This window comes from Toxorhynchites rutilus, chromosome 2 (genome assembly GCF_029784135.1).
Source record: "Toxorhynchites rutilus septentrionalis strain SRP chromosome 2, ASM2978413v1, whole genome shotgun sequence".
Classification (NCBI taxonomy): domain Eukaryota; kingdom Metazoa; phylum Arthropoda; class Insecta; order Diptera; family Culicidae; genus Toxorhynchites; species Toxorhynchites rutilus.
Window position 1 is genome coordinate 271,608,107 of NC_073745.1, and position 143,868 is coordinate 271,751,974.

The following is a 143,868-nucleotide window of genomic DNA, read 5'->3' on the forward strand; positions in this document are numbered from 1 at the left end:
AAAAACTTTTTATCGTGTTTTAACACATTAAGGACCGCGCGTTTTGGGGCAAACTTGAACGCTTCATTTGTCCGGATGTTACGAATGAGATCGTTTCCTTCGGTGTGGATGAGATGAAGTCGAACCATCGTAGGCCTTGTGAGATTCTTGGCAGATCATGGATTTAACCATCAAGTGTAGAAAACACGCGTTATTTCGTGTTCAATCCGTAACAGACGGAACGCGAAACACGAGAAATCTCGTGAGCGGTCCGCAAAGTGTTAAGAAAACACATGAAAACAAATATTTCGGTTTGGTTTAGATGAAATCTATAACTACATATATTTAAAATCAGTATCTGCATAAATTTTTGAACACTCTGTTGCTCAAACTGACCGAGCATATTTTTCCACTATTTCTTTTTCTTTACAGTATTCCTTGTCAACTTTTCACTCTCTTTTAGCATCCGTTGAAAAAAATTGAACTTGCTGGGGATATCTCCTCGACATCTCGTCTTGCTCGGTAAGCTGCCTACAATCCATTTTCAGGTACGTTTCGTCATCCACAAGTAAGCATTCCTGACGCCTCTTTAGAACCTTGCTGTACAATTTACGAGCGCGTGTTTTGGATACTAAGCTCTGCCTCAGCGTCCGGTTTGGTGCGGAGTTTGCTGGCGCGAACAGAATGATAACCTCCTCGCAGACGAGTTCATCGGACCATCATTCAATTCACGTTTAAAGACAAGGCAATAAGATTTTCGTTTGTCTCGAGCAGCTAATCAGCCATTCCATGCCACCCCGAAATAGTGGAACTCAGATTTTCGTGAAAATTGGTAGTTTTGTTCTTTATCGCAAAACATTTGACCCGTATTTTTTATTTTTTCATTTGGGTGACCATTCCCATTTTGGGGTTGTCTGAAAAATCAACTTTTTACGTTTTTTCCAAAAAGGACACTTTCCAAAAACTCTTTGAACTACTAGACCGATTCAGATGATCGACATATCAAATTAAAGTCAATCACCTGGACTTTTTTTGAAAAAAATACTAAACCTGCAGAAAATTCGAATTCTGCTCTCGTTATTTTTGGTTGTATTCGTTTTTTATTGTTTTCGTAGTCTCGGGCGCTATATTTTTTTATATTTTTTCTGGAAAGCTGAGGATTTTTCATATAACATATGTCGAAACCAGAGAAGCGTTTTTTTTCGCTTTTAAGTTATGATTTTTCAAAGTTAACCGATGGTCCAAAAAAATCATTTTTCATTTTTAATCCAAAATGCACCAACGATGCCTTTACGATGACAGAAAACAAACAATGTTAACTGCTTAGAAAAAGGCTGAATATTTGACTCAGCAGAGATTCATTATTAATATCCTAGCGTAACTAATTCCCTCCCGCTATCTCCCCTCCTTGTTTATATTTATCATTACAAATGGGGTTTCAGCGTAGCGAAGATGCACTATTTTTACGTACGGGTTATGAAGCACGTACGCACACAAATATCCATATATCGATGGCTTGAAGCAACTAAATATACACACACTTATCTCTGTTTTGCGCTCTTCTCAACAAAAGCCCTTTTTGTTCATACTGCCAGTCTAGATTAGCTTAGCTGTCATCCTTTGTGGAGAGAGATTTCCTACCGTCATGTGAAACCAAATCGTTGACAACATTCCAGAACATTTATTCGCCGTGCAGCTCGCCCAGCAACGGTGTTGCCAGTCGGTGTCCTCACGAAGAATGAAGTTTGCCTCAGAAAGATCCACTGCTTATACTCCAGGCAAATATTCCCCTTCGTTCTTCTTCTTTTCCTTTGTTCACGGAGACTTTACATCTTACGATTTCCCCTTCGTTGTTCGTCGATAAGTTGCTCGTTATTGACAGCTCTGTTCGGGAAAGCAAACAAATGGACAGAACAAATGTATGAGGAAATGGGAATGCTTCTAATTTTCATCAATTTAAACCATATACAGACTATGGGATTGTAATGTATAGCATATCAAACAAATCTTAGGGAATTTCTAATTCGTTTGGAATCCGTTCACGGCAAAAATACTTATTATCGTTAACTTTTTTTCATAAAAACGTGACCTGTTTTCTGATTTGGCACCCTTAATGAAAGACGTAGTTCTACGTCAATAAAAAATACGGGTCTAATGTTTTGCGATAAAGAACAACATTACCACTTTTGACGAAAATATAAATACCACTATATCGGTTTGGCATGGAATGGCTGTATATATTGGGTTGGGGAAAAATAAATGTCTTATATCGTTAATATACGGCAACACTTAAACATATTTTGTGTTGTACTTATCGCATCGGGTCATACTATACGGCTATTTAAAGACGACAATCTGTGCTACAAGTGTCGTTTGGACAGTGTTGTGATTGTCCTTTTCAGTCTCTATTTATAGCGCGTCAAACATGGAGTCCACTATGCAAGAAATCCGCCATATTTTACGTTTTTACTACCTGCGAGGTAAAACGGCAACGAAGGTAGCCCAAAAAATTCGTGTAGTTTATGGATCCGATACTGTAACGATTCGCACAGCACAGCGTTGGTCTGATCGATTTCGTTCTGGTGTAGTGGCTGTCGAAGATACACCCCGTACTGGTAGGCCAATCGTCGTGGAAACCGATAAAATCGTTGAAATCATCCAAGTAGACCGGCATGTGAGCACTCGATCGATTGGCCAGGAACTGGATATAGATCATAAAACCGTTTGGAACCATTTGCAGAAGATTGGATTCCAAAAAAAGCTGGATGTATGGGTGCCACACGAGTTGACGCAAAAAAATCTTTTAGACCGAATCAACGCCTGCGATGCACTGCTGAAACGGAACGAGCTCGACCCATTTTTGAAGAAGATGGTGACTGGTGATGAAAAGTGGATCACGTACGACAACCTAAAGCGAAAAAAGTCGTGGTCGGAGCGCGGTGTGCCGGCCCAAACAATCGCCAAACCCGGATTGACGACCAGGAAGGTTTTGCTGTGTGTTTGGGGGAATTAAACTATGGCCAGACCCTCAACTCGGTTCTCTACTGTGAGCAGCTTGACTGTTTGAAGCAGGCGATTGACCAGAAGCGGCCAGAAATGATCAATAGGAATGGTGTTGTTTTCCACCAGGACAACGCTCGGCCTCACACTTCTTTGATGACCCGCCAGAAGCTACGGGAGCTCGGATGGGATGTCCTATTGTTCACCGTATAGTCCGGACCTGGCTCCAAGTGATTATCAACTCTTGCGGTCCATGCAAAACGCTCTTGGTGATACTAAATTGGCCTCAAAAGAGGCTTGCGAAAACTGGCTGTCTGAGTTTTTTGCAAATGAGGAGAGGGGGTTTTATATGGGGAGGATAACGAAATTGTCTTCTAAATGGCAACAAGTTTGCGAACAAAACGGCGCATATTTGACTTAAATTGGATAATTTTAAGTATGTTAAATAAAGTGTCAAATTACGATCAGAAATACAATTCTTTTTCCCTAACCCTATATATATATATATATATATATATATATATATATATATATATATATATATATATATATATATATATATATATATATATATATATATATATATATAAAGTTATTTGTGAGTATCCCGTGGCAGGATACTCACAGATAATTTGTATGAGCATTACATTTGGACAGCTGAACTCGAGTGACTGGAGTGCCCTTTCCTAGTTGAATAACATTGCAGCATAAAACAGCGAGTATATACGGGTGGAGCCAGCTAGGAGACTACTGCGGCAGAATTTGATTGTCCGTCTCAATAGATGGCGCAGACTATCGATAGGGAAACTATTAAAACCTCAAAAGTAAACGGCGTTTGAATAATTATTTTGCATTTTTGAATAAACTGTTTGAACAAAAATACTAGAACTGTTTACATAACTATCTTACTTATTCGGGCGGAAACTGAGCTGAGGTTCTTATATAAGGCTTCATTCACAGTTGGACGGTCTGTTTACGCACCTTTTATATTTCATTCAAACTTGTAAAAGAAGAAGAAACTTATTATTGCCATTGTTATCTGCCAAACACGTGGCGAATCCTCACGAATCTGTAGGCAGGTTATTTTCGCCGTATTGTGTGTTTCCGCTAAAGAATTTTTTCCAAATAGTGCCAGTCCTCACATTGAAGGACATTTTTAGTACAATGTGTACCGTTGGAAGTGATGAATTGACGCTCACTTCACGCACAAAAGAGGTCATTGTGTCATTTCGCATCGTACCGTACTTTCGCATACGTGATGACGTACCGAAAATCTATCGTAAGCGATAAATGGCCATCCACTCATCGTTCATACGAGCAGCTTTTGATGTCTCGTAAATCGTGTCATCCGATACGTGTCGGGCAGCAGTGCAAATACCAATGCGTGTAATAGTCCAATTCAATCCACTCCCCATCACCACCATCGGGTGGCAGGCAGGGCGGCAGGAGAAGATTCGGGAGTGCGCTCGCGTTGTAGGTCACCCCCGGCGGCAGGGTATGCTGCTCCCGAAAAGTGGGACAAGATTCTTACTGACGTCATCGTTGCTCAATGTCGTTCACCACGTCATTCGTTCGGTCGGGCTTGAAAAAGCGGGACATGCCGACGAATGGAGCGGGAGAACGCCAGTGTTAACGGGCCTCGTTAGGAACATAAAACCAGTGTCAGGACCCAGTAGCTTCCCCCCCGAAAAAGGGAGCGAAAAATAAGTGACGTTCGAAGGTAGAATTTTCTAATTGGGTCAACCGTTGTTTCACATCGTTTTGTGCTGGGCACAGAAATAGAAAGTGAAGGTCAATTACAAACTTTTCTCGAAGGAAACAATAAACGAAAACAATCGGGATGAAAAGATAAATTGTATACAAGATTGTGTGTCAAGGACATAAATTCAGGATGGGATTGGATGTTTTCTGAAAATAACAGATTGGCTAGCACAGCAAAGCGACTTTGTTTCGTTCTATCCTGTAGTCCAAGAATGATTTTCTGTTTAACTCCTATTGTTTTTCCAAGAAAGTATTTTGGGGTCTTTAAGCATAACAATTGTCGGAAAAAAACCGTCACCATTTAGCAGTGTACGAGAAAAAACATCTGTTTTCATTTCTGAAACGAAGTTCCAAATGCGGCGAAAGGTTTGCTAATTCAACGGAATTGTGTCCGTTGCGAATTACTGGAAATCAGCCGCTGCCCTGTTGATCATCTTATTGCCGTGTAAATATTTACTCCAACATCAAAAAACAAACTCGGATAGCGTTACGACGAAAAAACACAGGATGAATTATTCCTGGTAATTTTTCATTCCGACCGTTTTGCAGTAATTTGTTTTCTGGGCTGGGCATAATCGTTTGTTATTCAATCTGCAATTGCTGCTGGCTTCCGTAGAAAGCTGTGCGAGAATGTGTGCGCAAGTCTCACGCTAATGTTTCAATGGTATTTGATTTAGATTGGATTGATTTCATATGTGATGGATCGAATTTGAAATCGCATTACATTCGTAGAGCATGCAGAAAATAACACAAATATCAGGATGGGCTTTAACAATAACTTTGAAATTTAGAATGTGCGCATTTTCACCAATGTGTAATCAGTCGGTCAAAGCGTGAACATTCGATGCTCGGGATTGAAGCAAGCTTACGTATGACGTTTTTACCAGGCCTGAATGTACTACAAGCTAGAATATTATATGGGTACTAGAAAACGTGATAACTCATAGCCAAAATATTCTGAAAGTATGCTGGGTAATGCTGAGATGAGAGTCTTCGTAGCCACATTGGTTGCGCGTTCGCTAAGTAAGCGATCGATTGTGATTTCAAAACTCAGGACCCTCAATTGACCATCTTTGTGTGTTTACAGAAAAACTACGTCAGCGCAACAATCATCAGCGATGGAGATTAATCCACGGTCGAAATAAGATCGATTCATCCATACAACTGCTCTGCTCTGCAAGAAACATCGGGCTGTTGTTCTATTAATAACACAACAATGATCATATCAACTGTCTCCGCTGTTCGATAGTCTATCTGAACAATGGAAGAACAGAAAGAATACTCTTACGCCTAAAAATGGCAACAGTGTAATGTGCTTTTTATAGATACGACAAAACATGTGAAATGTATACGATTAAAATTCGGCTCTGCTACAGCTAAAATGCTAATTAGCCTAAACGAATAAACAAATGGGATTAAAAAAATTGCTCTAACATCACTTTCTCGAAAATAATGGAGTTGAACTGTACTCTGTATATAATCAATATAAATATCAATAAATATAATACATATTATATTATACTATTATTACTATTATTATTTTCATCATAAACAAATCTTAATGAAATTTCACGGAATGATCAGCTTAATTTCTAGAGTTTGGTTATTATATCAACCAATGTAATAACCGTTTTAGGTGCCGAGTAATGTACTCAGTGTAACTTATGTATTGTTTTGCAAGGACAAGAACGAATCACCAATCAACCCCTCTTCTACTGCTTCTACAAAACCACGAATATTATCGACTCTTCCATGGAATTTGGTGGAGAGTGTTTGCGGATGATTTAATCACACATAAGCATTATTGCATAAATCCATTTGTCAAAAATCATAACAAACATAGCAACGCATGTGGCTGCACTGTTTGTCCAGGAGAAGAGATACATACTAAGTGCAATATGTTAATTGGTAATAACAACACAAATGTTGACATATGGCCAGCTTGTGTATTGTTCTCGCGAGAACAAGAATAAATCTTGAGTCAATCATCTTCAGTTGCTCCTAGAAAACAACGCAAACCATCGGTCCTTCACACGGCTATTCAAATTTTCTGCTAGAGATTCTCCCTGATAATGTCGATGTGTTCTAAAGTAACATTCGAAGTAATGAAAAGCGAATTTATTTTTATAAATTTTTGGGGAGAGAGCTTTCGTGAATTTGAGAGTGTGTTCGAACTTATTGGTGACTTCTTTCGATCGATCATATACAAAATACAGATTTTTTTGAAAATTAAAATTTCTTTTTCTCATTCATCATTCGTGTATTTCATGATGCTTATATATAGTTTTTCTGAATCTAGATTGCATACTATCATTTATTAAACGTTTCGCACCAAGCGGTATTGCGGCGTAAAAGACATCATGTACCTCAATGTAGCTTTGTTCAAATGTAAGAAATTTCACCCAAGGGAAAAAATCTGTACCAACTGTACTTTTCGACGAAAATCTGTACTCTTTACCGCACCGAATCTGTAACAAAAATCGCGAAAAAAACTGTACTTTTCCAGATGAATTTGTACGTGTGGCAAAACTGGATGTAAGTGATTTGATCGATTTCTCTTTATCAACTTTTTCTTTAGTTAATAACTCAACTGCGAAAACGTTCCAATTTGAGTTTACTATAGAATCCGATAGATGAGGTTCTGACCTATCATCCACACTGTCAAATACTGCTGGGAATGTGTTTGCAGCTAAGTTATGACCAAAAGAGAGAGTCGACGTAGATAAATCGGTGATGTCACTTAAACCCCTTTCATTTTGAGCCCCTCAGATATTCTCCAACTGATGATTCTTGTAGGAAAAATTCTCAATTTTACTTTGATATCGTTTACTTTTTCGAAATCTTGTGAATCATGTAACAAACGAGAAAAAAAAAAATTTTTAGTGAGTCAAAACATTGTCACATCACGCTGGAATGGGTCAATAATGCAATTTGTTGAGGATTACATCGACGTTTAGAGTCATTTTTAACAAATTCTGGCTTCACATTTATAACTTGGAACGCTTTTGAGTGGCATCCGGAAGGTCTCTCCGAAGTAGTCTGCATCACTGTGATGTTCCTTTTTCCCTGTTAAATTCTTTTCGTCTTTTGAATATTCTAGTGGAATCGTTCTCCTTGCACTTCACTCGCGGCTCCCATGTTTTCAGAAAAATGTCAAAGTTGGAGCGGAGCGGACTCTCAAACGCATCAAGTAATTCAATTCTTGAAAACATTCAGCATTCGTTCGAGGATCTTTCTGTAGTAAGGATTTGAAATCCATTCATCTTTCTGAAAATCCGTCATATTATCGACTTTCCTTCAATTTAGCTTACGAATGTCTGGGAAATTTAGCGATGGAGTACTTGAAGCATTCTCCATTTCTAGGGGATTATTTTACAAATCGCTTCATCAAGCTCAATTTTATGTGGTGAGGTGGTAGCAACATTTTATCGGGACGTATCGCAAGTTTCTCGGATGAATTTTCCCATAAAATGGACCATTTCTGGCTGCTTTCATCGAGGTTCCAACGCTTCAAGCTCTTTTTGATCCAACGATTTTCTCGCCATCCAACGAATGGACTGCCATTTCGAAGTAAAACGGCATAGAGATTTTTTTTCGGAGAATCGATAAAAACGTCATTGCGCTGCATCATATTGGAAATGGTCCATCAAACATTCCACATCAATTAAAACACTGCAAAAAAGACTTCCTTTTGTGTCGTTCAAGCAACATTAAGGAAATGCAAAATAGCCGTTCGACGTCTCTTGCTTTTAATTCCTATGGGAAATAAGCGGCCGAGTTACTGTCGAGTTACTCTAAATGATTATGCGAGCTCTGTTTGCGTTTGACACGAATCTTGATAGAGTAATGTCTCTAATTTTTCGTCTTTCAACTTTTTCGGTTGACCTGGACGCTTTTTGTCTTTAACACTAAAATCATCACTAAACATCCGCAAGTATTCGATGCGCTTCAGTTGCACTTTTATTCCAATGAAAACAGAGAATCAAAACTTCTCACAAATGGGAAGCAAATGAAACTCGACATTTTGAATGCAATAAATATTTAACTTGATGTGTTAAACTCAAAGACTTGTAATCAATATTTGGTTGACAGATGTCGACACTTCACGATTCAGCAAGCCTTTCGGGCATAGTTTTGTTCGCATTGTATTCCGATGTCGACCTGTTATCTTCAACAAATAATTAGTTTGAATGACTGTTTTCATATTCTTGGAGAGATGAACAGATATTTTGTTTAATTTTAGCGATTTATTCGCATAGTTTTAGAGAAAAATGTTCAATGGTAGATAACGACTTACAATGTTCTATTTACTATCTATCGACCTGCTCTTCAAGGGGTCCTTGTTGTGAGGAAAAGAGTCAAATCAAATTGCAATTAAAAATGATCTTAAAATTAAAATTTTGAGTGGATACCATTTTATGTATCTAAAGGTTTTAAAACATCGGTTAGGGTCGGATCTTAAACGGATGTTGGCTAATTTGAGGTACAATTGCCTATTGGGTCGTTGATGTTTCAGTAACTAATTCCACTATTTACAGAACAATTTTTGTTTTCTAAAATATGTATATCGATATATGAGCTCACGTAACTATTTATGGTTTTTCAATTCATGACATTTTTGAGCAGATTACCCGCACATTCCACGAACACTATGTTTCCATATAATTCACCTTGTTGTCAACTTACACGTGCCGAAGACAACTTGAAGATGATAAAAGCCACCGGTGGGGAATCTGATTTATTCATTTACATATCCTACCTTCGACAAAATTTCGCTTTAGGGATATCAAACGTTCAGAGAATTGTTCACCCAGCGAGGGTGAATGCTTACACCGGGTTTCCTAGTATCGGGGAGCTGCGGGGAGGAATGCTTTTCGGTTCCTCCTAATTTCTTCAACAACGAAGTCATGATGTTTAACGGCTAATCCTTTCCCGAAGAATGCTTTCAGCAAATTACACCTTCCAAGAAAGAAGCGCGATACGCAGTATAAGGCGGAATTTCCCTCTCAAGCAAACGGTTATTTATTGGAAATAAGTCACTTTTATCGAAAAAGGGAAAATATCACGAATAGCTAAAAATAAAATGAGTACTATAATGATGACAAAGCGGGACACGTGTGTCTATTGCCAATAAGGCAATATCGTTCGATCGTCACAATTAGACGCAATGGAAATATGTGGTTTGGTTTGATGATATCTCATATCTTCGAGCTTTTTATGTATACTTGTCAATATTGAATTTTCTATTTATAGTATTCTGTATAACAATCGCATTTCGTATGAAATCATAGAATATGGTTTACGCAACAGAACATTGTAACTAAAATAATTTTATTTACTTTCTATCAGCAGACGTACCCCAATAATCTTGCTGAATAAGTTTAATGAAAATGCGTCGTTCTGCAGCGAGAGCACTATCAAATATGAAATATCACGCTCACACACCCACGTGACCTTTACGTGCAATGCACGTAATTGTCAACATTCGGTATTAGGTGCTGCTTCCTCCGCTCTCAGAGTGCTAGTATCAATATCAGTATCATCGAAGAGCATTCAGAGGTCGAATGGAGATGTATAACCTTCAAACGTGCAAACGGTCGCTGCTGCTGCTGCTTCTGCTGACTTGGACAGGAAATGTTTCTCCCCATGACCCATGGAATCAAACAAGCGTGGCGTCACAAAACAGCAGCACTGAAGGTTTTCGCCGCAGAAGCAAGCAATCGGAGCATGTACAAGTTCCACGGCATCGGATCCGATATGTGCCTTCACTTAACCGACTCGGGGGCGTCCCAGAGGGATGCAGGTCACTAGGTCAGCGTAGACATTGAAACAGTATATGGCCGGCCGAGTCACTACTCTTCGGACGGGTGTAATACAAGGCAAATGGCCGTTGACTTTGTGCTTCCGCTGCGTGGTTCTCAAAGTGGATGGTGATTATCCTTCTATTTGTGAGCCATTGTTTGATTGCTGGATGGTGGCAGAATAGCTATGCGCATGGCGCTGTGGCGCTATTCCAGCAAAACGCTTGAAGGCAGTATCTTGTTTTGGTTTTGTTGTTGTTTTTGTTGTCGAAGATGGGAGTTCAATTTCACCAATGATAATTTTAAAGTTTTTGAGTAAAAATTTTTTTTATTAATTTTTATGAAACATCTCGCATTCATTTCCCTCATCCAGAGCCCCCTTGTAATAATCTCCTTTAATGAAAAAGAAAGCGGTTATGGTTGCTTCAGGTGTTTATGAGAAGCAATCTTAAACAACATTTTGAAAAAGTTGCAACTTGCATAAGTCGTTTGAATTCTGTGTGACATGCTTGAATTTTGGTACATAGGTTTTTAATCATCTACTTGCAATGCTTGTAACATGCATGATTTTAATCTTGTTGCTATTCTGTATTTCTAGGCGTTATTGGTATCTATCAATTATCTATTATCTATTATCTATTATATATATTAAAATGGATTTCTGTCTGTCTGTCTGGTTCTTATGGACTCGGAAACTACTGAACCGATCAACATGAAAATTGATATGTAGGGGTTTTTAGGGCCGGGGAAGGTTTTCGTGATAGTTTGAGACCGCTCCCTCCTCTCTAAGGGGGGGGCTGCCATACAAATTAAACACAAATTTCTGCATTACTCGAGAATTAATCAAGCAAATGAAACCAAATTTGGCATATTGAGGTTTTAGGGATCAATAAATGATTTTATGGTGGTTTGACACCAGTAGTAAGGAATTAGGGAGATTCCTGCCGTGAAGCAGATGACCGACTGTTGCTTATCGGTCTTCCCCCAACAGCTCCCACAGGTGAGTGTGGACACGATTCGGCCGACAGTGGTCTGGCTAACACAATATAGTTATGAAGAAATCAAATTACCTAAAATCTGTCAGTGTCCATGTGCTTTATGAAACGTCCCATACCAGAAAAAACGAAAAGAAGAAAAAAACGAAGCAGTGGACCAAAATAGAAAGAATAAATATGGAAAAAATAAAATAACGTTCAGCGATTATGCTTAAAGTGAAGGAGAAGATAATGAAAAATATCTATCAGTGTGTTAAAAAAACATGACAATTGAAAATTTTCGGAAAACTCTGAAGGAAAAAGGGAAAATTCGGAAAATATTTTTTCTTTAACTTCATTTAGCTTTGATAGTCATTAAATTCAGCCACCTCATTGATGCTCGGTCTGTCAGACCTAAGCGCGAGTATAGGAAGGTTAATTTCAACTTCCAAAAGCCTTTTTCACCCCGAAGCGTAAGTCCTTAGTAACTACACACAACTCACTGTATGATTTGGAAGCGTTTCTTAGAAATCCTATTCCACAATAAACAGTAAAACTTCTGATGCAGTCTAATGATTAGCATCTCCAGGTTTATTTCAGCGGCCTTCAAATATCCACGGATTCTTGGTACCTATAGCAACTACTGGCTTTCCGAAACTTCGTCGTAGAAAATTTCCTCTTTCGGAATCAACGTTTCCAGTTCACTGTCATATGCAGCTGTCTTGCTTGAATTGCTTTTATAATTTCGACTACTTCTTTGACGTATTGACTGATCATGTAATTCCCAATGGAAACCATCAATGTTCCTTTCAGTAGCAAGAAAAACTTCCAGTACATTGAGTCTGTTGAGTTTTGAGAGTGAGAGTACATTGAGTAAATAGTTTTGAGCTAGATCTACCTCACGAGTTTGCGACAACCTTTTGTCATCACAGCTGTATGACTCAGAATTATATCTCAGCTATGAGTTCTAAAAAATGTCCTTCACTGTGGTTTCCCATCAAAAGCATGTTGTCCTCATGAGTTCGAAGTGTGGTATGATGAATTTCATGTCAACTCGACTGGCCATTAGCAGCAACATCTCAGATAGCAGTGAGACGTTGTGGATGTAAAGACATTGGCCATTTAAGCAACTTTGCATACTTGGAATCTTCGAAAACAATTAGCATACTTTTTAAAAATGGTCAACTTTTTTTTCTTTTTTTTATAAAAACCTATAACTCAATAATGTAGATATTATACAAATATATAGTCAAAGGATGAAATGTAGGAATTTGTTTAAATTTTTATAAAAAATACCAAAAAAAAATTTTAAAAAAATTACACTGAAAAAATTATTTTAAATATGAAATTCATTTTTCTCAAAAACCTTTTTTTTCAAATTCTCAAAAAAAAAAGTGAATAGCTCTTACAATTTCGAACAAGTTATAAGTCACGGACACTTTCACAGGGAAAAAAAAATTCTAACATCAACTTTTTAATGTTTTTTTTCTAAAAATTACAACTAATCCTAATTTAGTTTAAAGTCAAAATAGCGATATAGCGTATTCGAGAAAGGTTTTGATTTTTTTTAAATATGAATTTTTTTGACGACATTAACTTTTTTTTAAGTTTCTGGTATACATAGGAGTTTTGTATGGAGAATCCTGAAAAAATAATGTTTTACTCATAACATTTATGTGTGTAAATGCTCGCGTTTTACATGTTCTTGGGATGTTTCTAAATAGGAAAAAGTTCGCCGCGATAATTTATACATAAAATGTCACGAGTTAAATATTAATAGTAATTTTTCAAAAAAAAAAAACATTTTTTTCAGAATTTCATAAAGAAAACATATTTTTAAGAAAAATGAATTTGAATATTATTTTTTTTTCAATTATTTTTGTTAATTGTTTGATATTTTTAATAAACACTTAAATAATTTCCTACATTTAATTCTCTAACCACAATTTTGTAGGTCTTATAGTTTTTAAATGATTTTTTTTTGAAATTTTGAGTTTTTTTCTTCTTTTTTCCGAAACATCCTAACTCAAAAACTACACCCATACCTCGCTATGCAACCGCTCTTCATACGGTATTTCGTTATAACGATCCTCTTATGGTACGTTTTCGATTTACGGCCTGAAATGACTCGCTATAACGACAAAAAAAAATCATTCGATGTCGATGCCAAATCGATATAGTGGCTCTCACATTTTCGTGAAAAGTGGTAGTTTTGTTCCTTGTCGTGAAGTATTAAACCCTTTTTTTTCTCATTAGGGTACCATTTCCATTTCCATTTTAGAGTGGTCCAAAAAAACAATTACTTTTTTCAAAAACTCTTCTTCCTGAATGACGTTAACGTTCCCTGTGGAACTTTTGCTGTCTCAACGTATGCATTAACTTGCGTCATTTATTAATACTTAGTTGAGATTTCTTAAGCCAAATAACAAGCCTTGAATGTATTCCGAGAAGCAAGCTCTAGAATACGCGTGACCACATTACAAGTCGAAGAAAATTTCTCTGACGAAAAATCCCTCGGCCTGAACGGGAATCGAACCCGAACACCCGCCATGATAATGTGAGACGCTAATCACTCGCCAACGGGTGCAGCAAAAACTCATAACTTTTGAATTATTGGACTCATTCAAATGATCGACATATCAAATGAAAGCCAACAAACTAATCTTTTTGAAGAATATATTACGCAAAAATACTGGGTTTTGTTTTCGTAATCATTCGTAGCATTTGTTTTTTATAGTTTACATGGTCTCGGGACCAAGAGCCCTATATTTTTATGAATTGAAAACATTTTCGTTTATGAATTATTGTTGGTTTTTGGAGTCTGTGTGAATTTTTGATTTAAATGAAATAAAAATATAAAATGCATTTCGAATGATGAACCATGTTATATATCTAATAAAGGGCCTGGCCGGGTAAGGAAGTGAAAAGTGCCCCCAAACCAAATCACTAACTCTATGGCAAATATTGTATAGGATAATAAATAAGAAGTTTTGGCGTTTTTTTTTTGAACCCCTATGTGGCTCAACATAGGATCTATAGTGAAAAACGTACTTTTTCATTTATTTCACGCCATCCCCAAAAGCTTCGAGATACAAATTTGGAAAAAAATGAATGTGCATCCCACTACGGTGTATCAAGAAAAATTATCAAAAAAAAAATGTTTATCAAAAATTGAAGTACTAAAAAAGATATTGAAATTTAGAAAAAAAAATTGGATTTAGAGATTCAGTACTACTCTAATTCATATTTAAATGTGTTCCTACGGCTTTTTTAGATATGTCTGATCTTTTTCAAAGTTTTTTCAGTGTTGCGCGGTACAAACAATATTTTTGTTCTGTTTTTAAAGGGGCTGATTTTTTAAGAGCATTGCGAGACACTAAAATAATTTTCTTCATCGTCTGCATTATTATTTATATTTTTGTATTCGTGGTTTTCAATTCTAAGATTAAAATAAAAAAATAATAATTATTTGGATTTTTTAAAGTTATTTTCTCATTAATCCGAATGATCTTTCCACAAGGACTTTATTTTTTCTCACAGAGCTCTATTGTACTGTTGACTCCTATGAATTTGTTAAACCATCTAAAACCAATGTAAAGATAATCTCATATATTGCTCTAAATATACCGACAAAATTTAGACAAATAAAAAACAAAATAAAAAAACTTTACAGCAAAAGTGGGTGTCAAAGTAATTTTTTTTTGCAAAATATCGAAACCTGAAAATATGTATATATATTTTTTTTTGTACCGCGAAAAACCCACTAAAAATTCTGAAAAAAATCACAAATACGTAAAATAGACGTAGGAAGAAATTTGAATACAAACTAGAGTAGTACTGAATCTCAATATAAAAATATAAAAATAATATTATTATTTAATGTTTTGTTTTTTTTTTATGCAGATTCAAACAATTTTGTACATTTCATCATTTGGTCATATATTTGTAGATATTATAGTTTTTGAGTTACAAGTTTTTGTACAAAATAAAAAAAAAGTTGGCCCTTTAAGTAGTCTAATTCTTTTTCGAAGATGCAAAGTATGCAAAGTTGCTTGAATGGCCAATGTCTTTACACCTATAACGTTTCACTGCAATCTGAAATGGTTCCGCCAACTCCTTAGACGAGTTGGCATGAAATCCATCGTATACAAATCTTGAATATGGCTTTTGTGTTTCGCTTTCTCAACTAAACCTCCTCCATTTGATCCTCCTGAACATTCCCCCAAAATTTTTCAAAAACTTCTAATTTTTCTCTCGAAACTAGGTTTTTTCGAACTGGCGTACACGATGTCTCAAGTTCAACTGAACCGATTTATGTCGTATTTATATAAACACAATCTGTACGCGTCTCTCTATCGCATGAACCAATGAAAAATAATATTTTTAAAATTTTACTATTTTAGAAAAATATCTGGAAACAGGAGAAAATGGTATTTTTTTTTCTTCAAACGGTGCGCAGGCGAGCTGGCGTAGTGGTAACATCCATACCTCTCACGCAAAGGTCACGAGGTCAATTCTCACTCCCGACATTCTTCCAAAAATGGAAGTAAAAGTTGACGAACCAGCCAAAAGTGTTGTCACTACCAGTGCCACAAATTGGTCTTCATCGCTTGCAGTGAATTTTTATTGAAATCGTGTTTTAATTTCATATTTAGAAAAATATAAAGAACCAGGAATCCAGAAAAGGCAACATTAGTTTTCGTTGAGCGTTGACCGTTGTACCGTGATGAGCGGCTGAGTGAGGTTTAGCGTTGAACGTTCCGTTCATTTTTTATACTGTAATTTAGTGACTTTCAACACTTTTTGGCTGGTTCGTCACTTTACTTCCATTTTTGGGAGAATGTCGAGAGTGAGAATTGAACTCGTTACCTTTAGCGTGATGGTCCGTTTCTGTTTCCGTTTCTGCTTTCTATGCTCTCTTACTACCGCCATTTCGCTCAATGTTTTTAATAAACCGGAAGCCATCACCTTCTTTTCCAAAATGGCATCGGAATACGATATTCGACTTCTGTTGTTGAAGCCCTTTCATCCAATACCCATATCGTAGGGGTTTTATAATATTGCTGGTCATTTAGAGCCAGTATTATTAAACCGGAAATCAAAACAAGATTATGTTCGTTTTCCGCTCGTCTGTTATTGTTATTGTATATTGCCCATCTAATTGGGGGTCTATGCCATTTAGATTCATAAAACATAAAAAAGAGTTATACTATACATTCCATTGCCGAAGTGACCAAAAACAAGAATTTTGTGTTATCGATTTTACTCTCAATTGGTTGACGTTGAATTTTATGCTTTGATTTTCACTAACACGCAATGATCTTCAATTTCGACGTTACGAATGTCATGACCAAAATGAAGATGCAAATGAAAAATGAACTTCATGGCAAGCTGATGTTTGCTGTTCATTCCACTGATATTCTTGTTCCATATTTATCGACTCTCGCTTGAGCAGTAGGTTATCAATACAGGGCAGGCTGAAATTCTCCCTATTTGAATGTTGTGAACGTCAATATTTTCGGCACTGGTCACTACCATCACTATAATAGAGAAAAAAAAAGAAAAAGATAAAGATAAAAAACGTATCCAGTTGTCAACAGCGTAATAATCATTATTCGTGCACTCAAAAAATGCAAAATATATCTTCAAATATACCTTAAACACTAACCAAAATAGTCGAACGCCTTACATCCAAACATCCGAAAAAAATCACGAAAATTCATTATTTTTTTACCTTTGAGGCAGGGGTCCCCCCTTAAAAAAGTACGTTACGTTACGTTACGTAGGATGATCCTGTTGCTTCCATTCGAAAGATGAGAAAATTTAATACAGGATATAGTTATGAAGCATCTAAATTAGAGAATTAAAATGACAATTTGAAAGTGAAAAACTTAAAAAATAGTGGTTTTGAATGTGTCATTATTATTTCAACCCCAGAAATTCATAATGATCTTCACTGCTTCCATCAATCTCAACTCAAACCGCTCTAGTTCACTTCTAACTCACGTCATTCTTTCTTCGGAATGTTCGAGTCCGAGTGGCAAACCATTCAAAAAGCCTGAAATCCACTATCATACAGTAAAACCAGAACCCTGACGAAAATATTTGTCTGATTTTTTTTCGTATTCATCGTGTATTGGAGGATTTGAAAAAATGGCTTTCAAAAACTAACACAATACGTTCCACCATTTCGACTAATTTGTACCTTCATAAGTGGGTCGAACCAATCATAAAAATCCAACTAATCTTGATTTATGCTCCTCTCTCATTTTAACAGTAAATTCGTTATGATGTCCCCGATAGACTGAATAAAGGGTACTGCGTTCGCTCATTGTTCTCAATGGGATGTCAATTTAATGATCCAATGGGTGGACCTGATGGAGACGGCTGATGTGTCGCTGCTTTCCTACTTTCTTGGTAGTAAAGGTTAATAATAGCGTTTTGATAGCTATCATTAATTTGTTATGAGTAGGAACGAAAATAGATTATTGCGAAATGTGATCCAACATATGCGACGTAGGATTACACGCGTCGTGTTCTTAATAATGCTGGCGAGCGTATCGTTAATTATTGACACCTCTGAATATCCCTTTCATTAGGTTTTATTAACTTTAACGAAGTACAGCTTGTTTTTCGTTGATGTTTCAGGGTTGCTGTATTGCTAAGGAAAGGTGGTCGATTAAAAAGCACCATTTATTCATTCAATTCACTATGCGAAGCGCGCCCTCCACGTTCCTCGTTTTGCATGACCAACACATGAATGGGAAAAGGCTGAGCCCTAATTTCCACCGATTGCGTCATCACTGCCCTCCGTGCAATTTTACACTGGATGTGAAGAGCCTTCAGCATCACTACCACACAGGCCCAACAGGAATGAATAGTGGCTTCTGCGCGGAAATTCCTCTGCGAAACGGGTAGCATAACTGGTAAAAGGGCTCGCAGAGCTGCCTCCGATTTTGGGCCGAATGCATTTGCAGCTGACGCCTTGGGATGCAGCATCCGGGATTGACCCAGATAGCGGCTGTTGAACCTTGGAGTTCGTTGCACTGCATAATACATAGGGAAATTGGTTTCGACCGCACACTGCTGGTGTGCGGCGTATAAATAGCATGCGGAGGAAAAACTGATTCGATCTCCGCATAGTTTTCCGTGTCACTGGTTTAATGAACGTTTAATGCTCAGCTATGTACGTTGTGGAAACTTGTGAGCGCTTTATCTCCAACGACTTTCAGTCAGTGAAAATTAATAATAGTACTTTTGTTCTAAAAATAGCTGCTCTTAAAAATAGACAGCAAGATTGTTAAGACTTTCAGCAGTCACATGATCCGCAAACAAAAATAGAATTAATGTTAGAAACTTTTTTTTATTTTGAAATTAGTTTCCTCTCGTGAAAGCTATCGAAGACGAAAGCGCAACAACACTCCGTGCTTGGAACGATTCATATATGCGTTCATCTGAAAACTTCTCTGGGAGATACGTTATGGACAAATAAAGAATGTGGGATTCCCATGCTCCCACCGCTCCGTGTTGTAAGTCCTTTTGGTGGGTGAGTTTTAAATGGAAATATATAACGAGTTCAGCGTAGAGAAATTATGAAGGAGTGTGGACAGACAGTAAACTAAAAAGGATTGCTTCCATGCCGAAAATAGAATATGAGCGTTTATTTTTAGTCCTTCCGTTCGGTGGATGGGGTTTTAATGCTACTAAATGGAGTCTATCCTCCGGAGGGTTGTGAATTTTTCTCTGTGGGGTGGGATTGTATTGGTTGTGTAAGATTGTGGGTGTAGGGTAAATAACTCGCGGAGATGTTCGTTGTGTTTCGATGGTTTTGAAATTGTTTCTAGGAGCTAACTGCCAATAAACGAGGATTTTTACCGGCAGTTATTTACACACAATTATTATCACACTTTTGGACCGTTCGGGAATTCGTTCAATTTTTAACCGTGACAACTTTCCAAATATTCTATTGTTGTAAGGGAAGAATGTGGGAAGGTTGGTTGTAGTCAGAGGGATCACATCAAAACCGAGCCTCTCCATTGAATATCAGGGAAGCTGTTTAATTATTGAGTTCGAAGTATGGTCGCGATAAGTTGGTTTCACGAAGAGAAATCGAGATATCGTTTTACTTTGTTTCCGATAGAATGATTGAGAGAGGAACATGACTCTGTCCGGTTAGCAAGTGAAGACTTCATACTCCCCATTCATTACATTATAAATGGAGAGAATATTAGGTTCATTAATACATGTTCAAACTAATGATTGAAAGTGTATAAAGGTGGTTTGTGAATATGATCGAGAGCAGTGAACGACTTTTTGAAGCTATGAAATGAGTTCAATCCCATCTTCCATATATTGTTGTTCTAACAGGCCTATTCCAAGGCCATTGACTCATGACTTTTTATATTATAGTCTCTATTGTAGCCCCTAAAAATCAATCGATCATCACTATACTGGTGTTTATTAAAAATCGATTTGATTGCTTTGCAAGATAAAACATTTTAATGGGAGGTGTCAAGACACTGCCGCACAGTTGACATAGGATAATGAAATTGTTGTATACAATTCGCATGTTCACCACTTCGGTTGCTTTTTTTTGAATGAAATGAAATTCGACAATCAACGGTGCGAATTATACACCCAGGTTGTTTTTTACCGTGTAAAAAAATCTGCGTAAAAAACAGCGTTAAATCGAAAATCCGGAAAAACCGGAAAAATGGAAAATCAGCGTAGAAAAAAATTTATAGGAGGTTGTGTTCAAGACACGACCGCATTGTTGACGTAGAACTACGGTGTAGTTTAATTCAAGTCGCTTGTTTACAACTGCGGATATTATTTTATAACGCTACGAAAATTTTGAAATAACCATTCTACCAGTTTGGTCGCCCTAAAATGTTTTTTATTGTAGAATCATTTGTCGATAATTGTTTGATGATTCATTCTTGTGCTCGCAGAACAATACATGCTCGAGATAAGCACAGCTGTCATCCTTAGTGCAGAAAGTTTTGCTACTGGCAAGCGAAACCAAATCACATACAAAATTTTAGAACGCCATTTACTTTCTTGGTGCTGCATCGGTTCGCACTTCATGATACACCGACACGCAAGCAGAACCATCATATACGCCTTCGGTGCAGAAAGTTTATTTTCTTCTTTGCCTCTAACATATGCATATCGACCTCTCCATGCATCATGAAACAGCAGGATCGTACGGACTACGCAAAGCGAATGATTCATATTCAGCTAATGTAGCAGATCCCGATTATTAAATCTCAGAGAGTGCTAACTATATGATTATTTAGCTCGATAGAGGCTAAGGGAAGGGTAGTCAGATCATATTTTCCTTGTTTAACGCCGCTATCCCTTGAAATATTTATATTCATATAGACCGCAAAGTTTTACTGGCAACACCGCTCTCTTGTTCCATTCGTTGCTCTCCGCAAATGGTGACCGAATGATGACGTAATTTTTCTTGTATCATTTATTGCTTTGCACTTGTCTGTGCAGTGGGTTTCGCTATAGTAGAGCGGGACGATATATGCGGTTCAAACTTGTATGCAGGCTTCGAAAATGGTTTGCGATGTTTGATACAGCTCGAATATGCATACAACAGTCTTCGTTCCTCTCTTAGTTTAAGGTGAAGGTGGAAGCTAGCCATTGTAGTAGTATAGGTAAATCCTCGTGTAAAAATGGGGTAATAGTGTTTGTGAGAGAAGAGCAAAGCACACGTAAATAGATCAATTCACTTATCAGACTGTGTGGCGCTTCATTGACACGAGTCTTTGAATACATTTGAAAAAAAAAAAACTATTCAATACTAAAGTAAAATGTATGAACGATATGTTCCGATGAACAATTGCAAATATAAATATACATAGAAGGTGCATTTGCATATGATTCTGATTATACGCGAGCGTAACATGAGCAAATTTATAACACATGCGAATTGGGGCACTTTTGGTATTAACAAGTTCTTCCGCATAGTAACTCGATGTTGATAATTCCTTAATATTTTCCTTCGTTGATCGTATTGTTTTCACATATTCACGTTGGAAAGCCTTAACCCTTCTCTTCGTTGGCCGAGGCATTTAGATTGAATTTAATACTTTTCCGTTTACTGTTTTTGAAAGCATAGGCAGCCGTGGCAGTGTTCCGAGCTCTGCAATACAATTTTCTTACCCAATGTTAAAGTTGCTAAAACTTACATTATAGACCCATTAAACGTAGAAATAATAATTGTATTGATATCAACACAATTTTATTCTATTGATTTTCATGACATGGGACGCTATGACTCAGGAATAACATTTTATTGAGTGGTTTTTATAGCTGTTTCGATGATGTTGTTTGGCATCAGTGTCGAAAAAATAACGATGCTTCCACCAATACAAACAAAACCATTGCAGAAGATTGAAAAACGAAAATTTAACTTTCAGAGCACTTGCTCGAGTTTTCCGACGTTCTTCACTATACGGTGCGAAAGCAGATGAAAATTTAATATCTTGTGAGTAATCGATTAGAGTTTGGTTGATATTACTTGATGGGAAGTGTGCGAAAACGATCATTTTCTTCACACTGTTTCGCAAAATTATTGATTTTCGGGCGAGAGGTGAGGGAGGGAGATGAAAGAAATGAGCGCCATGGTGGCAGCCATTTATGGCTAGCTTCCACCTTCACCTTAATCATGTATTGTTACACAAGTGATTACTGTTTAATTAATATGTTCGTGAGAGGTTACTTGCATGACACATTGTGTACCATTTGATTTTGATCGAAATCCAAACACTGATAGTAAACCATGAGTCAGTAGAAAAAATTGACAGCTCTATTAGTCGAACACTAAGAATCCCCGCACATTTCAGACTTTTTTTCAGCCGATAGTTTGGTTTGGTTGCTAGTGCGCACATCGAGCCAACCAAACAGTCGGGTTGGTAAAGAGTGTCGCCAACTGTCGGCCGAATATTCTCGAAAGACTGTATTTAATATGTGTTTGACAACGGAGAAAAGAACGGCGCAGGAGAATCAAAAAGACATTCAGAGAGCATTGGGTGCATCCTATTCTCAGTGATTCGCACAGAACGTATGTCTGATGCCAAAATTGTGAGTGAATTGAGAGCGAATTGAACTATCAGCCGATAAACAATCGTCGTGTGTGCGTAGATCGATGCTAGGCAGTACTGATTAAACGGACGGCCGATAGTTGAACGACCGAATGGTTTGAATGCAATCGGGAAGCCTATCAAACAATTTTATCGGCCGGTACTGAATCGGTGTAGTGTGCGCATATGCATATCGCTCCATACTGATTAAGTCGTCCGACTAATCTATCGACCGACAAAAGTCTGCAGTCTGCGGTGGCTCTAATCGCGATAGCGAAAACAGTGAAGCTACTCCATTCAGAAGTGTGCGCGTTCAAAGAACGGTACCCCGCCGCGTCGGGAACGGACATCGTGCGGCACTGTGTGGACGCCGGATACGCTCGTTCTGGCATCTACTACATCTTGACACTATTGGACAATAATCAGAGTTTCGAAAGAAAGCCCGGTTCTGGACGGCCGACGACCCTGAGCGACAAGAAGCTCCAAAGGAAGAGGAAGATCGAGAGAAAAGTGGCTACATCGCTGCGTGCGCTTGGCCGGGAGGTCGGAGCAACCGGCCAAACAGTGAAAAGTACCTGGCGAATATGGACATACATGTCAGGAAGCGGAAGTCCCGTCCACAGGTCTCGGAGATGCCGTTTTGATTTTTCAACCCTAAAAAATCTCAAAAAAAAAAAAAAAAATCGATGCCAAAATGCATAAAACGTCGAGATCTGGTGTCATCTACAAAAAAAAATATTTGGAAGAAAACGACATTTTGGGACATAGTCTGCTGAGTGGTCAAAAAATCAAAATTTTGAGTGCTGAGATTTTGCACATGTCATTTTTTTTGAACCAATAAACTAAATGTACATGGTCGGTATTTTAATTCGACGATTATTTTTTTCCATATCTCCATTGTCGTCCAGGTGGGGGCAAAATGTGCGTCCAATAGTGGGGTACCACGTGGAAATTTTCGGAAGGGAGGAGACTGACAATATAAGATATCTGAAAATGTCCAACATTTGAAACAGAATTCTTTTTATTCACAAATCAAGTTTATAAAATTAGAAAATCAAGATTGAAAAAAAAACAATATTTATTTGAAGTTCATTGTGAAAACATAAACATAAACGAAATTGAATTGAAAATAAAAAAAAAAAATTTTATTTTGAAATTCATTTTGAATTATTTTTAAGCAATTGTTTTTCTCATCTTGGATTTCGCTTCTGAGGATTCCGACACTTTGTCTTGGAGCACTGTTGCTTCTTTGCGCTGTTGCTGTTCGAAGAGACAGACGGTGTATCCTCATGAAGATAGAATCCCAATCCCTTCCTGCCAGTTTTCATACCATAGAAAGCTTTGTCCAGTACTCGGCAATGGTTCCCCAGATTATCTGAACCGCCCTAGGTGCTCGCTGGCACATCCTAGCAGAAGTAGGAATATCAATAAAAAAAGATCTAAATCATAAATCACTTACTAATATGAGCCTCTCCCTCAGAGCCTCAGAAATACCGAGGACTGGCGCAATCTGATGCTTCAAGATTCCCTCCCGAACCCTCTGTCGGGCCATTTCGGGCATTCCTGGAGTGCATTTCTTTAAATTAGTTTTCTTCTTGTGGGTCCCGTTAAAAAACGCAAAAATCTTCTTACCTCATAACTTTTTGCCACTTTCATGAAATGTATCATGTTTATATGTGTGAGTAGCTGGTGTAATAATGTGTCAAACGAATACTTCTTCTTCTTCTCCTTAATTAGCTCTCACTTTCCTAGAGGAACTTCGCCGTCCAACGTAGTATTAATTGGGTTATTTTATTAGTACTTAGTTGAGATTTCTATGCCAAATAACACGCTTTGAATGCATTCTGAGTGGCAAGCTCTAGAATACGCGTGACCACAGTGCAAATCGGAGAAAATTTCTTTGACGAAAAATTTCCCCGGCCAGAACGGGAATCGAACCCGAACATGCTTGTATGGCAGCCCCTTCTTAGAGAGGAGGGTGAAGTGTCTAACCATGTTGACGCTAACCACTCGGCCACGGGAGCACAAACGAATACACTATTGCCGTATTTTCATGCTCGTTTGTTACAAAAAGGTCAATGCGCACTTTTGCCCCGCACTACTCTAAGCTAGCGATAGATTGTAACCCGCGACGCTGTGAAAGCGTGCGAGCCAGTCGCTACCGGGGCTTTTTCGTAGATAAGCGGCTGGCTTAAGCGCCACTCCTGCGAAGAGGAGACCAGCCGCCGTGTTTGCTGTTCTTGCCCGGCTTTGAGACACCCAACACCTGAGGGCGGGTTTGTCCTTTTGTCGCTAAACCCGGTTTGTTCCGCGACTGTTGGCTGCGCTCCAAAGAGAGACCCGCGACACCGTTTGTCCGCGTTCCGAATCTAAAGCAACAGAAATTCACTCCGGTGGTTCTCTCAAGAACACCGTTTATACTGAAATTATCATCACTGGATCTACTCAATGATGATCTCCCACCCACCTTGAACCAGCTTCAGAATGGGAAGCGGGGGTTGAAGATTTCCGTAACAGAAAGGAGTCCCAACCCAGGACTCGTGTGACCTCACTACACAATTACTCGTATTGACGGGTTTTAGGCTACACCGCAAATCCAGTAAATATGCAGAACTTTCCTCCCCTAAACAAACTTTAACGACATTTATTTTATCAAACGAAACTCGATTTAATCAATTACATACATTTTTCCCCATAACAAACTCATGTAAATATTCAGACAGCATTCAACTACAGACGATATAATTTTATACAAACATGATTATTTCAACAACCTTAATTTAAACATATACATATTTTAATTCCATTTCCCTCGGGTTTCGAACATCGGACCCTGAGGTTCGGAACTGCGCGTTTCCTATCTACTCTACGTTTGCACCTCGACCAAGCGTTCTTCTATACCGATGGGCATGTGCTCACCATCGGTATCGGATCATCCAGAACACGCTTCAACTTAGTGTGGCTTTTGTTTCGTGTGGCATTCGTTAGTTTTGTGTGGTCTTTCTGTCTCTATTTATTCCCTACATGCGCATGTATTAGTTAATACTGGAAATAAATAGATTTGTACTCACGATCTAGGATTTACGTGGTTCTGCTTTACCGTCGTTCGCTGCAGACGATGAACGGGACAATGAATCTCGAGTCCGCACACGGACGAGTGATGGCTCCGTGCTGCGTACCCTGTGATGATTTCTTTTCTTGCGCGAGTGCCGTTTTGCGTAAGCGCTCCGCGCGGCCACCAGAATTGACGAGTGTGGCGGCAAAATTCTGGACCTCGTACGTGGGGTCAGTAGCGGTACTCCCTAAACGTTAACAGCAGAAACGAAACACCACACAAATGCCACATATATTACAAACTTAGTCATGCCACATGCCACGTGTTCGATCTTACCTCCAATTTAATTTGCTGGTGCACTGGAGAGTATCTATCCCTTTCAACGTAACAATGATACACTGATGCTAATCACGCTAATCTAATCACACTAATGAAAATAACGGAAAAAGGAGGAAAAACTTTGAAAAATACTAACTGCGATGCACTAAACTCCGTCTATTACCTTCAATCTTTTACTACGCGGTACACAATTACTGACCGCTTCTGCCTTCTTCCACTGACAAAGTCGGAATGGGCGACCACACTTTTCGATCCTCAGATCAGCCAGATATTCATTGGAACCGGAACTACGCAATTGTTAACGATGTTAGCAATTCCGTAGTCGTTCTGAAGTCCCTTCTGTGCTTGGATTTGTCCCGCTTTCAAACGTTCGCGGGCAATTGTCTTTTCATCTCCCGAGCGCAGTTTAAGTCGAGTCGCTGGCCGGTTTTAGGTTTCCAAGAACAAGAAACCCTGCCGAAAGACTCTTTCCACTTGGGGGAAAAAAACAGAAAATGAAAAAAAAGTCTACGAGGCATGTATTGGTGCTCTGCGTCCTGGCTAAATTGAGCCGCCGAGTTACACCTGGCACTCAATATGGTCAGCCGCCCAAATCGAAAATGGGAACGGCACTCGCATTGCCATGCATCTCATTCTACACAGAGAAATACACTCAGAAGCACACACCGCTGTTGATTCTGAGCTGAAGAAAATAGTACGAGGGGTTCTCCAAAGTAATTTGTGGTACATGCTACAAGATGCACCTCTCGAAATGAATCTTTTCCTGGTTTTGGATCTCCCTAAATACATTATCGATATCCTGAATCTAATTTCGACCGCAAACTTTCGGAAGACTTTGTAGAAGGGAAACAATTGACCTATGCTTTTTTTCTATGACATTAGTTGGATCAATCATCGTCATGTCGATGATCAAAAGATCATTGAATTTTAGAACTTGTTTGCAGAGTGCAATGTAAAAACTTATCGAGTCGGATTTCAATTGAGGTACGGCGTTGGCTGAAATTTTACAAACATATGGAAAAATCTTCATTGATCAACATTTCGGTCGCGGCACCTACATAAACATTATCCAAACTGACATAACTTCATAACTAAATTAATCTACAAGAGACTACAAACAATAATCCCCCTCAAATCACAAATTTTATGAGTTAATGTAAATGCGTTATTGGCCAAGGCTATTACGACATCGAACACGTGGTCTTGCGAGATATATTTTTCCGCCAGCCCAAATACAGACCTCTTTTTTCGGGCCCGAGTAAACTGGTGGCTAGAAAAGACCTTGATTACCTTGAATTAATCAAAAAACATAAATTAGCGCAAATATGTCAACATGTGTTTTTTTTGTGTAAGCACGTAAATATTTGCTCATAAAATTTTTGGATTGTGTAACTCTACATAATTTGTATGCAGATAGACTATCCACAGTTTGTGAGGGGGGGGGGGGAATACTCATACAACTCAAATGGATAATGATTCTCTGCTATCACAAAGCTGAGAAATTTTTTGACGTTTTGTTTTACTATTGATGTATTAAAAGAAAAGGTTTATTTTTAAATGTTTTCTTATCCTGAGACTGGCTCACCATATTACACTGCTACTAAAACCGTAGGCTAACTTCAAAGATATTTTTTATTCATTTTCGGCGAATAATCAATGGAGTGCCGTGTTATGAAACATCAGAATAATAGCAAAAACAATATTACGATCATAAGGTGTTGGACAGGTTATTCCAAACGACATTGGAATATATTCCATCTGATCATCTTTAGAAAGGTTAATACCTTCAAAGGATAAATTTATCTTGGGCACATTGAATTGATGTTCATGACTTCCAGTCGGGTGTTTATCAGCTCTGATAATAATTGTGTGGTCCTCACAAAGCATATATTCCAATGCCGTCAGTTCACTGAAATTCTTCGCATACCGTTTGATGATAAGGTAGGATGTTGATAATCATTTGCTGCGATATCTATTGTTCCAACAGTATTCATTCGACAAAATGAAGACTGAATACCTGAAATTAACCAGATTTAACCATGCAAATCTGCGGCCAAAGCAGTATGTACACTTGAGAGATGCAACAAGTTTGAAGGGATATAAAAAACATTAGTCGTTCGATAAATCTACTGCCAGATATGTCGGAAGTCCACGATATATGAATAAAATACGTCCATACTAATTCATTACATTTATTCGCAACGAAGAACGTAACCACACAGAATTGAATTAATCAAATATGTGATCCGTTTTATCTACAAAATAAAAAAGGGTCTGAAACTCAATCGAATTCGAAAGGTGTTTCGTGTAGCCACTAATTGAATTACTATTGGAAAAATTATTTGGAGAGAACTGTGAATGTTCAGAATTATTGGTATCTAAAAAACGATTTTGGGCGGGATGAGATTTGCCCAAATCTGCTGGTAATAAAATTAATCAATTGTATCCATTATCCGTCTGCTGTTCATCGGGCGGGAGACGACAGCAAAATAAAATCGACACGAGACTGAGTCAGCCACTCACTGCGGACAATGCAATAGAGAATTAAAAATCCCTCGACGAGTGTCGTAAGATTTCAGTTGATCGTCTCTTGTTACACTTTCCGATCAAGAACTCATCATCCGCTCTATGGAATGGGATTAACCGTTTGTGTCTTGCACTCACGATAAAACTTGAGTAGTAGAAGTAATGCTTCGAGAGTGCAAGCAGTGGGGATTCCGCTTTCATATTGCTTTTTTGAGATCTTGGTAGCTCACCGTTCCAAGTATTCTCTCTGTGTACATATGAAGAATAAAAGAGCATCGCCTGCTGGGGGTGATTTAAAAATATCTGACTAGAGGGATATACTTATTCATTGATCGTTGAATGTGATTTTTTACCATCCCTGGTAACGGATTATAACAGAGATAGAAATAAATACCCTTACACAGCAAGTCTATTCTCCCATGCATGTGTTTATATGCATAGATTTCCCACAGGGCCATACTATGGCAAACACATTCTAGTGTAAACAAGCCTGGGCACAAAAGAGTAAAATTTAAGGGACTAAAACACTCAAGTGTCGAGAAAAATAAAAAAAATCTGGATAAAACTGTAGAAATTTTGAAAAAGCTGAAGATTTTTAACTTTTGGCTGTTTCGTTGGCATGCTTTAAAAAAACTGGCAATATCCAGTAAAAGCTGGAAGGTTGGCAACACTGATTCTCCGGAATGGTGATTTTTTTTTCACTTCGGATAATCGAATTTTCCGGTTTATCGAATCATACATAAATTTAAAAGAAAATCTCTCTGTAAACGTGAAGATGGTAAACAATCTCAACACTCCTACCCCAACTTTTCCTTCCATTTTTTGTTATTATTTTAATCAAATGTTATTCATAGCGGCAGTTAACAAAATTAGTTTTGAAGCTTCAATTCATGACATGACTTCACTTAGAAATTGATCCGATAAACACATAATACACCTCTGGACTTTTTATTTTAGGATTAACTGCACTTATAGCCAACTTCATTTTTTTCCCAAAAATGCATGTTGAGATTGATTTTATTGCATGTTTCTTACAATCATTTTTATAAATTTTTTCTATTAATCTTCAATAAAGCAATAAATGTAAGACATAAATAATGTGTTTATGTCTTGTTTAGTAATGGTTTGTACTATATTACATCGAGTACTTTTGGTTTATTTCAATTTCGTAGCTGTATGCAAATGAAAGACCAAGAGCATCAAATCACTCTCATTAAACAGTGTTCAATGTGTGTTTCAACATTGGATAAACCGGCAAACTACTAATATAATCACAGTGCTCATTTAGCTTTATATTCCGACTGAGTGGTAACCCCGCATAGAGACCAATTAGTCAGTACAATAACTTTTAACGACCAATGCAATTAGTCGGCAACATTCGATTTCAAAATGATGAAACAAAAGTGATCGGATCGGTTCTCAACCGCCATTGCATTGAGGAAATTGTGCATTCAAACTACAGATAAAAAAAAATCCACACAAACGGTTGAGGTAGGTTCTAGACTCGAAGCGACCACCTCAAGAAACAGCAAGGCTATGGAGAATGGACTGAACATACAATGTACGAACAAGAGGAGGTGCTCCAGTTTTTTTTCGACTTCAATCGCGCGCTCATGCACTTCTCGCTGCTCATTGTATATTCACCGTCGTAAATCGAAATTATGTATGCGGGTGTATTAGCATTCATTGAATTCGTTGTTTGAAGTGGCAGCCAGGCAAAATACAAATTTGTGACACACGGCACAAATCGGAGCAGCAGCTGCACCCCCTGTCGACCGATGTACGATGTGTCGAGTATACGAGCGAAAGTGATGAACTTGTCAAATTTTATTTTATGTAATTTTGGTTTTAGGCTGACGTGGTGACGGTAGAATAATTGAGCCAGCCCGGCCACCCCAATATCCGCTAGTGGGAGGATCGATATAAAATTGGACGATTCGGTTCAATTAGGCATCATTCCTTAATCAATCGATTAATTGCAACAATCTATCAGCTAAAATGTTCTCCAAATTGGTAAGGCTTCGGCATCGAAATAATTCAGAATTGACTCAACAAATTATTTTTATAATTCTAGATTATCGCTGCTGTTTTGGCTTTGGCCACTGCGGAACCAGCTCCTGGACAACTTGCAGCTCCGTTGGCATACAGCGCTCCCATTGCTTACAATGCTCCGTTGGCTTACAACCTACCATTTGCCTATAATGCTCCTTTGTCCGTAGCTGCTCCTCTAGCCTACAATGCTCCTTTGTTAACATCAGTTTCTCAGCAAGGTCTCCTGAGAACCGCCTATACTCAGGTTGTCGGACGTAGCTATGCTCCCTCCGTGCTAACAGCATCCGCGCCATTCGGATATGCCGCTCCAGTTGCATCTCCAGCCGTACGATTGGTACCACAAATCGCTTACCCAGCCACACCATTGGCCGCCACCACTTTCGCCGCTAGTCCTCTGGCTGGCTCTCCACTTGTTGCTAGAGCTCTTACCCCAGCCTTCCCAATTGCTGGCGCTGCTGTTGCTCCTGCTCTGCTTCCAGCCGCTCCGGCTTTTGGACCAGCTGTTGTGAGATCTTCCGGTGATGCACCAGCAGCAGCTTCCGATGCCACTCCAATGGCTAGATCATCACCAAGCGATGCCCCGACGACCGCTAGCGCCGATCCAAGCGCCGCTCCAGCACCAGCTGTAGCATCCGCCAGATTGACAGCCTTGCCAACCCCCGCTGCCGCTGCTGCTGCCGCTCCATTCCGCTCATACGGTGTTCCAGCTGCGCCCGCTGCTGTCAGTGCGTAATCAATTTGTTGTGATATTTTCAATTATGTGCAATTGATCACCTGTTTCTCACTAGTTTGTATGAAATTATATGCTGCTACGAAATTTAGCTAATGAATATGTTCCTGAAGAATAAGTAATAAAAATTCAAATTTTGTTGAATGATAAACGGAAAAAATATTGTCAATTTTACATCGAACATAGGAGCTTCTATTTATTTAAGATCTATCGTGTATCCGAAACACAAAGAGTAAAATCATTGCATTCTTCTCCGATTACACGGAAACGTTCCAACATCACAGAACCACATTTAACGCTTAAGCGAAAAAGCATTACCCTTCCACGGGGGATACAATAAAAATAGTGCTCGATCTAAAAATCAATGTCTTCTCGGTACCGTTCGTTATATACCAGAAAGTGCAATGACCGCATCTCGTTGCACGATGCGCCTGGTAGGGATGCACTCTACGTTAAGTGTCAACCTTTCTTTTTATCTGGAAACTATACGCAACATAGCCAGAGAAAAGTGCAGAATATCGATGACGTCATTACGAGTCACAGCGAGTAAAGGATATTCTCGAAAGTATGCGGAAACTGGGACACCATGAGATTCTCTCTCTCTCTCTCTCGCTGTCTGGTTCCACAAACAAATTTTCGCCCGAAAGGGGAGAAAAGTTCACGCGCTTCTACCTCTCTCTTGGGCGAAAATTGGTTCACTCCGAGAGAACTTGGAGAGGGTGAATCAATGACGAAATTCAAGGATGAATGAATGCTGCAGGACACGCTCGTGTCGCGACCTTCCATTTGTAAGGATTCGAAATCAATTTTCAAAACAGAATATGTCTTCAAACGGATCGCTCGAGGGAAAAACACGTGCAACATATAATCTTATTGGGAGCGCTACCTTCATCTATTGGATGGCTGAAATTTACAGAAAAATTAGTCAACAGTTTCGAAGAAAAGCTTACGCACGAGCATCGGTAATCAAAGGTTTGTCGTTTGACCCATCGAACACGTGTTGCTTTGGCTCGTCCACGTTTCCTTTAATTTAAAAAAAACAACAGCAACAACGTGGTGTCTTCGTAAGCAGGATTCGAATATCTTTTTCACTGACGGAGCATCCATTTTTGCCGTTCTTCACCTTCCGGTCGATGGTTAGGTTCTCGAAGTATCGATTTAGTACTCTGCTGACCGTGGATTGCATCCCAGCATCTTACCGATGTCCCGATGTGACAACTCCGGATTCTCGAAATGAGTGCACAGGATTAATTCACGACGCTCTTTTTCGTTCGACGACATTTTTCCAAATTTACGAAAAATTGACAGTGAAGCATGGCCAACGTGATCTATACACTCTTATCTGATTATAAGCGTAAGCTGAAGATATAATTCCTAAAAATTAAATATGTACAGCGTTTTTTCCGTGATGCAATTTGATGTGACACATCCTTTATTCAGTTATTCGAACCTTTCGGTACATGGTTAGGATATCTTAAGTATTTCAGTTGAATGTTTTCCATGTTCGATGTTTGACATGGTTTGCTACTGTTGATAATTGAAGAGTGACAAACAAAATAGTGTTTGTACAAATTTCAAGCCAAACTTTATCTGACAAAAAGTATCTCCAAGACACTTTATGTCTTTACCGCATACTTTGTAGAAACCATCATGCTTATAGGTGCTCTGAGAAAGCCAGCTCAGTCTGGTCTCCTAATCCTTTCAGCGAAATCAGTGATGCCATTTTGAATAACTGTTTCAATAAAACTAGCACAAACTAGCTTTCCAAACCAACTCAATAGAGTCAAATGTGATTGTAGATTATTTTTCTAAATCTGAAAAAATATGAGCAAAGTGCAGAAAGACTTGACTAGACAAAGGACGATCTGGATATCTGACTGCTCTACAAATCTGGAAGTCTGGCAACCGTGGACTAAGCGGATAAACTTGACCTCATTTTCTCATCAAAATTCAACAAAATAAATAGATGTAAACTTATATAAATATTGATTTCATGGTAAATATGTTCATACAAATTACTCACAAATACTGGAGTAGGCAATTTATTTTTGAAAAAAATATAAAAATCGCACGTTAACATTATAAACATTTAAATATTAGTGTTATGAGATGAACATGCTGACTTTCTTTCTATTTCTACTAACTTTTCACTTTTCTATTTCTAAAAATCTCTTGAATTAAATTAGTAAATGAGCACGCAAATACCAAATTTATCGTCTTATACGAACTTCTGCACGCTCATCTATTTGTTAAGTTTTTGAAAAGTACAACAATAATACTTTCTACTAGAGATCAATTTGGATCACGTAACACAAATTATGCTGTATCTTGAAAGTTTCAACCAAGAACTTGTGTTAATTAATGGGGGTCAATGTTTAGACCTCATCGACCCCATAAATAAATTTTCGTTCATGTCGACCCCTGAGAAACCCAAATCGACCCCAAGGGGTCGTTATTCGCATTCTCTATACAATCCGCGATCCGAAAATATTGATTTTTTTCTCATCCGTATTAAAGGGCCTTGTTCCAGAACTCCCGAGGTTTGTTTACATATGCCTTAGCAAACTACAGTGGTTTTTTTCATATTCACCTTTGCGATTAAAGACTCTTAACGGGCAACATGACCTCTCAGATTGTTCCAGGAGTGCGGGTTGAGCAGCGCACTGAAGTGGACGCGTTCTTTTTCGCTCCGTTGTGTGCTCTTTTTGTGCTTAAATTTTCTGTGGTTTGAGTTTTCTATAATTCACGAAACTAATGAAAAATGAAATTTGATTGAATTAATTGAAGTGGTCGTGAATTTGTGATGAAATATATTGATGTAACTCATGGAATCGGGTGAACCTAACTTTTTTTAGCTCGCCTTCTCTCCGATTATGGTGCTCTTGGTGCTCTCGCTCTCAATGTGCTTCTAATCGTCGCGCTCTCGGTATCGCATAATGCTTTTGGTCCTTTTGGTCGCTGCGCCTCGGTATCGCGATTTGACGTTTCTCTCTTCGACCGGCGTTTACATTTAGGATTTGTTCGCCGTTATCTTCAATCAAAAATTCTAATAGCAATAGAGAAAAAAGAAAGTGTTATTTTTATATTCTGTTTGTTGAAAAATATATTGTACATCCAGTGTTAATCACATAAAACAATTGTGTGGTATTTCGTCATTATGTTTGAAGTTCTTTCCCTGGTTTGTTTTTGAATGAGATTCTGTCCTGTGCCTGCAGCCGGCATGAAAAACTCTCTAAGTGCTTGCAGCAAAACAGAAAAAGAAAAAAAGTGCCCATTCAACGTTATCTCGCGTCCCGGGACGCATCTCTATGTATGTGAGTATGTGTTACACAGTTTTGAAGCGAGCACCGGGAGAGAACGCGCTACACAAGTGGAACAAAAAAGGAAGCTAAGTTGATTCTCTCTCACATTTTTATTTATACTCGATTCTCTCCAGAGGATTGTTTTCTATTCTCTTATTCTTTTTATATGCCAACATTAAAAAAATTAATTCGAGTTAAGTGAAAAGAGACGAATGAAGGCAGTGCCCTCTCGATTATGAACAGGTAGTTTGTGTGTAGATATGTGAGGTCATTGTAATGCACGTCGTGATTCTTTAATTCTTTATATTTTCAATGCTTTCTTTCTTTAATACTTTGATATATTAATTATTTAATTCTTGAATATATTAATAACTTTAACTAATCCAATTGTGACGGGGTGGCCTGGGGGGGGGGGCTTGCCGAGGGAGCTCGTCTTGGATAAGTAGGGGCGATGGTTTTCCTGTTGCTTAGCGCGCGTGCTCTTTGGATGAAAATTTTAGGAGAGTTCTCTCTGTGACCTTCTCAGGTTGCCTAAAGATAAACTTTCATCGCCGTGATTGGAGTTATACGAGGGGTACACATGTTGAATAAGATATCGTTGCTCCGATTCATTTTAGAGAAGCCCTCTCGGACCTTCTCAGATTGCCCAAGAATGGCTCTCCTTTGTCGCGATTGGATTTATATAGAAAGTGCGCGCATTGGATAACTCAAAATTAATGGATGATTTTCGGAATTCCATTTCATCGAGTGGTCAAGAGTTCGCGCTTAGATAATCACATCACTTAGCGCAGTGAATCCTGATTTTTCTTAACCACCGTGAAAACATTTATTGCGCTCTAAAACCTCCACATACATTGTTAAATAGAAACCGGAACAAAACAGTAAATTTCGATAAGATGCGAATGAAAAATAAGTATAAAATTTAAAAAAACAGCCTACCAACACTAACAAGATTCTTAAATGTACCTACCTATGTTGAGGCACAGCATGCTGTCAAAAAAATAAATATCAAATGACAGATGAAAAAAAACTAACAACATGGAAGAATTAATAATCTCCCAATTGACTACGGAACAGCGGAAAGGAAAACCTGCAGGATACAAGAGAGAGAAAGAGAGAGAGAGAGAGAGAGAGAGAGAGAGAGAGAGAAAGAGAAAGAGAACGATCATTCAATCATTCTCTTCTTATTAAAAGTTAAATGGAAATTTGAAGGTTCTATCGTGAGTCCGCTTCGTTCTTGGATGAATGCCGATCCTGAGGTTAGCTTTCACCTCTGAGCTAGCCAGAACTTACAACCTAATTTGGTCTCGTTTGCTTGATTAATTCTCGAGTAATGTTGAAATTTGTGTTTCATTTATATGGCAGTCCCCCTTAGAGAGGGGGGGGAGGAGTCTCAAACTATCATGAAAACCCTCCCCGGTCCCAAAAACCTCTACATACCAGTTTTCATGTCGATCGGTTCAGTAGTTTCCGAGTCCATAAGAAACAGACAGAAATCCCTTTATATATATATATATATAGATCAAGTAAATGAAAAATATCGTCAAGGAGCATGTGTACATTCAATTTTGTGATTGACTGTATTTTGTAAAATTTTGTTTGGACAGGCCTGCTATAAGAAGTAAAATGTCAAAAATTATTACAAAAAAAACTGTGATCGGAAAAAAATCGCGAAGGAAAACAGCAACAGAAATAACCGCAAAAAATGTGATGTCAACAACAGTCTATTAGAAATACTATGACGCGGAAAAAACATCATGAATATAATGCAAGACGGAAAAAGCGTAATGTGTACTATAAATTAATTTTTTCGTAGTGTAATTTGCTGTGAGGTCAATGTAATGGGGGCGAAGCCTCATTCAACGAGGTTAAGGAATCGAGATGACCTCAAGCCGCCGAGGTGACGCCATCGAAGTCAGTCGCCGACCCGTCGTCGGAAGCGGCGGTCTCACGCAAACAAGCCTGTATTCATCAACTGATTGCCCATTTAGTTATTTTTGAAAAGGTTATGTTAACAAAAACATTACGCTTTTTCTGTGTGGCATTTATACCCATGTTTTTCCGCGTCAGAATATTTCTAATACACTGCGTTTCACAACTATAGAACCACTATTTTTTTCTGAGTTTCCAGAGATATGTGAGAAGGCGGATGAATTGAAGTATATAGTGTAGGACATAACAACTATCTTCATTAAAAAGACTGGAATCTAGAAAATGGAGGCGATAGTTTCTCAATACCAAAATTTGATAGTTTCAATATCAAAATAATACTTGAGCAGTGTTGCTTTTTTTGGTTTTCTAGAGGTTCTAGAAGAAAAAATCCGCAAATATTTCACAGTAATGCTCGAGTGGTGGGAAATGTAACTTTGATCTGCTCGAATGTTATAATCCTTTTATATATGAGTAATTCTTTTTTGATGATATGTTATACTTTGATACAAACATGTGATGTTACAGCTATCTAACTTAGATTACCCCAAATGACAACATAGTATCAAATCAATCAAAAATCAACACATCTCAAAAATCCCAGTAAAGATTATACTGTACACCGCATCGAGAGTCATCAAAACATATAAAATTTACTACATCTGCAACTTTTTCCATTTATCACAAGCATCACTATTGCACGTATTTATTTCTAGTCCCGTTTTAATTAGCCTTTTTCAAAGAGAGAAACCATTTACAGCAGAACTGGAGCTGCGGCCAATGGAGAAGTATATGCGGCTGCGGCAAGAGCTGGTGCAGCGGCATAGGCAATCGGGCCAGCAGCAGTATATGCAGCGGTGTAGGCCAGTGGAGCAACTCCGTTGTAGTTACGGGCAATGTACTGAGAGCTCTGGGCAGTCACTATAGCAGGAGCTGGGGCCAACAGTGGGGCCGAGTAGGCGAGTGGAGCTACCAGTCCTGGCTTTGCGCTGGCGCAGACCACGGCGAGGGCGGCGACGAAGATCTAGTGAAACGAAGTATTTGAGAGAATTAATTCAAGCTGTGATGGAGCACGTTTTTAGAACTTACGATTTTGGCGAACATTTTGAAATAAGAGTTTGGAGTTTGGCTAGCAAAATGTTGAAAGATTGGAATACACTGTCGAACTGATACCGTTTATGCTGTACTTCTGAAAATTTATAGCAAAGCGATGCTAAGCCAGCACAAGAACAAACCACCCAACAAACGAATTGCCACTACCATCAGTTGCGATTTATTTGTGAAGGAGTCCTTCAGTTTTAGCTTAAAATGCGCGAAGCGTCCTCGCGTTTCAGCGTTTCGCTTGTTGACAACGTCCACCGCATATGTGGTTCATTTCGAATGGATCTGTTGGCAAACGGGTACGTGTGACCATCCAACTTTTTTGACGGTCGTTTGTTTAGAGCATCGTCATGGCAAAACATAGATTAATCGGCCATCGACTGTGGAGCGGTTAAACGCTGGTGTGTTGCGCACATTATGCTGTACAATGTGCACAAAAGAGTATATGTTGTTTGTTTTTAAATGTGAGTTCATAGACTTCCGCAGAGTTGTTAATGACCTTCTGTTATTATATAGGACAATATGTATTCGAATTTTATTTGAAACAATACAACAATACAACAATACCCGCGACGATTCCACGCCGCCTGCATCGGCGTACATCGCAAGAAGAGCGTTGACATTACGTCATATGTTTTACCGTGCTGTAACAAGTGCCAGCAAAAAAAAATTCAACGAGCAACTACAATACAATACGGAAGTGATCCATCGGCTGACACTGCAACAACAAAATGCAAGTGTTGTACATGAAGCCGTCGACAGACTTGAGGGTCAGCTCGTCGATCTGAAAAATGAATTGTCCGCAAATAAAAGCAGCAATCTCTTTGCGGTGACGATAAAAAATCATATTACGTCACTCATTGACATCGCAATGAGTAACACGAAAGAGAATATAGCGGATTATATTAAATCAACGACGATGGAATTGAATCGCGATCTCAGCCAAATTCGGGAAGAAATTCAACAACTGGGGAATTTGTCACTGGAAATAGCGGCAAACATTAATCAAACCCCACAGGATAGTCAAGTCGAAATAGAAATATTAGAGGAATTAAGAACATTGTCAGCCGTTATTATATCAACAGGAAACAATGTTGAACATATGCTACCACCTCCACCGGAGTCCTGTCCCAGTCTAGCTGATGAGTTGCGTGCGGAACTTACTCCTCCAGTTAATCCCCCATTTTACCCTCCAGAGAACTCAGGCTGAGAATTTTGGATTCAACAAGGAGATGGAAGCCAGATTGGTCTGAGTATGATGCACGGCAACTCCGTAGAATAGAACAACAAGAAGAGGCAGATAAAGCCAGAAAACGGCGTAAACAAAATCGCAGATACAACAATAATAATAATAACAGATACAATGGTAGCCCTAACAATGGCAGCAGGAATAGGAATAATTTCAACAATCGTAGAAATAACAACAACAACAACAATAATATGGTCACTAGCCGGCGCAATCATCAGCTCGTGTAGAGTTGTCATAAGCGGTACAACCTTTGGCTCTTGTTGAATGATCAGTGGACTGCACAACCTTTGGCCCGTGTATCTGTAAAGAGTGTGTGTATGTATTTCTCGCGGCAACAACAACAACAACAACAACAACAACAACAACAACAACAACAACAACAACAACAACAACAACAACAACAACAACAACAACAACAACAACAACAACAACAACAACAACAACAACAACAACAACAACAACAACAACAACAACAACAACAACAACAACAACAACAACAACAACAACAACAACAACAACAACAACAACAACAACAACAACAACAACAACAACAACAACAACAACAACAACAACAACAACAACAACAACAACAACAACAACAACAACAACAACAACAACAACAACAACAACAACAACAACAACAACAACAACAACAACAACAACAACAACAACAACAACAACAACAACAACAACAACAACAACAACAACAACAACAACAACAACAACAACAACAACAACAACAACAACAACAACAACAACAACAACAACAACAACAACAACAACAACAACAACAACAACAACAACAACAACAACAACAACAACAACAACAACAACAACAACAACAACAACAACAACAACAACAACAACAACAACAACAACAACAACAACAACAACAACAACAACAACAACAACAACAACAACAACAACAACAACAACAACAACAACAACAACAACAACAACAACAACAACAACAACAACAACAACAACAACAACAACAACAACAACAACAACAACAACAACAACAACAACAACAACAACAACAACAACAACAACAACAACAACAACAACAACAACAACAACAACAACAACAACAACAACAACAACAACAACAACAACAACAACAACAACAACAACAACAACAACAACAACAACAACAACAACAACAACAACAACAACAACAACAACAACAACAACAACAACAACAACAACAACAACAACAACAACAACAACAACAACAACAACAACAACAACAACAACAACAACAACAACAACAACAACAACAACAACAACAACAACAACAACAACAACAACAACAACAACAACAACAACAACAACAACAACAACAACAACAACAACAACAACAACAACAACAACAACAACAACAACAACAACAACAACAACAACAACAACAACAACAACAACAACAACAACAACAACAACAACAACAACAACAACAACAACAACAACAACAACAACAACAACAACAACAACAACAACAACAACAACAACAACAACAACAACAACAACAACAACAACAACAACAACAACAACAACAACAACAACAACAACAACAACAACAACAACAACAACAACAACAACAACAACAACAACAACAACAACAACAACAACAACAACAACAACAACAACAACAACAACAACAACAACAACAACAACAACAACAACAACAACAACAACAACAACAACAACAACAACAACAACAACAACAACAACAACAACAACAACAACAACAACAACAACAGGCGCAATCACACTAACCGTCCCCATCAATAGCAGGAATAACATCAATAACAGAGGTATACTTGGAAACATGGCTAGCGGTCAACACAGAAACATCCAACGGACAGAGAGCTTCTGGCGGCAGCGAAGTATCAATTCTCTGGGCTACCGGCTAGCTATCGACCAATACAATTTGAAAGAGGGGAAATTCTCAACCCCTACATGGCACCCAACGTACCACATTGCGTTCAAGCGCATTCGTCCTGCTGCATGACTTCGGGAGACTCTACAGCTGCACCGTGCAGCATATATTCATGCAAGCATTCGTGTTTTCCCCGGAATTGACGAACCCATTGGAGGATGACAACTCGCCACTTCCTGGCGTAAGGCAAGACATGACATATTCTCAGGAGGAGATGTTTCCATTAACGAAATCAGACGTCCCAGAAGATAATCAATTGTCAATTGTATACTGTCAAAATTTCAACCGTATGAAAAGTCCACTTAAAATGAAAGAAATCCAAATTAATGTTCTGAATTCTTCTTTCTCGATAATTATGGCCACAGAGACAAGTTGGGATGATAGTGTTAGAAGCGAGGAAGTATTCGGAAATCGTTTTAATGTCTTCAGAGATGACCGTAATCTTCACAAATCCCATAAAAAATCGGGAGGCGGCGTCCTTATTGCCATTAATTAATTAATAAATTCAGAACATATTCCAACAACAGAATTCGACGAGTTTGAGCAAGTGTGTAGAGAGAAACAATTGTACACAAATTGAGTGAGTGTCAACGAGTGACGGCAGCTTGGCAAACTTTACAGAGAGTATTAGCGACAGTAGTAAACAGCCAAAGAATATTTTCAATCGATGATCTATTGTATCCCATTCTGAGCGGTATAGACAAAGAACAAAAAACAAGAATCCTCAAACATTTTATCAATTATGTTACCTTCATTATGATTTGTGATAACGTAGTGGACATAGGGGAACTAGAGTTCCATCTACAAGTTGAATTTTAATTTATTTTCGTGTAAATAGACTTAACAAATAACTGAAATACACTAAGTTTTTACAAAAAAAAAAAAAAAAAGTGTGGGTCAAAGCACTTATTGCGGGAGAGATACATATATTTGCATCTGTTTACTTCCCCCCTGATCGTGCTCAACTTAGTTGTTATGAGAAATTCTTTGAAGTTGCTGAAAATATTTTATCTTCCTTTGCACCAGAATCAAAAATCCATATATACGGAGATTTCAATCAACGAAATGCGGACTTTATCACTGATTCTGAAAATGAATTTATCTTGCTTCCAGTTGTTGGTGATAATAAGACTCTGCAATTTATTTTTGATAAAATAGCCGGTCTTGGGTTGAATCAAATAAACAATGTTCAGAATCGACAGAAATGCTTCTTGGATTTCTTGTTGACAAATATGACCGAAGATTTTTGTGTGACCGAATCATTAACTCCACTTTGGAAAAATGAAGCTTTCCACACAGCTATCGAATATTCTATATTTATAGATAACACTCAAAAACCATTTGATTATGAATTTGAGGAAGTCTCTGATTACACTAAAGCAAATTACCAATCAATTAGGTGTAAGCTTAACTATATCAACTGGCAGGATTTATTTAGAAGTGTGGAAAACATTGAAGTAGCAGTGACGACTTTTTACTCGATGATCAATGAAATTATAGAGCAGGAGATACCAAGAAGACGAAAAAGGAGAAATATGAACACAAAATATCCGATTTGGTTTAATCAAAGCATAAAGAATCAAAAAAATAAAAAACAGAAGGCACATAAATTTTATAAGAAATACAAATCTGACGCTAATCTCCAAAAATATCTGAACATTTGCGAACAGCTCAACTCAACTGTTAAAAGCGCTTTTGAAGATTACAGCTTAAAAACAGAGTCGGACATAAAATCTAACCCGAAAAGTTTCTTTAATTACATAAAAACATAATTAAAAAGCAATGGTTTTCCATCACGCATGCACCTTGACGATACCGTGGGGAATGACCCAGAAAAAATTGCAACCTCTTTGCAACATTTTTTCAAGAAGTTTATATTGTAACAGCTGAGGAGGACCGAGATCGTGACTTCTTTGCATTTCTTCCAGAATTTCCATGTGATGTTGGAGTCAGAAAACTAACTTACATTGAAATTTTTGACGCTTTAAATAAGCTCGATGTCTCGAAAGGGCCAGGTCCTGACGGAATTCCACCGGTTTTTATAAAAAATTTGGCATCTGAATTAACTCATCCACTTTTATGGCTTTTCAATACGTCATTGGAATCAGAAAGGTTCCCAAAAATATGGAAAAACTCTTTTCTTGTACCAATATTCAAATCCGGTAATAGATCCGATGTAAGAAATTATCGTGGAGTAGCAATTATTTCTTGCATTCCAAAACTCTTTGAAGCCATAATAAACCAAAAACTTTTTCAACAACTAAAGACACGAATTACGAATAAGCAACACGGTTTTTTCAAAGGACGATCAACAACAACAAATTTGCTGGAATTTGTCACATTCACTTTGAATGCAATGGATAATGGTAATCAAGTTGAAGCTCTATACACTGACTTTAGTAAGGCTTTCGATCGTGTTGATATACCCTTACTCCTTCTTAAACTTCAAAAAATAGGGATAGAAGTCAAGCTATTGAAATGGCTAGAATCATATTTGACTGACCGCACCCAAATGGTAAGATTTAATGGGGAAATTTCAAAACCAATATTTGTTACATCCGGAGTTCCTCAAGGCTCTCATTTGGGGCCACTTTTGTTCATTTTATTTGTTAATGACGTTTGCGTTTTTCTTAACAGTGTTAAGGCACTTATCTACGGAGATGATATGAAACTGTATATGGAAATAAAGAATGAAGAAGACTCTCAAACATTCAAAAATGAAGTTGACATAGTTTATAATTGGTGCACTAAGAGTTTATTACAGCTCAATGTTAGGAAATGCACTTTGATTACTTTTACAAGAAGAAGAACACCATTGAACAATGGTGTTATACTGGGTAATCAACCCATCAGTAGATGTCAACGAGTAAGAGATTTAGGTGTGATCTTAGATTCGAAACTAACCTTCGTGGATCATTATAATACAATTATCCATAGAGCAAATAATATGTTGAGCTTCATTAAACGCTTTAGTTACCATTTCCACGATCCGTACACAATAAAAACATTGTATATTACTTACGTCAGATCAATTCTCGAATACTGTAGTATTGTATGGTCCCCCTACATAACTTCACACGAAGACAGAATTGAATCTGTACAAAAACAATTTTTGTTATTTGCACTTCGTAAACTAGGCTGGTCTTCATATCATCTACCTCCATATGAAGCACGCTGTATGCTAATCAATATTAAAAGCCTAAAAGAACGTCGGAACTCTGCCATGATTCTATTTATTATTGATATAATATCACAACGAGTGGACTCAGAAGAAATATTAGGAAACCTGAATTTTTACGCACCGATTAGGAACCTGAGAAACCCTAACATTTTTTACATAGATTATCGAAGAACGAATTATGCCAAATATAGTCCTATTAATCGTATGATGAGCCTCTGTAACGAACACAGTGAAACAATTGATGTAACCATGTCAAGATCAATGCTCAAAGACTATCTGAATAGCATAAGATATCGTTAAATTTCACTGTAATATTTGGGCAGCATATTTAGTCTACGCTGGTTTGACGAAATAAATAAATAAAAAAAATTGATTCTGTAACTTGTTAAAATCGTATTTTAAATTAAACGAATAAATTATCCAGCCAGCTCTCTTTAGATTTTTAGTTTTAAGTAAGTAGTTTTAAGTAGTATAAGTAGGATATCGTCGGATCGATAGAATGGACACGCGTTTTGACTCCATGCATTTATTATTTTCATTACGCAAATTGACCTGCATATGTTTCGGCTTGGACAAAATTATAATTCGGCTTAGCACACGTCAAAGGTGTTTATTCCTACAATACATCAACGACACCGTTGGTTTGGCACCTACACCAAGTTCTGTTTTCGTGTCGCATATAAATCAAGCAAACAGCAATTGAAATATGCTTATCGTTGAGCAATATGAATTCCTCCGAGGGTGTGTTTTAAATTGGCAAAATAAATTGTTTATCGCGTTCGTAAAATCAGAATACAATTGGTTTCCAGTGCGACAAATACCATTCGCTACCGGTGCTGATGATGAAAACAAATAAGCGTGGTAGTACTAACGGTAAAGGCGCTGTAGTTTTTTTTTCTAATACTCTTAACACATTGTTATCGCATTCACATTTCTCAAATATCTATAGATGTGATAATCAATCGATTACAATTTTCGTTAACCAAATGTCAACGTAATACCTGGATTGTTAATGAAACAATGTTAAATTGTTTAAAAAATGTGATTTGTTTAACTCTATTTTTTCACATCGCCTGGTAAAACGTTTTAACAGTTCTTCAATCATCCATAGCGCTGATGCACTAAAATATTGTATAAATGATGAATTTTTAGACGCTTTTATTTTTCAGCTCATGTTCCATTTGTCGAATACTCCCATAACCTCAAAGTGTCTTTTCCATTAGACGGGGAATCAGAAACCTTTTCAAGCCTATGATAGAACGTTTTTGTTCAAAAACGTGTGAACGTAAATAAAACTTCAGTCTATATTCAATTATGTTGGTGTTTTCTAGTGTGCAAAATAAGCAGAGGAAAAAATATACCGACGGTAACAATCCGATGTGACTTAAACGTCCACGTTTCTCCTCTCTTTATTGACGTAGAACTACGTCTTTCATTAAGGGTGCCAAATCAGAAAACAGGTCACGTTTTTATGAAATAAAGTTAACGTTAATAACTATTTTTTCCGCGAACGGATTTTGGCGATTTACATACCAAACGAATCAGAAGATTTGTTTAATATGCTATACATTAGAATCCCCTGGTTTGTAAATGGTTAAAATTCATGAAAACTTTAAGCGTTTTCATTTTCCCGTACATTTGTTCTGTCCATTTGTGTGCCTTCCCGAACAGAGCTGTCAATAACGAGCAACTTATCGACTACCAACGGAGGGGAAATCGTAGGATTCAAAGTCTCCGCGAACAAAGGAAAAGTAGAAGAATGAAGGGGAATACCTGCGTAGAGTATAAACAGTGGATCTCGCTGAGGCAAACTTTCATTCGGCATCGGACTGTTGAGCAATCCAGTTCACATTGCTTTCGCTGCGCTTCGATCTAAGATTGGACCCCACCAACTTGGATATCGTCGTTTAGTTTTTCTGTTTGTTTTTCGCGTTATTCGTATGGTGTGTTTTTCTTTCCGCGTCATAAATTGGACGCTTCGCGTAGTGTGTGATGAGCAAGAAGAAGAGGAAAGCAGGCTCGAGCCCTGCAAAAAACGAACGCATTGCCAGGGGCAAAAAAATTTCGAGGCAAGCGTCATCTAATGATGCACGCGATGTTAGGGTAGTGAAAAGCGCTCGAACTAAATCGAGCCTTCGCAAGTGTGGCATAATTCAGTCTTTTTCCAAGAAGTTAACATTGTTTGTTTTCCGTCATCATAAGGGCTTCGTTGGTGTTTTCGAGGTTGTTATTAACAAAAAGAGTTTATTTCGCTTGTTTAGTCACCAAGAAAGTAAATGTCGTTCTGGAATTTTGTATGTGATTAGGTTTCGCTTGCCAGAAGCAAAACTTCCTCCACTAAGGGTGACAACTGCGCTTCTCTCGAGCATGAGAACGGAATCCACCTTTTTTCGTGGCCAGTGATATTAACAGAAGTGTTTCTTTTGAGAATAGCACAAAAATGATGTGAAGTGTTTATATTCCTAGTAGTTTCAAGCCACCAATGTATGGCTCTGTATGCATGCTATGGCGAACGCTTGTTTGGCGCTTGGTTTACTTTATACGAACGATGCCTAGAGGTGCGATTCCACTGGGGCAATACTAAATAACATTCAGCATGATATTTGATACTTGCAAGTGTTGTCATTGTTGTTGTTTCCATGCGGTGCCAAAGATATATTGATGTAGTTATGAGATGTGGAATTATGGTGCAACATGTATATAATCGACTGTAGCCGAATCTATGTTAATTGCGAACAAGGCCACCGGAATAGCGTTCGAGGTAAATTTTCAATGCATTGACATGAAATAAATTGCGACATACGATCAGCTAGTGTATTGTTTTGCGAGGGCAAGAATGAATCATCAATCAATTATCGTCAACTGATTCTACAATGAAAAAAACATTTCAGAGATTATTCTACTAAGCAGTTGTTTCTAAAATTTCACAGCATTATGGAATAATATCCGAAGGTATAAAAAAGCGACTTATATAAAATAACAGCGTTGTTCTACGTCAACAATGCGGTCGTATCTTGGACACAACCTCATATATGTTTTTTTATTCTCTATTTTCTTTTCAGCTGTCCCTGTTTCCTCTTTCTCATTATATATCCTGTTTGTGACGTCACAATTTTTCAACAGTTTGCATGCGACACCAGAATCGAGTCCCAGCTTGGCGGAAGAACTGAGCACAAGTGTAGAACGAAATACAGCAAATTCAGGCTGGACCGAATGACGCACGACAACTCCGTAGGCTCAATCAACAAAAGGAAGCTAAAAAGGCCAGAAACCGTCGCAGGAGGAATCAAATGATGAACCAACCCAATAGGAATAATCGTCGAGATGTTGACAGTAGAAGGAATTACAGCAACTCAAAGTACAACTATGTCAATAGATATACAATTAAAACAATAATGCGCGCCACAGAAATATCAGGAGCAACTCACACATTAATAACATCCGCCATCATAACCCAAACAGATATGACAGTACATTCAACATGAACAACATTCGATTTAATAGTAGCGAATCCAGCAGTAGGAACAATATTCAACGCAGGAACAACATTAACAATCGTCAAACGAGAAACAATGCCGTGCTTCTACCACCGGAAAGAGTACTCTTGGCAGCGGCTAAACATCAGTTCTCTAGGCCAGCCGAAACGAATCTACGAATGATCAACTGGTGTCCACAGGATATGGGTTAAGATATCCTGTGGACCATCAACCTCCACACACAATGCAGCTACATTCATCGTCTCACAGGTGCATGCCATGCTGCTGTACGACCAATAACGGTTGCTCGAGTTTTCACCACCACTGACGCATTCCTCGGATGAAGATTTAGTTCATACTGGTTTTCTTGAAATCAATTATTTGAACTCATTGTTGTTAATGCCATGTTAAACGCAGTTCGTATTCCTAGTGAACAACATAATGAATTTGATGATGTGTGGGTCAAAGTATGTATTAATGGCCAAACACATGTTTTTGTATCTATCTTTTTTTCTCCTAATTTTGCCAAAAAACATTATTATGAGAAATTTTTAATTATTGTAGAGTTATTTGTTGATGAACTCGACCCTAAAATTAAAATTCATATTTACGGGGATTTCAATCAAAATACAATTGATTTCATTGTAGACGAGGAGAACGAATCAATCTTACTCCCGATTGTAGGCGAAAATGAGACATTGCAACTTATTTTCGATAAAACAAGCCAACTAGGTCTTTGTCAAATCAATCCTATTTCAAATGAACTAAATTGTTTCCTAGACTTGTTGTTTACTAATTGCACAGAAGATTTCCATGTATCGAAAGCTGAATGTCCTCTTTAGAAAAATGAAAAATTCCACACCGCTATAGAATACTCTTTATTTATCGATAGCACAAGTACACGCCCCGCCGATTGCGATTTTAAGATAAATTATGATTTCAAAAGGCAGACTACGAGCAAATTAATTGTAAGCTTAATGATATAAATTGGCCATTTCTACTTAAAGATGGAAGGAACATAGACAAAACTGTTGAAATTTTTGATGATAATCTGTATAGAATCATAAGCGAACATGTTCCAACAAGAAAGAAAAAAACTTAATACAAATTCCAAAACACCAGTATGGTTCACTCGTGATATTCAAAATCTCAAAAACAAAAAACAAAAAGCTCATAAAAAATACAAAGCAAGCGAAACTTTGGGTAATTTAGCTATATACAAAGATATTTGTAAAAACCTTGATACGAAAATATCACTACAATATGAAAGCTATATTACAAGGATAAAATATAGTATTGAATCCGATCCTAAGAAATTTTTCAATTTTGCCAGCGATACGATGAAATCTAATAATTTCCCATCAAGTATGAAATTTGGAGAATACGTTGGATCAAATGATAGTGATATTAGTAATCAATTCGTCCGTTTTTTCCGAGGTAACTACACAACAAATAACGTGGTTCGAGATCACGATAATATAGCATCACCATATTATCTTGTATTCCCAAATTATTTGAATCCATTGTCAATACTCAAATGTTCAATCAGTTAAAACTATATTACTCAAATGTTCAATCAGTTAAAACTATATTTTACCGAATCAACATGGTTTTTATGAAGGAAGATCCACTGCCACAAATCTGTTAGAATTTGTATCCTGTTCTCTTGCGGCAATGGATAGAGGCAACGTTGTCGAGACTCTTTATACAGACTTCAGCAAGGCTTTCGACAGAGTAGAACTCTATTGAAGTGGGTAGAATCTTACCTCACCAATAGAACACAGTTTGTTCGCTTTAGAGGAAAAATCTCTAGTCCAGTGAATGTCACATCCGGAGTTCCACAAGGTTCTCACTTAGGCCCTTTACTTTTCATCCTATTCGTAAATGATGTTTCACTGGTATTAACTAACCTCAACATTCTAATATATGCTGATGATATGAAATTGTACATGGAAGTAACCAAATGTAGTGACCTTGTGATTTTCCAACAAGAAGTAGATGTTTTCTTCGAATGGTGCCTGAAAAGTCTTTTAGATATTAATGTGAAAAAATGTAATATTATATCGTATACTCGAAAACATGAAACTTATGACTTCATATGTTCTCTAGGATTTGAAACTGTAGAGAGATGCGTCAAAATTAGAGATTTAGGTATAATTCTTGATTCGAAACTCACTTTTGGCGAACATTACAATACAATGATCAATATAGCAAATAGTATGCTCGGTTTCATAAAAAGATTTAGTTACAATTTCAGTGATCCATACACAATAAAAACATTGTATATAAGTTTTGTAAGATTTGTTTTAGAATATTGCAGTGTTGTATGGGCACCCTATCAAGAACTGCACTCCAATCGAATAGAATCAGTACAAAAACAATTTTTATTATTTGCCCTGAGAAAGCTAGGCTGGACAACATATCCCCTTCCCCCATATGAAGCTCGTTGTATGTTAATAAATGTTGAAACACTTGAGAAACGCAGAGAAAATGCCACAATTTCATGTTTAATTGACTTAGTTTCACACAGGATTAGTTCTGAAAACTGACTTGAAAATCTAAATTTTTATGCACCAACACGAGCCTTGCGAGCACAGAATTTGTTCAAACCAACTTCATTTCGAACTTTATATGCTATGAATGGTTCACTTAATAAAATGATGAGAACGTACAATAAGTACAGTAATGTAATTGTGACAATGACGAGGAAATTATTGAAAAAGTCATTGACTGAAAGATCATTGTATTCGTGAATTACAGTTTTGTCATATAAATATAGCTATAAATTATTCATTAAGTATATTGTAATTGTAATGTAATGTATGTAATTGTTATCTACTATAGTTTGATGAAATAAATATAGAAATAAATAAAGCAATAACTATGGTTTAAATTTTTTCTTTCTCTCCCCGTGTTCTGGTAAGCAGTCTGCCAAGCTTAACCATCCAACTGCCCCTTGCAACGTCGTCGGGGATTCCCGCACCTTCAGTCTATCTTCTGTGCGATAGTGGATACGGAATTCAGACTTACAACAAAATGGCTGGCTGAGCAGTTTCTGGGATCAAATCAGCACGGAAAACAAAAGGCCCACTGGACGGACCTGTCCAGCGTATTAGTATCCTAGTTTTGCCAGAGAGACCAGACTACATAACCTTTTTCCCGATTTTTTGTTCTCCTCCTTTTTTCCTTATCCTTCTATTGCTTTATAATCCTGTTCTCTGTGAACCGGAACTAAACTTTACTAACATTGTTTCCCCATTTCAAATTTCTAACTAACCTTACGTATATTCTATGTGTTTTCTTCTACTATCTCTATTCACCTCTTTTTCCAATTTTTCAATTTTAAATTCAATTTTCCGTCGCGCATTTCTGACTTCCTTAAACGGTTGAAGTCGTTTGCTAGCACTGCATATTCACTGAGCTTGTTGTTTTTTCCCAGCTTTTGTGTGGTGAAACAACTCATTTTTTCTCTGCCCAGTTGGTAGCTCCGTTCGATAACGGTGGACCAACTGGATAGTGTGTCACGGTGGGCATTGTTTACCCCAGACTCAAACCATCTGTGAATGCATGAAAATTATCCAGTAACCGACGGCTTGGAATAAGTAGAGGAACTGGTACAAATTCGATACCCCATTTTTTTTTGAACTTAGCTCTTGGCCAATGCTCGGAATTTCTTCATATTACGTCAGCTTATGAAGGGATCTATTGCGGACATATCCCCGCAAACCGATTTCAAAAATCTTGATTTGGCTAGGAGCTTTGAGCATAGAAGTGAAACAACTCAAATTCGAGTACCCGATATGCCTGGGTATAAATTTGGCACCCCATTTTTTTGACGTGGGACTACGTCTAACCGGAATATATAGGGGGTAAAATGAAAACATAAACACTGAACATGTAGGAAAAAATGCAAGATTTCGAATGCTTATAACTCGAACATTTCTTACTGGATCGGAAAAATTTTTGAATCAATTGATAGGGAATATTTATTTCGTCGCAATTAATAAAATGTTATTTTGCATTAGATAAATAATTGAATAACTGTAAAATGTTAAGCGTTATCTATACGCCCTAACTGCCTCGTTTTGATTGGCCCGCTTTACGGTTTCCCCAACACAGACTTCAAAACCAAGCAGCCTTGGGGAAATCGGAATTGCAAATACGTGAAAGTTGAGGAACTTTTGTTCTCTCCGGAATGTGTTCCCTAACACAGCCTTAAAACCAAGCAGCGTTGGAGAAATCGACATTGCAAATACATGAAAGTAGGGGTAACTTTTGTTCCCACCGAAATGTGTTTCCCTAACACAGACTTCTAATCCAAAGAGCGTGGGGAAGTTGGCATTGCAAATACATGCAAGTCGAAGGCATATTTGTTCCGACTGAAATGTGTTTCCCTAACACGGAATTCGAATCCATGGAGCGAGGGGAAATCGGAATTACAAATACATGCAAATCGGGGCCATTTTTGTTCCGACTAAATATGTTTCCTCAACACAGGCTTCAGAACCAAGGTGTCTAGGGAAATTGGGATAGCAAATACATGCAAACTGCGAGTACTTTTGTACTCGCTTGCCTTTGTGCAGACTAGAGCGTGTTTCCCTAATACGGTCTTCTAAACTTAGGTACAGCGCGAACTCGATTATATACAGTTTCTGTTTTTTTTATATACAATAATCGAATCCTGTATATAAACAGAAAACATCTTTCTCACATGAGAAAAATAAATTTATTTAAATTCTCTCAGGAGGTGATAGACGATTATATTTGATGAAAGAAATCCTTCTACGCATATGTTCGAATTTCAACAATGACAGAGTTATAGACCTTTTTTTTTATTTCGGACTCTGTTTGCTTCAAACTGACGCTACATTACAAAGTACGCTACAGAAGACGATTCTGTTGCTTTCATTTGAAAGATGAGAAAATTTAGTATAGGATATAGTAGTGGAACATTTTGGAAGTGAAACACTTAAAAGTTAATAATTTTTAATGTGTTATTATTAATTTCACCCTTAAAATTTATATTTAACTAGATTATTTCTATCAATTAAAGTGAAGCTTTTTAACCGCTCTACAGTCTGTTTATTGACACCCAATTTCTTTCTTAATTTGGCTGCAATATCGATTTAAACAATTCCTGGTGAAAATTCAAGCAAAATCTTCAAACAACACGATTTTTACCGCACTGTACATGTAATAGCCACTTAAATTACACCTGAACGTTGAAAGGTTAGGGTTCTTCTTGAAATGAGTCATACTTGAAACATAAAAAAAATCCAAACTGTATATAAACGAGTCCAAAATTGTATATAATCGAGTCCGACCTGTACCTGGTAAAATCGTGTAGACACTAGAGACATGGCATTTGTTCGAACTTTTTACTCACAACGCAAATATATTGAATTCAATTCGTATTGCTTCATTCAATTTCATTCAATTCAATTTAATCAATACAATCAAATGATTACTAAGCTAAGGTAGTCCCACATCAACCTTGCGGTTGTATCATAGATATAACCCACCCTTTTTTTAATTTTTTCAAATTAAAAGAATCGTCCTGAAATCACTGAAAAATGTATTTTTTGACATTTTCATACAAAATAGAAGTGAAGTACACTATATTACGTAAATTAACTCAACTTTGACGAAAAAGCATGCAATTTTACAAAACAAAGAGGAACAAAAAAAAACGATTTTTTCAAGTGAACAAATTTCTAACTAAAAAACAGGAAGTGGGTTATATCTATGGTATAACCGCAAGCGTGACGTAGGACTATCGTTGATTTAGAGATCATTTGTTTGAAGTTGAATCTAAATCCATTCTGAATGAATGAATAAATGAATATTTGGGAGACTTCAAAACGAGAGCGTTACGTTGGAGGCACAAGGTTTTATGCATCCAATGTAGGATACGAAAAACCTTGTTCTGAAGAATAATCTTCAGAAGCTAACCTGCTAACTGTACTTGATTGACAAATCACAAACCCAAATGTATTATATGGATATTTTATGGATAGAAAACATTAAAATAAACTCTTTCACATGAATGTAATTTTAAATTCCCAGAGGAACTGGCAGATTATTTTCAGTAACGATTAGATATTTCCACATTTTCCTCGATACTGGAAGCCCACCAGTGGTTAATACTAACTCGATAACCACCTGTTAATAGTACTTGATTGAAAAATATTTGGTCACAGTGTTACATGAATAGAAAACATTCAAATAAACTCTTTCACATGAATGTATTTTTAAATTCCCAGAGGAACTGACTGATTATTTCCCAGCAATGATTAGATCTTTCCGGAACTTTCTCGATGCTGAATGGCATCCAAACGGAAAGAATTCTGCGCGTGTATGTGTCGATCTTTCGCCGTCCACCTCCTCCAGCACGTTAGGCAACGATGTTGTCTTGTCGATGTCCTCACGAAAAAAAATTAATGTGTCTCACCACCAGAATATCGCTTAAGTATGCTTTTTTTTTTGGAGAGGGCGTTTCGAAAACGAGAGCGTTACTTTGGAGGCACAATATTCAGCAAAAGAAGCAATAACGCAAAAGTTGTATAATACATGATACATTGCTTGTATTGTGATATGATTTGTTTTCCATTTCCAATAGACAAAATATCTGTTGCATCAAATCAGTCTACATAATTTTTGCGTTCGCTAATCCTTTCTCACAACACACATTTCTCGTTTGAGAAATTGTTGAGTAAACATCGTTTGCCAGTGCGCGTAGAGCGGGAATTCCTTAAGATTCATTGCACCTCTAATAAATTGCCGAAGACATGATCTTACGTTGGTCGCACTTGATTGAAAAATTCAAAACGAAATGTATTTGGTCACAGCATTATATGAGCAGCAAGCAAATAATTGCTGGAAAATAATAGGATTTTCGCGATGTAAAACATTTTCCGTTTTTCATGTTATGCATCCAATATTGGATACGAAAATTTTCTACTGATGGGGAAGAATAATTTTCAGAAGCTTTCCTGTTAATTGCGATTGATTGAAAAATCACAAAACCAAATGTATTTGATTGCAGTGTTATATGGATAGAAAACATTAGAATAAACTATTTCGCATCAATGTATTTTTCAATTCCCAGGGGAACTGGCAGAGTATTTTTCAGCAACGATTAATTCTTTTCAGATTTTCCTCGATACTCGAAGCCAACCAGTGATTAATGCCAACTCGATAACCACCTGTTAATAGCACTTGATTGAAACATATTTGGTCACAGTGTTACATGGATAGTAAACATTCAATTAAACTCTTTCACATGAATATATTTTGAAAATTCCCAGAGGAACTGGCAGATTATTTTCAGTAACGATTAGTTATTTCCACATTTTCCTCGATACTGGAAGCCCACCAGTGGTTAATGCCAACTCGATAACCACCTGTTAATAGCACTTGATTGAAACATATTTGGTCACAGTGTAACATGGATAGAAAACATTCAATTAAATTCTTTCACATGAATATATTTTGAAAATTCCCAAAGGAACTGGCAGATTATTTTCCAGCAATGATTAGATCTTTCCGGAACTTTCTCGATGCTGAATGGCATCCTAACGGAAAGAGTTCTGCGCGTGTATGTGTCGATCCTTCGCCGTCCACCTCCTCCAGCACGTTAGGCAACGATGTTGTCTTGTCGATGTCCTCACGAAAAATGAATGTGTCTCACCACCAGAATATCGCTTAAGTATGCTTTTTGTGTGTGATTGAATCGAGTGAAGGTGTGGTTTACGATGGCAATTTGGAAGGCAAACTAGAGGGGAATGAACTCTCTGAGCTCGGAACTTTCGGCGACTGAGCAATAATCGATTGCGGGCGCATACAATATTGGATACGGAAATATCCTACTGATGGGGAAGAATAATCTTCTGTAGCTATCCTGTTAATTGCGATTGATTGAAAAACCACAAAACCAAATGTATTTGGTCACAGTGTTACATGGATAGAAAACATTAAAATAAACTCTTTCACATGAATGTAATTTTAAATTCCCAGAGGAACTGGCAGATTATTTTCAGTAACGATTAGATATTTCCACATTTTCCTCGATACTGGAAGCCCACCAGTGGTTAATATATTTGGTCACAGTGTTACATGGATAGAAAACATTCAATTAAACTCTTTCACATGAATATACTTTGAAAATTCCCAAAGGAACTGGCAGATTATTTTCAGTAAAGATTAGATATTTCCACATTTTCCTCGATACTGGAAACCCACCAGTGGTTAATGCCAACTCGATAACCACCTGTTAATAGCCGCGCGTGTATGTGTGTGTAGCGATGTCTTCCCAGGGAACCGTTTGTGGCATCACTCTCCTCCTGATAGATTCCCTTCTGGCCTAGGGTGCACAAACAGGCTCTTGGTGACACCGTTCATCCGCGCTTTCATGATAAATAAAGAGCTTCACCGCAACAGCGACAACATGCTCCAATCGCTGTTCAATTAGAACTGAGTGGATTTCCGAGCGCCGCTCGCTTATATACCGATTGGTGATTTCAATAGCCTGTTTTGAAAGCAATTTTAAGACTATTGAAACAAGTTTTTGGATCAAAAAGTAACAAGTATATAACGCGTAGACATTTTATCTTTCGAATGAAGTGTTTATCATACCATTTCGTTCAGTTGTTTAGGAGCTATTAACGCTCAAAATCTCGGTCTCCGGCGTAACGCTTTCGTTTTCGAAACTTTGATTTTACACCCCGGTATAGAAATGAAAGACGTAGTCCTACGTCAAAAGTAAAAAAACAATGTTGCCAGACCGGGTGGGTTGTTATCCCCAAATCGGGCGAAATTTAATTTTTCTGCATGGGCATGCAATACTTAGTATAGTGTATCATCAAACACTATGTTTACATTGGAGTGCCAAATTACCCGCATATCGAATTTTCACTTTGGAATGAAATCTATGAAATTTGTGATTAAAATCTGTATACACTTACTCGAATTCGTCGAAGAACATCAATTTTTTGATCCAAATCAGCTTTAATATTTAAAATCGGCTAACTATTCGATTTTAAATGATTTTTCAAAAGACGCACATGAAAAATTTTCGAGATTTCAAAAACAACAAAACTTGATTTATATATATTTGATATTTTGGTTTTTTGGCATCTAACGTTTGTTACTACATTACTAGAACACTTTTTTATTCACCACCAGAGTGCGCTCATTACCGCCGGAGATCTGGGTGGGTACCAAATTACCCACGGGGTACCGAATTTATACCAGTTCCTCTATATAAAAGTTTATTTATAGTACATTTATTTGGATTTGGGTGGAGCTCAAATTGCGCTTTTAACCAACGGTTACAGTTCATTCGGCGCTCTCTTGTTTATGAATTATGTACACTGCGTACCAAGCGTTTGTTATAAACGCGCACTGATGAAAATTGAACTGAAGCAGGGCGCAGCGTATGTTTTCTGAAGACTGCTCCCAAGCAAATCTCTAGCAGCACAACTGCTAGCAAAAAAAGGTAGTTGGGATTATCAGCTCGAAAAAAACGGGTGGGTAATGTCGGGAACATAATCAGAAAGACGTCGAGCTACACAGTTCATTATGTTGCTTCTTATTCATAACTCTGGCTGTTGTGATGTAAATAAACTGTACACATGCACTGAGCGAAAACCATTCACAAAACAGCGAAGCAATAAATTTTGCAAATTAACTCTCATCTTTAGTACTAACATGTTCTGTTGATTGCTTGCTGCCTAGAGCGACACTAAAACACTAAATTTATCGAATATTCAAGTAGTATTTCAGTATCTTTTATAAAAATTACATTACCAATGCCCACAACATCTTTCCCCAAGAAATATTCCTCAAATTTCAACATCTTTTCAGCATCTTTCGCCGAGTGGCGACAGGAAATTCAAATTGAATCGGTTGTGTGGTGGCAGCGAAGTTCACTTAGTTTTCAACCGAAGAACACAGCTCTTTCCGCTGGAAAATATCTTCTTCACACCCGGCTTGAAATGAGCTGTGTTTTGAAGCCATTTTATACCCGAAAACAACACATCAATTAACAAAAAATTGAATAATCAATCGGAAAAAGTGACCAATAAGTTCGAGCACATTCCTAATAATTTCTCCTAAGTTCTCTCCCGGTAAAACATAGCGCACGGCGAGACAAATGGGCGCAGCTTTTCATACATTAAAGGAGTATGGTAGTCTAGAAATTTGAAAAAAAGGAAATTTATCTCCTTCATATTTCTGAAGTATATATATTGGGTTGGGGAAAAAGAAATGTCGTATATTGTCAAACATATCTTGTGTTGCACTTATCGCATCGGGTCATACTATACGGCTATTTAAAGACGACAATCTGTGCTACAAGTGTAGTTTTGACAGTGTTGTATTGTCCTTTGCAGTCTCAAGTTATAGCGCGTCAAAGATGGAGTCCACCAAGCAAGAAATTCGCCAAATTTTACGTTTTTACTACCTGCGAGGTAAAACTGCAACGAAGACGGCCGAAAAAATTCGTGTAGTTTATGGACCCGATACTGTAACGATTCGCACAGCACAGCGTTGGTTTGATCGATTTCGTTCTGGTGTAGTGGCTGTCGAAGATACACCCGTACTGGTAGGCCAATCGTCGTGGAAACCGATAAAATCGTTTAAATCATCCAAGTAGACCGGCATGTGAGCACTCGCTCGATTGGCCAGGAACTGGATCTAGACCATAAAACCGTTTGGAACCATTTGCAGAGGATTGGATTCCAAAAAAAGCAGGATGTATGGGTTCCACACGTGTTGACGCATAAAAAATCTTTTAAACCGTGTTGCGGAGAGTAATAATCAATCCGCATTGCCCTCGGCAAAATGAATAATAGGTTGTACTTCCCGTGCTTAGATAGAACAATAAGTGAAAAAACGGATAGTAGAAGCTGTAGAAAGGTGTGAGAAATTAAAAAGCAAGAGTAGATGAGATATTGTGAATATTTATAGAAAATTAAGTGATTTGCACGGAAAGTACACTCGTAAGGTATGTTGTAAATCATCAACTTCAGGATTCTGAAAATTATATGAATTTTCTTACAAATAGATAAAGGCCACTAAGGCACCGAATTTAATGAAAAGAAGGAAATAAGGAGGTTGGGAACCAATGTGAGTTCAATGAAATAATATGAAATGAATTATTAAATGAATAAAATCCTCTTAGCTTTTAGCTATTACCGCTTAAAAGACTTCCAATAATTTCCGTCCATCAACAGACCGAATCAACGCCAACGACTGCTGAAACGGAACGAACTCGACCCATTTTTAAAGAAGATGGTGACTGGTGATGAAAAGTGGATCACGTACGACAACGTAAGGCGAAAAAAGTCGTGGTCGAAGCGCGGTGAGCCGACCCAAACCATCGCCCAGCCCGGATTGACAGTCAGGAAGGTTTTGCTGTGTGTTTGGTGGGATTGGAAGGGAAACATCCACTATGAGCTGCTCAACTATGGCCAGACCCTCAACTCGGTTCTCTACTGTGAGCAGCTTAACCGTTTGAAGCAGGCGATTGACCAATAGCGGCCAGAAATGATCAATAGGAATGGTGTTGTTTTCCACCAGAAGCTACGGGAGCTCGGATGGGATGTCCTATTGCAACCACCGTATAGTCCGGACCTGGCTCCAAGTGATTATCATCTCTTCTGGTTCATGCAAAACGCTCTTGGTGATACTAAGTTGGCCTCAAAAGAGGCTTGCGAAAACTGGTTGTCTGAGTTTTTTGCAAATAAGAAGGGGGTTTTATAAGGGGGGGATAATGAAGTTGGCAACAAGTTTGCGAACAAAACGGCGCATATTTGACTTAAATTGGATAATTTTAAGTATGTTAAATAAAGCGTCAAATTTCGATCAGAAATGCTTCCCCAACCCTATATATGGTAAACGGTATCCTACCGATATCATAAATAGTTTGCAGCCTATTCTCATGCCTACCAAGTTTTTTGTGCACAATTTCATCAAAATCGGTCGAGCCGTTTTGGAGGCGTTCGGTAACAAACACCGTGACATGAGATTTTTATATACTTTTATAGTGAGCAGATCGGTACACGAAAACGGTGTTTTCGAAAAAAAATTGCCGATGCTAAATGTCTTAAGATTGCATCATATTTTTTTTCAAAAACATCATTTTCATGTATCGACACTCACCCTCGCTTGGGTAATTTTTGAAATTTCAAAAGATTTAAACTTTGATCGCTTTGCGCCACTTTCCCTTAAGTGCGATTGAACGTAAATTTACCCTAGGGTGTTTTCTCGAGGTAGTGAACATTTTGTAAGAGATAACTTATTGAAATTCGAGATGACCATTTTAATTGGCACAATAATGCACACACATGCGCAAATACAGAGAGTTAATCAAATGTATGATAGCAAAATCAAATGCTTTCCCTCGGTAGTGAGCGCCGCCTGATGAGCCAGGCTTGTGCGAACCATTGATGGCAAATGCTAGAGTGAACATTTTAAATAATTACGAAGTAAAAAATTAGTTCAGGACAACCCTAACTTTTCCCGAATAACGGCATGGTGGGTACTGAAGGCAAACAGTTAAATTCAATTTTTATAGCTTGTTTTGATGAACAGACCATAAGCTATCAAAGTTGCCAAACTTTGGAATTTTTCGTAATCTAAAAGACCGTTGAACTCTTTTTTGCATACAGGTCGAAAATATATTGAAGCAATGAAAACGCAAAGTTACGCTTAAAAGCTAGAATGATGGGGCATGAAAAAAGCCGCCATATAACTAAATTGTGAGCGTCATGACACCTTTCATTTGACGCTACCGAACATTCGGTAGGTAACACCGTTCCTAGGATACAAAGGGAACTAGGTGCACGATCACCTTCCCCTATAGGTTGGACCCTTGGAAGAAGGCGGGGAAATTTCAGAGGAAAAAGGGAAGTACTCAGGATGATAACTAACATAAAAATTAGTATATAGCTTTTTACATCATGGTGAAATTCATATTTAATACAAAATACACTTTATTGATTTGAACGATTTGTGGATCCTATTTTATCGCGCAGAGTTGTTTTTTTTTGTTCATCTATTGTTGACAAATCTTAGAACAAAGTTAAATTGTATATTTTGAAACGGAACTGAAAATACAACATTAATGTCCACATCCGGAAACCGCCAAAAATCAGGTGTTGTCACGACGCAAAAGTATTTGTTTGGCAACGAGTGAATTTGCCTTTAAACAACATCTCCAACCGATGATTCTTGTTGGAAATTTTCTAAATTTTACTTTTACATCGTTTACTTTTTGAAAATTGTGAGATTTATATATTTATATATGATAACGAGGTAAAAAACTGTTTTAGAGTGTCAGAATGGTGTCACGTCACGCTGAGATGGGTCATATGCTCTTGGAAAGATTTGCGAAATTCCCATTATTCACCTAGTTTACAGGGTTGCCATAAAAAAAATTGTGTTTTTGGTCTTAAAAAATCTTTTTATCTGTGTGTTATCTCAGAAAATCTGTATTAACTCTTTGTGGTCGTTTATCTGTTCTCAGTGACCACAGCTGAGAAGTATACTAATATTATAATTTATGCAACAATGTATCAGTTCACACTTCTCTAAACGAATTTTAAATTTTAACTTATTCACGAACCAAAACGGCGCTACTATGAATGATAGATAACGGTACTCAGTAGTCTGAAAAATCTGTATAAATACAGATTATTCTGTAGGTATGGTAACCCTGCTAGTTTATGCCATTTAAGTGACGCGGTATCCAATCTGATATGTTCTTGATTCAATACTTTAAAGCTTTAACACGTTTTTCATGGGAGTGCGGATAAAATCGACAGCCAAAATATTTTTCTAAAGAGTTAGTCATCAAGTTTCGATGCATTTCAAAATAATATTCGAAATGTTAAATAAGCCAATTGAATAAAACAAGTTCGTAGTCCTACGGCAATAATGCTCCCATGTCTTGAACCCCCTATATTTTTTAAGGCTGCCGAGGGAAATTAAAAAAGCCGTGCTCAAGAATAAATTTTGTAACTCGCAGCATTGATGGTTTGTGAAGAAATTTCTTGACGAGACTTGTTTCAGATAGCTTCTTTATCAACACGAAAGAGCAATCAAGAATACAACCAAGTGTTCAGAATTATTTACTCCCGATTTGGCACTGTAAACACCGTGTCGAACACGAAAACACTCGGAATAGATTGTTTTGAATTATAAACTGCAGCTAGAGCTAAGGATGACCTACGAATTATCAACTTGTTGTAATGCATACGAAATTGGTTTCCATCTAGTTCTATAGTTATGAAACGGAACAAAATAATAAAGTTCAAATGATCAGTCTTAGAAACGAATTTAGTTATTGTATCCCACACTATATGTAAAAATGAAATGAAAAGAAAACTACAAAAAATTGAGTAGTTATGAAACAAAGTGTATGTGGTTTCTAATGTTTGGATAAAAGTAAAACAAGCTAAAAATGACAATATGAACTTATGACAAGTTGACCGAATGATCCGCAGTAGTTCAAAATCTGACTGTCTGTAGTCATCTTGTATAATATTGCAAATTTTGCTACTGTAACTGTAACACTATTTAACAGTTAACTCTTCACAAAACTGTTTATGGTTACTTCATGTTATTGTCTTGAAGCAAACCCAAGCACTTTCAAAGAGTTTACTCCAACAATGTTTTCTATGGAGGCGCATAGTCTGTCGTGTTTTCCAACCGTAGCTTTTTATGGCAAAACTTCAACTTTTATAGCACCAGCAGCTTTCGCTCGCTAATCTCAAGAACCTTTGCTCTCTCAATCAAACCGAATTTGTTCGTTGCTCAAATCCGGTCTCTGCAAGGATATATACATAAAACGCAGTCTCCCGGTTCCTAGTTCTATCAACGTCGCCTTGCAAAGTGTTTGACATTCATAAACTGTGCTCTCTTTTCTACAATTTCCACTGATAGATTGCAATTTGTCTTCCCCTTCTGCCTTCGGTTCGTTATCAACAAGTTGCTCCTTCCCAATAAGTCTGTGTAGTGATTATCAATCCGCGACTCGCACGCGTGTGTGGATGTTCGTATTCTCCGGGTGTTCCGTTGTTTTTATTAAATTTTCGTTCCTCCTAGGAATCTTCGCGACAAAATCTTAATCCTATTTCCGGCTTCTGTTTGTTAAATATCCTCGAAACTGCGGAGTCGTAATTATTGAATCATAGAACTTTTTGCTTCACCCTCCGGTCGCGTGGATGATAAAATGAATAAGGTACGATAAATTTATCTCTAGAATGGGGTGTAAAGTGCCGCAAGCTAATCCTTCGGCGGAAGCTACAAAAAATGTACCATTTTTAACATCATTGCCCACCAAAGGGGTATCGATCAAAATGTTGCGGATTCTGCCGTAATTTGTGTAGTATACACACATAGCTCTCCGTTGCAGACCATTAAAAATCATCGTCATCATCGTGCTTTTGCTTGCGTGTTGTGTATACATTGTACCTGTATATAATAATCCTTCCACTTGTTTCCGCATCCTCCATGCTGCATCCATCCGGCGCTGTGTCGTCACTATCTTCATCTGCGTCTTCTCTCGGCATCCGCTACTACGGCAAAACATGAAAATAACAACAACTACTACTCCTTCCAATATGTACTTGGTGCCCCGACACGCCAGATATGGGTTGCCTTCGCAGTGTTTGGCGCGATTTCGGTTCTGCCAGCCAACGGCCGGATTGTGAAACGCAGCTACTCGGATCAAAGCGTGCACGGATATCTGACGGAGGTGAGTGTTGGTTGGGGGTGGCATCAGAACAATTAAACGTTATTATAATTTTCGCTTCCCTATAGAATATCAATAGCGCGCAAATATTACAGGTTTTTAACATGCAAAACTTAAGCGCGAAACAAACGTGTGAGTTGTACGCAGTCCACTAGGGGAACTGGGGGGAATGTGGTCACCCTGAAACATGCCCATTTCCTGTGTCCACATACCACAAACATCGAAGAATATTGTAGCTCAACTTATTGTAGTTCAAGATAGTAAGCGGTTTTTATTATGAAAATTGAAAATATGAGATTTTTCATTATTTGGAAAAAGGTTGAAAAATTGAACATTTTATTAGTGTGAAGGTAAAATGGTCACCCGCACATATCACGCTAGAAGTGATAGATTTATGCGTGTTTTCTTGACCGAATTTGTTTAAATCATTATTGAAATAGTAGGTATATGTATGACCTGAACTTTCGACTGAATGCTGGATAACTTCTCTATGCCGACGATTTGAAAATTTATAGATCAATAACATCTCTTCTCGACTTTCGCGCTTCAGGCTGACGTAGAGGAGCTACGGCGGTGGTGTGAGGATAACGGAATGGAATTGAATATCAAAACATGCATAACAAAATGAGGTTCAATGAGCTTATCTGCGTCACTACCGCTAAAGCGTTTGCTGCCCTTGGATTTGTTCGTCGGTGCACCAATAACTTCAGAGATGTTTAGGCAATCAAATCGCTATACTGCTCCTTAGAACGTAGTATTTTGGAGTATGCTGCCTGCGTGTGATCTCCGCTTCACAGCACCCAAATCACACGAATGGAGAGAGTACAGCGTAGTTTCATTAGATATGCTCTCCGACAACTCCCTTGGATAGATCCAGATCGCGTTGGAATCGTTAGCTTCTAGGCGTGCCAACCTTCAAAAAATGTTTATTTTTGATCTGTTAAATGGAAATTTTGACTGTCCATCCTTATTAGGGGCTGTCCACATACCACGTGGACAGAAAAAGCGTGATTTTAGACACCCCCCTCACCCTCCGTGAACAAGCGTGGACATTTTCTATACCCCTTCCTCTGTTGTCCACGTGGACATTTCTTCTCTTCTTGGAAACAAAATTCGGGGAAAAAATTGTGTTGCGTATAAATTCTATTTTAATTGATAAAAATGTTAGCTTGATAAAAATGTTAGTTTCATTAGTAATAGCGGTTTGTAATCAATAATTGGTTTATTGCCTAACATTGCCCGTAAAGTTATTTGTATCAATGTTTAGTTAGAAACATTACTAGTGAATCTAGTCTCGAACATTTTCTGTCATAAATCAACGTATGTGTTGAGCTGGTTGAGCTTTTAAGCTGGAATTAAGCTTCCGAGTGAAATGGAGTATATAGTGTAGGATATAACAACTTTTGTAAGACAGGCCATTTGAACTTTATTGTTTTGTTCAGGCGCTAAAAATTCAAAAAAATTAATTCCGGTGATTCATAAATAAAGAACCAGATGGAAAACTATCACTCCTTTCCAAAATCTAAATCGATTTTGCATGAATAACAACCAGTTTCTAATCCGTTTTTAGTTCAATGTGCGTTCAAATAATGATACTGCTCTTTAGCTACATCTGCCCTTCATAAGATTATTCATCGCAAGTTCTCGAATGGGTTTTGATCTGGGAAGTCCCTAGTCCCTGAAGACCGTCCGGATTTCGTTAACTGGTGGCCAATTACCCATTAATCGCGTTGGTTTTGACACGAAAACAGCAACAAATGATTCCGAAATACTTCGTTCTACTCCTGACTTTTCTATCTGGTTCTATAGTTATGAAACACTGGCGGTTTTGTTTTTTTAATGTTTCGCGCCTGAATAGAACAATTAAATTCAAATAGCCAATTATATAAACGCTCAAAATAATCTGTCCCTGATAGTAGATGCTGTTCACTTAACTTAAAAAAAATCTATCCTCGTCTAATCATCAATCTGCACTACAAAAATCTACCAATGATCTTTCTGTACAACTTCGTAAGTTTTGGGATATGTATTTTATATTTTTTCCAAAAAAAAAACAAAAAAAACAAAAGCATAATTTTTAGGATACACACTTACATGACTATAGAACCACTCATTTTTTTGCTTTCAGAGATGCGAAAGATATCCAAATGATAAAATGGTATACAATTACTATTTTCGTTCATAAAACAAACTTTGTAATTGTTTTGTAATCCTTCAAAAAAAAAAACAAAGGATCGGTGTTTCATAACTTTAGAACCAGACGTTACTCTCAGTCAAACTCAGTCAAACTCCAAGAATTTTTTTCAGGCTGTTCAAAGAAACATGGGATTTGGCATAATTCTGGTGGAACAGCTTACCTATCATATTGACTAATTATAAATCGCTGATTTTGTTTCGTTTAGTTGCTCACTTGAACTTGCTGGTATTTATAATGCATAATGCAGAATTCCGTTCGAATCTCACCAGATACAAAGATCACTTTCTCCGGGTGAAGAGAAGTTTTGGGGGATAGCTGATCATGGTTCATTACGCTTGCCTCAAAGATACACTCCAAAATACATTCTCAGAATACACATTACAGCAAAGAAGTTCATCTATATGAAAAATATAGATGTTCAGCACTATCAGACAGTTCAATCCTTTTTTAAACGGTTTTATTTGTCGATAAATATGAATGAAATTATTGAAAATGTGGAATACTGAAATTTCCATATATTATTGAACACAGATGTGAACAGTTTTTTTTTCAAAATATTCATTCAACGTGTCCACGTGGATATTGTCTATACTCCCTCCCCCCTCACCGTGGACAAGCGTGGACATTTCCGTAACCCCTACCCTCCCTAAAGTTGTCCACGTGGTATGTGGACAGCCCCTTATATGATGTATCATTCTATGTACCATTCCGACAACTACGTGAGCGAGATTTGTTTTTTATCAATCGCCATAGGACTTCCTACGGATTCCATAACCCCTTAGAGAATTGTTTCCGTGAATTCAATAGTGCTTGTGCTGTGTTCGATTTTAACGTGTCCAAAACGGTCTTTAAAAATAGGATTAAGAATTTATTATAAGGATTCAGTCTGTGGAATTATAAACAATTCGAGACGGTGATAAATAAATAAATAAATAAAATTAAAAACAACACAGGTAATTCAAAAAAATACAAATCAAAATCATCATTTATTTTTCCCCTTTTTAATAAGTGTTTACTATTGGATCAGTGGAGATAAGAAAATGCTTAACTATATCATGGTTAGTATTTTCTCCACTATTTTATGAGAGAAATGTTCTCGGCCATATTTGATTATTCTACGACCCTCCTCTTGAGCACTCAATTCCTCAGTTAGGCGCCGTTTTGGTCGTTCACCACCCTCGTCGAATATCTTCACAGTTTTGGTAGGTTGTGGTGATCCCTGATAACATAACATAATCCTTAAACCAGTGTACAAAGTCATTCTCAAAGTGATCACGTTTCCATTGTGATTGCTGAAATCTCCTGTTGAATTGTTTCCAGAAAGTTTGGAATTCATGATACTTCTCAGCAGGAAAAATCTCTTTCGCTGCTGTTTTCATTTCGTCTAGTGAATTTCGATGCTTCATTGTTTCATATATTTGTTGTCTCTCTAATCCGGGTACTTGGGTGGAAAGGGGACATTAAAAACATGTATCAAATCATGAATAAAAAATTTACTAGACTTTGAATTGTGTGGTACTGCTGCAGTTGAAGGCTCCATAAAAAGACTCAACGAAATTATGAATTTGAATTTCTAATATATCGCTGATATCTATTTTGAACGAATCACACAACGTTGCAAATTAAACTGAAATGGAAATGGAACTCGCTATTGCTTTTTTCACTAAAACGACAATTCGCGCAGTTTTGCGCAGCTTTGGACAGTGTTCAACGTAAATTTTGAATGTAGGGTAAGTGACCCAATTATGGAGGAAATATTTGCGAATGAATACTCTATTTTAGTTCAAAAGTATACAAAAGTTTAATGTATACTTTTTCTAGCAGTTTGAACCCTGTTTTTGATGATTCTCACTGATATTTTGATGACTAATTGACTAAATTGTATAAAAAACATGTTTGAAAAGGCCACTGCCATGTACCCATTATGGAAATAGTGTTCTTGGAGATTCGTAATAAGTGTACCTATTATGGTAATAGTCGGTGTCACATGGAAGGCGTTAATAGGTTTTTAATAATACTTCAATAATATTTTTTCAATAAAACTATGCCTCTAAATCTTATTCCTAGTATGCAATACTATGTAGTTGATTCTACACTCGACAAAAGTTATAGAAACGGAACGTGAAGTCGGAGTTTTTGAGTGATTTTAGAAACGCTGTAACTTTGTGAAAAATCATCGCATAAAGAAGGGATATACACATTTTTAAAGCTTCATTTAAAGCTTCAAGTTTTGAGATGTAATACTTGAATGCTTCTATCTTTTTGGGTGTAGGTGTAGTGGATAACAATACTGGAAAGAAAAAATAATCGATTTTTGAAGTTGATGAGTAGAATCGATGGGTCCTTCTCAAAAGCCTGTCTTTTTCATTTTTGCAAACACAAAACGATGCCAGACCGCTAGAATGAAGGGAGCAAGAAAAAAGGTCACCATACAACCAAATTATCAGCTTATTGACACCTTTCATTTGACACTACTAAAAAATCGGTAGGTAACGTCATTCCCGAGATCCAAAGATCGACTTTGACGCGATTGTTTTTTTTTTATTTCGAATAGTTTGCAGCGGTCCATGCTGATGATTGCTGACTCGTTTGCATGTTATACTCGTACACCCATGTGCACCCATATATATGCCAGTAAGTATGCGTTGGATGAACGTGGGATCAGAATTTGATCGTTTCGGTATGGTTTCATCCACTTGATTGTGATGAAATTTTTGGAGAAAATTGATCTCTTTTGGCACTAGTCGTGCTGCGTCTTTTCTCATGCCCAAAACATCAACCAAAATATGACGAACGGTCTCGTGAGAGATTTTTAATTCACGGCTTAGCACTATCAAACTTTAATGACGATTTCCAAGCATCATTCCTTTTATTTTGTCAATGTTTTCATTTGTTGAAGAGGTGGTCCTCCTGGTCATCTTTAAATGCCTTATACCATTCATACACCCGTGTTTTCGACAGAGTTGAGTCACCAAATGTATTCTGCAACATTTTCATTGTTTTCTGCATAAGAAATTTAGTTTGCAACACGAAATTCCACACAACATCTTTGACCAATAGAAATATCCATATCAAAATTCGTTGAGCAAAAAAAAATTTTAACTTGTTCTTAATGACGCTGTAAACAAATAAAATGACAGATCGCGCTCAAAATTGACATTAAGTCAACTAACAATGGTACTTATTTTAAATAAAGTCATAAATAGTCGGTGTTCAGTCAGAGGAGACCAAGTCGTAAAATTCAAAGTTCGAGTTGTTGATAGCATTAGGTTAAGTATTCCGTAAGTCACACACCACATTAACCAGGTTTGGAAAATCACGCGTGCAGCAGGATTACCGTATCGAAATTGTTCTGAATGTTCAACTAAATCCCCTTATGGCACCAAACTTCAAACTCGTTTTTCTCTAAATCGTAAAAATGTCACATGGTCCGATCTGACTTGACACCGATCAAATGTTCAGCGGGTAGGTTAAAAATTCAAAATCCCAGGTATATATTTGGCAGAATGCATAAAAAACATTTTCTGAACGTTTAACTGTCAAAAGTAAACCAAAAGGAAACGTGCGGATCGTGCTATGGGCAGAAAGGTGATGGAGATGTTGGAAAAGAAATCCGAACATCTCGATTCGAACTGTGGCTTGGAAAATAGGAATGCCGCCTGGATTCGTCCATAAATTAAGAGAAACGTTCTGTATTAAAATCATCTCTTGAATGGCGTTAACGTTCCCTGTGGAACTTCTGCCGTCTCAACGTATGCATTAGTTAGCATCATTTATTAATACTTAGTTGAGATTTCTTAAGCCAAATAACACGCCTTGAATGTATTCCGAGGGGCAAGCTCTAGAATACGCGTGACCACAGTGCAAGTCGAAGGAAATTTCTCTGACGAAAAATCTCCTGGCCAGAACGGGAATCGAACCCGAACACCCGGCATGATAATGTGAGACGCGAACCACTCGGCCACGGTTGCACATGTATTGAAGTCATACAAGGTCCGAAAAACAATAAACAAAAAAAATTGACGAAGAAATCACATGCTTGAAAACTGTATTCCGATTATTCGGAAAGATTTTAAATAATTTTCAGGACTGACTGCAAAATCCACAAATACTGTAATGGACAGAAATTCAACACTTCAATATTGTATGACGAAAAAAATTTACGGAATTCACCAACAATATATTGTTTGGCAAGCAATCAGCAACTGCGGCTGGAAAAGGCTGGAATCTTCTCTCGCCAATTGTACAATTGGTCGGGTTTCTGCCGAAAACGAACCAAGCGCCAAAAACATTATTCTGGTTTACTTCAATTTGAAGTTTGGGCTTCTAATATTTGACTGTGGCTGATGATATCTATTATTTTATCGCTCACGTGTTACAAACAGGATGTCTACAAAGCACTGAGATTATGAATATTTGTAAAATAACACATAAATATAGAAAGATATGACTTTTAGTTTTTGTACGTATGCACTCAGTTCACTTCAGCAGAATGAAAATTAAAGAATATAGTTTTCAGTTCAATGTGGTTCGACGTAATTTAGTCTGAATAATTACTGCAATAATAATATTAAAATAAATGAGTTTTCTCATTATGATTATGATTTTTTGTCACTGATCAGGTCGTAATTAATATCAACAATGTTTTGATCATCGCAAACCATCTTCAAGAATTCATGGTTTACACGAGGTACATATTTCATCATATGTTGAATGTCGTTGTACTTCGCACGAGGAATGCTGCTCCCAATTGGATGTAAAAAATTAATTTTGGTTTGACAAAAAAAAAAATGGATGGCCTCCTAATATCTTCCTCAAGCCTAACTCAATGAAGGGATCGATCATCTGGGTCGTGGTGGAATCTTTTTGGTTTGAAATTCGACAGACGTTCTCAAAGACATTTTGTTATAAATGTTTTTTGGGTAACCACAGACGTAATACGCTTAAATTTTCTTGGTTCAGCGTGTTTACATTTTTCGAGATACGCCGGCTAATCCACGTTCTCCTACTGTGAATCCGATACGACGTTAATTGATCCAAAAGTAACATTTATTGCTGGTTCTAAAATGTTATGATCGAAAAAAATAAAAAAAATTAGGTTCAACCAAACCGTACCAAGTTGAAAAGTCACAGGAGAGTTGTGTCCGAGACACGACCGCATAGTTGACGTAGGATTCCGTTAGGCTATCTGTTGATTTTAAATATGTTTGAAGAATTACATCGTTAAACTCTTTGATAATGATTTGGTGGCCCTGAAAAGGGCCTTTTTGTTTGGTTGTTGGGTATTTTTTTGTTCATCCCACTAGTGTTTACCGAGTGATGATGACAAAAGGATGGTAAACAGTCGCTGGATGATGCGTATCAGATAAAAGACCCCGAAATGGAACGAGATATGACGAAAACCGCCCTTTGTGATTCTAGACGAGATGCCTCCTGTGTTATGTATGGATGAAATAAAGAAAAAAACACCAATGTAATATAAGATAATTACCAATACCGAACACAATTATAAATTTTTCTCGTCAGTAAAAACATGTTACTTTAATATAGAGTAAACATATTTGAAATGGAAAAGGTAATTTTATTTTATAATTTTTACTTTCTGAGTGTTTATACAACCCAATGCGAATTTTAGGACTAACTAGGACTAACAACAACTAATACTATCTCTGGAGCATATGGGAAATAAATTTTTCTAGTATTTCTTCACTTTTACAATTTTTCTCTCCATGTAAACTTTCCATGGGTGAAAATGAACACAACAAAACAGACAGCTTAAGCTAAACGACCCGTTCTCGAGCGGGAACACACCTTGGTTTTCATATACGAAAATTGAAATAAATCGTTTCATATATCAAGTCATTTTTAACACAAATGCTACCATATACAATTTTACACTTACACTTGTGCTAAATTTTTCACAATACACGATCGGTCATTGATATGAAATTTCACGAAGCAACCAACATTAAAGTTCCAAATTCAAATTTTATTTGCTAGAATTATTCGTATCACTCACCTTACTTGCACTATAAGAATGCCCCCGACTTGCATATATTTAAAATGCCGATTACCCTCAGCCAGCTTGGTTTTGATGTCTCTGTTAGGGAACACATTTCGGTGGGAGCAAAATTCCCCCTACTTTCATGTATTTGCAATGCCGATTTCTCCCAGGCAGCTTGGTTTGATGTCTCTGCTAGGGATCCGCCGCATGTGTCGTCAATTACGACCAATCATAAGTGGGTATTCCCGTTAGGATAGAGGTGGAGATTTTTCAAAAGTTTGATGGTTAGTTTCATCACATATATTATTTTCTTCAATATAAAAAATTGTTATGGAGTACCGAAACCGATTGACGCAAAAATTTCACCAATCTTTCGTTAAATGACTGAGCAATAAACGTTCGAAGTCATCAAGAGTCACGAAGAAAATTCGCAAGGGAGTGGTATGAAGCAGGGGCTTTCTGGAAAGCAGCAGGAGGTCAAAAGTGCCAAACACAAACACCAGGGTTACCATATCTACAGAATAATCTGTAGATTTTGAAGTTTTTTTGAAACCAAGAATCTGTAGGTACAGATTACAGTTTTTTTGGTTTTCATACAGATTTACAGATTTTTCAAAATAACGATATGGCTTCATCTCAATAATATTTTTTGTAGTACTGCTTTCTTATGCTCAATATAAGTTGAAAAGATGCAAAAGCCTGCATCATTAGCTAGCTTTACAATAAATAAATAACACTGTTTATCTTTATCCTACTAAAGCATAGAAAATACGAATGTACAGGCAAACCTTTTTTTGTGCGGGGGATAGGAACCGCACAAAAAAATCGCATAAAAAAATCGTGCAAAACTTCACCAGTAGCTTTAAAAAATCGTGTTCGGTACACATTTTGAAAAAACTTTTTTTTTGTGCGGTAGATAGGGACCCTTAAAAATAGTTTCCCCCAAGAAAATAACTCAAATCCACGCCGTTCACCGTTCAATTTCCTTTTGTTTCCCTACTTTGCGATGGGGCCCTTTGCCTTTCCGGTTGCGCGTGGCTGTTTTGTGCTTTTAGTAGCATGTCGAAACGTGTTGCTGTTAGAAATCATGTCATGCAAAAACTTAGAATAACATACAGCATTTGATGGGAGGAGGGGAATGATTTCAGAAGTGGATAATTGAGACGCAAGTAGGCTTTGTCGCACAGAAATGCATATAAACTATCGAAAAAAAAAAATAAATGAACGATAACTTCGTCAAATATGCTTCTTTTCATATACCACACAAAAAAAATCGCACCAAAAAAACCGCACAAGAACAAAAAACCGCACAAAAAAAACGCACAAAACAAATCGCACAAAAAAAACCGCACAAAAACAGGTTTTACTGTATATGTGGCTAATGGTATCCACGTAAACATTCAACATTCATTCATTCGTCAAATTTAAAATAACTATGTCAATAAATGGCTCTAAAGATAATATTATGCTTCAAGATTGAACTTATGAATTTAACCCTTTGTGTTCGCGACCGACAGCGCGAAGAGGAACAAGTGTCAACACAGTATTTTCCCTTCCAAATTTCCAATCCTTTTTCTCCATCCGAGCCACTCTATTCCTATCAAAACGCATTTAGTGGTGTATAGCACGAAAACAAACTGCATTTCCCGACGTACAACGTAAAAGCAACCGAACATATACTAACAAAGAAGTGAACTGCATTCAGTTCCCTACTAATGTCAATTTCCTCATTCCAAATTCAACCTTTACTCGAGCAAGTTCGCGAAATAAACAACCCGTGTATGAAAAGTTACCTAAGTGTTTTTCCATTCTCCAAGTCACATATCAAATCCTGAGCTATCATCCTGGCCTCCTTCACCCGAAGGAACCGCCACATTCCTCAATGGTGTGATCCACCACTTTGCGGTCGTAATAAATTTCGACATTTGTGTCGTACTGGTCCCATTTTTTTACATGATAAAGCAGTGATGTATAACTTTGTGAGACTATGAACAGATGTGAGACAGATGAACAAGATTCCATTATTTCTTTGTAAACTTCTGATAAGTATTTACTAAACAATGTTTTTATGTTTATGTTCAAAAAATATTTGGTATAATTCTTCTTTCGCATATATCACAAAAACAATTAGTTTGACGTCTTTTACTATTTATCTTTTTGTTTGAACATACAGAAAAATGCTCGTTACATCTATACAGCGCCGCAATACATGGGGTTTTCCATTGATCCTTTCCTAAATCATGGAATACAACTTTTGTTCATCAGCTCGCGCAGTCCGAAGCCGCCGGACGCAAAGTTGTTCGTGTCCGTTATTGTGTTGGAACAATACCGTTATCGGTTTCGCTGAAGTGATTGTTTCGCCCTAACGGTGTTTTCTTTATTGCGAGAGTGAAGTGTTAAGTAATCACAACCAGCGGAAGGGAGAAGTCCTCCACTGCGGGCGCTGTGAGCGTGTGCCGTTCCATCGTCATCGTATTGTGGTGCGATACACCATTGCTGTTGTGCCAAGCGATCATCACGTGGTTCGATTGGAGCACCGTTACAAATCATCCGCACCGTGCGCTTCAAGTATTTTAGTATATATATATATATATATATATATATATATATATATATATATATATATATATATATATATATATATATATATATATTAGGTTAAGGATTAAAAAAAAAAAGAAAAAGTATAATTGTATATCTGCCATAATGGCAAAGTGCGATCCTCTTGATATGGACATTGAATCTGATGTTTCCTCCTCACTAACTACTGGGAAGTCGCTTAAACGCGTTCCCCCCTCAGACGATGTCTTTTCAGAGGAAGAGTTAATCAATCTCAACAAGCCCCCTTCAAGAAAATTGGCAAACTTTTCCACTTCGCCCCCTCAATCTCCCGCTCCCGCTTCCGATTATCTCCCGAACTTGCCTCCCAGCCCAACTGTTCCCGCTCCCGCTCAACAATCGACCTCGTCCCCCCGCTTAGTTGTCCCCTCTCCGCGTGTCAAGGTCTATCCAGAAGATGCATCTGGATCTGGCCCATGGGTTGTTTTCTTCCGGCCAAAACCCAACGGGAAATCGCTCAACGTCATTCAGATCATGAAAGATCTGACAAAAAATTATTCCTCCGTGGTCGAAATAAGAAAGGTTCGACCGAACAAACTGCGTGTTGTCGTGGCTGATCGGAAGCAAGCTAACGAGATTGTTGTCGACAATAGGTTCGTACTAGAATATCGCGTCTATGTGCCCTGCCATAACGTAGAAATTTCGGGGGTGATTACAGAAACGGGTCTGACGAGCGCATTAATAACAGAGGGAGATGGCAGATTTAAAAAGCTCCCTTTGACGAAAGTTAAAATTTTGGACTGCCATCAATTAGGAAAAGTGTCCCAGGAAGAGGGAAAAACAAAATTCACGCCGTCCGACTCGTTTCGAGTAACTTTTGCTGGTTCCGCCCTCCCTGACTACGTTATGGTGGACAAATTGAGGCTTCCGCTGCGTCTCTTCGTGCCAAAGCCCATGACTTGCAACAAATGCAAGTCAGTTGGTCACACAGCAGACTACTGCGCCAACAAGGAGCGCTGTGCCACTTGCGAAGAGCAACATGTGGGCAAATCCTGCAGTGCGACTGAGCATAAGTGTCCATATTGCGGGGGGACCCCACATGAGCTCTCAGCTTGTGAAACTTACAAGAGTCGCTGGGAGAAACAGAAGCGCTCTTTAAAGGAACGCTCGAAACGCACTTTTGCGGAAATTTTAAAGGGCGCTTCTCCACAGGCCCAACAACAACAACATCCAATCTCCTCACACAATATCTTTTCCACGTTGCCAGTTGACGAAATGGAAGCGGACACAGCTCACGGGGGTACACCGTTTATTTCCCAAGGGAATCCCCGGCGCAAAAATGTGACCACTCCCAAAATTCGATCACAAGTCCCTCCGGTGATATCACCTGTTAGCTTGCCTAAAAAAACGAGTGCAGCGGACAAGCAAAATCAGGTTCCTCCTGGCTTCCGTGGGAATAGTTCACCTTCGAACGACCCAGCACTCGAGGGGACATCAAAAACCCCAACTGTCCCTATTTTTCCGTCCAGCTCAACTTCCCAATCGGGATTTATAAAATTGTCTGACCTTTTGGATCAAATCTTCAAGTGTTTTAACGTTTCCGACTCCATCAGAACCATTATCATTTCAATGCTTCCAGTATTAAAGACAATTTTGCAACAATTGATGCAAACATGGCCCCTCCTTGCAATGATTATCTCTCTTGATGTCTAATTTAAATAGAGAGGTCGGAGATATCACTGTTTTACAGTGGAATTGTCGTAGTCTTATCCCTAAATTGGATACATTCAAATTTTTAATTCATAAGTTCAATTGTGATGTTTTTGCTCTGTCCGAAACTTGGCTTTCTTCGCGAGATGATCTCTCTTTCCATGATTTCAATATTATACGCTTGGACCGTGATGACAGATACGGAGGGGTGCTATTGGGGATCAATAAGTGCCGCTCATTTTTTCGAATTGACCTTCCACCTATTGGAGGGATTGAAGCTGTTGCTTGTCATGCAAACATCAGAGGCAAAGACCTCTGTATTGTCAGCTTGTATTGGCCTTCGAGAGCTGCGGTTAGCCGCAAGCAACATGTTGACATGTGCTCACTCCTTCCTGAGCCACGATTGATCTTGGGAGACTTCAACTCTCACGGAACTGCCTGGGGGGAACAGTACGACGACAATCGTTCATTGTTGATATATGACCTTTGTAACAACTTCAATATGACCGTTTTGAACACTGGGGAAACAACACGTGTGCCTAAACCTCCTGCTAACCCAAGTGCTCTTGACCTCTCGCTTTGCTCGAATTCATTATCGTTAGATTGCAAGTGGAATGTAATCCAGGACCCCAACGGTAGTGATCACTTGCCAATCAAAATTTGCATCACCATTGGGTCGAATTCTTCTGAATCTATAAACATGGCATATGACCTCACAAGACACATTGACTGGAAAAAGTATGCGGACGCGATTGCTCTAGCCATCAATTCCAGAGATGGTTTATCTCCATTGGAGGAGTATAACTTCCTTTCTCGTTTGATCTATGACAGCGCAGTTCGCGCTCAAACGAAGCCCATTCCAGGTTCCACCATTTCCCGAAGGCCTCCCAATCTATGGTGGGATAGCCAATGTTCCAAGCTTTATATAGAAAAATCAAATGCATTTAAAGCTTTTCGGAAACGTGGAACTCCTGAAAATTTTCAAACGTATTTAGCCCTTGAGAATCAGTTCAAAAATTTGATCAAAGGGAAAAAACGTGCTTATTGGCAAATTTCGTGGGAGGTTTGTCACGAGAAACGTCAATGAAAAAATTATGGAAAGGAATGGAAAGGAATATAACTTGCTTTGTGAGAAACATTTGAACTTTTCTCATGGAGATTCGGCAGTAAGCCGGGTCTCCTACATGGGACTCCCCCAGGGCTCATGTTTAAGCCCCCTTTTGTACAACTTCTATGTAAGCGACTTCGACAATTGCCTTACACAAAATTGCAGCCTGAGACAACTTGCAGATGATGGAGTGGTGTCTGTCGTAGGATCAAACGAATCCGACCTGCAAGGACCCTTACAAGATGCTTTGAACAATTCTTCAACCTGGGCCATTGGGCTAGGGATCGAATTCTCCACGGAGAAAACAGAGATGGTGGTTTTTTCTAGGAAGCATAGACCAGCAAAACCAAAGCTTCAACTTTTGGGTAAACCGATCACTCATGCTATGTCATTCAAGTATCTTGGGGTCTGATTCGACTCCAAATGTACTTGGGGGGCCCATATTAGGTATCTGAGTAAAAAATGTCAACAAAGAATAAACTTTCTCCGTACAATTACCGGCACCTGGTGGGGAGCCCATCCCGAAGATCTTATTATGTTGTATCGAACAACTATTCTCTCAGTGATGGAGTATGGCAGTTTCTGTTTTCAATCAGCTGCCAAAACACACCTCATTAAACTCGAGCGAATTCAGTTTCTTTGTCTCCGTATTGCGTTGGGATGTCTGCCCTTAACGCATACCATGAGCCTCGAGGTTTTGGCAGGCGTACTCCCACTAAAAGATCGCTTCAATTTATTATCTCTTCGGTACCTCATCCGGTGTAAGGTTATGAACCCATTGGTGATCGGAAATTTTGAGCAGCTGACCGAGCTAAATTTTCATTCTGGATTCATGAGCTCATATCATGAATTCGTCTCCATGCAGGTTGATCCTTCTTCATATATTCCCAACCGTGTTTGTTTTCCTGACTACATCAATTCCTCTGTGCATTTTGATCTGTCCATGAAGCAGGATATCCATGGAATTCCAGATTATCATCGATCGGGGATCGTTCCTACGATTTTCGAAGCAAAGTATGGGCGTGTCAATTGTGATAATATGTACTTTACTGATGGGTCCTCTATGAATGAGTCCACAGGATTTGGAGTGTTCAACAAATTTTTTAGCACCTCACACAGTCTTCAGTATCCTTGCTCAGTGTATATTGCTGAATTGGCAGCAATACACTGGGCGCTGGACAGCGTCACCTCACGACCTGTTGAACACTATTACATTGTAACGGATAGTCTGAGCTCTGTCGAAGCTATCCGTTCAGTGAGACCGGAAAAGCACTCGCCGTACTTCCTTGAGAGAATACGAGAAATTTTGAGTGCTTTATCCAGACGCTGTTATGTCATTACCTTTGTGTGGGTCCCTTCTCATTGCTCAATTCCGGGTAATGAGAGGGCTGACTCATTAGCAAAGGTAGGTGCAATTGAAGGCGAAATTTATCAGCGTCAAATCTCCTTCAATGAATTTTATTCTTTAGTTCGTAAAAATACCATCGTTAACTGGCAACGCAAATGGAACGAAGATGAATTGGGCCGGTGGTTCCACTCGATTATCCCTAAGGTTAGCCTCAAACCATGGTTCAAAAGTCTGGACTTGAGTCGGGACTTTATTCGCACCTTCTCCCGACTCATGTCCAATCACTGTTCGTTAGACGCGCTGCTTTTTCATATTAATCTTGCCGACAGCAATCTCTGCGGTTGTGGCCATGGTTACCACGACATCGAACACGTTGTTTGGTCGTGCGAGTTGTATCTTGTCGCCAGATCGAATTTAGAAAACTCCCTTCGGGCCCGAGGAAAGCAGTCCAATGTGCCGGTGAGAGATGTGTTGGCTCGGTTAGACCTTGATTACATGTCCCAAATATATGTTTTCCTTAAAGCTATCGATCTTCGAGTGTGATTGTTCATACATCCTTTTCCCCTCCTTTTCGTCCTTCGCGAGCTATCGGTTCCCTTCCTACTAACATTAGAATAAGTTAAATTGTTAATACATATTAGATGTAAGGATAGTTTTAAGAATTGAGTATGAAGTGTCAGTGTGAATGAGAATGTGAATGTGAATGTGAGTGCGAGTGTAAGCACACATCTCCTTACATCCCATCCTTTTCCTAATGAAAATGTGTCACCCCTCTAAACTCGAGTCGACCGCGAGTAATCGGTTTCCTATTTCATTAACCATAGAATTAAGGAAACAACATGTTGATATATGCTAGTTGAAATATAGTTAAGAGTTTGGCTCCTTTAAACTTATGTAACTGAGCCTGTAAAAATAAACGGATTAATAAAAAAAAAACTTTTGTTCATACTGAGTACCGTTATCTGTTGTTCATAGTAGCACCATTTTGGTTCGCGAATAAGTTCACAATAATCTAAAATTCGTTCAGAAAAAGTGTGAACTGATACATTGTTAGTAGGGGAAGTGGGGGCATAGTGGTCACCCTAAGGAATATGCCCATTTCCAGCGCCCACATACCGATTAAAATCCCGTTTTTCGAAGAATATTATAGTTCAACTCATTATTCTTCAAGATAGCAAACGGTTTTTACTATAAAAATTCAAAATAGTACACTTTTCATCATTAGAAAAAGGTGAAAAATCGAACCTTTTTTTTGGTTGGAGGTAAAGTGGTCCTAGTGGGGGCAAAGTGATCACCCGCACATATCAAGCTTAATGGGATAGATTTATGCCTTTTTTTTCTTCCAAATTTGTTCAAATCATATTTGTTACAGTAGGTACATGTATGAAATAAACTTGGCCTATTCACCTAGAGTTACAATTTAAATTTTCTCTTGCATACAAAAACGCAGTAAGAAACACATAACGTTCCGCTTGGTTTAGTTGGAGTGGCATATTTACCCAGGGTCAAAGCCACAAAAGGATCTTCTTCAAGAGCAAAATGTGATGAGGTATATCACCCTTAGTAAACTGAACATTGTAAGTTGTTATTCACCTATGACCACTTTGCCTCCAAACATGAAAATAATTTCTATGCTAATTATTCGCTTAGATTGAACAAAATAACTGTTCACCTCTCCTAGAATATGTGAACAGTCGTCCAAGCTGATGATTTGTCCAACATATCAGATTGAATAAACTAAATTTCGTGAGAAATTCCTTAGATACCATGCGCACAGAACTACGAGCCATTCGGCCGTAGAGAGAGTAATTTCTGTTTTTATTTGTATTTTGACATGCGAGAGCTCTACTGAAACACAGGATTGCTCAAAAGTCATTAAATTCTCCAAACATAAGGTGACTACAAATACGGTCTCTATAGTCAATAGTTATAATACCAAACAAGCAGGTGACTACTTTGCCCCCACCACCCCTATACTTCTTTGCTGTGGTGGCTGAAGGTAGACAAACAACCGCAAAAAGTTGATACAGATTTCAATACAGATTTTCCGAGAAAAAACACAGATAAAGCAATTTTTTGAGACCAAAACACAGATTTTATAAAGGCAACCCTGCTCTGGACCAGAGCTGCCGAGAACGTCACTGATGAGTCTGTACAAATCCGTATGGTTGGTGTGAAGCACAAAGATCATGAATTTGTAAACCATATGAATGAGAAATTTAAAGCTTCATAGCTGTTTTATTACTATTTTTGGGTGTGTTCATATAAATATATAAGTGGCAGTCACTCTTAATCACCTTGTAAATTATCAGCAAAGAAATGATGGACACTGTACAAATGCAAGAGTGGAGCAATTGGTTTTTTATAGGAGGTACTAGCAACAGCTATTGACATACACGTGGGCATAAAAAATCTTATACATTTCTGAAAAGTCATTCAGCTCGCGCAGTCTGAAGACATCGGTCGCAAATTTGTTCGCGTCTATTATAGAGTGGAGATTATACCGTTATCAGTTCGTGGCTGGTGAAGTTATTTCGCCCTAACGGGGTTCTCTTTATTGCGCGAGTGAGGAGAGCAGTTATCACTACCAGCGTGAGGAAGAAGTCCTCCACGGCGGACGCGGTGCGTGTACCGTATCATCGCTGTGTGTGCTTTAGCATCGTCATCGATTCCATCATCGTGTTGTGGTGCGATATACCGTTGCATCTGTGCCGAGCGATTGCCACGCGGTTCGATTGGGACACCGTTTCATTTCATTCGCATTGATGTGCGATTTAGGTATAATATATATTAGGTTTAGAAATACAAAAAAAAATAAAAATTATATTATTTTATATCTGCCGTAATGGCAGAAGGTCATGTTGACATGGAGATTGAAACTACTGTTTCCTCCTCACTAGCTACAACGGGGGCTGGGAAGTCGCTTAAACGCGTTCCCCCCTCAGAAGATGTCTCTTCAGAGAAAGAGGTAATCTACCTTAACAAGCCCCCCTCAAGAAAATTGGCAAACTTTTCCTCTTCGCCCCCTCAATCTCCCGCTCCCGCTTCCGCTCAACTCCCGAACTTGCCTCCCAGCCCTACTGATCCCGCTCCCGTTCAACAATCGACCTCGTCCTCCCCCTCAGTTGTTTCCTCTCCTCGTGTCAAGGTCTATCCAGACGATGCACTTGGAGCTGGTCCATGGGTTGTTTTTTTCCGGCCTAAACCAAAAGGAAAGTCAATTAATGTCATTCAGGTTTCAAAAGATCTGGCAAGATTATATTCCTCCGTGGTCGAAATCTCTAAGGTTAGACCGAACAAACTGCGTGTTGTCGTGAGTGATCGGAAACACGCGAATGCAATTGTGATCGACGAGAGATTCTCCCTAGAGTGTCGCGTCTACGTGCCCTCCCATGACGTAGAAATCTCGGGGGTGAAAACAGAGATGGTGGTTTTTTCTAGGAAGCATAGACCAGCAAAACCAAAGCTTCAACTTTTGGGTAAACCGATCACTCATGCTATGTCATTCAAGTATCTTGGGGTCTGGTTCGACTCCAAATGTACTTGGGGGGCCCATATTAGGTATCTGAGTAAAAAATGCCAACAAAGAATAAACTTTCTCCGTACAATTACCGGCACCTGGTGGGGAGCCCATCCCGAAGATCTTATAATGTTGTATCGAACAACTATTCTCTCAGTGATGGAGTATGGCAGTTTCTGTTTTCAATCAGCTGCCAAAACACACCTCATTAAACTCGAGCGAATTCAGTATCTTTGTCTCCGTATTGCGTTGGGATGTATGCCCTCAACGCATACCATGAGTCTCGAGGTTTTGGCAGGCGTACTCCCACTAAAAGATCGCTTCAATTTATTATCTCTTCGGTTCCTCATCCGGTGTAAGGTTATGAACCCATTGGTGATCGGAAATTTTGAGCAGCTTATCGAGCTTAATTTTCATTCAGGATTCATGAGCTCATATCATGAATTCATCTCCATGCAGGTTGATCCTTCTTCGTATACTCCCAACCGTGTTTGTTTTCCTGACTACATCAATTCCTCTGTGCATTTTGATCTGTTCATGAAGGAGAAAATCCATGGAATTCCAGATTATCATCGATCGGGGATCGTTCCTACGATCTTCAATGCAAAGTATGGGCGTGTCAATTGTGATAATATGTACTTTACTGATGGGTCCTCTATGAATGAGTCCACAGGATTTGGAGTGTTCAACGAAATTTTTAGCACCTCCCACAGTCTTCAGAATCCTTGCTCTGTGTATATTGCTGAATTGGCAGCAATACATTGGGCGCTGGACAGCGTCGCCTCACGACCTGTTGAACACTATTACATTGTAACGGATAGTCTTAGCTCTGTCGAAGCTATCCGTTCAGTGAGGCCGGAAAAGCACTCGCCGTACTTCCTTGAGAGAATACGAGAAAATTTGAGTGCTTTAACCAGACGCTGTTATGTCATTACCTTTGTCTGGGTCCCTTCACATTGCTCAATTCCGGGTAACGAGAGGGCTGACTCATTGGTAGGTGCAATTGAAGGCGATATTTATCAGCGTCAAATCGCTTTCAATGAATTTTATTCGTTAGTCCGTAAAAATACCATCGCTAACTGGCAACGTAAATGGAACGAAGATGAATTGGGCCGGTGGTTTCACTCGATTATCCCTAAGGTTAGCCTCAAACCATGGTTCAAAAGTCTGGACTTAAGTCGGGACTTTATTCGCACCTTCTCTCGACTCATGTCCAATCACTGTTCGTTAGACGCGCTACTCTTTCGTTTTAATCTTGCCGATGGCAATATCTGTGCTTGTGGCCAAGGTTACCACGACATCGAACACGTTGTTTGGTCGTGCGAGGAGTATCTTGTTGCCAGATCGAATTTAGAAAACTCTCTTCGGGCTAGAGGAAGGCAGCCCAATGTGCCGGTGAGAGATGTGTTGGCTCGGTTAGACCTTGATTACATGTCCCAAATATATGTCTTCCTAAAAGCTATCGATCTTCGTGTGTGATTGTCCTTATATCCTTATATTATCCTTTTCCTTTTCCTTCGCGAGAAATCAAATCCCTTCTTACTAACAATAGAATAAGGTGAAATGTAAATACATGTTAGATATAAGATAGGCTTAAGAATTGAGTATGATGAATGTGAGTGCGAATGTGAGTGTGAACATTGTCAACATATCCTTATAACCCATCCTTTTCCTGAAACAAAATGTCACCCTTCTAAACTCGAGCAAGCCGCGAGTAATCGGTTCTCTACTTCATTAACATTAGAATTAATAAAAAATGTTTATATATACTTGATAGGAGTTTGGCTCCTTTAAACTTATGTAAATGAGCCTGTAAAAATAAACGATTTAATAATAATAATTTCTGAAAAGTCTTCAAACGCTGCGAGATCATTGGATCCAGAACTTCTATCATAACTCATCCACATATGTTTTCATTTGGTACAAAACAAAGCAGCTTACATGCGAAAAACATATCATAAATAGTTCGACAACATTCCCATCATGTTCGAAATCATACACATATCAATTCCTCAAAGGATTCATCTCATCTCAATAGGAACATTCCCATTATACCACAAGCCGTTCGTATCAAATCTCTAGCAGTATCAAGAGATTTGAAGAAAAAGGTTGCTCATGTGGAAAATGTGACAATAATGGGTTCCTATACACACAAATCATATCATTCCATTCCGACACTCGACCAGTACCATGTTCAACCGAGAATAACCAATTCCAAGCACCATCAGAATAAACGGAAAAATCAATTTCCCTCTGTTAATTGTGCTTGAATGAGTCGGAAAGCGAAAAGTTCATTTGCCATCCAAGAAGGAAGGCGATGGATGCTGTTCGAATTGGGGTGAAAGATTCCAGCCAAACAGTTGCGCGTGGAAAGGGACCCGCAAAAGGCGGAAGAAGAATGATCCCATGAAACTTATGCTGGCGCAAACGATACGATGGAGTTCTCTTCGAAGGTGAAGAGGCCGGAAGGCGAAGGGTGGCGTTTTTTGATAAATGAAATTCTCGTCTCAGTACGTAAACAAGACGATCGTAAAAGCACTAAATTACTACCGCGCTTGTTTCCGAAGTGAAACTCTGCAGCTGAGATTTTATGTGTAGGGAAGGGAGTAAAACTTTAAAGCATTATAATCGTAATCACCCCCTAATTGAGTTTGAATCCACGTATTACATTATTAATTGAAAATGCACAAATATAGCCTACGACTATATCAAAAGCTATTTGTTTTATATTAGTATATTGATTTCCATAATGTTGATTAACTATTTTTATTGAGTAATTCAACGAAATCTCATTATTTTTCTGCTGCAGAGAACATGCTGGTGGAACGAGGTCTGCAAAGAGGAGTTCCAGCAATTATTTCGCTGTAGATGTCCACAGTGGTCTTACTGCAGGTAAAAGTATTAGTCCTAAAATAACATACACATTGGAAACAGAATTGGTCTGGCTAATTATTCCCCCATCATAAGCAGATCCCCTGGACGCTACTATAATGCCTACTGTTCTATGACTAACACCGGCTACATCTGGACACAACCCACGTGGGACTGGGAAACGGCCTAACAGATATTGTTTGCAGTTTTTACAATAAATGAAATTTATTTCTTGATTCAATTGAATACACAACGTATAGGAATGTCATCGATCAACAATCTGTAGAAGAAAATAATATTTTCTGTCTGAAATTCATGACATAAAAAGATGGATTGTGAGATGAAGATCAAAACAACAAGAAATACGGTTCTAAAATCAAAGTAGCATTTCGCTAGACAATGGCTTGAAGTAACACATGAACATGTTTGCTGTACAACACAATAATACTTTTTAGGAGGCACACTTCAGCACAGATAATCAGCAAACCGATTTTAGCAATGATATTCATTGACTCAGAAATAAATTTCACTCTAGCCAAAACAAATCAAGAATATACACATTCGCAATCATTATACAAATAATTGAAATCCGCAAACGCGTCAGACCTTTCGGCAGCAACTTTGCTAACGCCAGCGCCCAGCGGTTCGTTAAGTTGCCCTGTTTTAGGTAGTAATCGCAATCACAAGAGACCAAACCTAGCGTGAATATAATGTAATGCTTTCATAGAGACCAAATATTTTATATAGATTTATAGAAACTCACACCGTAGGACTTGATTGGACCATAGGCTAGTGCGTTATATACAGAGTGGTATTCGATTGTTGCGGGTGGTAGTGCTCTATATTGAGGAGGTTATTGTAGCGGAGAATGGCTATTACTAAGGTTATATGTATGAAGAAATTATATCACTGTCACACCTAAGCGTATCGATAAAGGAATACACCATATCAACTGACGTTGCTCGGTTTATTACGCCGGAATTCATAACAATTTTTATTTCACCAAAAAAGTACCGATTAACGACACTCAGCATCGAAAATTGAAAAGAAAAAAAATTATTTGAATCATATTGAAAAGGTTTTCTCAATTTTGGCGAAATTTCCGACCGAATCATAAAATCACTGTTGCTTCACAACAGTTACAGTATAAAATTTGTTCGATTCCGAATAGAATAGATGGGTTCAGTGGCATAGATAGAAAAAAAATTCATATGTTGGTTTTCGAGCCGCTATATTATACATATACACACAAACACAAAACTTTGAAGAAAAAAAAACAGTTGTAACTTTAAAATATTGCAGAAAAATCAATACATCGCATTTTGCATCCGAGAAGAACGAAATAAAAAACAATGAATCAAAACAACATATTAATAAAAATCGTTATTATGATCTTATTTGTTTCTATATTACTAATCACTACCTAATTACCAGGTCAATCGGAAATCCCTTCGATAGCTCACAAGGCGAGATATGCGACTCGAATCATTCAAACATTTTTTGGTTCATGAGGCTGCTGCATAATAAAATAGATTTCAAAAAGCGCTAAAGGCGCTCGAATAGTGCATACATGATAGAATCAGTTTTCGGACGAAAAACAACTTGTCTAAAAGCACTTTTTCAATTGCCAAAATGGCCATGATGGAGTGAAAGTATTGGAGATATACCTGTCAATCGGCATAACGTGTCGCGGTATGATGATAAAATACCAGTCATGGTATAAGGAGTGACAAACACCAGGTGAGACTTTCTTCTTGTTTTCATAGATAACTAACTGACCCGACAATCGTTCATCTGCCATATAAATTATTTCTATTGAATATTTTGGTTGTTAAATACAAAATAACTAATGTATCGTAAGTGTGTATGAACATTTCAACAATCTATAAAATTAATCGAATGTGATCGTTAAAATGGAACGAATGAAACGATTTGAACAATTTCTCGCGTCGCTGTGCAGTCGCCTACTATCAGTCCAGTAACGCCTTCAGCAACGTGCGTATAGGATCATGCTCTCCAACTGATGTTCTATCAGGATTGTTGAGAATAGCGTGATTGTCATTTTGCAATCCGACCCTTTCCTAATTTTTTTTCAAAGTTGGTACTTACGATGGAAGGTACCCAAAATCACAATTGTCTTTATCATATGACCAATTTTTAATTGCAACTGATTTATCAAAAGAGCGCATGAATTCAATGAATTTAACATTGAAAACTCAAATAAAATCTCGAAACATATCCCCTTCGACATTTTTTGGTATAATTTAATTGGAAACTCCTTCCAATAACCATCCATAATAACAAAGTGTGACAGTCAGTGGTGCCATGTCGAACTCATAAAAATGTATATATTAGTTTCTGAACATTTATGATATTTCAATACTTTGTGAAATCGTAACCATTTGGGAAAAGTAATATGAAAAATATAATCCACGTGCGGTTCAACCTGAAAAACTATATGGAACATTTTATCCTAGGGCTAACCGTTTTCAAGTTATACCAATTTTACATAATTAAAATCATGTTCGTGAAATATTAGATATGCACACTGCTGCTGGACACTACGACTGAGGTTCTGACATTTTACTAACATTATTTTCATCATAAGAAATTGATGATCTCGAGATCGATTGATCCTAGCATAAAACGTTGTGGGGGAGAAGCGGTTAAAATGAACACCCTGAGGAATATGCCCATTTACTGCGTCCACATACTGCTACAATTTCCGTTCTTCGAAAAATATTATAGCTTAACTAACTGTTGTTAAAGATATCAAACGGGTTTTATAATAAAAAATAAAAATAGTACTTTTTTCATCAAAAGAAAATAAGATGTAAAATCGAGCATTTTTTTATCGTGCGGTTAAAATGATCACATGGTGGTGGTAAAATGAACAATTACACATATCATGCTAAATGGGATAGATTTATGCGTTGTTCCTTATCTAAATTTGTTTAAATCATTTTTGAAATAGTAGGTACATGTATGAATCAAGCTGAGCTTATTCACCTAGAGTAGTAATTAGAATTTACTCATACGTGCGAAAAAGTAGTATGAAACATATGACGCTTAACATATAGAGATTTGGTTTTGGTGGAGGTGGCATATTTTTTAGGGTCAAAGTCACAAAAGGAACCCCTTTAAAAGTACCATTTGATGAGGTAGATCAGCTTTCGAAAACATGACATTGTTAGTCGTTATCCAGTGGTGGCTCATTTTGCCCCAAACAACAAAGTAATTTCGAATGTGGATTAATCACTGAAACCAAACAAAATATCTGTTTACCTCTCATTGAATATGTGAACAGTTGTCCAAACTGATGATTTGTTGGAAACTCCTTAAATACGATGCGCACAAAATTACATCAAAATGGCTACCGTGAGAGAAATTTGTGTTTTATTTATTATTTTTTACATTTGACAGTTTCATGCATAACAGGGTGTCTTCAACAGCTTCAAATGTTCTAAGAATGATATAATGAAGAAGTATCAATTTGTTTATAGTTAAATTAACGAAGTTTGAGCATTGGTTCATTTTACCAACCCTGTTCATTTTAACCTCATTACCCCTACATGGTTTTTCATGTTGGATCGCATGTAGATTCCGTTTTTTATGTTACTTTTTTTTAAATAGTTACGTTTTCACAAAGTATAGAATTTGCATAAATTTTCATATTTCCGTTTTGATGAAATTCCCATGACAGCAATGTTCATCAAACTTTGTTCAATTGAGAGGGTTTTGCAATAAAAAAAGACACAGGAGGGTTGCGTCCGAGACGGGACCGCATAGTTGACGTAAAATTCCGTCTGTTGATTTTGGATATGTTTGAAGAGTTACATCGTTAAACTTTTTAATAATGATTTGGTGGCCCTGAAAAGGTTGTTGTGTATTTTTTGTTCACTCCACCAGTGTTTACCGAGTGATGATGACAAAAGGATGATAAACAGTCGTTGAATGGTGCATATCACATAAAAGATACCGAAGTGAAACGAGATATGATGAAAATCGTCCTCTGTGATCCTAGACGAGATGCCTCCTGTGTTATGTGTGAATGGAATAAGGAAAAAAAATTACCGATGTAATATAAGATAATTACCAATACCGAACACAATTGTCGATTTTTCTCATCATTAAAGATATGTTACTTTAATATAGAGAAAACATATTTGAAATGAAAAAGGTAATTTTCTTTTATAATTTTTACTTTTTGAGTGTTTATTCAACCCAATGCGAATTTTAGGACTAACTAGGGACTAACAACAACTAGAACTATATGTAGAGCATATGGGAAATCACTTTTTCTAATATGTTTTAACTTATCCAATTTTTCTCGCCGTTTAAACTTTCCTTGGGTGAAAATGAACAAAACAAAATAGACAGCTTAAACCAAACGACCCGTTCTCGAGCGGGAACATACCTTGGTTTTTATTTATGAAAATTTAAATAAATCGTTATATATATCAAGTCATTTTTAATACAACTGCTACCATATACATTTTTACACATACACTTGTGCTAAATTTTTCACAATACACGATCGGTCATTGATATGAAATTTCACGAAACAACCTACATTAAAGTATCAAATTTAAATTTTATTTACTAGAATTAATCGTATCGCTCACCTTACTTGCAATATAAAAATACCCCCGACTATTTGCAATGCCGATTTCCCTCAGGCAGCTCGGTTTTGATGTCTCTGTTAGGAACCCGCCGCTTGTGTCGTCAATTTCGACCAATCAGAAGTGGGTATTTCCGTTAGGATAGGGGTTGAAATTTTTCAATTGTTCGATAGTTAGTTTTAATGACATATTTTATTTTCTTCAATATAAAAAACTGTTATGGAGTGCCGAAATCGATTGACGCAAAAATTTCATCAATTCATCATGAAATGTTCATTGATTTTCAACAACTTTGTCGAACATCATACTGGATTTTGAGTTATGATATTCAATGATTTTTAATGTGCCCTTTCGAAAAATCAGTCCTAATTCACATTGGACTTATGAATGAAAATTGTGGTTTTGAGTAGCTTCCATTGTACAGTTTCAATAAAATCAAAGTGAATTGCTCCATAGCAATTTATTTCGACTCATGTACACGCGTCTTTTCGAGCATACCACTAAGTCGAGGCGTGTGACTTGGCATAGAACTCATCCAAGTACTCATCAAAACAACGCAAGTAATACTATGTTGAAATTACGTTCGTCTATGAACGTTAGTGCCATCAAAGAAAAGGTTTCATTCGGACAACTGCCCATTAGTATTTAGAATAGAGATTTGTTTTCGTCAACTTTTTGAGTCACAGCGACTACATAATGGATTAAAAGAACTTGAACGCATTTAATTCTGCTGTGGAATTGGAATTGAGCTCTACGACGGAATTGAAATATTACAGTGCCGTTACAGGTCAGACGATTCTGTTCCTGGGAGGTCATTATCGCCCACGTATGAATGTTTCGTATAAATTTTGCTCTAAATCTAGTACACCGAAATTATGATCTTGAAAAATATACATAATACTAAAACCATTTCGATTGGAGTTCGAATTATCTCGAAACGAGTTACTCGTTTCGAAATGCGCAATGCCACCCCAGATTTCTCGAAGGCTAACGGCGTGACTATAGGTGTAACAAGATGAGATTTGAGATCATGTTATTTTCTGTTATAGGCTCGGGTAAGTTTCGGGTAACTCGGGAAAAAGAAGCTGGTTGGCCTCGTTATTCGAATCTATTCAAAAAGCTTCATAGTAGAACTGATTCAAATATTGGTCTTTTGCTTAGCCAAACCTCTTTCCGTGCCGATAACTATATCAAATTTGATTCGTGGTCACACGTAGCTTTAACGAATAAACATCTATCAGTTTTGAAAATACTTTTGAGTGCCTGATGTTCGAATTTAAAGACAAGACACGTTGAGTTTATTTATGATCAAATCAGGATTAATCGAATATGAGTGCACATAGTTCCATCTATTTCTACAAGCATTCACATCACTCACTTAGTTTGATTGCTGACTGAACGACTTAATGACAACACAAGCCAATCTGACGTTTAGATCACCTATCAAAGAGCTTTAAGTGATGCTACTATTTTTCCAACGTTTCAATACTATGGAAAAATCTGAATTTCAATACTATTTATTTTCACCCTCTATAAGCGATCACCTGTTTTGTGAGACTAGCGAAGCGCTATGACTTAACTCAATGAAACGGTGATAAAGTGCGACTATCTCGCGAAGTCGTGAATGAGCAATAAAAAGACTTCAACGATGATTTCGACTCGTGATTGCTGAAACGTATATTTTTATGTTTAAACGGAGAAACAAAGTTGAAACACAAACAAATACTTTGTAGGACATATGAACTTACCAGTGACGTCAGAGCTAGTTATACGAACGGTGGTGGGAGTTTCGGGTTGAATTTGCAATCAGGCTGGGTTTATCGAATACTCTCTGCCATTTGTTCACCAATTTTACTATGAAGAACGATGATAGGGAACAATTTTAAAGTAAGCACATTCATGGTACTTCACGTTATAAAATATGATAATAGGTCCAATATGATAGCTGTTTCCTATATATGGCAACTGCACCTGCAATACGGTCACTTTTTTTATGTTGCTTCCGCTTGTTTTAAGTGAAAAATGTGAAAATTAGAATAGTGATTTTATTTGAATCGTTGAAACATGTGATCAAGTAGTATATACGAGAAGATGATGCATTATTTCTTACATAAGGTCGAAGGATAAACCAAAAGAGCGATGTACAAGACTCGATTGCATTTTCGTCGGTGTATTGGGAATTTATTTTTCGAAAATGAACCTTCGAATTAGGTTTAAGAAATTGGTTAGAAGGAACTGAGGAAAGAAACTGTCTTGGGCACAATTTTATTTATTTATTTTACATGCAACTAGATACTTCTTCTCCGTGCATTTCAGAGTTCATTCACGCTTCCAATTTAAACTTCATGTGAGGGGTTTTAGACCCGATACTACAACGTGAAATGATGGTCAGCAACAATAGCGTTAGCGTGCTTTAAGGGGGTAGTACACTATAAACACCATAAAAAATGTGGGATTATCGCGATTTTTTCCAACGAGAAAATAAATTACGATGATTAATCTGATATCACAGTTTTATTAGGTATACTAGCTGACCCAGCAAACGTTGTTCTGCCATATAAATTACTTCTAGTGAATATTTTGACTGTTGAATAAAAAATAACTAAGGTATTGCAATACATGTACATACATGTATTGCAATACATGTGTGTTCAAATGTTTCAACGATCTATAAAATTAATTGATTATGATCGATGAAGGATAGATTCCACGTGAATATCGAGCAGATACGTGAAGATTTGACCGTGTATTGCATTGGACCGTGTGAACTTCCCGAACCTGAGTGTGATGTGGAGATGGAGATGAGATCTATGATGTACAGAGAAATGGACCGGATCGATCGGATCTCAGGATTCGTCTTTTGCATTAAGAAATCTGATCATTCGTGCTATGAAATGTAGCAACCTTGCCTCGGCGCAAAATAAACTTCAAAATAAGTAATCCGTATTCGTGGAGCAATTTAATCTGTATCAGATTAGCAGACACGAAAATAATTTTAAATTGCTTGAATTCGGATGAAAATCATTACTCGGTGTTGTTTAAATACTTAGAAAGTCCGAACTTAACGATTCTTCTATAAATCTTGTATACATCCAGCAACATGTTGGACGAAATACGTGTAATTTTGTAATAGAACCCATTAAAGACTGCATTTCTTTTGTTTGAACACACGTGCTGTCGTTTGAACAAAGGCTGTGTAGGTGTTACTCATGATAGCGTCTCGCTATCATTCCTCGAACCGCTTCTGTTGATTGTCTCATAGGAATCGCAGTTGTTCGCTCTCTACCTTTGCAAATTTGTTGACCATGGATTATTGACACAGCTCAAGATATCCTGAGCTGTGTCAATAATCGTTGTCCTGACTGCGCCAATTCATCAAACGACACACATAAGAATCCATCGAGGGCACTCTTTTGTTTGTTTCGTCTCCTCCAACCACATAATATTAAAATATTAATTCAAAATGAGTAATGATGTTCCTAATAATTAAAGTAACTGTGGCGCATTGGATCTACACACGTGCCTTCAATCGGTTTTTTATCAGGATTGACGACAATAGCGTGACTGTTATTTTGCATTCCGAGCATGGGTGTGATTAGAATAATTTCAATAATTCATTGTGCTCATCCAAAAAAGCTTCCAGCTCGCCGGCGATATTCCTAGTTTTAGTCGAATTGAGGTTACTTGCGTATGTGTAGGGTGAAATTCGATGAAGAAGATGAAGTGCCATCTGGCATTAAACAACGTAAATAAATTCGCCTTGTTTGAAAAACGAACGACGAATATATTATTTGGTATCGTTTATATAAAAAAAACATATATCGCGATAAAAAAAGGAGATGAGGGTGAAAATTGGTTATATATGGTTATAAGTTTTTTTTCAAGCCAAATTTATGCAGAAAAATACGAAAACAGAGTTATTCAGATTTTATTTGCATGGGACCACCCTAATCGGTATCAAATATAAAGTAATAGGTATCCTAGCGGTATCATATATAGTTTACGACCTATTCTGACGCCTACCAAGTTTTTTGAGTATAATATCATTAAAATCGGTCGAGCCGTTTCGGAGGAGTTTGACCACGAACATCGTGACACGAGAATTTTATATATAAGAAGATATTACTTGACCAACAACAAAAATTGGTGTATGTTCCCTGAATAACTTCAACCGGTTTGTGGAGCCATTGCAGCCAATACTTTGTAAACTGGTGGGAGTTCTACAAGTTTTTCTAGTGGACCGATTTCAACCATTTTTTTACGTAATCTTGGATATATTTCCTGTCATCCCCCCTAAGTTTTTTTTTCGAAATATTGATTTCTGACGTGATGGCGACTTTTTTTGTAAATAAAAAGTAGAAGGGTCTGAGCCTAGAGGCACGGATGGAAACATGACGTAGGACTTTGAGGAGATTCTGTAACGGTTCAAAAATCCGTAAATCAAACTCATTCAATAATCCAAATTGTAGCTCTAGAAAAACCATTTGAACTGAACTGAACTTCAAACGGATTGTATGAGTTGTAATGGCAGAAAGAATCTAGAATATCTGATTATGTATATTTTCAAAAGTAAATTGTTGAAAAAAATCAGATAGATATTCGAACACTGACACAAAACACTCGACATTCTCAGGCTTTCGTGTTTTTATGTTCATGAATGTACATAAAAATCTTTATCAATAAAACCGTCTCTGCAGAAATATTAGTCGTTCGGTCACCTTTGTTCTATGGTGTATTTAATTCAGCTGAATGCGAATAGAACCCATGATCTTTAAGTGCATTCTGTTGAGAAGAGCGCAAAACAGAGATGAGTGTGTGTATATTTAGTTGCTTCAAACCATCGATATATGGATATGCTTCATAACCCGTATGTAAAAATAGTGCATCTTCGGTACGCTGAAACCCCAATTGTAATGATAAATATAAACAAGGATGGGAGATAGCAGGAGGGAATTATTTATGCTACGGTATAAGTAATGAATCTCTACTGAGGCAAATATTCACACTTTTCACAAGCAGTTAACATTGTTTGTTTTATGTCATCATAAAGGCTTCGTTGGTACCTTTGACATTGCATCAATGCATTGAACTGACATTATGATGAAGCAGTGTTAAGGTTGTGCATTATTTGGGGAATACCATGATATTCAATAAGTTATCATAGGTCATTAATTTATTTGAGTTCGCGCGCAGATAGAGTTTATTTTGCTTACTTTCTTGGTAACTAAGAAAGTAAATGTCGTTATGGAATTTTGTATGTGAATGGTTTTGCTTGCCAGTAGCAGAACTTTCTCCACTAACGATGACAGCTGCGCTTATCTCGAACATGTATTGTTCTGCGAGCAGGAGAAAAAATCATCAAACAATTATCGTGAAATGATTCTACAACAAAAAAAAAACATTTCAGGGCGACCAAACTGGTAGAATGGTTATTTCAAAATTTTCGTGGCATTATAAAATAATATCCACAGTTATAAACAGGCGACTTGAATTAAACTACAGCGTAGTTCTACCTCAACTATGCGGTCGTGTCTTGAACACAACCACCTATATATTTTTAATTTTTTGACGTAGGACTACGTTTGATTTCTATATAGGGGGGTCACTCTACGAAAAATGTAACGTTTATTAAGAGTTTTCAAATGCATATTACGCAGAATCGTTCTTACGATACATGTTATAATATATACCATTAAACGGCAATTATATCCAGCATTTTTTTCGCATGAGACATCAATAGTGGAAATAATAAAACAAGTGAGCAATTTAACAAATAAAAGAGGTATGTTTTGTGAGCGGATGCGAAGGTAAATCATGTATTATGCAATCTTTCTTCCAACTTCGTTCCCATGAATGTTGTATGTAACGCAAAATTGTGTGCAATAATTCGTTCTATCTAACAAATTAGCAAGATGTTATAGTAATCAGATGCAAGATTTCATGCATCATTCAAACTTCACGCAAAATTTCATCAAAGCAACGAGAAAAGTGTCACCGATACAGTGATCGTTCATTAGTGCCTAGCGTATGAAATTTAATACGCAAAAATGCCCATTTTTGATGGAACTAAAGTGTTAAGCGCATTTTAAATGACAATTTATAAGTGTTTTTGTGTCAGTGTCATTTTATCTGTCATTTTTGTTGTTTTGTTGTGTATTGAAGCTTGCAAAGTTCGAGTTTCCCGCAAAAGTCGCAAAGTAAACATAACCTACACCTGGGCAGTAATGGGTTAATTAGAAGGAAACAATCTTTGTGATTGTGGCGATGGCTACCACGACATCGAGCATGTTGTCTGGTCGTGTATCCGGTTCCATGCTGCTCGCTCTCAGCTCTCTAGAGCACTGAGAGCACAAGGCAGACAATCGGATATCCCCGTCTGGGATATCTTAGGTAGCCGTGATCCTGATCTTCTGCTTCATTTATACCTGTTCCTCAGAAACGCCGATGTCAACGTTTAATGATGTTTCCTTCGTTGTGTCCCCGTTTTATATCCCTCCTATCCGATCGATAAACTTTTACTTAGTCGCGGCAATACATACACACACTCTTTACAGATACACGGGCCAAAGGTTGTGCAGTCCACTGATGATTCAACAAGAGCCAAAGGTTGTACCGCTCATGACAACTCTACACGAGCTGATGATTGCGCCGGCTAGTGACCATTCTATCCTGGATATCCCGCGTCAGGCACACGTACAGAGCATTGGAGACAGCAACATCCCAATTACGAGAACACTTGTAATACTAACCTCGAGTCGACCGCGAGTAATCGGTTACATATTACTAACATAGATAATAAGAAAAACTGTCAAAATATTGAACTCCGGCCCCGTCAGGCTAACGCCATATGAGCCTTGATAAACATATATATTTTGACGTAGGACTACGTCTTTCATTTCTATACCGGGGTGTAAAACCAAAGTTTCGAGAACGAAAGCGTTACGCTGGAGACCGAGATTTTGAGCGTTAATAGCTCTTAAACAACTGAACGAAATGGTATGATAAACACTTCATTTGAAAGATAAAATGTCTACGCGTCATATACTTGTTACTTTTTCATCCAAAAACTTGTTTCAATAGTCTTAACATTGCTTTCAAAACAGGCTATTGAAATCAAAAATCGGTATATAAGCGAGCGGCGCTCGTAAACCCACTCAGTTATGATTGAACAGCGATTGGAGCATGTTGTCGCTGTTGTTGTGAAGCTTATTTCGTTTATCATGAATGCGCTGATGAACGGTGTCACCAAGAGCCTGTTTGTGCACCTAAGTCCAAAAGGGAATCCATCAGGAGGAGAGTGATGCCACGGTTCCGCTTGAAACATCGGAGCAGCCGCCACACACACACACACACATACACACATACACGCGCGGAATTCTCGTTGCTATCATCGTTGCTGAAAAATAATCTGCCAGTTCCCCTGGGAATTGAAAAATACATTCATGCGAAAGGGTTTATTTTAATGTTTTCTATCCATATAACACTGCAACCAAATACATTTGGTTTTGTTATTTTTCAATCAATCGCAATTAACAGGAAAGCTTCTGAATATTTTTTTCCCCATCAGTGGAAATTTTCGTATCCAATATTGGATGCATAACATGAAAAACGGAAAATGTTTCACATCGCGAAAATCAAGTCATTTTCGAGCGATTATTTGCTTTCTACTCATATAATGCTTCGACCAAATACATTTCGTTTTGGATTTTTTCAATCAAGTGCGATCAACGTAAGACCACGTCTTTCGGCAATTTATTAGAGGTGCAATGAATCTTTAGGAATTCCCGCTCTACGCGCACTGGCAAACAACGTTAACTCAACAATTTCTCAAACTAGAAATGGGTGTTGTGAGAGAGGATTAGCGAACGCGAAAACGACAAACGGGAGAAAGATACGTTTGGAGGTTGAAGGAAATTGGCAGAAAACTTCTTCATTCTATCATTCAAATAATGTGATTCATACCACTTCGTTTTACCAGAAAGAGTTTCTTAATGCTCAAAGGAGGAATTGAGTCCTCCGAGGAAATTACCCAGCGCAAATTAGAGTCGACTATCGATTGCGGCATTCGTACACAAATAATTTTATAATGCAGTTTCACCAAAGTGATTTCTTCGGATATATTCACTACATCATGTCATGTATTTCATATTCTTCATAAGGAAATCCATATCCATGGCACCTATCGGTAACGAATTATTATCGAAACCACGATTTTCGCTAAATGCTAAATGCACGGTCGATAGCGATGTGGCTTCTCCACCTATCCTGCTACTGGTGCGCTTATCCGAGCTGACTTCGTGTGCCTTACCACCGAATGACTAACGAGCTGTCTGCGAAAGACTAACGAGCTCGAGTCCTCACGGTGCGAGAGCAGAGTAAGAAATGAACCAAAGCAAAGGAAGCGTCATTTTATAAACCATAAAAGTATAGAATCTAAATCCCACCCTTATTATATTCGTGAGTATACAGTAAGCTTATACAATAAAGAGGGTGGGGTTTACATTCGATTCTTTTATGTTTTATAAAATGACACTTCCCTTGCTTTCGTTCATTTCTTACTCTACTCTCGCACCGTGAGGACTCGTTTCATCGGGACTAAGCAGACAGTTCGTTAGTCTTTCGGTGGTAAGGCACCACGAAAGCAGCTCGGATAAGCGCATCAGCCGCAGGAAGCGTGAAGAAGCCACATCGCTATCGACCGGGAACTTCGCATGAAATTCGTCGCTATCAGAAGTCGACCGAATTGCTGATCCGCAAGCTACCTTTGCAGCATTTGGTTCGTGGAATTGCTCAGGACTTCAAAACCGACTTGCGCTTCCAAAGTTCCGCGGTTATGACGCTGCAGGAGGCTTATTCGAAGATACCAATTTGTGTGCTATCCATGCAAAACGCGTCACATCATGCCCAAGGACATCCAGCTGGCCCATCGTATCCGAGGAGAGCGTGCTATATTAGCTTAGCATATAATCAACAGCCCTTTTCAGGGCTCCAAATTTGATGGATTAGAGTTCAGAAAAGTTTTTTACAGGCCAAACTGAAACGAGAATTTTCGTTTGGATGCCATACAGCATCGAGAAAATTCCGGAAAGATCTAATCGTTGCTGAAAAATAATCTGCCAGTTCCCTGGGAATTGAAGAATACATCCATGCGAAAGAGTTTATTTTAATGTTTTCTAATTATATGGCGAACACAGCGACCAAATACATTTGATTTCGTAATTTTTCAATCAAGTGTAATTAGCTGGAAAGCTTCTGAAGATTATTCTTTCCCATCAGTAGGATATTTTCGTATCCAATATTGGATGCATAACATGAAAAACGGAAAATGTTTCGTATCGCGAAAATTATATAATTTTTAATCGATTATTGCTCAGCCGCCGAAATTTTCATACTCAGAGAGTTCATTCTCCTCTAGTTTGCCTTCCAAATTGCCATCGTAAACCACACCTTCTCTCGATTCAATCACGCACGAAAAGCATACTGAAATGATATTCTGGTGGTGAAACCGATTCATTTTTCGTGAGGCGTCGTGCACAAATTACGTAACGCGATAAGGGGGGAGAGGGTAGATGTTGCGTTACTTTCTGTTTATTAGAGATAGGAAATTGCGTTACGAAGGGGGGGGGAGAGGTGGTTCAAAATTCGGATTTTTAGCGTTACGTAATTTGTGCACGACGCCTGAGGACATCGACAAGACAACAACGTTACTGAACGAGCTGAACGGCGAGGGATCGAGGGATTCATTACCGGGCCTGACCTGACCTGAAATGCAATCAGTTTGTTTTAACTGTGAGGGAGCGCAGAAAAGCCGATGCTGATACTCTCGTGACCAAGAGAGTATCAGCATCGAAATACGGTTCCTCGGGAAGACATAGAAGCAGCCGCCACACACACACACATACACGCGCGCAACTCTTTTCGTTTGCTGGTTATCGAGAGGAAACCTGGAAAAAAATGATCGTTGCTGAAAAATAATCTGCCAGTTCCCCTTGGAATTGAAAATTACATTCAAGCGAGTTTATTTTAATGTTTTCTATCCATATAATACTGCGACCACATACATTTGGTTTTGTGATTTGTCAATCAAGTGCAATTAGCAGGAAAGCTTCTGAAGATGATTCTTCAGAACAAGGTTTTTTGTATCCAATATTGGATGCATAAAACCTTGAGTCTCCAACGTAACACTCTCGTTTTTGAAGTCACCCAAATATTTATTTATTCATTCATTCAGGATGGATTTAGATTCAACTTAAAACAAATGATCTCTAAATCAACGATAGTCCTACGTCACCCTTGCGGTTATACCATAGATATAACCCACTTCCTGTTTTGAAGAAGGAATCAGCAATGATCATGCGAGGACTTATTGAGATCGGCATTACATCGCATCACAAAAATGAAACGAAATGAAATATTAATAATCTTCATGACTCATATTCATAATTCTCAATGACTCAATTCCTTCTATGATAGATTTAACAGTAGAACCACGATTATCCGCGGAATAGTCGGGCTAGCTCCCCGCGGATTACGAAAATCGTAGATAACGCTATAAAAAACTAAAGCTAAAAATAAGGTGCAAACACAAAAAAAGATATTCAGACATGAAATCTATGTTTCATCAATACAGAAATCATTAAACTACCCATCTGTGAGGTCGTTTACACCAGTAATCAGATAATGTGAAAGACATGACCAAAAGAAAAGAACAAGACCCTACCGCTCACTGGCAAATTCCGGAAAGTTCTACAGAATTACAAATGAACTCGCTTTCGCGGATAATCCGCACCGCGGATCATCCGCTCGCGGATAATCGATGTTCTACTGTGTTAAGAATAAGACTATGGAAATAAAATCACAATACCATAGTTATTCATTAAAAATAAAGCAACTTCATGAATTCATGTGTATTTTACCTCAAGATATCACGAAATCGTGAGTATTTTCAATTTTTTTTTCGTTTCTTCCCCATAAATTTCATATTCAATGTAATGACGATATAATTTTTTGTTTACCCATTCACATATACTTCATCTACCATTTCACCCTGTTATGTGTCCCACTGATATTCATTAATCATTTTCAGATAGACAGTTGAACTTCCTGCCAGAAGCTTATTGTCTTTCTTTGTTCGTTACAAACCGTTTGAAGATTATGAGTACATACAACAAACGGCCCTTTTAAGGGCTACTATTTAGGGTTTCAAACAGATTTCTGAACAATGAAAAGAATTATATTTAAAATAACCAAGTGTTCTGAACGATCACAGTACTACGTCATAGTTTTCTCGGTTAAAGATAGAGGGCGTTTATTTTTTTTAAAATATTTTTCCTGGAAAGCTGAAGATTTTTTACATAACATATCTGGATATCAGAGGAGCTATTTTTTTCTTAAAATGACACGTCGAGATTTACAGTTATATCAAAAATATTATTTTTGTCAAAAATCGGCTTTTCATACGGAAAAAAACGACGAGATGACACTAGATCTCGACGTTCCATGTAATTTTAAGACATTTGGGATCAAATTTTTTATTTCGAAAACCCCGATTTCTTTTACTGCCCCCTTGGGTGATTTTTCGATTTTCAACAAACTCAAACTTTGACCGTTTTGCGTCACTCTCCCTTAAGTCCGATTGAGCTGATATTTGGCATAGGGTGTTTTTTCTAGTTGGAGAATATGTTTTACGGGGTAACTTTTTGAAATTAGAGACGACCATTTTCATTGGCACCTTACTGTATATCTATCCTTTATATTGTTAAATAGCATTGGTAACCAGAAGGATATCCATTCCCGTAAGAAACTGATGTATGCGTTGCGCGCATTCTTCACGCGCTCCTTACGCAAAGACTTAGGTCCACTAATTGGTTTGTAACTTGGGAACGGGCATTGGGCAAACCTGCGATGAAAATTATAATAAAGTAGATATCCCAGAGAACATTTCAGGCCAGATTTTTTTCATTTTTTCAAGTTTCCATGGTATACTACACCCTTAAATTAGAAACAGCTTCTCAAAAAATATAAATCGTTCACCAGACCACACTCCAGATATGTTGAATTTGGTGGAAACGACGTTCGTAATCGAAAATTGAAACCCTCAAACGGTCGGAAAACCGCTTTTAGCATACCAATGTGCGGTCTTTGTTTTGTACTTCCGCCAAGGACATGCGCATTGCTGTCGCGAACACCATAAAACCCGTGTGTAAAAGGAGATAAACAAGAAAGCTTCTACATACCTATCATCACTTCGAGTCGGAAAAGCTTTCACTTTTGTGTACTGTTTGAACAATTGTCGTGATAAAAGAAAACATTGTCCCGTGTAGTGTATTACCAGTGATACACTACAAGAGTAGCACAGCTGCACAGGTGTCGAGTGTAAATAATCAATTCTGTGTGTCCCAAAATTGGCTTTTCACTCCTGGCCCACGAGTAGGAACGAGCGGACGTGTGTTGCTCAGCCGTCCCCATACCTACCTACTTTTTCGACCTGGAAAGATGACAATTCCGGCGTTATCTCTTCGGAATTGATTCCGTTTGCTGGACGCTATAAGTCGACCATTTTCCTAACACGACAGTATTTCGAGAAAGTGGGTGAGTGGAAATCTGGCAGCGAAACATATGTTGATATCAAGCAAGTTTTCACCGTCGTCATAGATTATCGATCAATACTGCTGCGGCACTTGTCGCCACAATAAACCTCGCGTTACATGGAAAATGACTGAAATTCGTTCCGAATCGAGTGCTATCGTTAGTGAAATTAGTTTTTTTTTTTGATTTTTTCTAAATAGTGTGTCGCATTTAAAAAGGGGGTAACGTTGAAGCGAAAAATACCACAACGATGAGGCTGCAATGTGAGTTAATGTTGACACTGGTATTCCTATGTGGAACGGTGTGGTCGTTGTCTCATAGAGTGCCTCCTGGACTTCCTACCAGGGATGCTGAGTTGTTGAACAACAATTTCTTTCGGCGACTACGCGAGATGATTATGGAACGAGCGTACGAGGATGCACTCAATGACGTGGCAGATGAAACTGTGAGTTTTTTAATGATTTCCATAGGGTTCACAATTTTAACTAGCAACTTCAAATAAATAACATCATTTTTTTCTGAAGCAACATTTGGAAAAACCTGTAGACACATCGCATCTGGACAGCCCCCCTAAGCCGAAACTGGTTGAGAATTGGCCAATGGTTAATCACGAGTTCGGACAGGTCACAGCTGTGGCAATCAATCCAGCTGGTAATCCTGTAATATTTCATCGTGGACGTCGTGTTTGGAATGAGGAGTGAGTTGTGATTGCATTCGTGCAAATCGTAAAATTAAACCAATTTCTCGCAAACAATATTGCAGAAGCTTCAACGATACCCACTATTACCAGCAGATCGCAGAGGGACCAATTGAGGATAGCACTATCCTCACGCTGAGTGCTCAAACAGGTGAGGTAACCGATGAGAGTGGCAGCGGTATATTCTACATGCCCCACGGTATGACGATCGACAAGAATGGTAACATGTGGCTAACCGATGTGGGACTGCATCAAGTGTTCAAGTTCATGCCCGGTCACGATTATCCCAGCATAACTGTTGGTCGTCGGTTCGAGCCTGGATCATCAAGAAACCATCTGTGCAAGCCTACGGCAACCGCCGTAGCCACTACCGGAGAGGTATTCATAGCCGATGGGTACTGCAACAATCGGGTGCTCAAATTAAACGCGGCAGGTCGATTGATACGGATCATTCCTCAGCCACCGGAGTTTCTGTCGTTACAGGTACCACACGGACTTACCCTGCTGGAGCATTTGGATTTGATTTGTATCGCCGACCGCGAGAACATGAGAGTGGTTTGCCCCAAGTAAGCCTACAGAACACATTGACCATACCATAATCTGAATGGACTTTTCATCAATACTAGGGCTGGTCTCAAATCATCCTTCGGTGAAGGAACTCAAGCGGCGACCATACAGGAACCGGATCTTGGTCACGTATATGATGTAGCCGCTTACGGAGATCTGGTGTACGCCATCAACGGTCCCACGGCCGATATGATTCCAGTTCGTGGCTTCACCATCGATCCCCGATCGGAGACCATCATCGATCACTGGGGAAAGTTCACCAATCCGCATTCGATTGCTTTCTGTTCCAATGGGTCCGCCATGTATGTCACCGAAATCGGACCGAATAAGGTTTGGAAGTTTGAACTGGTTTAAGAGGGGGAATATCAGTCATACACCGTATGAATCATGCAGTATGTTTATAGAAATAACAACAGTGATGGAAAATCAGTATATATTACTCGGAACAGGTATCGAAGCCGTTAGTGTATAATGTCCATCAAAAATATTATCCATCACAAAGAATATACTTTATATGCAAAAAAGTAGCGCAAAATGTCTAAGACTTACATAATCAAAGTGCGTAATGCCTGCACGAAGAAATGACCATCATTCTAACATGGGAATGTGATTGAAAACATGGATTCCAGTCGTATTTATGATTCGTTACTTTAACAGTTTTGGGGGTCATCTTTATCTCTATTGTTTAGTGGTATTAACATTTTACCGGATTCGGTTCATATGCTTAGCCTTCTTCTGTTGATATGAAAACAGCTTTTGGAAACATAGTTGGAAGTATTCTGAAACGATACGTATTTAGTAAATGTTGAAATTATCTTATAATTGTAGTCTCCAGCAAGTGGTAAACACAAGAATATCAAAATGTAGAATACTGCTATCACAGCATTGTATAATAAATATTTATACGTAGTGTTAATTGTTCGTTTCATTATTGAGTCTTTTGGAATGATTAATGCCGGTTAGAGACGGAAAAGCTAGCGCAGCAAAAAGAAATCGTCTTCATTCAACTCCATTATGAGATGCTTGTCGTCAGGATCCCAGTCATTTGAAGTTTTCTTCGATCTGGTAGTGCTATCATGCATGTTCTGCTCCTTTGTTCCTGGTACCTGAAAGGTTACCGAGAAGAAGTTTTCAACCAGATTATCGTCTGACTTACGTGTCTGTATTTCTAAGCGTACAATTTATGGTTCACGAACTCACCCCTTTTTTATCTGTACTCCACTGTAATCGGATCACCAGATCACTCAATGCCCTCATGGCAATATACATATCTCCCACGAGCGCGTCATGCTGCACAACCGAAAAAGTCATACGACACCAAAGCCATGAACCTGGCCAAAGGTCCGTCGATTATTTATAGTTACTTAACCAGAGGCGCACGGAACAATAACTTTCGTTGTTAAATTTCGAGCTTCAGTACCTTCAGTACCTTCATTTAATCTCGTATCAACCATCTCAATTCCATTCGTGATCAGGTTTCCTTTCACATCTCTTGATATTCTGGCGCATATTTTGACACAGCCGACTTAAATCCTCTGCGAGATTGAATGATCATTTCGTCGAACTTTGCGTGTTATTGGCCCGGGACAGCTTTTTTTCTATACGATCACAGTTGACACTTCTGTTTAAAGTCGTGGTCAAGTTATTCCGTTCCCGTCATTCACATTCACATTCACGCTCATTCACTGTAAACACCTCGGAAAAGTATCTAGGCCTGATTACGAACATCACTGCCACGTACGCTTTCACGTCACTTACACTTCGCTTAATCTTTTTGTGTCTATCATCATTGTCACGGACAGTTGCGTGTGAAAATGAACTCCGTGAAGTGAAAGTGTTCATTCCCGTTTATAAGAGACATGTTGGTTGCATAATGTCGGGTGTTTGAACGTTGTGTCGGTTGCATAATTTAGGACGTTTGAACGTTATGCAGGTAAAATCAATACAGCGTATGAGATAATATTTCATTTAATTAATCGTATATTTTAGAACGACAAGTTTGCGATTATACATCGATGATTAGTTTGCTGAATCAAATGCTGGCTCAAAGATGAGGAGGAATACTTGGTTGCTCGGGAATAATGTAGTTGTTAAACATATGGGAATGTAATTCTACGCTAGAGATAAAACATGATTATTATGTTTAATAATCGAAATCTCGCATACTCTTGTACTTAGCTCTGTCTTACTCGTTTTAACGGTGAGAAATATTTATAATTTTTTATGAACCGTTTCTACAATTTAGATGAATAATAATATCTTCTATATCTCAGAACAAACCCGAATTTATCCACCTCACGATCAGTATAATCTGAACTACTCCCATATGGGATTCTGAAGTTTAATCCTCTTATCCTTCCCATTCTCGTGTAATTTGATATACGGGACATGAGGTTTAATATAATTATTTAAACAGAAACTGGTCAGTAGCGTCGGTCAGAAGCATAATTTTCATATGAAACACCTGATGAGTTTCAAGGAATTTGCCAAAAGCAGAAAAGAATTCAGATTTTCTTTAGACGGATATCAAAATTATGGAACTAGAACTAGAGAATAATTTAAAAATTATTAATTTAAAAGCTTTGCAATGATAGATTCATTTTTTCTTTGTTTGAAACTTAAATATTCTTTCAATCAAAGTATGTCTTCAAAACAATATCGTTGAAAATGTCTATCAAGTAAACACAAAAGATCAATGGCCTTATTCGATGTAACTATCGTCCTGATTCGGGTCTTGTCCACCAATTGCAAATGTTTGAATTACAAAACCCAGCTCTGCGATGTTGGAAAAACATTACAGTTATTATTTTATATTCAAAATATCAACAAATCAATATTATACGTATTTAATCATAATGATCGTTCAGGGCCAGTGGCCTTCATAGCCATTTCATGGGGTTGCAACTCTCTGTTAGTCTAATCCTTAAATTAGAAACCAAAAAAAATCCATTCATTTAGAACAATTGAAATTAGGCCTTTCGTCATGTTTTAATCGGTCTACGGGAACTACATTTTTAGTCCTAAATTACATCCCATAGCGCATTTATCGAATCCAAATAGACGTCCTCTGGATACGTCAGGATTTCGTTCTATTTATCTCTTATTTCGTTTGTTTATCTTTTCTTCCTCAAAAGCAAGACACGATTCAAAATGTTAGCAAAAAAAACTAAATAAATCCGAAATTAAACTTACTCCATTCCGCGTGACTAGCTTTCACCATCTAAAACACAAGTGGCAAATATACTTGTTTTTCCCCGTGACGTGACAGTATCGTGATATTCATAATAACACCGAGTTCATCAAAGTTGTCACGACGATGAACTCTTCCGGATTCTGCGCAAACGGTGGCAGCCGTAATAACGTTGTATACAACTCACTTCGTTTTCACCGTGAAGTGACGTTCGTGATAAGGCCCTCTATCTTTCAGCGACACACAGCAGGACCAGCAGATAATTAACACACCATTAACCGCAAGAAAACACAACACGAGGCTGGCAAAAGGACAAAAGGATTGAACACGCTCGTTGCTTGTCGCTCGGTGACTCACAACGGTGGAAGGAAAACACTATTGACCAGATTGGATTTCACAGCTGCTGCTTCAATAGGATTATTCTTCGAAGAAAAGGCTGTTTTAATTTTTCGATGTTACTCGTTTAATTAACACAAACTGAATGAGGTAAACTCAAATCTACACCTCCTTACACACTATGTTCGCATGCGATTGTATCGCCGTTCGCGTCACCGATTGCATCATCGGTTCTCCATCCGAAGCTTCGACTCTTTTTCGCTCGTTTTCAGCTCGGGTTACGTTCGTCGCGAACAGTTGCTTCTATACCAAATAAGTTACCAATGGGAGGAGCTTGAGTTGCAACATTTCCTTTCCTCCACTGTGTCCATAGAACGAAAGCTGCATTTGATCCGTAGTGGTATATGAATATCGTAACTCACAGATGAATAAATAGAACTTTATTGACAGCACGGGTAGGTAAGCACACAATTTTGCTGAACAAATGTATGAGAAAATCGGAATGCTTCGAATTTTCGTTTATGATACCATTTCGGATTAGGCAATCGTCATGTATTGCATATTTAACAAGTCCTAGGTAATTTCCGGTTCGATTAGCATGCAAATTTCACTTCATGAAAACGATACCTATTTTCCCTTACAGAAATATGTAGTTCTAAAAAAATAGTTTTGCATAGTTATGGGGGACTAGGTTCTGCGAAAAGCACTTATCTGCTTGTTCGTGCTGTATATTCCTGACCAAATGTTGGGCAATCACACAGTTGATAAGGATAACCGACTTTTATATGCCGGCCGATCCTTCTCCATATTCATCACTTATAGCGCTTCCAGAGGCGTTTTCGGGACAGTTCCAGTTCCAGAGAGAATGATTGGAGAAACCTTTGGAAGCATTCTTAGCCCCCACAGATCTTTGAATTCCTCATTACAGTTGATGGGGGTGGATACTATGCACTGCACTACCTCTCGCTTTAAAGCTGCAATCTTCTCCTCCAGTGTCTGCAGATTGCAGTGTAGCTGCGAATCAACTTGCGCCAAGTATGGCAACGCAGACATCAACTCGTGTAGTTGTCGACGATTCCCAGTCACTTTTCTTTGAGTGGCAGTTTCAATTTTTCCAGAACCGATTTAGGATAGTGTATTCCGGCCACTCTGAATGTTTTCCTCATCCTCCTCTCAAGGTTTTCTAAGTCAGTTTTGGTCCATTTTTCTACTCTAAAACTAAAGTTCAGCAGGGGAACCTTGTTCCCACGTTCGGGAAAATCTTCAGGAAATAGCTCACTCGACCTAAGAACGTGTCTCTCAGCTCTGTCTTGATGTCGGAGTGGCAAATCTCGGAGAGCTGTCGGAATCCAAGATATCCCTTATTACTCGCCGTCGTAGACCTCACAGCATCCGGCTTCGGTGAGTTGTCCTTTTTGTATATGAATACAGCAACATTTGTCGAGGCCGAACTCCATGCCGATGTCCCTGCTCGTTTCTTCGACAACCGGGAAAGCTACACCTGGACGCTGACGTGAATCAGCGTAGATTTTGAGATCTATAAAATGTAGAGTAATGATCAATGTTATTCATCATTATATAGTGGAAAAGATAGAGAGAATGGAACAGAAGAGAAGATCGAGAGAGTGAAGACATGATGAGGTGGATGGAATGATCGTTGAATAAATTATTCATTTCCTGACCAGAGCAATTATTGAGAGGAACTCAAAGTGTACACCGAGAAAAATATATATAAAAGTTCTACAAATTATTGAATTATTGTTGTTACGTTTAATATTGAATAAATCTTAGGATCTGATCAACCAGGTATTTAATACAGATTTGGATGATTGTAAAGGACTCTGGTGTAAGAATTGTCTTCCTTTCTTTCTCTGTGTCAGATCTTTCTGAACGAACAGCGTGCCCCTTATCACTTGGAGTCCAGCGGTGAACCACACCAGACACCGACACACACCCACACTGATTTGTACCGGATAGGTAATAGAAAAACGAAAAAAATATATCTCACTTTTTCACATACGCCACATTTCTGTAGAGCCGATCCAGAGAGTGATTGGCCTCGAGCTCGAGCTTGCCATCATTAGAAGAGGCCTTGAGAGCTCAACCTCAAAGACTGATCAGGAACCGAGATGTTGCGGGAGGTCCGTCTGACCCCAGAAGTAATAAGGTGACCAGAAATCTATCAATCAAAACTTCCTGTTTCCCATCAGTTGCATCCGATTTGAAGCATGACAATGCGCCCCATCTTGCTGTATAACGACGTGTTGATCTAAAGAATAGGGTAACCTCACCCAAAAATAGGCTGACCAAGTATTTCAAGAATAACTGTCCAAAAAATTATCAAAAAGTCATATCTTTTAGATATTTTTATTGAGTGAACAAAACCAACAATAAAACCAATCACTCAAACATTCTTAGATGTACCTGCTTTGTTCGCCACAACGAAGAAATGTCTCCTTACATTTCAGAAATTTGTTTTCCATTTTTTAAATATTTGCACTCAACGATTCGCAACTGGTAAAGATTATTTGTTCCACTTTTCTATCTCATTAATTATAATTCCTGTATGAGCAGGATGTTTTTTTTAATGCTACTTTGAATATCTGGCCATTCAGGAATGGACTTTAACTCTTTAGCCTACAACGCCGAACCGTGGTGACTAGACTGTGCCAAAACCTACAACTTCGAACCTGACGCTCGCTCGGCGTAGTGAAACGATTCGATGTAGGGGAAGCGGGGTTAATACGGACATGTTAAGAAAAACTTCAATTATATCTTTGGGAGCTCATGTTTCCCAAAACTTCAATGCAGTTTCTTGCGATTCAATATACTGTTTTTCGACATAATCGGTCAATTGTTTTACAAAAAGTGTTTTTGAATGTTTTTTTTTTTCACTGAAACTAAAACAGACCGAAAAGTACAACGTTTTTTTTTGATGCGGATAATATGGCCATATAATGGAAGGAATATGAACAGGTTTGTAAAATACGAAGCGTAGAAAAATAATTTTATGTTAGAGGAATAATTTTATTCAACCATGGTCTGAACCCATAACGAATGTCCGTTAAATGATGAAAAAATCAAATGAATCCACCTGAAAGTGATGTTATGCTTTTCAGCAGTTAAACGGACAGACACTCACCTATTTTGCTTTTGGTTCCAGTCAACTTCTGAACAGTCTACCTTTGGCGATTTGATTTCCATTTATGAACGCAGGGCATTCCTTGGGAATTGAATTAACAGACTTTTCACAACCCATCTCGTTCCGCTCTCATTCCCGTTTTGACCCACCAGTACAATTATTTCAATAATTAAAATTTTCCACTGACAAATGGATTTACTTTTCCGTACCTAATACCGCTTCTCTGTTAACTTACAAACCGAAATATAAGCATCAGCTAATTGAATTTTGATGTTAACCACTCAAAATGTTTAATATTGAAGCCGCTAGAATTACATCCCCACGCCGAATCATTTATGATTTTCGGTTTTTGTTTCTTTTCTCCACTTTTGATCAGTATTCATTGCCATTTTAGTAGGGGAAAAGGGGGGAATTTGGACCACCTAAGCAAATCGCCTAATATTTCCAAACCAATACGGTCTAAATAAAAAATGTCACATTGTATACTAAGCTACACTTGTTTTCTCTCAATCAATAATGTTTAATCATTATATCAAGCTTCAAACTACCAAATATATTATAAAATAAAAGAGATGATTTTTGGACATTAAAACTTGATGTGGAGTGATTTGGACCATCTGTGGGGTGATTTGGTCCAGTGTGTGTTTAATCGAAAAAACTTACTTATGTTTATGTAAAGTATTTTTGAATAATGTTACAATCAGTAACAGTGTTCTGGGATCGATACCAGGTGTCTTGGGCATATTCCTGACCAGAAAAATTGGATTGAGACCATCTCGAATTCTGCATGGATTTTGTCACTGTTGTTCGAGCATTTTCAAACAGTTTCGATGCTTGATCAAAGAAAATCCGTTCTTGATGGCCTGCGTTGCTCTTTCAAGCTCCTCCTTCTTCCAACGTTGTCTGCATCAAATTGTTCCTCTTCTGTAGGCGAACAGAACTTTACTGCATAATACACGAAAAGTTTGTTTAAACGGCGGGAAAAAACCTCAAAACCACGATCGGAAAATTCACATTTTTTGACAATCAATGTGCTTGCTGTGTTCATGCTACCATTTCCTTCCACCTGTCGAATTGTACCAAATTTTTTTTACGTTAGTTACTTACGGTTCATTAATGAACGAAGATGACATTATAAAAAATTATATGAGGTTGTGTCCAAGACACGACCGCATTGTTGCCGTAGAACTACGCTGTTATTTCATTCAAGTCGCTTCTTAGTCGATGATAACCTAGTTAGAAGATTCCCCACACAATTGTGTAGTACAGAACTTTAATGGAATGATGTCAGTTTGATGTAATGATTGCATACCAGAGACATCAGCGAGTAAGTAATTTGGTCGCGTCCACAGCTCAATCCGAAGCGAAGACATGTGATGACGCAAAACAAGGAAGAACGAGCGATGTTCATTCCATCGTATCTAGAACGATACTGAAAGTTTGTCTCAGCGAGATCCAATATTTATGCTCTAGGCAAATATTCCCCTTCGTTCTTAATCTTCTTCTTTCCTCTGTTCCGGAGACTTTGAATCATTCCCCTTCGTTGCTCGTTATTGACGGCATGGGTAGGGACGCTCACAAATGAGCAGAACAAATGTATGGGAAAATGGAAATGCTTCTAGTTTCCATCAATTTAAACCGTTTACACACCAGGGGATTGTAAGAAATAGCATAAACAACAAATCTTAGGGAATTTCCGATTCGTTTGGTATGTAAATCGTCAGTATCCGTTCGCGGCAAATATAGTTATTAACGTTAACTTTATTTTATAATAACGTGACCTGTTTTCTGATTTGGCACCCTTAATGAAAGACGTAGTTCTACGTCAAAATCCAAGTTGAGCCGTACTTTTTGAGATAATGGGGTGGTCCAAATCACCCCGTATGTCCAACTCACCCCGTGTTACCCTACCGGCGAAAAAAACGTACCAAAGCGAAGAATACCGGGCCGAATCGGCGAATTTGCAAAGGTTTTGCGAAAATGCTCGTAAAAACGAAAGTATGAGTGATATTTACTGAATATAAAAAGCAGAATTATTTGTTGAAAATCATAAGAATAACATGAACATAAGACATAACAAGAATCGTATAAAAGTGATTACTCAAATGGTAATTGCACATAAAAAAAGTCATCATTTGGTCATAGCTCTATATACATCTTTTGGTATAATGTATAGACATTGCATCTTGCAATCATTTGCAATACAATAACAAAAGTCGGATAATAAAACAGAAGGATAACGCAAAAGGCCGATTACCGATGCCGACGATATATCGTCGTTCGTTTTTATAGAAAACGTTTTATGAGTTTTTTCATGGAACGAATCGAATTGGAAATTCCCTAAGAATTATTTGATATGTTGTATATTACCATTCCCAAATCCGTAAAGAGTTTGAATTAATCAAAATTGGAAACACACTTATTTTTCCATACATTTGTCCTGTGCATTTATGTGCTTACCTACCCATACTTTCCATTCCGAGGAATGAATGTAGCCGTGAGGTATAATTTTTATATACCACTACGAATATGCTCGTTCGTACGAACACTGTGGAGAGAAGAGAGTGACCCCGTCTGTTATCAAATTATTGCATACAAATAAGCCATTCGCGATTTCTAATACTCAGGCTCGCTCCAACTAGTGAGCAGCCATCAATCTCACTAAATGCTGATGTCACACACAACGGTTTTGCTCGACACAAACTTCAAAAGCGAAATCGTTCCATGTGCTGAATTGGTATCAGATGCTTGAACGGTTCAGAATCTGTATCTGTATCCTTTGGAGAGTGTAGGTATAGTCCATTGAGTTCTCTTGGATTGGCAACCACACAATACAGGAAGTGCGGCTTATTTGAAAACCCCCTCAGGTGGAAGCGATTCTTATCATTATTCATGAAAATGCATGTAAAAAGTTTGTATGAAGCAATTCTTCACGATGGTTTGTGCGACTGACATGATCACGTCCATTTTATTCTCGTGTTAATATGATTTTGTAGAGATGTGCACAACAACTTTGTGCACAGACAGCAGATGAATGCTCAATTGAAATTCTAAACCGCTCCACATTTTCAGACGTTTTTCGACTCCTATGCCTTTCAATTGTGCCGTCAGACCTATGCCTTTCAATTGTGCCGTAACACAGTTCAAAACCCGCTTTAAGTTGCTTTAAGAATCGGTACGGGTTCTGAGCGGGGAATGTCACAATGTCGACGGAAGTCTATTTGTTTCGCAATCATTGATTGTTTTCGTTAAAGGCGGGTATGACAAAGACATTATGTTCACCGGACCAAACTATTATAGTGATTGAATAAGGAATCTCAAGACGACATGGCACCAACCTTCCTTCCCCATCTCCAGGCAATGTGGTGAACATGCGAATTGAATAAAATAATTATGTAGCCCTGTGTCAACAACGCGGTCTTTTCGTGGATACCACCCTCTATATTTTTTAAGAACACTTGAGGTCAGTAGTTCAAAATACTTCTTCCCTTTTATGTTGAGGAATTCTAATAAAATCATCAAAATTAACAGCAACTTTAATGGCTGATTCATCATTTCTTGTTACTGTTACAAATGTTACTAACTTATCTCTGATGAGAAGCAATTTAAAGCGTGGGTTTGCAAAAGAATCGTAGTACAACAGGGCATTATTACAAATGTTTTTATACTCAAAAAAGTTAATGGGTCTGAGAAGCCTAGGGGCACGTACGGGATCTTGACATAGGACTGTGATTGTGTGTAGTAATTGCATTTAAAATGAGTTTTTTATTGTTCAAAATCTGTTTTTTTCTCTTTTGATACATCAAATGTATGCCCTGGAAAAACCGTTACCTGTATGTACTTGTATCCTTTAAACGGGTTAGATGACATAACGTGGTAGAATTCGGTACTACATTCTGTTCAAAAATGTACACAATTCGAACAAAAAATTTGTTAAAATTTGAATGAAAATGTTCACATCATGTTATTTAATCACTTAAAACACTTTTTTCCGACTTTTATTTAACCCTTTGTCTATACATTTCCAACATCATTACTGAAACTTTTCATTATTATATAAAGTTGTCTTCAAAAACAATATCGTACAAGAGTTTTTCACCACCTGCAAAAGTGTTTTTCATTTGAACAGAATGCCAAATTGGTACGGAAAGATTATTTTTCATTCATAATTTAAATTTTAAAAACGTGTTTATTCCGCTTGAAAATCAATCAATTTTTTTACGCTCCCCTGAACTAGTAAACGAAGCTCAATGCCATCTACGCGGATCGTTAACTTGTTTAACTTCAAGCGCAAGATAGCAGCATTAAACATAAATCGGATATGACATCAAAACGAATGATAGTGTTTTCAGATCCAAAGTATGCTTATGAGCATACTTGATAATAACGAAGTAAATACTTGATGGATGCTGTTTTATTCATACGAAATCAGCTAAACATCCATTTTCGAAAAGTAAATACTTTGCTGTTTCTTTTATTCATACTAAACGTAGTAAAAACTTAATCTCACTGCTCGACTGCTCGAATGAAGTAAAGTAAAGGTGAATTTTGTTTTTATTCATACGGCCTAATAACTGATAAATGCCTATTATCGGTAAATGGATAATAACTCATTATACGCATCAACTCACATTGTGACCAACGCCCGAATCTATACAAACAAATTGCTCGTTGCGTCAGGGAGGAAAGCAAGCGATTAGTGCAATCGCAAAAAACATACCCATTTAAACCGTCAAATTGTTAACTTTTTTACTATATTCACTGTTCATGTTAAACAATAAAATACTGGATAAATTTCCTGTCTAATGATATATAACACAACATATGTCGCAATAACCATTTTGAGTAATATGCGTTTGAAAACTCTTAATAAATCGTTACATTTTTCGTAGTGACCCCCCTATAAAGAAATCAAAGACATAGTCCTATGTCAATACGGTACAAATGGATAAAAAGATGGGGCAATCCAAAATGGGCCAAAAAAAGCCTACCCAAGAAGGCACTTGGTTCTTCAAAATACCATTATAATCTTCAACGGCATTAATGGCAATATCAATAAACATAATAAGCGTTCTAAAAAATTACTCTGACGAGCGTACAGCATTATTTACACAAAACCTTGTGTTCGGTACCTTTCATGTACGCGGACGCGATCGCAGACGTCCAGGCTTCCGGAACTGGTATTAAGCTCAATGTAGCGAACTGTCGATGTGTTAGGTCAGGAGGGATTCTCGAGGAGTCGATATCGACTCCTTGGGATATCGGAAATCCGGGGTCGACAAGATACTGTATAAGTTGTGTTACGTGAACCAACTTTTTATGAAAATGACTAATATCTTAGTAGAAAGTATTCTAATTGTAATTTGAATTAATAATTATTAATTACACATTATATTTACTGAATTTTATTACTATTTTTTAATGAGAAAATGATATTAGGTTGAAATGAAATTTTTAAAGAAATTTGTCTATAGGTGCCGATGGTATCACTTCATTCTGGAAAAGGGGTCTATTGCCCAGTCTTCCGTGTTTCACATTGAACACTGGGTACGAGACGAACAGTGTTCTCCCTACTCTCGCAGTTTTATGTTTGCAGACAAACATTATTTTTTGTACCCGTTGTTTAAGAATGTGTCATGTTTGTTTCCCATGATGTTCAAACATGATGTTCAGTTTCTCTCGCATTTTCATCCCAAGCAACAGCAGTGTGTAGAGTAAAAGAAGCGAATTAGACAGCACACCACCACCACTCAACACACGGTGTGTTGGTGCGTTGATATGAAAAGGGAAGGGAAGCATTTATCATGACAATGGGTGCTTCATCTAAAATTTTGGGCAAATAAAATACACCTCTTTAACTGTTCTAAACAACATAAGCGTCAATTGATATCAGAGTTCTTCACAATTGATATCATTATTCAGTCCACGCATCAATTTATAAATTGAATTTATGTAACATCGGCTATTATCAGCTTTTTGAACAAGTACTAAAATTGAATAAAGCGTGGCGGAGATGTTTAGTTACCCACATCAAAATACCAAGAATTGGTGTGAACTTTCCTGAAACTGCATCTAAAACATATTTTTGGGTATTTAACTATTTAGCCAGTATTTGTATGACGTCGCCCGCTGTGCAGTCGCTTCCCCAGACTTCAATTGGCAACATGCACGCAAAAAAATCTCATAGAAACTTCTTCCTATTCAGAGAATGTTTTCTTTGCACGAAACCAAGGATTATATAATCAGACTTGCAAAATGTGCATGAACTCATAGCCTCTTAGTTCATGCAATTTTTGTAATGCGAACTAAATTTCAAGTTCGTTTCTGTGAAAAAGTATTCTACGAAGAAATATTTTAGGATGAATAATTTCTTTCCGTGCGTGAAAAGAAACGAAACGAAAGCAATGAATACTGCGACATCGGGTGATATGTTTGTACATGATGTTCGTGAATTATGAACATCGTGTTTGTTTACAATGTTTATGTTTGTGTATCATTGTTCGCGTTTGGGATAGACATTCAACACTAGCGAAAATCATGTTTGAATTCAAACAAAGACATGTAATTTTCACATCGGGTGGACATGTGCAAGTGTTTGTCGGAAGACTGCTATTGCCAAATGGCATCCAGTTATCTTCGTAATCTTTCTTAGCCTTTTTTCAGACATACGTCAAACTGTTGATGCCTTTTTACAAGAACGTGAAATGGAAGGTTTTGTGGTAATCTAGGAGAAATCCTCAAAATAATAATGGTAATGAAATGAAATTGCTTAAGTTTATGAAGAAGACTACGGTCTTCAATCTGTTACAGTTATTTTTTGATTTCGAAAAAGATGCGAAAGCCCCTCTAATCAAATTAAAAATAAATAGAAAAACGTTAATTTTCACGAGATTACAAAGGAATCCTTCAAATGTTGCTTTGCCATGCTTGAATTAATGACTCACAAGTACACTTTAAAAAATAAACGTCAAAAGTATGCTAAAATAATTCAGAAACGAGACGGAAATATTAGCGTATGTTTATTAGGGAAATGTTTTTTGATTTAATCCAACATTCTGTTCAAGAGCATAATGCATCTATTCACCGTACAACCAAATTCAAATCTAACGAAAAAGTGCTTCCTTCACCTCAAAGGACTGATATAATTGAAAAAACATACGGGGAACGAAAAGGATTTATACTAAGGTAAACGATCTTGGTTTGTCCGATTTGGGGTGTTCATACGCAACTAGTAAATGCAAATAGATTTTTCTTCATGAAAATAACATATAATCGATACGAGTTTGGGTTTGTTGAAAAGCCCCAAGTCTCTAGTTGCTAATTCTACCACAAGGCGTTGAAATTATTCAAATTTGTATGTTTTTTAACGATTTTCCTCAAAGAGGAATTATGATCATGGCTTGACCATCTCTGATCATGGTTTGTCCGGCTTTAGAAATCACCATTTTTGAATGAAAACACTCGAAAACTCAAGTATATGTTGCATTTATCATTGTTTGAGTTTTCTGTCATCATATTGATCCATTCATAATTTAGGCCTTCTTCACACAATTGCATTTTCTTGGGCATTTTAAAAGTGTTGACCTCAAGACACTCAACATAGAGAAACTTTATTTCTGCTATGCGCGAAGGACACAATAAACAAACTGCAGCGCGCCAAGCGGATGCCATAGAAATCATGTGGACAAAACAACATTATTGAATTGGACAGAATTGAGTTCATCAAAATGCGTTAATTTAATGGTTTAGCTATGTAAATCTAATACAAATGATGTGTAAGAATGATGTTTACAATATTTGTAAATGTTATAATCCAGAAAAGGTCTGAATATGTGCCAAATTATCATCTGGTGATCGATTAATAGCTAGCTCGAATGAGGGGCGCATTGACACCAATAGATGGTGTATTTTATAATCCTTCAAAACATGTGATTCCGTAGAAAAATACTATAAAACTACTGTAAATCATGAGAAAGACAATTTTATCCATATGTTTTGAAACATTCGAATACCTGATTTGACAAAGGTGTGCTGAATTAGAGCATTCAAAAAAGTGGACAAACCTTGATCATATTTTCGACTGGACAAACCAAAATCATTTATCTCATTATAATAAAAAGAAAAAAACAAGCAGTAGACCTTGAACAAAATCAAGATGCTTACGAAACAACATTCAATAGTTCGATATGATTTTCACTTTTATATATACCATTTCGACATTACATCTCTGCCAGTTAAGATTATCTTATAGCAATCACAATACTAGCAGATGAAAAAAGGTGAAGGCTTGAAAATATATTAGGTAAGCATGACATTAGCTAGGATTAATTAAATATAATAGCACATGATAGAAGATGCCATAGCTTGATTCTTTTTAAGATTAGGGCGCTGAATAACATAAAAATATTCGTGGCCACCAACGATGGAGAGATCGATCAGCTCGTTAAGACTCCCCATTTGGACTAATTAAGAAACAAATAACAATCCGAATGAAAAAAAATTGAACACACTTTATTGCCACATCCATGGTATGGCGATTATTAATATGCTAATGGTACCAGGTAATGCGGTATTCATATATGTATTTCTTTTTCCTACATGTTAAAATATTCGTCCCATCTCAATTAATCTATCCTACGTAAAACACAACTGCGGTTTCTCATATTACACAACATTATAAATGTTACATGTTTAAGACCTGTCGATTTGCATATAAAATAACTCTTTGTTTTGTATTTTTGTAGATTTTGTGAATCATAAATCTAGCATTATCAAGCTAAACACAATCGTTTCTCATATAAATGATTTCTATATGGAAAAGAACCAAATGTAGAATCGAACGAACAGATGATTATCATGAATACTACTCAATGCTTAAGTAACACCACAGTAGTTCTCTGAATTCCATATCGTTTTTATATCTCAGTCTTGATTGTCATCTCTATGCTATCGAGTAGTTCATACTTCGTTCTGTCGAAGTCTAGAGTCCTCGAATACTCCACGAGATAAATTTTTCGGCTTCCACATCGCACTCTTTCTTGAGAACCGGTTCTTATGGGATGGTAAGAACTGTAAGAAATATCCTTCATGCTACTCGAGTTTGTTAGATCCTGCTGGGAACTACTGGTCGATGCCTTCATGCCAGATGGTTTGAAGACGACGTGTCCGTGAGACTCGAATCGAGGGAAGTCCGCTTCAGAAGCAAAGCTTGGTAATAAATCGCTCATTTTGAGAGCAAAAATCTCCACTTTAATTCCGTATTCTTCGTCCAGATCGTGGAATGTGATTTTACTATTCCTTATGTGAACACGACTCTCATACTGTTGCTCAACATAGGTCGTGTGCACATGATTTTTGTAGGAGCAAACAACCACATACAGATTGCCGATACCCGGCTCATTTAAGGCTCTCTCACTCAAAGAAATTTGAAAATTAGTTAACGTCACAAAGTCTATCTTTCGGGTAATATTTGCCTTCTTGTTGTTAAGAAGCCTCCACAGCTCCCTTTTTGCCGCCTTTTCTTTCAATGATGAAAGTAGCAATAATCTTTGAGTTTCGACCAGTTGCACAAAGGGAAGGAATTTCTTTGAGCTCATACCTGCACTCAGTGCATTTTTCAGCTGCATCTTAACGTGTAGCTGTGTTTTAATCTGATCCACTAAGCTTGCGTAAGGAGAATTCCGCTCGAGTAACGTAGGTTCGTTGTTCATTAGCGTTTGGAAAACCTCATCGATCTCCGCCTCGTCGATATTTGGTTCAGTATCGTTAGACGATCCAGGTGCTCCTTGGGGCTTAGATTTTATTAACGTCGAACACAACTTTTTCTTCAATCCAACAAACATATCCCAATAATTTTCCGGTCTGTCAGCGGTCGGCGACATGCTTTCGGCAGAATCAATTTCCGACGACGCGCATTCTTGGTTTTTCCCCTGATCCGAATTTTTCTCGGTGTTATCCGTTACGGAGTCAGGCGTATCTTTTTCCTCTCCGCTATCCCGGGCATCTATTTCGATAAATTTTAACTTCCGCACCGCCGATTGTTTGTTTTTATTGTTCGACTCCATAATACCGTCCGTGGATTATCGCTATTCAGAGACGTAATGTGTCAGAATCCTTGCCTTCACTGTTTACCTTAGATGACTACAATGGAGTATAAATGATAACGTGAGATTAATAAACGGTTCGAAATTAATTCCCTGAGATACCGTACATTTGGTACGAATATGAAAACCTTATAGCGAATATCACGCTAGATTGAAGGCAAAAAAAACCTATTATGTTCATGTAAACAATAAAAACAATGGACGATAGCCCGTTTGGTAACTTGCAACCCTAGCGAGTAACTAAATATCTATATCTCATCAGAACTCTTTCAAGATTCATTTGTAATCGTGCCAAAACTAATAGAACGACAAAACCTACTTTAATCTACTTTAAGAGGGAACCCTTTTCGGATGATTGAATTGAAGTGCTGCAATCACAATTTTGGTGATAGGTTAAGGTATATTTGAAGATTTAGTTTTTATTTTTTTGAATGTCAATATAGTTATTATTATGCTCAGCGCCTGGATGTTCTCTTACTTCAGAACCTTGTATACCGAACTGGCTGAAATTACTTCACAGCATATGAAAATGAATTATCTAAATTGTTACGTAGCGGGTATTGAAAATTCTAAAAATTGACAAAATGACCATTTGAACAAAAATTGACTGATTTTTCAACAAAAATCGCTATTTAAAAAATCATTAACCCATTTTGCGCCAACCGTTCAAAAGATCGAACAGCAACTTTGATGATTTTTCATGTCTTTGGACAGCAACCAAATGACGATGTTTTGGCATCAAACGATAGATTAGTTTTTTGGCTACCACTTACCATCAATTTCATTCATTTTTGTATAACTTTATTAAGCAATAAATTGGAGGGTGTTCTAAATTTCTTTAAAATAAAACCAATAAAATACAAAAATATGTGAACTTTTCTACAGTATTACTTTGATAAATGAACACACATTGTGATGTAGGGCGAAAATCATTCGATTGAGCCTCCTACAGAAAATTAACAGTCGGGAAAATTGAGTGATCGAAAAATCGAACGTTGGCCATAACGAACATTTTTTTTCTGCTGAATCAATACCAGCACATCTAACCTCCGCAGCGCATTCTGGTTTGTTTACTATGGAAGATGGAAGGTTTTCTCTTTTATTTTTTCATTTTCAATTGTGAATGTTTGTAACTATCAGATAAATGAACAAATATTGTCGAAAAGTTACATTTTTGCCCGTAATAACCTCAGGTGATACAATTTCGTTTGTGGAGGAACAGGAGGAAATCATTAGTACGTGGAACGATAATTCTAATGAGATTGCTGTTAGGAATATTCTTCCGCCGGATCCGGTGCACGATGTCAACGAACAAGAAACACGGGGTGGTTCTATGCGGCCCTCAGCCAGCATAGTAAATCATGAGCATAGAAATCATAACCTGAAATTAAAAATGAAGTGCTCCGCGCGATTCTGCAGCAATGGTTTTAATTGCAAATCGCCAAGAAAGCTTCCGGATGGCTATCCAAATATTGCTTGCCAAAGGAAACTTTCCAACGTAATCAAATATTAGATAACATATATGACTCCAAACAGTAAACAATACGTGAGCCCCCAGAACGCGTGTCCTGCTTCACGCTGCCTAAGCTTAATTTGCATTGGTTGGGATAGGGTTGCCAGAGCCCCGCAAAAAAAAGCTAAATGATGATTATATTCACCCGAATAATAACCTCCCAATCTTCAATGCCATTGTTTGTTCCAGCGTATTTGTACTTTGCAGGTTTTGGAAATTGTTCAATTTTTTGAAAAATAGATAATCGGAATGAAAAAAATCGAAAGCACTGACATTTTCTCATGCCAATAATAAAAATAACAGCAATAGCTTTCGTTTGAATGAAAAAGCTAACCGATAATAAGTTAAAACTACATGAAATAAGGATGGTCACATCTCACCATAGGTGGATTAATTCAGGTTTATACTCAGAGACTTTCATTCTTTTGTGCATGTTCGTCCCAGAATATGAGATAAATGCATTTTTAACACCGTATATATGCTGATTGTTGTGGCTTTTAGTTCACAGTGTATTTGTACTTGCAAAAAAAAATGTGCGGGTTTCGGCCAATGTTCGATTTTTCGAACAGTCGATTCCCGGAAAATGGAAGATGGGAAAAAATAATTCTTGAACATTGAGGTTTCTTTAGCGTCAATAATCAAAATTACACCAATGGTTTTCGTCAAAAAAATAATTTTTATGGCTTGGTCGTTAATGGGTTAAAAAAGTAAAAAATTGAGATATCGGAAAAAGATTACGTAACAATTTAGATAATTCGTTTTGACGTGCTGAAAAAAAACCAGCACAAATTCTGAGAAAAACACATCACCGGCAAAGAAGAGAGCATCCACGCATCCTTAGAGAATAATCTGTATTTCTACAAATTTTCGGATTTTTGGAACCAAGAATCTGTAGTTACAAATTACAGATTTGGTGGTTTTATACAGATTTTTTGAAGTGAATAATATTTTTTCCCCACCTCACGTAGTTTTTTTTTATTTACAAGATTAGATCATTTCCGTTTGTATAGGGGTTGAGATTTTTCAATTGTTCGATAGATAATTATCTGGCATATATTATTTTCTTCTGAACTGTTATGGAGTGCCCAAATAGATTGACACAAAAATCTCATAAATCATTCATGAAATAACATGACATTTTCCAAAATATAGACTTTCGTTTTTCAATTTGTGAAAAACGAAAAATTTGAAAAATTTCCCTATCGTATTTGATGAATAATTGCAAAACTACCTTCGATTTGGGATGCAATCATTATTGATTGAAAAATTAATTAGCAAAGACGAAGGAGAAATTGTTAGTTAAGACAAAAACATTTCTGTACAGAAATGTCCTATGGGAACGTTATAAGAATCAAATGAAAGCTGGTTGAGAAGGCTAATATGATTTGCTATTGAAATAGTTGGCAGAGAATTGTGTTAGTCCACAAAATTTTTGAAAAAAACAAAAACAAATCGATTTTTTATTGCTTCCCGATATTTTTGTCCACTACATCTATTTACAGCAAGATAAAAATTCGTTCGTAAAATATTCCAAAACTTGAGAGTATTCTTGTACATCCCATCTTTATGCGTCCATTCTATGTAAAAAAAAATGCATTTTATTTGTAATGCAAAAATCGACAATTACTTTCCGGGCAACCCATGATAGATAATTATATTTGAAAAGCAAATCATAGTCACTTTTCCATGAGCAGGATTATTAGGTGGAGCAGATGGCAGAATTTGCGAACGTAGTGTGCGTGATAGCATACGCCGCCATAGCTACTTTTCACATTGTGACGTCAATATTTGTGTTTACAATCAATTGCCTTCCACATCTATGTGAAAACGCTTTTTTCGGCATTTATTTTATCAATTAAAAACAGAACTTTTTGTGGAGTTCCCACTGAATATGCGTATAATGCGACAGTGCCCAGTGGATATTTTTAAAATTATGTCGAAAAAGATGAATAAAAGTGATATTTTTGTGTGTCTTTTTCACTCTCTCACCTTCATAGAAACAAACAAATTTTCGTTATTTTCGCGATGATATGATGATGTTTTGAAGGCTCCCAGTACCGGTGTATCTGATTTGAGAAAAATAGTTTACAATTAAGCAACATTTCATTGAAAATTCTGCTATTTCCGAGGACTGTGAGTTATTGAAATATTTTTTCGATTCTTCCATATAAATTCCATATTGAATGAAAATAATGACGACACAATATATTGTTTACCAATACAAATATATCCTGCCTACTGCTCCACCTCATACGTACCTCATTGGTCATTTTTATAGTTCTGGTCTATCCATGTCTGAAACAGGTTCGAAATCAAAGATTGAGCTAACATCACATTATCCTTTATCTATCTATGTATATAAAAATGGATTTCTGTCTGTCTGTCTGTCTGACTCTTATGGACTCGGAAACTACTGAGCCGATCAACATGAAAATTGGTATGTAGGGGTTTTTGGGGCCGGGGAGATTTTCGTGATAGTTTGAGACCCCTCCCCCCTCTCTAATGGGGGGCTGCCATACAAATGAAACACAAATTTGTGCATTACTCGGGAATTAATCAAGCAAATGAAACCAAATTTGGCATGTGGAGGTTTCGGGGTACAATAAATGTATTTATGGTGGTTAGATACTCCTCCACCTCTCTTAGGTGGGGCTGCCATAAAAATGAAACACAAACTTCTGCATAACTCGAGAACTAATCACGCACTATTTGGGATGTTAGGGTTTTTGGGTATGATAAATGTTTCTATGATGGTATGACACCCCTCCCTCCTCTGGAATGTAGAGGGGTCCCATAAAAATATTACATAAATTTCACCTAAAAATATTCCAACCAAACATGATGATCGAAAATTTTCGGAAAACTTTGAAGGAAAAAGGGAAAATTCGTAAAATTAAATTCCCATATGTTCTACAATTACAAAGTGACAAGTGCTGTTAGTCCATTTGATGTTTGCGCTTTGCGCGAAATTGATCTTTGTTCTAAACTGGAAATGGATTTTAATGTGATGAAACGCACTCCTATACCTTCTTCTATCTATACCAATAAAAAAGTATCGCCGAATGTGTTGATAAGAGCAGAACTAGAGGAAGAAATTGTCCGATTTAGGGCTGTCTTAATTCTATCATATTTTCTGTATAGAACGTTTGTTCCATGTAACGGAGAAACATGTTATTTGCAAGTGGTTGAAAATCGTGAACGAGAATTGTGTCTGAAAATAATCTGATATTATAATGATGAGTTTTGTTAGAAATACTAGGGAGAAATACTAGGTAAATTCAACGGGGTCGATTAGAAGATCAATCAATTAACAGTTCTGCGATTGGACCCATGAACTTGCTCATAGTAAGAAAACGTGAATGTTTGAAGGTATTGATAACAAAAAACAAACGTTGGGCGGGACGAAGTTTGCCGGGTCAGCTAGTGTAAAATAAATAACGTATCAAATTTTTTGTAGTTTTCATTTTTTCCCAAAAAATTGTAACGAGCTTTTATGTTCAACCTAATCTATCCTCTCAAACTGTTCTATTATTCGTTTTTTGGCTCCGAACTATACATCTGTTAACCGATCGAGTCAAAAGCAATTGGTTTGTGCAAATTTGGCAATCATCCCACCATCGTTCGACGTTAATGACATTGAGCTTTGTATTTCATTTCTGTGAACCGAAAATGTTAATGGATTTCGAGTGGAATTAACACGCTCACATATGTGTTCTATGTGATGAAGTAACACATTTTCTGCATGTGATTTAAAAACTTGTACTGAAATTGAACATGAGAATAATTTTATATTATGATAAGAGAATTTAGCAGAAATACAAAAAAAATCAACGAAAAACAGTTGGGTAATGGTCAGGATACCACCTTTGCAAATGTCGTTTGTGTTTGAATCGCGAATGGATTGCAGCAAACAAAAATCCATCTCGATCGGATTGCGAAATTCAAAATCCGACAGGGTTTCAGAATATAGGTCACTATCTCCTCTACTATCGGTGCAATTTTGTTCTAAGCGTTTACAAAAACCAGGAAATCTACTGCACTGTGGCCAAATAAACTTTCAAAGTATGATACGAGGTATGGCTATTAAATAACAAGACTGATTACGAAAAAGAGTTATATTTTAAAAATTACGGTTCAGCGATATGCTCCCCTTCAATATACTCCCCTTGGCTCCTCACACACCTTTCCATACATTTTTTCCATTGTTCGAAGCACTACTGAAACTCTTCTTTTGTGATGACGTTCAAAAGCCGCGTCGCTCTTTCCTTCTCCTCTTCTACGGACTGAAATCGGGTACCTTTCAACACGGATTTGATCTTGGGGAATAGAAAAAAGTCGCATGGGGCTAGATCTGGCGAGTACGGGGCATGTTCGAGCACTGGAATGCCCTTATCGGCTTCAACGACAGCGCGTTATGGACAGGTGCGTTGTTGTTCGTGTTTTTCGTCACACATGATTTCCGACGCGCACTACAAACCACGTTCCATTCAAACCACTGCTACTTGCAAACTACTATAGTGACAAAAACTTGTTTTCGTACGTTTATAGCAGACACTTCAAGCTACCGAACGCACTATTCGTTTTTTCCCCATCCCTCTGAGGCGTCCTCCAGGCGCGCAGTCTCGTTATTTAATAGCCATACCTCGTACATGATAGCGCAAAAGTCAAATAACATCCTATAATATAAATATTTAGCACAAACAGCTCGAAATAGCACAAACAATGTGCGTTCAAAATACTGGAGTTAACAATATATTACTTTTGACGTAGGACAACGTCGTTTAATGTCTCTATAAATTAAACAAGGAAGGAAGGAAATAAATTTAATAACTAATTTTGCTGCGAACGGATTTTAGTCCGAAAATGGATTAAATTGATGAAAATTGGAAGCATTCCCATTTTCCCATAGATTTGTTCTGGCAATCTGTGCGCTTCCCTAACCGTGCTGTCAATAACGGGCAACTTATACAGCGGCGTTAATTGAAACAACGAGGGGGATAACGCAAAGAGAATATTTTCGACGTAAACTCTACTCTCGCACAGTGAGCACGCTGTCGCTAGCGTATGAATATTGCATATCCTCTGGGAAAAATTTTTACTTCGTGTTTGGTGGTCATCGAACCAACATGGTTGTGGCGAGCGTCGAGTGGGAATGAATTGTGATTCTCTTTCTGTTTATTTACCCTCGTTTACCCTCGAGCTGTTGAAGCGAGCGAATATTTCACTCGCTATGGATCTAGCATTGCAATCAACACACCAAGCGAGCCATGACAAAGTAGGTGCAATCATAATGTTTTTCGCCAAATTAAGTAGGGAAAAATTGAGCTGGGCCGGCTCACAGAGCAACTGATTCGTCTGCTGGAATGTTATGTGTGATTTAGTTTCGCCTTCCAGTCGCGAAACTGTCTGCAACATGGATCTACCCAATATGGCCCCCTTTCCGATGCAACAATCTCCAAGCTTTGTTAACGGTTTTGACTGAGAATTCGAGAAACGGTCATTCTCGCGATGTTTCGTTTTTATCGATGCATCTGTATGTTATCGTGTGTGTTCTCTGTAAAACGCTTGTTTGGTGCTGGTTGAATGGCGATGCACGAGATGACTATAGGTACGATACCACTAAGAAACACTCAACAACCTGAAGTCCGCCATGCCAATACAGTAGAACCCCTATTATCCGCGGAATAGTCTGACAAGGTTACCTCGGATAACGAAAATCACGGATAACGCAATGGAGGAATAAAATAAAGTGCCAACGCGAAAAAAAATATATATTTCAGCACTTTTTATCCATAAAGAAATCATTAAACTATGCATCTGCATGGTCGTGTATACCATAGGACAGACTACTGTAACCACATTATTAACAGATTAACATAACATCATAACATTTTTGACATGTCAGTAATCACACCTTATTTACGTGTAAATGATGTTTATATGCTTATTGTGTTATGATTTATCATAATTTAATAATTAATATTTTTTTACAAATACAAATACAAGACTATTATGGAGCCCAAGGAAGTTTGGTTTGTGTCGCCGATCAGGATTATAAGTTTCTTCAAACAGATTATTCCTGATTGGTGCCTATCTCGCTGGGTTTTTCATACAAATCTGTATGCTTTCAGACGGTTTCCGGAATAAAGTTTTATGAATTATGAAATACTGGCTTCTCAACATATAAGATGTGTAACATTACATAGAACGATATATTCCTAGTCTCACACAGAGATATCATACCTGATGTCGAATTGTGTGAACCATCGATGAGAACCATCTTCGAGAGACCTTCGAGTTTTTCGTTTTCTTGCGAGCAATGAGGAAATATTTCATGTTTTTATTGAGAGCCATATTAGATGTATTAGACCAGCGATGAGAGCTGTAGGGGAGGTAGGGGTAAAACGGACGTGTTAAGAGATTTTAAGAAATTTTGAAGAAAGGGCCTGGCCGGGTAAGGGAGTAAAAAGTGCCCCCAAACCAAATCACTAGCTGTATGGCAAATATTGTAAAGGATATTAAATAAGAAATTTTAGTGGTTTATTTGAACCCCTATGTGGTTTGACGTAGGATCTATAGTGAAAAACGTACTTTTTCGATTATTTCACGCCATCCTCAAAAGATCCGAGATAAAAATTTGAAAAAAAACATGAATGTGCATCTTACTAGGGTGTATCAAAAAAAAATTTCATCAAAAATTTTAGTACTAAAAAAATATTGAAATTTTGAAAAAATTTTTTTTGGGATTTAGAGATTCAGTACTACTCTAATTAATATTTTAATGTGTTTCTACGACTTTTCTAGATATGTGTGATTTTTTTCAGATTTTTTTCAGTGTTGCGCGGTATCAAAACATTTTTTTTATATATCCAAAGAGTGGTTAGGTAAGGGAGTAAAAAGTGCCCCCAAACCAAATCACTAGCTGTATGGCAAATATTGTAAAGGATATTAAATAAGAAATTTTGGTGGTTTATTTGAACCCCTATGTGGTTTGACGTAGGATCTATAGTGAAAAACGTACTTTTTCGTTTATTTCACGCCATCCTCAATAGATCCGAGATAAAAATTTGAAAAAAAATACTGGATGTGCACGGTGTATCAAGAAAAATTATCAAAAAAATATTTCATCAAAAAATTTTGTACTAAAAAAAATATTTAAATTTTGAAAATTTTTTTTCGGGATTTAGAGATTCAGTACTACTCTAATTCATATTTAAATGTGATCTTACGGATTTTCTAGATTGATAAATATCTTCAAGCTGTTTTTTTTTCAAATATCTAATAATAAAAATAAAATAATAAAAAAAATAATACACAGTACAAAAAATGTTATAGATTTTCTGGCATTTCGAAATTTTGAAAAAAAAATATAACTTTGAGACCACAAATCCGATTTGTTTTTTTTAATTTTAATCTTTCAATTGAAATAATGCAGACGATGAAGAAAATTATTTTTGTGTCACACAATGCTCTTAAAAATTCAGAAAAAATTACACCACATGTAGAAAAAAGACACATACGAACGCATTTAAATAAAAATTTGAGCAGGAGTGGGTCTCAAAGTTATATTTTTTTTCAAAATTTCGAAATGCCAGAAAAGCTATAAATTTTTTTGTACTGTGTATTTTTTTTATTTTATTTTTATTATTAGATATTTGAAAAAAAAAACAGTTTGAAGATATTTATCAATCTAGAAAAGCCGTAAGAGCACATTTGAATATGAATTAGAGTAGTACTGAATCTCTAAATCCCAAAAAAAAAATTTCAGAATTGAAATATTTTTTTTTAGTACTAAAATTTTTGATGATATTTTTTTTGATAATTTTCCTTGATACACCGTGGTAAGATGTACATTCAGTATTTTTTTCAAATTTTTATCTCGGATCTATTGAGGATGGCGTGAAATAAACGAAAAAGTACGTTTTTCACTGTAGATCCTACGTCAAACCACATAGGGGTTCAAATAAACCACCAAAGTTTCTTATTTAATATCCTTTACAATATTTGCCATACAGCTAGTGATTTGGTTTGGGGGAACTTTTTACTCCCTTACCTAACCACTCTTTGGAAATATAAAAAAAATATTTTTTGATACCGCGCAACACTAAAAAAAATCTGAAAAAAATCACACATATCTAGAAAAGCCGTAGAAACATATTTAAATATGAATTAGAATGGTACTGAATCTCTAAATCCTAAAAAAAATTTAAAAATTTCAATATTTTTTTTGGTACTAAAATTTTTGATGAATTTTTTTTTTGATAATTTTTCTTGATACACCGTAGTAAGATGCACATTCAGTATTTTTTTTCAAATTTTTATCTCGGATCTTTTGAGGGTGGCGTGAAATAAACGAAAAAGTACGTTTTTCACTATAGATCCTACGTCAAACCACATAGGGGTTCAAATAAACCGCCAAATTTTTTTATTTAATATCCTTTACAACATTTGCCATACAGCTGGTGATTTGGTTTGGGGGCACTTTTTACTCCCTTACCCGGCCAGGCCCTTTGAATGCAGTTTCGTGCAGTTCAATATACTGTTTTTCGAAAAAAAAACTCGGCCAAATGTTTTACAAAAAATGGTTTTTCAATGTTTTTTACTGAAATTAAAACAGTTTTCGGTCTGTAGAATATTTCTGTCGATGCGGGTATAATGGACATATAGTGGGGGGAAATATGGACAGGTTTGTAATGTATGATACGTAGAGGTTTATCGATCGCGAGAGGAATAATTTTGCTCCCTCTCAACGTTTGTTTGTCCCGCAACTAATATATTACCTTCCATCATGTATTGGATGACATTCAAGTCTGGACAGCGCAAGCAATCAGTCGTTTACTTTCGCGTTCCCGTAATCGTGCTCGAGTGCCGTAAGCTGTTATTAACCTTACTCGCCCTGGTGTTTTTATTATCACGCGTTTACCGTGGTCTTGTGGACATTGTGTTCAACCTCGGAATCAGCGAGTGGAGAAGCCGCAACAAGTCCTGCCAAAGTGGCTGGTTTTCATTTCTCGCCAATTCATCGCCATCGCAAATTGGAGTCGGACACGGTGGTCAGTCGCACGCACACAATATCAGTGTGGAAGAACGCGCTTAGTGGTGTGATACACCATTTCATTTGTGCCGAGCGCCCAACACGCGATCAGCCGATCGCTAAGTTCAATTGTACTGGTGCATCTCGTGTGAATCACTGTGAGTGAGAACGTGAGAACGAGCACCGGACTGAAAAGTGCACAATCGCAGCGGCGTCTGCAATCATCCGATCGAGCAGCAGCCGTTACCGCAATCATCGCACTGGTGTGCGTTAGCAAGTAGTTTTATTATTTTATTTTATTTATTTTTTATTAGGTTATAGGAATCATTCAAACTATTGCAATTATCAGCCACATAAATGATGGATGAAGGTGGGGGGTCTTTTAATATGGAGATCTCCTTCGATGACTCCCTTTCCGTTGCACAAAAAGGTGCCGGAAAGTCGCTTAAGCGCGTTCCGTGTGATACAGAAGAGTCGTCGATTAAAAAGCCCCCCTCTAAGAAATCCACAAACCTCGCCACTCATCCCCCGAACCCCACCGTTTTAACTCAACCATCGATCTCGCATTCCTCATCTGTTGCTCCTGATCCCTCTCAACCATCCACCTCATCTCCCCCTTCTACCGTCTCCGTTCCCGCTCAAACCTCGTCCTCGTCTTCTTATTCTGTTGTGTCCTCTCCCCGTGTCAAGGTTTATCCAGAGGATGCACCTGGAACTGGTCCCTGGGTTGTTTTCTTCCAGCCCAAACCCAACGGGATATCGCTGAACGTCATTCAGATTATGAAAGATCTGACAAAAAATTATTCCTCCGTGGTCGAAATGAAAAAGGTTAGACCGAACAAACTGCGTGTTGTCGTGGCTGATCGGAAGCAAGCTAACGAGATTGTTGTCGACAATAGATTCATCCTAGAATATCGCGCCTATGTGCCCTGCCATAACGTAGAAATTTCGGGGGTAATTACAGAAACGGGTCTGACGAGCGAATTTATAAAAAAGGGAGATGGCAGATTTAAAAAGCTTCCTCTGTCGATAGTTAAAATTTTGGACTGCCAACAGTTAGGAAAAGTGTCCCAGGAAGAGGGAAAAACAAAATTCACGCCGTCCGACTCGTTTCGAGTAACTTTTGCTGGTTCCGCCCTCCCTGACTACGTTATGGTAGACAACTTGAGGCTACCACTGCGACTCTTCGTGCCAAAGTCCATGACTTGCAACAAATGCAAGTCAGTTGGTCACACAGCAGATTATTGTGCCAACAAGGAGCGCTGTGCCACTTGCGGAGAGCAACATGTGGGGAAATCCTGCAGTGCGACTGAGCATAAGTATCCATATTGCGGAGGATCCCCACACGTGCTCTCAGCTTGTGAAACTTACAAGAGTGGCTGGGAGAAGCAGAAGCGCTCGAAACGCACTTTTGCGGAAATTTTAAAGGGCGCTTCTCCACTGGCTCAACAACAACAACCAATCTCAACACACAATACCTTTTCCGCGTTGCCAGTTGATGAAATGGAAGCGGACACAGCTAGCGGGGGCACACCGTTTATTTTCAAAGGGAATCCCCGGCGCAAAAATGTGACCACTCCCAAAGTTCAAGAACAAGTCCCCACGGTTATATCCTCTGTTAGCTTGCCTAAAAAATCGAGTGCAGCGGACAAGCAAAATCAGGTTCCTCCTGGCTTCCATGGGAATATTTCATCTTCGAACGACCCAGCACTCGAGGGGACATCAAAAACCCCAACTGTCCCTATTTTTCCGTCCAGTTCAACTTCCCAATCGGGATTTATAAAGTTGTCTGACCTTTTGGATCAAATTTTCAAGTGTTTTAATGTTTCCGACTCCATCAGAACCATTGTCATCTCAATGCTTCCAGTATTAAAGACAATTTTGCAACAATTGATGCAAACATGGCCCCTCCTTGCAATGATTACCTCTCTTGATGTCTAATTCAAATAGAGATGTCGGAGATATAACTGTTTTACTGTGGAATTGTCGTAGTCTTATCCCTAAATTGGATACATTCAAATTTTTAATTCATAACTTCAATTGTGATGTTTTTGCTCTGTCCGAAAAATGGCTTTCTTCGCGAGATGATATCTCTTTCCACGATTTTAATATTATACGCTTGGACCGTGATGATAGATACGGAGGGGTGCTTTTGGGGATCAATAAGTGCCACTCATTTTTTAGAATTGACCTTCCACCTATTGGAGGGATCGAAGCTGTTGCTTGTCATGCAAACATCAGAGGACCTCTGTATTGTCAGCTTGTATTGGCCTCCGAGAGCTGCGGTTAGCCGCAAGCAACTTGTTGATATGTGCTCACTCCTTCCTGAGCCACGATTGATCTTGGGAGACTTCAACTCTCACGGAACTGCCTGGGGGGAACAGTACGACGACAATCGTTCATTGTTGATATATGACCTTTGTAACAGCTTCAATATGACCGTTTTGAACACTGGGGAAACAACACGTGTACCTAAACCTCCTGCTAACCCAAGTGCTCTTGACCTCTCGCTTTGCTCGAATTCACTATCGTTAGATTGCAAGTGGAATGTAATCCAGAACCCCAACGGTAGTGATCATTTGCCAATCAAAATTTCCATCACCATTGGGTCGAATTCTTCTGAATCTATAAACATGGCATATGACCTCACAAGACACATTGACTGGAAAAAATATGCGGACGCGATTGCTCTAGCCATCAATTCCAGAGATGGTTTACCTCCATTGGAGGAGTATAACTTCCTTTCTCGTTTGATATATGACAGCGCGGTTCGCGCTCAAACGAAATCCATCCCAGGTTCCACCATTCGCCGAAGGCCTCCCAATCCATGGTGGGATAGCCAATGTTCCAAGCTTTATGTAGAAAAATCGAATGCATTTAAAGCTTTTCGGAAACGTGGAACCCCTGAAAATTTTCAAATGTATTTAGCCCTTGAGAATCAGTTCAAAAATTTGATCGAAGGGAAAAAACGTGCTTATTGGCGAAATTTCGTGGGAGGTTTGTCACGAGAAACGTCAATGAAAAAATTATGGAAAGTGGCTCGAAACATGCGAAATCGCTCTTCAACGAATGAAAGCGAAGAATATTCACATCGATGGATTTTTAATTTTGCACGGAAGGTTTGTCCTGATTCCGCTCCTGTGCAAAAAATTGTTCGAGATATACCACAAGATAGGTGCGATCTTGATTCCGAGTTTTCGATGGTAGAATTCTCTTTTGCTCTCCTTTCTTGTAACAATTCTGCTCCAGGATCGGATCGAATTAAGTTCAACTTGTTGAAAAACCTCCCTGGTGTGGCGAAACATCGCTTGTTGAATTTATCCAATCGGTTTCTGGAACATAATATTGTTCCAGATGATTGGAGACAAGTACGAGTTATAGCTATTCAAAAACCTGGAAAGCCCGCGTCCGACTTCAATTCGTACCGCCCAATAGCAATGCTGTCTTGTATACGGAAATTGTTGGAGAAAATGATCTTGTTTCGCCTTGATCGATGGGTTGAAACGAATGGCTTACTCTCAGATACACAATATGGGTTCCGCAGGGGCAAGGGGACGAATGATTGTCTTGCGTTGCTTTCTTCAGAAATTCAAATGGCTTACGCCGAAAAAAAACAAATGGCTTCAGTATTCTTGGACATAAAGGGGGCCTTTGATTCAGTTTCAATAGAGGTCCTGTCAGACAAATTACAATCTCGGGGTCTGCCGCCTCTAATGAATAATATGTTATATAACTTGCTTTGTGAGAAACATTTGAATTTTTCTCATGGAGATTCGGCAGTGAGTCGGATCTCTTACATGGGCCTCCCTCAGGGCTCATGTTTAAGCCCCCTTTTGTACAACTTCTATGTAAGCGACATCGACAATTGCCTTACACAAAATTGAAGCCTATGACAACTTGCAGATGATGGAGTGGTGTCTGTCGTAGGATCAAATGAATCCGACCTGCAAGAACCCTTACAAGATACTTTGAACAATTTTTCAACCTGGGCCATTGGGCTAGGGATCGAATTCTCCACGGAGAAAACAGAGATGGTGGTTTTTTCTAGGAAGCATAGACCAGCAAAACCAAAGCTTCAACTTTTGGGTAAACCGATCACTCATGCTATGTCATTCAAGTATCTCGGGGTCTGATTCGACTCCAAATGTATTTGGGGGGCCCATATTAGGTATCTGAGTAAAAAATGTCAACAAAGAATAAACTTTCTCCGTACAATTACCGGCACCTGGTGGTGAGCCCATCCCGAAGATCTCATTATGTTGTATCGAACAACTATTCTCTCAGTGATGGAGTATGGCAGTTTCTGTTTTCAATCAGCTGCCAAAACACACCTCATTAAACTCGAGCGAATTCAGTATCTTTGTCTCCGTATTGCGTTGGGATGTATGCCCTCAACGCATACCATGAGTCTCGAGGTTTTGGCAGGCGTACTCCCACTAAAAGATCGCTTCAATTTATTATCTCTTCGGTTCCTCATCCGGTGTAAGGTTATGAACCCATTGGTGATCGGAAATTTTGAGCAGCTTATCGAGCTAAATTTTCATTCAGGATTCATGAGCTCATATCATGAATTCATCTCCATGCAGGTTGATTCTTCTTCGTATACTCCCAACCGTGTTTGTTTTCCTGACTACATCAATTCCTCTGTACATTTTGATCTGTTCATGAAGGAGAAAATCCATGGAATTCCAGATTATCATCGATCGGGGATCATTCCTACGATCTTCAATACAAAGTATGGGCGTATCAATTGTGATAATATGTACTATACAGATGGGTCCTCAATGAATGAGTCCACAGGATTTGGAGTGTTCAACGTATTTTTTAGCACCTCACACAGTCTTCATAATCCTTGCTCAGTGTATATTGCTGAGTTGGCAGCAATTCACTGGGCGCTGGACAGCGTCGCCTCACGACCTGTTGAACACTATTACATTGTAACGGATAGTCTTAGCTCTGTCGAAGCTATCCATTCAGTGAGGCCGGAAAAGCACTCGCCGTACTTCCTTGAGAGAATACGAGAAATTTTGAGTGCTTTATCCAGACGCTGTTATGTCATTACCTTTGTCTGGGTCCCTTCGCATTGCTCCATTTCGGATAATGAGAGGGCTGACTCATTAACAAAGGTAGGTGCAATTGAAGGCGATATTTATCGGCGTCAAATCGCCTTCAATGAATTTTATTCTTTAGTTCGTAAAAATACCATCGCTAACTGGCAACGCAAGTGGAACGAAGATGAATTGGGCCGGTGGTTCCACTCGATTATCCCTAAGGTTAGCCTCAAACCATGGTTCAAAAGTCTGGACTTGAGTCGGGACTTTATTCGGACCTTCTCCCGACTCATGTCCAATCACTGTTCTTTAGATGCGCTGCTTTATCGTTTCAAGCTTGCCGACAGCAATCTCTGCGTTTGTGGCCATGGTTACCACGACATCGAACACGTTGTTCGGTCGTGCGAGCTATATCTTGTCGCCAGATCGAATTTAGAAAACTCCCTTCCGGCCCGAGGAAGGCAGCCCAATGTGCCGGTGAGAGATGTGTTGGCTCGGTTAGACCTTGATTACATGTCCCAAATATATGTTTTCCTTAAAGATATCGATCTTCGAGTGTGATTGTTCTTACATCCTTTCCCCCCCATTTTCCCCTCCTTTTCGTCCTTCGCGAGCTATCGGTTCCCTAACATTAGAATAAGTTAAATTGTTAATACATATTAGATGTGAGGATTTTTTTTTTGAGTTTAAGAATTCAGTGTGATGTGTGAGTATGAATGTGAAAGTGAGTGTGAGTGTGAGTATAACATGGTTACAATCTCCTTACATCCCATCCTTTTCCTAAGGAAAATGTGTTCTAAACTCGAGTCGACCGCGAGTAATCGGTTTCCTATTTCATTAACCGTAGAATTAAGAAAACATGTTAATAGTAAAAGTATAGTTGAGAGTTTGGCTTCTTTAAACCTATGTAACTAAGCCTGTACAAATAAACGAATTATATAAAACAAAAAAAAATGTATTGGATGTGATCTCAACATACCACTGTCCATTTCACCCCACCAGTACAATTATTTTAATAATTTAAATTTTCCACTCACAAATGAATTGACTTTGCCGTACATACCTAATATCGTTTCTCTGTTAACTCAAAAACTGAAATATAATCATCAATAAATTTAATTTTGATAATAAACTACAAAAAATGCTTGAAATCGAAGCCGATAAAATTACATCCACACGCAGAATCATGAATGATCTTCAGTTTTTGTTTAACTTTACAACTTTTGATCAGTACTCATTGTCTAAGGGTGGTTCAAATATTATAGAATAACATGTACAACGGGTTCTCATTGACAGAAATTTGAAATTCAAAATGTAACTATACAAATCAAACACCTGTTCATAATATCCCCACTGCCCGTATTACCCGCACTTCCCCTATAGAGGAACATGGTCTAGACCAGATAAATTAGTTAGGTCTGATATCATACTGTGTATGTTATTGTTGAGAACCATCATTGAGATGTCCTCGTTCCAAATTTCAGATCAATTAAAAAAAAATTATTCGAATAACAGCAAACAAAAAGATGTGAACAATACAGATTGTGAAAGAGCTATTTCACAGCGCTCTATCATATGCAACAACTTTGTCAAAGACAGTTTTTAATGTATTTAAAACCATTTTAATCATCATATTTCTCAATTCAATATAACCAAAGTTAGAACGACAGTCAATATGCGCAAGTGAAGCTGGGATCGGTTTGTTTTTGAAGCGCATACTCCTTCGGGATTTATGACCTGCTTGAAACATAACACAAGTCTCATAAACCCAACAAAAGTATATCCATAAAGGAATTATGTGCCATGCTCCGATGTACCTTTGCTGTTTTATGGCGTTATTTTTCCTTATTACAGCATAAGCATGCAAATAATAGTGCTCCCTTTCCATTTTCCTTTCTTCGCTTTGTGTTACGGAGCAGAGTTGTTTTGAGAAGTTTATGAAAATATTTGTAGTTTAGGAAACAAACCCTCGAAGAGTGTATTTTTCTCACCCCAAGCGAAATTTTAAAGAATAAATATGAATTGTCGAAAGTTATTTTTGTATCGTATTGAAATCTTCAACGAAAAAGAATGTTTTGTTCAAATTTAATTCGAAAGGTATTATGGGAACTATGATCATAGCGACGGTATTGATGATATTATTGTGGCGCTATTTTTTCTTGTTTCGGATATTTCGGACTCGATGGACAAAACGAGGTGATGTAGGGTTAATAAAAATGACCTGCTCTTCAAATAAATACATGTCAACAACCATTATTGATAATAAAAGTCGATTTGATTTTATGTGTTTATTTTGCTATCCCTTACCTTCGCTAGATATGATCAAATATGTTCAAGTGTTTGGTTGCAACTGGCATCCTGTCCACTGCTTATAACGATAGATACATAACATTCGGTTAAGTTGAACATTTCAAGAACAATTGTAAAGACTACTTTAGGCATGGGGGAGATATTGAGTTTGCCAAATTATATTGCGTGGTCAACGTTTAAGACGCCTCAACCTCGGAATGGCACAAGTGCTTCATAAGTTAGCTTGAACACATTTTGATTATCGTGAAGTGTATTTTTAAAAACAATAAAGCTATTTTCGATAGCATATTCTTGTTTTCACTATTGTATCCAAAATCATATCGAGTCCCACAAGCAAAAAAATGTACACAGTGTGTTAATTTCGGGTCTCTTTACAACCAGGAGGACTAACTATGCATTGATACATTCATTATAGAGAATTAATCTTTATTTGTCAAATACCACACATGTGAATGTTTTTCGGAAAGACGTTTGTAAAGAAAAGTGTTTTTCGAAAAGACGAGTTCAAAAAAAAATGGAAGGTCACAGATACCGTTCTGAATCATATTTCGGACGCTTAAGACATATGATGCAGAAAACAGATTTCAACTTAATGCACAGGTATCATTTGGTTGATATTTTTAATAAATTAGTTCAACATGCTTTTAAGCTTTCCACTTTGGTACCTATTTGATTGAAAACATAAAAAAATCATCGAATAAAATGCTTTTCAAATCCAGCGGATAAGAATCAAACTTCGGACACCATTTATAAAAAAAACAAATTTGAGACAGATTGAGTTCAAATTTCGGACACTTTATTTTGTAATTTTTTGAACGAAAATTACATTATACTTGATTATATTTTACAATCAATTGCGAAACACTTACCAAGTAATCGCAGTAACCTGATAACGATGATGAGAACTGATGAAACACAAGAGAAATTTAAATATTGATGAAAGGGTAAATTCTACGTGCTCACGCTAAGCAAACGACAAACACAAACGATAAAGAGTGGATTTTGGATTTTGGATGGATTTTTTTTTCTACTATGTAATCATTCAAATGTAATTCTCTTATGAAGTGATAGTGAAACTAAGGAATTCTTCTAAAGAAGTAATTGTGAAAATAATTTTATAGTTATATCATCAGTGCATTGAGAATTTCAAGATATTAGAACAAAGTGTCCGAAATATGATTCAGAACGGTAGGCTAGAAATGTTCTGAAGCGCAAAAACCTCATGGGTATGTCACATTAAATGTGATGAGTTTAATATCAACACGAATGAACAGTTAGAAGTGCAAGGAATTACTTCAGAATCATTTACTGCTGATTTTGCATAAAAAACAATGTGATTACTGGGTAATTTGGCTTCAATTCATAAAATCCGGAAGGTCATAACATGATTTAATGGATAGGGGCTTCAAATTCTGGACTGGTCTGCTTGTTTACCAAATCAAAACCAAGAGTAGATGCAGCTTACAAGCAGTATGAGTGATTTGAAGAGCTTAAACGAGCAGTATCATCTGCGTAGAACACCTTACAACATGGTGCAGCTTGGTCGAAACCACCTCGAATGGGTTATTCGAACTGATTGAGAACTGAAGATGACATACGAATTAGAAAATTATTGTAATTCACGTGAAATTGACGTTAATTTTGTAATGAAGTGAGAGTTTTTCCATCTGGTTCTATTGTTAAGAAACACTGGAATTTTAGTTTTTTTAATGTTTCGCGCCTGGACACCACAATAAAGTGAATACAATCGACTTCTATTCCTGGAAACTCAGAAAAATTGAGTAATTCTACAGTTGAGAAACGCCGTGAAGTCAAGTCCTTTCATTTGATACCCATATTGATGGAATTTTGAGCAAATATGTGATCCGCCATTTTGTCTTGGCGGCCATTTTGGTATTACATTTTTCATGAATAACTATGTTCTACTGGTCAAGTCCTGCTATTTGATACCCATATTGATGAGGGTATCGAAAGAAAATATATATCGTCATTTTGTTGTGGCGGCCATTTTGCATTTGCATTCCTCATGAATAACTGTGTTCTTTCAGTCAACCCCTTCATTTGACACCCATATTGATGGGGTTTTGGAAGAACCCATATTGATAGGATTTTGAGAAAATATGTAATCCGCCATTTTGTAGCGGCCGCCATCTTGGATTTTTAAGATCATGAAATACGCAGTTTTATCATGACTGCAGAAATAAAGGTGTGTTCCAAATTTCAGATCAATCGTTCAACAGGAAGAGGGTCAAATTTCTATTAATGTGGTACAGCGCTACAGACAAATGCGTTCCATACAAATATACAGATATGTTACAGGGCAAGCTAAATAAAACCGTTTAAAAATGGACTAATTTAAAAAAAAATTACTGAAGATAATTCAATGGACCAAATTTTTCTTGAATACTACATTTGTTAGGCTTTCTAAAAAAACGATTCTATCTACAACCTTACGGTAGTTGACCGGAACTTTAGCCATGATCGATGAAAATGTAAATGTCAACATGTTCTACAGATCTTTCGTGGCCTTGGCGATCAACTGTTTTTCCCCAAATTTATTAGAGTAGATCCTCCGTTTGGGGTTCGCTCAGCAATTTTCTATCGGTCGCAGCTGGGAGGCTTTAGGAGGGTTGGCAAACTTCCGTACAACGTCTATCTCCAGCTGCTCTTTCTGGGTAGTTGCCTGCTGCTTAAACACGGCCGGCTTAGACTAACGCTTCCACATAAAAATGTCCAATCTAGCCCTGTACTTGCTCACAGTTTGGCCGGTTGCTCCGGCCTCCCGGCGCAATACGCGGCACGATGAGGCTAACTTGTTCTCGGTCTCCCTATTTATCTTCTGCTGCACTATACAGTTGCGAAGCGATTGTGTCACATTTACCCGAAACCCACTCACCCGAAAGACATTCACCCGAATTCCACTCACCCGAATGTAACAAATACCAGAATGCGACAGCTACTCGTATGTAACATCTACCCAAACTGACACTTACCCGAATGCAACAATTACCCGAATGTAACAGTAACCCAAATGTAACAATTACCCGAACGTAACATCTACTCGAATGCGACACTTACCCGAAAGAAGAATAAATTCGAATAATACGCAAATTTTATTATTATGAAATATTTGTATATTTATGTCTGATCAGTGTCATCATATTTGTCCCGTACGTTGATTTCCATTCAAGAAGTATTTTTCGTGAGTAGTGCAATTCGAGAAATAGTGGCGTTGGATGAAATCCTTTTCAAAATAATGGAACGTGACAGAATGCAGTTTTATAAAGTATTATGAAGTTTATCCATTCATATGGATGACTTAGGTCTTCTTTCATTTCCGTATTGCTCTTTAAGGCCAAGAGATCATTCATGATCATGGGTCATGGGCCTTAAAGAGCAATACGGAAATGAAAGAAGACGGCATGTCAATTGTGCCTACACTAATTTCTAAAAATGACACAGCGAAGTCTTCAACATCTTTTTTGAATTTCCTTATTACAATTTCTCATTTTACTTCGAAACTTCGTAACAGGAGATTCGACAAAATTTATAATCTGATTTGTCGGAATTTTTCCTTCTTCATTCGGATAAACATTCCATTCCGCTAAATGTCGCATTCGGGTATTTTTCACATTCGGGTATATGTTGCACTCGGGTATTTGCTACATTCGGGTGAATGTCATTCGGGTATGTGTTACGCTCTGGGAGGAAACTGGCAGTAAGAACAAAGTATCGGACGTAATTGTTTCACAGTTTTCATCAAGGCTGCTGCAAATCAACTGAAAAAAGCGTCGATGTATTTTTGTAGAAGGCCCAATAAACGTAGGATTCAAGGAAAATTTGATCCATTGAATTATATTTTGTAGTTGTTTTTTATCGCCAACCGATGTTACGATTATGTCCAAACCATTAGCATTGGCGTAACTTGATTTATTATTTCCAGACATTCGTTGGAATTGCGCGCCTTTTTCAGTATATGTCAAAAAGTTGAAGCGTAAACAACATAGTTTTTTGCCACTTCGAATATGTCGAGTTTCATACCAACGAGAGTGTTTTTGCGGGGAGTGTTACTTCATTACTTCAATATGAAGAAAAAAGCTGCGGAAAGACATCGCATTTTGGTGGAAGTTTATGGTGACCATACTCCAACTGAGCTAACGTGTCAGACGAGGTTTGCACGATTGAAAAGTGGTAATTTTAACTTGGAAGACGAAGAACGTTACGGAACGTTTACTCGATCAAGATCCGACACAAACGCAACAAGAACTTGCAGATACACTTGGAGCGTTGCTCAGCAAACCATATCCGATCGATTAAAAGCAATGGGAATGATCCGAAAGATAGGACATTGGGTGCCTATGAATTGAAGCCACGAGACGTCGAACGCCGTTTTTCACGTGCGAACAACTGCTCCAACGGCATAAAAGAAAGGGGTTTTGGCGATTACAATTGGGTCCATTACGACAATTCTAAACGTCAGGCAACGTATAGATACCCCGGCCATGCCTCAACATCGACGGCAACGCGGAATATTCACGGCCAGAAGGTTATGCTGTCTATTTGGTGGGACCAGCTGGGTGTGGTGTACTATGAGCTGCTAAAACCGAATGAAACCATTACGGGGGACCTCTACCAACGACAATTAATGCGTTTGAGCGGTGCACTGAAAGAAAATTGCCACAATACGAGCAAAGATACGATAGAGTTATTTTGCAGCACGACAATGCTCGGCCGCATGTCGCGAAACCGGTCAAAACATACTTGAACCGCTGAAATGGGAGGTCCTATCCCACCCGCCGTATTTTCCAGACATTGCTCCCTCCGATTACTCGATCGATGAAACATGGCCTGGTTGACCAGCACTTCTCCAATTTTAATGAAGACACGAATTAGATCGATTCGTGGTTAGCCGACAAACTGGCCGATTATTTCCGCAAAGGGATCGGCGAATTGCCAGAAAGATTGGAAGAAGTTGTGACTAGCGATGGGCAATACTTTGAATATTGCATTTGTAACCATCTTTGCAGAATAAAGCATTAATTTTTGAAAAAAAAACCAAGAAACTTACCGGTACTGCAACCAGATATCATAGTCGAATCAGTAGAGCGGTTTTTAAAACGAAATCCGAATTTGTCATTCCGAAAACCGGGAGCTATTTTAGACATGAAAAAATGAGAAAAATTACAAGCCCTTCTTGGTAATTTCAGTATAGCCTTTTTATTCGATCATTTTTGAGGCGGCCTTTTTGAAGACCTCCATATCACATCATATGAGGGGCTTAGAATGAAAGGGGTGAAAGTGATTTGATCGATTTCTCTACATCGGCTCTTTCTTTGGGTCATAACTTAGCTGCAAATACATTCCCAGCTGTATTTACCAACGTGGAAAATAGGTCAGAACCTCATCTATCGGATTGTATAGCAAACTTAAATTGGAACGTTTTTGCAGTTGAGTTATTAACTAAATAAAAAGTTGATGAAGAGAAAACGATCAAGTCACTTACACCCCTTGCATTCTGAGCCCCTCATATATAACATATCGAGCACATAAATTTAAATTTTCAGTTAGTGTCAAGCGCCAAGTGTCCGTCTCTCCGGACTTAATCTTATTTTTTCAAAGATGCCGGACACATTCATTTTGCAAAATTTCTGCCTCAAAGACAAATTTTATTATAAAAAGAGACCCATGCTCTCAATTTGTGGTGTGGCTATATAATTTCTGTTAAATTCCGGAAGAAAAATCAATATTTATTTGAGGTTTCCGTCTCTACCACCCTTCCTCTAGTGAAATATAACGCCAGGAACAGCTGCATTAAACCAAGGGATAGTTACTCTTGTATAAATCAACATCAATTTTGACCAGCTCATGTTCCTCTCAGCTAAAAGCCAGATTGTTTGAAAGCTCCATGTGAGCATTATTATTCAGCAGCTCAGTTGAAACGCAGTTATCAATAACAGACGTCATATTCAAAAGATGCGAGGGGCATCTCTGTCAAAAGATGTGAGATGATGTGCATACAATTTGAGGTTATAAAATTTGACATTTTTGACAAAAACATTTGTGGCGGATAATTTGTGTTACAAATTATCCGTCGTATTCACCTTTTGATTTTTTTTTGACGTAGGACTACGTCTTTCATTTCTATACCGGG

The 143,868-nt window shown here is 37.8% G+C and overlaps 5 protein-coding genes across 9 annotated transcripts; 3 read left to right on the forward strand and 2 right to left on the reverse strand.

Moving 5' to 3' along the window:
* The first annotated feature begins 29,856 nt into the window (after positions 1-29,856).
* On the forward strand, positions 29,857-31,420 carry LOC129770918 (nematocyst expressed protein 3-like). 2 transcript variants are annotated; one of them, XM_055774110.1, is made up of 3 exons: positions 29,857-30,022; positions 30,384-30,544; positions 30,606-31,420. In XM_055774110.1, exons 2-3 carry the CDS (start codon positions 30,530-30,532, stop codon positions 31,314-31,316), a joined length of 726 nt encoding a protein of 241 aa, XP_055630085.1. In that variant the 5' UTR covers positions 29,857-30,022; positions 30,384-30,529; the 3' UTR covers positions 31,317-31,420. The 2 variants fall into 2 exon arrangements, with proteins under 2 accessions (XP_055630085.1, XP_055630084.1); XM_055774109.1 differs by lacking the exon at positions 29,857-30,022 and adding an exon at positions 30,192-30,311.
* A 5,587-nt stretch (positions 31,421-37,007) lies between these two features.
* Positions 37,008-37,774, reverse strand: LOC129770598 (cuticle protein 16.5-like). Its single transcript, XM_055773542.1, has 2 exons — positions 37,634-37,774; positions 37,008-37,568 (listed from the first exon to the last, which is right to left on the reverse strand). The coding sequence occupies exons 1-2, from the start codon at positions 37,646-37,648 to the stop codon at positions 37,299-37,301; spliced, it is 285 nt and encodes a 94-aa protein (XP_055629517.1). The 5' UTR covers positions 37,649-37,774; the 3' UTR covers positions 37,008-37,298.
* A 24,598-nt stretch (positions 37,775-62,372) lies between these two features.
* On the forward strand, positions 62,373-85,925 carry LOC129767616 (uncharacterized). 3 transcript variants are annotated; one of them, XM_055768668.1, is made up of 5 exons: positions 62,373-62,545; positions 62,599-62,734; positions 63,143-63,250; positions 84,503-84,585; positions 84,664-85,925. In XM_055768668.1, exons 2-5 carry the CDS (start codon positions 62,726-62,728, stop codon positions 84,752-84,754), a joined length of 291 nt encoding a protein of 96 aa, XP_055624643.1. In that variant the 5' UTR covers positions 62,373-62,545; positions 62,599-62,725; the 3' UTR covers positions 84,755-85,925. The 3 variants fall into 3 exon arrangements, with proteins under 3 accessions (XP_055624643.1, XP_055624645.1, XP_055624642.1); XM_055768670.1 differs by having other exon boundaries at positions 62,373-62,535; XM_055768667.1 differs by having other exon boundaries at positions 62,373-62,734.
* Positions 85,926-101,395: 15,470 nt separating this feature from the next.
* On the forward strand, positions 101,396-103,954 carry LOC129767528 (peptidyl-alpha-hydroxyglycine alpha-amidating lyase 2). Of its 2 annotated transcripts, none has more exons than XM_055768523.1 (5): positions 101,396-101,777; positions 101,948-102,219; positions 102,299-102,471; positions 102,537-103,037; positions 103,098-103,954. In XM_055768523.1, exons 2-5 carry the CDS (start codon positions 102,025-102,027, stop codon positions 103,390-103,392), a joined length of 1,164 nt encoding a protein of 387 aa, XP_055624498.1. In that variant the 5' UTR covers positions 101,396-101,777; positions 101,948-102,024; the 3' UTR covers positions 103,393-103,954. The 2 variants fall into 2 exon arrangements, with proteins under 2 accessions (XP_055624498.1, XP_055624497.1); XM_055768522.1 differs by having other exon boundaries at positions 101,975-102,219.
* Positions 103,955-118,196: 14,242 nt separating this feature from the next.
* LOC129770273 (uncharacterized) lies at positions 118,197-120,100 on the reverse strand. The gene is made up of 2 exons (XM_055772991.1): positions 119,917-120,100; positions 118,197-119,846 (listed from the first exon to the last, which is right to left on the reverse strand). Exon 2 carries the CDS (start codon positions 119,768-119,770, stop codon positions 118,622-118,624), a length of 1,149 nt encoding a protein of 382 aa, XP_055628966.1. The 5' UTR covers positions 119,771-119,846; positions 119,917-120,100; the 3' UTR covers positions 118,197-118,621.
* Between the last annotated feature and the right edge of the window lie 23,768 nt (positions 120,101-143,868).

What these genes read in the sequence shown, in the direction of transcription:
- LOC129767616 (XM_055768667.1), top strand. An exon ending in TGCACGGATATCTGACGGAG is followed by an intron (nt 63,251 to 84,502) that starts GTGAGTGTTGGT and finishes TTTCTGCTGCAG; the next exon opens with AGAACATGCTGGTGGAACGA. An exon ending in CCACAGTGGTCTTACTGCAG is followed by an intron (nt 84,586 to 84,663) that starts GTAAAAGTATTA and finishes CATCATAAGCAG; the next exon opens with ATCCCCTGGACGCTACTATA.
- LOC129767528 (XM_055768523.1), top strand. Translation starts at nt 102,025, where the DNA reads ATGAGGCTGCAATGTGAGTTAATGTTGACACTGGTATTCCTATGTGGA. An exon ending in ATGACGTGGCAGATGAAACT is followed by an intron (nt 102,220 to 102,298) that starts GTGAGTTTTTTA and finishes TTTTTTCTGAAG; the next exon opens with CAACATTTGGAAAAACCTGT. An exon ending in ATGAGAGTGGTTTGCCCCAA is followed by an intron (nt 103,038 to 103,097) that starts GTAAGCCTACAG and finishes CATCAATACTAG; the next exon opens with GGCTGGTCTCAAATCATCCT.
- LOC129770273 (XM_055772991.1), bottom strand. Translation starts at nt 119,770, where the DNA reads ATGGAGTCGAACAATAAAAACAAACAATCGGCGGTGCGGAAGTTAAAA.